The sequence below is a fragment of the Urocitellus parryii genome, chromosome 6 (genome assembly GCF_045843805.1).
Source record: "Urocitellus parryii isolate mUroPar1 chromosome 6, mUroPar1.hap1, whole genome shotgun sequence".
Taxonomy (NCBI): Eukaryota; Metazoa; Chordata; class Mammalia; order Rodentia; family Sciuridae; genus Urocitellus; species Urocitellus parryii.
The window spans coordinates 133345764-133489388 of record NC_135536.1 but is presented as its reverse complement, the minus strand read 5'-3'; the positions used below and the strand labels follow the sequence as shown (position 1 = coordinate 133489388).

The following is a 143625-nucleotide window of genomic DNA, read 5'->3' as shown; positions in this document are numbered from 1 at the left end:
AAGAAACCCACAGTTTAAGGCCACTCCCTTCCCCCAGGGACTCATCCTGATGGCCCAGATGGGAGCATTCCTTCGATTCCACAGGCATCTGAACCCCAGGTCACCCCAGCTGCAGGGCAGTCTTCCTCCTCCCTCTACTCACTAGCAGGCCGCTCAGACCTCCTGGGAACCTCAGCCCTGGCCCCACCAGGCTCAATGCATGGACTCTGACTCAAAGGCACATACCAGTGAGATAGAATTTTGGCTCTGAAGACTTTAGGCAAGTGACAGGACCTCTCTGGGCCCAGTTTCCTCATCTGTGCCGTGCACAGGGTTTGAGAAAGGAGCAGGCTCCAATAGGCACAGTGTTCAGCCCTGCTTTGTGCTGAAGTGCTCAGAAGACAGGCCGGTCTGAGGTCAGGTCAGGGACAGCCCCGGTTCCAGGGACTGCTTTGCAACCTTGCTTTGGTAGCTGTAAGTCTCTGGGCCTCCTGATAACACTCATGGTCCACTGTCAGACAGGGCCTTGTCATCAGGCTTCCCTGGGACCCGGGGAGGCTGACTCAGAGCTCCTGAAGTGAGGGGCCCCTTTCAGACACCTGCCCCCATACTCCTTCCATCCCTGGCCCAGGGACACATGCCCTGTCTTTACTTTGGCCTCCCACTCCCACCCCAGGAATACTTTCTGGGGCTTCTGAGGGGGCCTGCTGCCTGACTGTTTTGGAGGCCCCTCCACATTCTGGTTCCCAAGTCGACACCTTCTGCCCTGAGGGAGGCAGCAGCAGTGTCAACAGGCAGCCAAGAGGTGTGAAGGCAGCTACAGTGGCAAGGACCTCTGTGTTTGCTGGTAATGAGAATACCACTCGGCCCCTGCCTGCCCCCCCTTCCCTCCAGTATCCCATAGCTGACACCCCAGGGCCTGGAGAGGACTCGAGAAGAAAGGGATGGAGACCTGTGGTCAGGGGCCTGCTCCGGGGCCCTGTGTTGCCTTCCCAAGGGGGAATGCTGTGGAGGACTCTTGGTGCAGTGCTGTGTGCAGCCCAGGGTTGCTGGGGCCAGGCGTGAGCAAACCTGGAGACCTGGGCTCGGCTCCCACAGTCAGGCAGGACCTGGGTCACTGCCCTCCCACGCCCCTCTCAGGGCCAGGGCTGACTGAGCACGGGTAATGGGGGAGAATCTGGGGACCCTGCCCTCCCCACCGGACTGGTGGTTTGGGGAAGGGGAGAAGGGGGTGGTGGGATGGAGGCTTCGGTCTCCTCACTGGTCTGACAGGAACACCAACAGGCATGGCCGGCCTCACGGTACCAAGCTGACCCATACCACATGGGCATGTCCATCCAGCGGTGAGAGTGGCCTTCTGGTTCCTGTCCTGGAAGCAGGCCCAGCTGAGCCACAAGCTGCAGGCACAGAGAGCAGGGGTGGAGGTGGTCTGAGCTGAAGGGCCTGGGAGCCTCGCTCTGCCCTCCCTTATCCTAGGACTGGCCCCTGGATCTGGGATCTAGAAGTACCTCAGTGATCACCAGCCCCAACCTTTCTGCTGTGTGGTGTTTGGCAAGGGCCATCACAACTGCCCACTCCTGTCCAGCTTGCACCTCATGTGTGGTAGTGATGTGGCCTCTTCTCATCTGCCTCCAAGAACAGGCCACTCCCTCTCTCACAAGATAGTCCCTCCAACCCTAGAAAGTTCTTCAGACTCTCTCTGGAGAGTTCCCCTAGGGCCAGGTCTCTCAGGATTACTAACACATCCTCTTAGCTGCTTCTTTTTGGACTAAACACCCCACCAAGTCCTTGAGATGTTTCTCTGGTGACCTGGCTTCAAACCTCCCTCCCCTGAGCTCGGGTTTGTCCCCAATTCACTGTGGCTTCCAGGTTTCACTGCTTGCTCTAGGTATCCACCCTGCCTGGGAATGGGAACCGTCACCTTCTTGGCTCAAGACCTGCTGCTTCTTGCCAGTTGGAATGCACCTTGGCCTTTCCTGCACTTGACACCTGGAAGACAAGGCCCGCCACGCCCTTCCCACCTGTGCTGCTGCTTACCTGAGGCCTCCACATCCTCACTCGCAGGAGGGGTACCTACGGCTTTGTGGATTCTATCTTTTTACACCTGATGGGTTTGTCCCAGCCCATCAGAGTCTCTTTAGATTCTGGCTGTTGCCCAATTCACTTCCTGGGTTCAGGTCTTACCCCAAATTAGATCAGTCCCCATCTTCACTCAAAATCACATTGCCCCCAAGCAGGCACCTCCCTCCAGAGACCATCTTCCAGGTGAACATCTGTCCGTGCATCTTCTGGAAACTGTCTCTTGTGAATGCACTCAATAATTCATGAACTGTTACTCAGATCACTTGAGTGTCATTTGTTGACAAGGAAATCCTCAGAATTTCCTTATTATATGGACAGGGATTGTGTTTGGTTGCTCATAGAATAAACTCACGATGACAAATGAGATGGTGGTTTTTCTTCCACATTAAAGAAATTCAGGGATGGAGAGTCCAGAGCCCCTGTGGTACTTCCATGTTGTCACCAACGCCTCAGGGTTTCTTTCTGCTTCACCATCCTTAGTGTGTGATTTCTGTCCTCAGGACTGCCTCAGAGTAAGAGGAGGGTAGCTGAATTTCCACCCATCAGGTAGGAGGAAAAGATACAGCACAGAGCCACAGGACTGTGCCTGTCAACTCTCCAAGCTAGGCATTGGTGCAGATGCCTAGAACCCCAGTTACTTGGGAGACTGAGGTAGGAGGATTGGGTGTTTGAGGCCAGGCTGGGCAATTTAGTGAGACCCCAGCTCAAGATTAAAACAAACAAACAGACAAACAAACAAAAAACAGTGGTCTCTCAGAAGCCCCAAACAATGACAAATGACACCTAATAACATCTCATTGGTCATTCCAACTGCAAGAAATGTAGGTTTGGGGCAGGGCATATCACCACCCTCAACAAAACAGAGTCCTGTTATTTTAAGAAAACGAGACAATTAGAGGTCATACTAGATGCAGTATGGGTAAACTAGGTGTGTCAGTCACACTGGTGAAATCCACACATTTCACAACCACGTTTCCCTGACCTAGCCACTGCCTCTTCCTGTCACAGGAAGGAAGAGGTAATCCTGGCATTACCAGCAGGCCCAGGCCCAGAATTTAGCCACGCTGCCCAGCAGCACAGCCATGCTCCCTCCTCTCCTCAATGTCAGATGAAGGCTGGAGGGCAGGACTCAAGCCTAACTAGTCGTCCTGCACCTGGAGCAGGTTACAGCCCACAGTAAGTACCTGGCTCCACACCCATCATCCAGAGGAATAGCTTGCAGGGACGCAGGCAGGTGGGTAAGTTAGCTGTGCCAGGACCCTGCCCTCCAGGAGGAGCTGGTTCTGACCTCTGTTTCTAGTCTTCCGAGGCTGGTTGGCCAGCACCAGCTCTGAGCACTGGAGTTCTGCACTGCAGGTCTGGTGACTCTCGCCATAAGACAGGAGGAGGCACCTGTGGAGGATGGCCCTGTGCTGAGTCCAGGCTGGAGATGGAGTAGGGGGTGGGGTGGATGCCCAGAGTCTGGTGCTGGACAGTGTCATAGAAGGACGGATTACTTTCCTTCTGCTGGGAACAGTGCTGGGGGTATCAGCCCCCTTACAATCCAATCCATTCCTTTACCCACCTCATTCTGCCACCCCCGAACTTGCTATCAGCATAACGTCAGCTCTGTGCTAGATACTATGGCACACACCATCTGAATTATCCTGTGATCAGAATTTCTACTTTATAGATGAGAAAACTAAGGTTGAATGAGTTATCCAAGTTCCTAGAACTGTTCAGCGGTGGAACTGGGAGTTTAAACCAGCCCTTTCTGATGCCAAAGACCAGCACTAGCCATTTAGCCACACTGCCTCCCTTGCCAAGTGGAGTCTCAGGGAGTGGAATGAAGTTGACAGTGTTCCCTATGCTTCAAGAGCTGGCGGAGGGGCCTATCAGAGGCCACAGCAAACCAGGACACCACCTTCCAGAACTTCACTCAGACACCCCACAGCCTAGGGCCTGGGCTTTAGGGCTACCCCAAACCAAGGTAAGTGGGCCAGGATAGTCTAGAGATGAGAGGGTAGTACGGAACATGCGCATGGCCTTGTGTTGGAGGCAGGGTCTCACTCCTCACCAAATCCCTCCCCAGGAAATTCCTTTATGCTGGTTCTATAGGATGCAGGGGGGTGGGAGGGTAGGGGATAGAGAAATGATTCTGGAAATTCAGAACCTTCCTGGAAATTACAAAGTCGTTCCACCATTGCCCATTCAGCTGTTCACACACAAGACAGCACTATGTGGCAAAAACTAAAAATACACTAAAGGGCATCAATAAGGGACTGTGTGGAATATCATATAGCAGTTAAAAGGTGTGAGTCAGAAACATCAGTAAAATACATGGATCTGAAATTTCTGAATGCAGATTAAGATATCTATGTAAAAGGTAGAGCTGGATAAGAGAAATAACTTCTAATGGTCTATAGCACAGTAGGGATCTGTAGTTGATGACAATTAACTTTATGTTTTCAAATAGCTGAGAGAGGATTTTCAATGTTCCCAACACAAAGAAATGATGTTTTAGGTGATGGATACACCAATTTCCCTGATGTATCATTACACATTGTACTGTGTATTGAAATACCACACTGTAACCCATAAATATATATAGTTAAGTGTTGATTTTTAAAAATTTAAAGCCATGTCTATGAAACTGGATGGATTTTGTTTATAGCTGTCAAGTACATGTATGTAACTTCCTCATTAGACAATATATCGAGAATTTTATGTGGTCTTGGATCAATAAATATGTACTTATACTACATTTGCCATTATTTTAACCTAAAAAGTCTAGGATTGTCTGTTTTCTAAGTCTCCACTTCCATCAGTAAATGGTATTTGTATTTGTGTGTGTGTGTGTGTGTGTGTGTGTGTGTGTGTGTGTTAATAGTGAATGAAATCAGGGTCTTGAAGATGGTAGGCAATCACTCTACCACTGAGCTATACCACTAGCCCCCCACCTTTTTTAAACTTTGAGACAGGGTCTCATTATGCTGCTCAGGCTGGCCTTGAACTTGCAATGCTCCTGCGTCAGCCTCCCAAATCACTGGCAATTTTTAAATCTTGGTTTAAATCTTTTTACATCATTGTATTAGTCTGTTTTCCATTATTATGTTTGGCTCACAGTGTTAACGGTCCAAGAGCATGGCATCAGCTTCTTCTTGGCTCTGGTAAGGGCTCTGGTAAGGGTTTCATGGCGATGATATCACAATGGCGGGAGCATGTGTGGAAGAAATTACATGGTGAGACAGGAAGCAAGAGGCTTGAGGAGCAGCCAATCTTGCTCTATTTATAACAACTCATCCTGGTAGGAACTGACCAGGGCTCTATGAGAGCTGCATTAATCTCTTCTAAAGAAATGCCCCCCAATCACCTAGCCACCTCCCATTAGGCCCCACCTCTTAAAGGTCCCATGACCTTTTAACATTGCCACATGGAGGACCAAACTTCCCACTCAGGAACCCTTGCGGGGGCACTCAAGCCACATCCACACTATAGCAGTCATAAAATGCTGCCTAACTGGCTGCTTCTCCCCTACCCTGCTCCCTGCAACAAGCAAACAAAATAAAACCAACCCTGTTTGAAATTGAGTCCATCTTTTTTTCAAGTTATGGACAAGTTTAAAAGTTCTCCTTTTCATTCATATCAGCTAGGATAAACAACAAATGACATGCCTGGTCCATTTTTTTCTCCCCTTTTTGCACTGGAGATTGAACCCAGAGCTTCGAGCATGCTAAGTGCATTCTCTAGCACTTAGTTACATCCCAACCACCAGTGTTACTTAGCATCAACTATTACTTCATTAAAACAGAGCAGAAATTTAGGCATATTTTCCCCCAACATACTTTAAGTTCTGTGAAGTAGAAAGTGATATAATTTCATCACTGAAGGTTTACCTGTATGTCCTGCCCTTTTACCATTTCTCCCAAGTTGACATTTTTTAAATGGATGAACATTTAAATCAATTATGGCCAGGGATTTGTTTTGTACATAATCAATAGTTTAAATCTGCATTCATAAGCAATACAAATTTGATTCATTGTTTTTAAAGAAAGAGTCAGCTAAATATGTCCTGACATGGAATGACCAAAGAAATGCTGTCTAATGAAACAAACAAACAAAACCCCTCAAAAAAAACAGTCAGACAAGTTTCAAGTTGATATATACAATGTACAATGTGCAGAATGTAATCTCATGAGTACGTAATCCATTATTCTGTTATCATACCTGAATACCATGGACTGAGTAAATTTTTTTTTTGTACTGGGGCTTGAGCCCAGGGGCCCTCTACCACAGCTACATCCCCAGTGTCTTTTTTATTTTATTTTGAGATAGTCTCAAATGTCCTATGTTACCCAGGCTGACCTTTAACCTGTGATTCTCTTGCCTCAGCTTCCCAAATTGCTGGGATTACACATGTGCACCACCACATCCAGATGACTGGGTAATTTATAAAGGACTTTACTTATTTACAGTTCTGGAGGCTAAAAGTCCAAGAGCAAGGCATATGCAACATCATAACATGGCCAAGGACATCTCAAGGTGAGATGGAGTGAGCAGCATGTTAGGGAGAGCTCCTTTCAGAACAAAACCACTCCCCTAACACCCCATTGATCCAATCCCCCCCAAAGTTCCCACTGTGAATCTTGCTGCATTGGGAAGCATTCCAGGGAGATGGACCCACACCATGGTAAGTACTGTGGGCTTCCTAAGAACACACATGTATGTAAATTTACTGACAGGGCTAGAAGGAAATATATAACCTAACAACTGCTATTACCTTTGGGGAGAGTTACAGTGGTGTTTAAAGGGACTCCAATTTTATCTGTCATGTTTCCATTTCTCACAGTGAAACCTACTGGTTACATAATTTGTGTAATTCAAAGTTAATTTTTAAAAACAGTCATAAAAAAATTACAGAACCATTTACTACTCCAGCTGATGCAAGCTAATATATTCTTGAACACTGTCATAGTGTTGACCTTTAATTATTGATTGTTGGTTTTTTAACTATGTCACCCTTCTGTTCAAAGTCTCTGTGGCTCCCCATGACCTTGAGAATAAAATCCAACTCCTTCAGCCTGGCCCCAGCCAGGGAGTGCCATAGCCCTCCACAGTAGTCCTCTAGCAGCATCCTGCTCCTGAAGCACCTTGGAGGGGTCCTGCTGCCAAGCCTTTGCTTTTGCAATCCCCTTCCAGAATGCTCTCCACACTCCTCTCTTCCCTACTCAAATTCTACTCACAGTTCAAGGCCCAGTTGTGACCGCCCACCTTTGTGGCCAGAACCCAACTGTCCTGACCTTCATTTGGCTCTTCCTCCAGGCTCAGCCTTTTTTCTGGAAATCACAAGGGACATGGATACCTCCTAAACTGTAACTGCTGCTGAGAACACTTACTTTGCAATCTTATTATCTCAAAATTATTCCTTACAACAGTCTGTAAGTAGATACTATAATTATTGCTTCTGTTTTGTGGAGCAGAAGGTCAAGATCAGACAGGTTAAGAACCATGCCCAAAGGCCCCCAGCTAGATAGGGGTAGAGCTACTAGTTATATAATAATGTGTCCACATGTCTTTCCCATTAGACTGAACCTCATGAGACCAGAGATGGCAACGGGGTGGTTCACCCTCGTATGCCTGACATTTACCAGTTGCTAAATAATTATGAATTAAATGAATAATGCTCATAAGTGATCTGAAATATTAGTACCTTCTTTATAGAGTAATAGTAGTAGCAAACATTTAGCCCACTTGCCAGGCCCTTTCTAAGTTCTTTACAGGGATGATTGCACTGCTACCAGCAACCATCCCAGGTGGGAGGTACCTTGTATTATTACTGGAATGATGGGGAGGAAAACTGAGGCTCCAAGAGTAGTGACTTGCCTAAGATCATTCAAAACAATAAAAAAGGTGGGTTTGGTAGTCGATCTTCATTGCTTACTGTACCCCATCCTTCTCCAGGCTGCTTGGTTCAATTTCTGGTCAGAAAAGACAGACCCTGGGCAGTAAAATGACCTTTTCAGTGTCACCCAGCAAATCAGCAAGTGCAGGTTCTAGGGTCCAAGAAAGGTTCACCTATGTACACCCCTAACCCCATCACTGTGGGCAGGTTCTTTAGGCTTGTCCTCGTTTCTTGTCCAGCACACAGAAGACACTGGGTAGAAGTTATTGGGCACAACCTCAATAAGGAGAGGCGGCCAATCCTCAAGGAGTCCATGAGGCACTTGAGGGGCAGCCTTCAGTCCGCAGACCATGGCATTACTCTCTAATAGGGACTCCTGGGCACTCAGCCCTGTGCAGTGGTTGGGGCGGGGGTGTGGGGTGAGAAGCTTAGCAGCTCCATCCAGATGCGAATTGTCCCTCCCACACTTCCCGGGCTGCGGGGGCCTCCATTAGAGCCCCTGAGGAGTCAGAATCCACACCTCCGCAAATGGGCCCGCTTTCCCAGGGCCCCCCTGCCCAGACCTTCCCTGGGCTCTGTGGGTTTTGACACCTCTCTGCAACCTGGTGGGGGTCCACCTCGCACCTTTGGTTCAGATAAAAGCTGAGGCCCCAAGGTGGCAGGTCCAGCCTCCCAGAGCCCACAGCCCCGGCATGGCCCAGTCGCCTCCTCAGCAGAACTTCCTTGGCTTAGACCATTGGATCGTCTCCCAGGGTTGGGGCTGGGAGGGCCACTCCGACTCCACGTCCCCAGCCTCTTCCTCGGATTCCTCGAGCTCGTGCCCCTGTGACAGCGCCCTCGGCCTCTCTCAGACCGCAAACCCAGCCCGCAGCGCCCGAGTAGCTGAGGCCACTCCGACAGTGCCCAGACGCGCAAGGACCGGACCAGCGGGTGGACAGCGGCGGAGCGCCAGCGAGCGCGAGAAGCTGCGCATGCGCACCCTCGCCCGCGCCTTGCACGAGCTGCGCCGCTTCTTGCCGCCGTCCATCGCGCCGGCGGGTCAGACCCTGACCAAGATCGAGACGCTGCGTCTGGCCATTCGCTACATCGGCCACCTGTCAGCTATGCTGGGCCTTAACGAGGACAACTTGCAGTGTCGGCGCCGGTGGCGCGCGGACGCAGTGTCTCCCCAGGACTGCGCGCTCTGCCCCGACGGCGGTCCAGTGCAGGTGCAGCCCCGGGCTCCTGGCCCGGGTTTGGGCACTGCTTTCTGTACCGGGCCGTGCTGGGGGTCCCCGCCCTCCTATCCTGCCACCGGAGCCCTGGCTGAGAGCCCGGGGAGCAGGGTTTCCAACACGGATTCCTGGGTAACACCCCCTTACTGCCCCAAGATACAGTCGCCCCCGCTCCAGCCCCTAGGGAGAGTTCCTGACCCGGTTCTTTGGACGCCACCCCAAACCTGTCCCGGGAAGCAGACATCCCTAGAACCTCAAAACCCCGCTTCACCCTGGACGCCACCCGCGGAGCTGGCTGCAGTGTACCAGGTACGCCATGGAGGCCCTTGCCCTTTCCCTGGTTTGATCCCCAGGTTTAATTTGGGAATGGAGTGGGTGGTAGTTTCTAGTCTGCGGAGGATCTCATCTTTTCAGATCCTAGTTTATCTAATGGCGGGAAGGATGGAAAGAACCCTAACATCTGTAGGGAAAGAGATGAGGCCCTGGGAAGTGAATGACACAACCTCTGCCACCCAGCAATCTTCACAGCGGTGGACAAGAGAGACTCACTTCGAGCTTGCTCAGAGGTGGGGGTGGAAGTTGGGAGATTGCACTCTCAGGAAAGGCCAAGTGCTTCTTCATTAAGGGTTCAGGGGGGGAAGGGAGCCCAAGGTAAAGGGCGGACCCTCGCCCGCGCCTTGCACAAGCTGTGTCGCCTCCTGCAGAGCCTGACCAAGATCTAGACGCTGCGTCTGGCCATTCACTACATCCTGGATAGATGGACTTGCAGTTGGAGACAGTCATATTTTTTTCAAGTTTCATTCATTTATGAGGCCAATGAATGAATCGTGGTTCATAAACGATCATATTAGTAACCAAACTTATTAAATTCTTATTGTCTGCTCCACACTATTCTGGGCACTTTCCATGTATTCATTCATTCTGCCCTTCAAACAATCCTATGAAACATATATTAGCATCCCCATTTTAAAGATGAGAACACAGACAAAAAGAAGTTACCTGAATTCCCACAGTGTAGCAGAGCTGGGATTTAAAGGTCAGCACTGAATCTGCAGAACCAGTGCTTTTAACCACTTTGCTCCACTGCATCCATGGCACCAGGACTGTAAAGACATCATCAGCCATGCCTGGGGAGCATCCAGGTTTTAGATTTCTGGGCAACAAGCTGTTCTTGTCTTTCTTACAGGGTATCTCTGGGTCTTCAGAATCCTGTCTACCTCTGGGAAGTCCACCCCTTCTGCCCCGCCCTTCATGCCAGAGACTCCAGCCTCAGACACAGTGGGGGTGTTGGAGCCACAGTGCAGAGGCGCTGCCCAGCTCAGAGGACCAGGGACCTGGCCCTGTTTTCCAACTCAGTGAAGTGAGCCTCACCCAGAATTCAGGCCTACGGCTCAGTAGCTGCCCTGAACTTTGGCAAGAAGATTTGGAGGGGACCCACCTGGGCATCTTCTGATGGCCCTACCTGGCCTTTTTACATCCAAGAATCAGGCTTGCAATGTGGACGTCCTCCTCTTCTGTTTCTTTGGTGGTTTTAAAGCTTTCTAGCCAAATACTTATCATGAAAACAGTGTCTGGAACAGAGATAGTGGGTATCCTCCCTAGCTGGAGCGGGGTTATGACAGTGCCCTCTACTGCTAGGCACCCCCCTCCCATACACCATGCCTTGTATTCTGCAGAGCACAGTCTGAGCTGCTCTGAAAAGGGGGCTGCTTGACCCCCAAGGAGACCATGCTGGGACTGGTAAGGGAGTGGGCATGGAGGCCAGGCTCTTGCTCTGCTGTGCTTCTTGGTGACAGCTGTCCAGAATCCGATATGCTTAAGATGTTTTGTAACTTTTTAAAAAAGAAAAAATACCAATAAAATTTTGATACAGTCTGTTTTTCTCTCAAGATAGGTTTTTCTTGCCTCTGGAGTGGGGGGGGGGTATTCCCATTCTTGGGGAACAAGGCCTATTGCCCTTCCACTCCTTGAGTCCAGGCCTGCCAAGATAGATGTGGGCCCTTGCTTATTATCTTGATGGTATTTATTGTGTCCTGGTTCCAGGGCTGAGAGTACTGCCTGGCCTGCTGTGCAAGGTGACCATAGGTAAGCTAAGACTAGGGCCTGCTCACTTGCCTCAGACACATCACCGCAGCTCATTTGCATTCTTCTGGTTGCAGTCCTGTGCTGACCCATGGGGTAAGCATATGCAGTTATAAACAAATAGGGCCTCCAGGGGAGGACGCCTGAGATACAGAGACCTGTAATTTAGGGGCTTTTTCACAATGATATAAAGTTTTTTCCAAAGGATGTGAGTGGCTCCTATGTGCGTGGCCCAGTGTACTAGTGTCTAGGGCTGCCATAGCAAAATACCACAGAAATGCATTTTTCAGTTCTGGAGTCTAGAAGACCAAGAAGTATAGGCAGGTTTGATTACTTCATGGCTTGCAGATGGCCTTCTCACTGTGTTATCTGTGTCCTAAATCTCTTTTTTTGAGGCTATCAGTCATATCAGAATCAGGCCTACCCTAAGGACACCCCCCCACACACACCATTTAATCTTTTTTTTTTCCCCCAGTACTGGGGATTGAAACTAGGGACTCATCCCAGGCCTTTTTATTTTTTGTTCCGGGACAGTGTCTTGCTAAATTGCTGAGGCTGGCCTGGAATTTGCAATTCTGCCTCAGCCTCCTAAATTGCTGGGATTACTGGTATGTACCAGTGTACCAGGCCCTGTTTAATCTTAATTACCTCTTTAAAGGATTTATCTCAATATTCAGTCACATTCTGGGGTGCTAGGGGCTAAGGCTTGTGTTAACTTTCTGAAACTATAAAGAGAAAAGATTTATTTTGGTTTATGGTTCTGGAGTTTCCAGTCCATTCCTTTGGACCTCTGGTAGCAGAGCACATTGTGCCAGGAATGTGCAGAGCAAACTGTTTACATCAGGAGCCAAGAAGCAAAAGAAGAAGGGATGGTATCCCACAATCCCCTTTGGGAACACACCCACAAAGACCTAAGGACCTCCCACAAGGCCCCACCTGCCAAAGGTTTTACCACCTCCTAAGAGTACCACCTGGGATTAAGCCTCTAATATTCAACCTTTGGGAGACATTTAAAATCCGAACAATAGCAAGGCTTAAGCATGAATTTTACTGTTTAGCTCATAATGATAAGTGTCAGAAATTACTCCCCAGTTAATGAGATAAATTGCAAGGACATAAGTGATCAGAATTCAGGTCCTAAATGCAAGGATGAGAGTTTATACAAAAGGCATTAGGACCAGAGAGAGATGACAGGCTGGCGGAAGGCAAGTGGCAGTACCTTTTCTTATTTTTTTAATATCTATTTTTTAGTTGTAATTGGACACAATACCTTTATTTTGTTTATTTTTATGTGGTGCTGAGGATGGAACCCAGTGCCTCACATGTGCTAGGTGAGCGCTCTACCGCTGAGCCACAACCTCAGCCTGGTAGTACCTTTTCATTCTTGAGTTACCTGATCCATTAGTCTCACTATCTTGATTTGGGCTGTCTTACCTAAGAAGAGGCACTGTGAGAATCCTGAAGAAAGGATGTCATGATCCATGAAGGTTGCCATGGACTTGGGAGCCAACAGAAATGGTATCTTACTTCTGTATCTACTCTGACTAAGGCAGGGGATATTGAAGAAGACGTAACCTTGGGACTGGGTGTTGGAAGATGTGTAGGAGTTTGCCAAGTGAAGGAAGAGAGACTTGGGAAAGAACAGCATGAGCCAAGTGAGGACAGAGGCTGCTGGTATCTCCAATTGATGGGGAAAGTAACAAATTGGAGAAGGAGCCCAAGGTGTGCAGAGCTCTGTGGGGGTGTTATAGGAATTTGGCCTCTCTCCTGGGTGGCAGGAGGCACTGATGGTTTGGAGTAGGGGTGATCTGGCCAAGGGTACACTTGGCCTGTTGCCTGCTTCACACCAAAGGAGCAGGCAGGGAGGCCACTGTAACAGTTCAGGCTGAGAGAAAGGGAGGGAGGAAGTTGCCTGATTTCCTTAACCTGAGTTCTTGGCCACATTCAGGGCCTTGCATTTGGCTCTCATGACAGCCCATTGCTCGCTGAGATGCCCTAGGGACATTGGGCATGTCACTTCCTCTCTGAGCCCATTTTCTCATCTCCTAAAGGAAGAACTGGCTTAGGTGATCACTGAGGTATCTTCTTCCTCAAAACTTTGAAGGAATCTGGTTTCTGGCCCAGGTCCCTCTCATCCTCAGGGACTGTTAGTCATCCTCAAAGGAAGAGAGAACCCTAATCAAGGTTAGAGCAAAAAGATGGAGACAGGCCTTATGGACCTAAGAGCACATTCCATTAGGCTTTTACTGGAAGTGTAACCATCAGCAAACTTTAAAACCTCCCGAGGCTTGTTTTTTCCAACTGTGTGATGGAGCTAAGAGACCTTACCTACCTCTCAGAGTTCTTAGGCTTGGCACATAGTAAGTACTCAGTAAAAATGAGTAACTAAGCAGAGTCCTGTGACCTAAGAGATGACAAGTGGCTCCCAAACCTGGCTGCATATTGAGCCATCTGGGTCCAGGGTCCGTCTCTGAGAGCATGATTCAGTGCATCAGTTTCCCAAGATCCTTTCCAGAGGATTCTGAGGACGAGCCAGGTTGGGAAGCAATAGATATTCTACACCTCTTAATTTCATTGCAGAGGAAACTGAGGACCAGGGAGAGGAGCAACTTCCCATAATCCCCCAACTAGGTGTGGACCTCAGGCCCCTAACTCCTAGCCCAGTGCTCTCTCCTTTCCCCAAAGACTCAGGATCTTGGCTCCACAGTCTCGCACAACTCTGCACCACAGGCAGAACCAGACAGGGGCTCTCACCAACCTAGGCTTGTCTTGCAGAGGCAGGGGAGGCCCTCCATGGCCATGTTTCCCCGCTCCCAGGCTGTGTGCAAGCCCTAGTGGAGTCCAAGAGGACCAGCCCCACAGCTGTAGCCCGATATAAGCATCTTCTGGAATTTGACAGCCTTGTTCTTCTAAGGCCCTCAAAGGCAGAAAAGAGGACCCTAAGCCATCCAAGCAGGAAACATCACCAGCTAAAATTGCCTGGGAGACAGCCAAGATGCCGCTGGATTGAGGAGAACTGGGCCCAGGAGGGCTTAGGGTAATTCTCTACCCTCGTGCTCCCTCACTGGAAGGAAAGGCTCAGTCCCACCTCTCAAAGTGGCAACTCTCATTGCTCCTGACCCCCATCCAGTCTCTTGTCTATGGCTGTGTCCTAGGCAGGTCTCCCTGGTCTGCACCTGTCTGCTAAGTGCCAGCAGGGTAGAGAGAGGGGCTGACACCTATGTCCTGCACAGGTTGACTAGTCCATCCACACCTTCCTGGCAACCCCAGTCCCCAGTCATAAGAGACTGGACACTGGCTGAGTACCTCGCTCAGGTCTTTCAACGACCTGCAGTGTAGCAGACACTCCAGTTTTACACATGGACAGCTGAGGCTGGGAGCAGTGAAACGCTTGGCTCAGGTCCAGGGCTTTGCTGAAATGTCATCTCAGTGTCCCCCACTAGGTCTGAGAAGCCACTGGGCTGCTGCCTGCCAATGCCCAGCACCTTTCATTCTTGCTGGCCTAGGACAGGCAGAGTGCCAGACAAGGAGCCAGTTGCCTGAGTTCTAGTTAGTTTCTACTCTGTGACCTTGACCAAGGCTTTGCAAGCAGGTCTTTGGCTTCTGGTGTCCTCGCTATATATAGGGGACTAGTTTCCTGTATACCAGGGGACTGGTTTTCTCCAGCTACACAGAGCCTTTTGACTGCAAGCATTGTTAAGTGGACCAGTGACACAAGCATATCAGTGTGGCTATCACAGATCCTGCTGCAGCTCTGAGTGGAGGATTTGCAAGCTCAGAGTCAAGTGCTGGGTTCCAGTGCCACTGACTTTTGATTTAAGCTCTCTGTGCCTCAGTTTCCTTATCAATAAAATAGTCAGGGCTGGATGTGTAGGACAAAGGGTAGAGTGCTTGCCTAGCATGCGAGGTGCTGGGTTCCATCCCAGAACACCAAAAATAAATAATGAAATAAGCTGGCCAGCCTCAGTGGCGCGCCTGTAATCCCAGCAGCTCAGGATGCTGAGGCAGGAGGATGGAGAGTTTGAAGCCAGGGCAGGGGATGTGGCTCAAGCGGTAGCGTGCTCGCCTGGCATTCGTGCGGCCCGGGTTCGATCTTCAGCACCACATACCAACAAAGATGTTGTGTCCGCTGAAAACTAAAAAATAAATATTGAAAATTCTCTCTCTCTCTCTCTCTCTAAAAAAAAAAAAAAAGAGAGAGAGAGAGAGATTTTGAAGCCAGCCTGGGCAACTTAGCAAGGCCCTAAGCAACTCAGTGAGACTCTGTCTCTGAAAAAGGGCTGGGGATGTGGCTCAGGGTTAAAGGGCCCCTGGGTTCAACCCCTGGTACCAATAAATAAATAAATAAAAATAAAAAGCTGAGAAAAGTTTTCACTTAGTGACAGATAAACATGCCAGAACAGCTCAGTCAGAGCCAGGCACAGAGAGTAATAGGATTAAGCTGACTCTTGTCTCTCTACAGGCAAACCCTCCCCTGCAATGTCCCTGAGCACAGAGCCCCCTAGGGACCCAAGATGGGGAAGCTGGCCCTCTCCCCAGTTGGTCCTTAGAAGGTCAAGTGCCAGCCATGACTGCTGGGTACTGGCGACAGGAAGGGCTGGCCCAGAGCTGAGGGGCCAAAGGAGTTAATTTGGAGCAGCCCAGCACCCAGGCTGGCCTCTGTCCCTTGGCCCGCCCTACCCTTTGATGTGCAAATGGCAGTGGAGAGCCAGGGCCTCCCTGGTCTCAGAGGCCTGCTTCTCACTCCCAGGAAGAGAGGGTGAGAGGAGAGCTGCTGGGGCCTCCAGCCAAGGATGTCACACTCCTTGTCATGTGTCAGGCCAAGTGCTCCCTAAATCCACAACAGGCTCCTTTATTGTCTTCATTGTGTGGAGGAGGAAACCCAGGCTCAGGAGTTTAGATCCCTTGCTCCAAAAGAGTGTCTGGGCCACCATCTGAGGCCAGACCTTCAAGATTCCAGCTGGGGAGCTTGTGGGTGTCAGTGGAGGTGACCCCCAAGGAAAGCCTGCAGCTGTCTTGTTACTTCCTTCTTCCCCTCTCACCATCCTTGATGTTCACGGGGCCCAGTGGAGCTGAGGCCAGAGTGAGCGCCCTACAACCTGGCTCCCTTTGCCAAGAGATGCCCCACAGGGTCAGTGTGCACCGTGGAGCCTCAGACCTTCTCAGCATGGACCACCAACTGCCAGAGGTGGCCTGCAGATTGCAGCCCTGACTCCTGGTGAGGTATAGCTCCCTTGGTGGCTTGCCTGCCCCTACTCCCAACTCTCTTTTGCGTTCCATTCTACAAAACAGCCTGTTGACAAATTGATATCCCACCCCCCATGGAGTCTGGAGAGGTGGTGGGACATGCCCTTGGCCAGTGAGTGGTGGTTGCAGGCTTGGGACCCTGGGTTTTCTGCTTTCAGTGCATTGACCCTTTCCCCAACTATCCCAGGGCCCCTGGTGTTGTGGAAGTGCAGGGAAAGTGGTGCAGTTGGCTTCCTGCTCCCTCGCCTCGTGTAGGGTGGGTGCTTCTAAAAAACCTTCCACTCTGCCAGGACCTGCTCTGTGCTTGGCACCACAGCTGCTCTAGCTCACATCACCTGTGGGAGCCACTGTGTCCACAGTTGTCCAACCTCCACCTCTGAGGAATTTCCTAGCACCCAGCACCGCAATCCTGCCAGCAGAATTGGGAAGAAATGCACCTGCAGGCAGACACCGTTGCACAGGTGTAGGGAGGGCTGGCAGGCTGGGCATCTCTCCTCTCCTTTGCTCTTTGGGGTCCCAGCCCCATAGTGCATCCCGTGCACCCCAGCATCCTGCCTCCCAGCTAACCCACTCGTGCTCCTGCTTGGTAATGTCTGGAAGCTCATCTAGAAATCCTTTATTTACATTTCCGCTTAGAAAAAAATATACAGCTCTGGTGCCCTGTTGATTCCTCAGTTTGGGGGTCTTGTGGGGAAGGTGAGAGAATGTTCAGGGCGGCTCCCTCAAGACCGTCCATTGTCCATCAAGGGCTTCTGCTCATCTGGCCCTAGAGCTGGGCTTCCCTGAGATCATCCCCAGGGCCCTGGGTGACAGGTGCCATGCCGGGCCTGGGGTGGGATTGGCACAAGGGGCAGGGGCTGGGAGGTGCTTGTGACAGCCTGGCTATTAGAAACTAGAGGCCTCACAGGCCAGAGACTTCGTCATTGAGGGGAGGACACTGGTGTCTCGGGCTCTGAAAATGGAGGCCCTGCCACAGACTGGTGGGACAGAGAGTCATGGGCACCTCACGGGGGGCCAGGTGGCTTGAGGACCAGGAACAATTATTGGCTTCTTTCTGTGAACCACTTGAGCACTGTCTCCTTGTTTTCCTTCACCCACTTGATATTGGCTTTCGTCTTCTCCAGGGCTTGCTCCAGAGCCCGGGTGCCTGAGCCAAAGCCAGTGTCCATGTTCTCCATCTTGAACTTCTCCAGCTGCCAGGAAAACAAAGATGGTCAGTTCCAAACTGGATCTTTTTTTGAGGGGTTGGGGAGGACTGCGGATTGAACCTAGGGGTGCTCTACCACTGAGCTACATCCCCAACCCTTTTTATTTTTTATTTTTTTTTGAGGTAGGGTCTCACTAAGTTGTTGAGGCTGTCCTTGAACTTGCGATCCTCCAGCCTCAGCCTCCTGAGTAGCTGGGATTACAGGGAAGTGCCACTATACCAGGTTCCAAGCGAGGTCTCTCAAACAACCTGGAGGACAGGAGAGGGTCTCCCAGTCCTCAGGCTTCTCACTACCACCTGGAGGTAGCCTGGACGGGAGACTACACCCTGATCCCTGGATAGGGAGGGCCAGTCCTTCCCCTCTCCTGGGGCAAAGTTCTAATCTCTCCAGAGGTTGCAAAATGACAGCCTCAGGCAAAGCTTGGCTTGGGAAGGGATCTGGCCTTCTCTTTGCAATATTTCATTGAGTTGATCCTCCTGTATAATCTCAATCCAATCAAGAAGGGAGAAAGAGACAAATTAAAAAACGCCACATGGAAGCAACAGTCAATTCAAACATGTGGAAATTTCTAAACCATAAGTGTTCCAGTTGCTTCAATAAATATGTAGCTTTAAAAAAGGGTGGGGGTGAGGGTGTCACTCAGTAGTAGGGTGAAGCCCTGGATTCAATCCCCAGTACCCTCCAAACAGACAGACAGACATACTATTACACATTAAAGAGGTATCAGTACTAGAGAATCTAGCCAGGTCAATTAGGTAAGAAAATGGAATAAAAGATATCTGAAAAGGAACAAATAAAACTCTCTGTTCACAGATAACATATAACATGATTTTGTATACACAGAACCTTTAAGAAATGCATAAAAGAACTAGAAGGGTTGAGATGTAGCTCAGTGGTAACGCGCTTGCCTAGCATGATGGAAGCCCTAGGTTCAATCCCCAATGAGCTACTAATCAATTTATCAAAGTTGTAAAATACAAGAACAATGTATAAAAATCAAATGTACTCCTACACACTGGCAACGAAGTCTGAAAATGAAATTTAAAAAACCTATAATACTTAGGAATAAATTTGACAGAAGCAGCATAAGACTTGAAACTTTGGTTAAAAGTACAAAACACTATTGAAGGTAATTAAAGAACACCTAAATAAAAGGAAAACAGGACCAAAAAGTAAAATCTGTGTTCACGGGTTGGAAGATTTAATCTTATTAAGATGTCTATAAGGGGCTGGGGAAGTAGTTCAGTGGTAGGATGCTTGCCTAGCATGTGTTAGACAAAAATTAAAATTAAAAAAGTAAAAATTTAAAAAGTCAATAATCCCCAAATTGATAAAGAAATTCAATACAATCCCTATTAAAATCCCAACTGCTTTTTTTTTTTTACAGAAATTGACAAACTAATCTTAAAATTCAGAAGGTAATGCAAGCAAGGATTCCAGAATAACCAAAACAATTTTGAAAATGAACAAAGTTGGAGGACTCACACCAATTTCAATTTCACTCACATCAATTTCTTTGTAGGTATGACCCACAATGATCAAGACAGTATGGTGCTGTCATCCGATAGAAATACATATCAAAGCCAGCCCATGGTGTATGTCTGTAATCCCAGCTGCTCAGAAGGCTGAGACAGGAAGTCTCAGCAATTTAGCCAGGCACTTAGCAACTCATTGAGACCCTGTCTCTAAATGAAATCCAAAAAAAGGGCTGGGGATGCACCCCTGAGTTCAATCCCTAGAAGAAAGACAGAGAGAGAGAGGGGTGGGGGGAGGGAGGGAGGGAGGGAGGAAGGAAGGAATAAAGAAAGAAAGGAAGGTCAATGAAATGGAATTGAGACTCTAGCTGTAAATCCTTACATTTATAGTCAAATGATTTCAACAAGTTTGCCAAAAGTATTCAGTGAGGAAGAGTCTTTTAACAAATGGTGCTGAGACAAGGGCTTAGCCACATACACGCAAATAAATGAAGTTGGACCCCACCTTTCACCATGCAAAAAAAGTCAAAATGATCAAATGGCTGCATATAAGAGTAAAAGCAATAAAACTCTTTTAAAATTCCATAGGTATAAAAGTTTGTGACCTTGGGTTAGGCAATTGTTTCTCAGATACGACACCTAGAGCACAACCAACCAAAAAAAAAATTGATTAATCAAATTTCCTGAAAATTAAAACTTGTGTTTCAAAAGACACTATCAAGAGAGGGAAAAAGACAATCCTCAGAATGGGAGAAAATCTCTGCAAATCATGTGTCAGGTAAAAGAATTTAGTGTTCAAGATATATAAAGAGCTCTTAACTCAACAATAAAAAGACAAACACACACACATACACAAAAATTTTGTCAGGGGGGCCCCAATTGAATCCAGGGGCTCTCTACCAATGAGCTACAACCCCATCCCTTTTTAGTTTGAGACAGGTTCTCTCTAAGTTGCTGAGACTGGCCTTGAATTTGTGATTCTCCTGCCTCAGCCTCTGGAGTCAGGGATCACAGGCCTGCGCTAAGTATCCCAATTTTTTTTTTTTTTTTTCGGGGGGTGGGGTGGGGTTACCAGGGATTGAACTCAGGGGAACTTGACCACTGATCCACATCCCCAGCCCTATTTTGTATTTTATTTAGAGACAGGGTCTCACTGAGTTGCTTAGCACCTTGCAGTTGCTGAGGCTGACTTTGAACTCGAAATCCTCCTGCCTCAGACTCCCAAGCCACTGGGATTACAGGTGTGTGCCACCATGCCCAGCTATAACCCAATTTTAAAATGGGCAAAGGATTTGAATAGAAACTTTTGCAAAGATACACAAATGGTCAATAACCACACAAAAAGGTGCTCTACATCATGTTGTTAGTCACTAGGGAAATGCAACTCAAAGGCATAATGATACTAAAGATGGAGAGAAATTTAACCCTCATGCATTGCTCCTGGGAATGTTACAGTTGCTTTGAAAAGATGTTTTGGCAGTTTCTAAAAAAGTTAAGCATAGAGCAATTGCCTGAGCAGCAACCCTACTGCTAGGTGTATACCCAAGAGAAGTGAAAACACATGTGTTTGCACAAAAAAATTCCCATGAATGTTTACAGCAGTACTATTCATGATAACCCCAAAAGTGGAAACCACCCACTATCCAAGTGACAGAAGCCACGAAAATGGTCATCATTATATGATTCCATTTTACAAAATGTCCAGAAAAGACAAATCCATCATAGACACATAAAGTAGATTAGTGGTTGCCAGGAGCTGGTGGGGAGCCAGTGTTAATGAGAACAGGGTTTCTTGGGGGAGGGAATGATAAAAATGTTCTGGAGTTAGTAGCAATGGCTATATAAATCTTGCAAATATACTAAAAAAGTTCTTAAAGTGGCGAGTTTTATGGTACATGAATTATATCTCATTTTTTGGAAAAAAAGGTAGCTGGATACATAGTTCTGGCTACTCAGAAGGCTGAGGCAGAAAGATCACTTGAACCCATGAGTTTCAGGCCCGTCTGGGTTACATTATGAGACCTTGTCTCAATCACTCAGTAAAAAAAATATATATATTTTTTTTATTAGCTACACATGACATTACAATGATTGTGGCAATTCATACATTTGAATATATATATATATATATATATTTTTTTTTTTTTAATATTTATTTTTTAGTTATAGGTAGACAATATCTTTATTTTTATGTGGTGCTGAGGATCGAACCCGGTGCCTCACGCATGGTAGGCGAGCGCTCTACCTCTGAGCTACAACCCCAGCCCCCAATAAATATATTTTTAAAATTCCAATATGCTTTTTTTTTTTTTTTTCTGACAGAATTGCCAGTATTTACAAAGTCTGGCTGCTCAGCCTGGGCTCCCTGTGACAGACACAAAGTCTGGCCATTCATCTCATAGTCCCTGTGATAGATTGAGGCTGAGTGGTGGCTGCCACCTTAGGCTGGGAAGTGCCTCGGCTGAGTCCAGGCTGGGGGACAGCTTCTTACCTGCTGTAGCTCATACTCGGTGGAGAATCGCCGGGTCACCGCCTGGATGAGGTTGGAGAAGGAGAAGGAGCCACCGCCATAACTGCAGGGTGGAGAGAAGGGTGCAGTGAGCGGGGCCCAGGACGAGGGTGCATTACCTGGCAGCCAAGACTGAAGCCTCAAGACTGCCCTGGGAATCTTTGAGCATGGCTGAAATGAAATGATATGCCCAAGGAGGTACCACAGGGATGTTGGGGAATTGGGACTTGAACACAGGTTTGTCTGCAGTGTCCCTGACTCTCCTCTTTCTAGAGACTTCTAGCAGTCACATTTTCTTTCCAAGTGGGAAAACGGACAACCCATACCTCACTGTCTTTCCATGCCTGCCTCCCACCCCAGGCCCCAAGCTGGGTTCATGGTGGACGGCTCCTGCCCAGTGCCCCCTCTTCCTGGGGCATCCCCCACACACAGAACACCCAGGCACCCCAGCCTTGATACTTGCTGCCCTGACACCCTCACCACAGACTCACTCCTCAAAGAGCTTCTTCCAGTTGCTCCTGACAAAATCCCAGACCAGAGTTTGCCCTATGACATTGTTGGTGATGCTGGTGATAGTGGAGACAGCGTCCTGCTTCCGGATGTAGTCAGGGTTCAGGGTGTAGCTGAGGTATCTGGAAGGGCAGGATGCCAGGATAGTGACCACTCCAAGGGCTGCAGTCAGACGACGCAGAGAGAACCCCAACTGCAAAGCACCCTGCTCTCACACCCATCACCTTCTCCTGTGTCTTCTCAACATCCCCTTGTGGTGTCAAAGACTAATGGACCCCTTGATCCTACCTTTCTCTGTAGACAGGAAACTTGAGTCACCTCAGCAGGGTCACAGGCTCACTGGCTATGCCAAAGGTATGCCTGATGGGGGTACTGGTGACTGAACTCAGGAGCGCTTTAACACTGAGCCCCCTCTCCAGCCCTTTTTATTTTTTACTTTGAGACTGGGTCTCACTAAGATGCCCAGGTTGGTCTCAAACTTGGAATCCTCCTGCCTCAGCCTCCCAAATCACTGGGATTACAGGCACGCACCACCGTACCAGCTTGCAAATATTTTTTTTTAAATGAATAAATGAAGGAAGGAGTATTAGAGTCCTGAGCCCTGGCACAAGGTAGGGTGACATGACGGTGGCTCTTCTTGATGGGGGTCCAGGTTATGACAGATGAGGCACACAGAGGGAGTGAGGAACCCTCATGTGAGGGCTTGAAGGGGTGCCTGGCTGGATGTCCAGGACAGGATCAGCCAGGCCAGAGCCCTTGACAGACAGGAAGATGTGTTGTCATGTAAGGGCTAAAAGGCCACAGCTATTAAAAAAGCACAGGACATGGGCCCAGACCCGGGTTTGAATCTTGGCTCTGTCATTCATTAAAGCTCGTGGTCTCTGGGTCAGATGCTTTGCTTCTCTGAGGCTCAGTGTCCTCATCTGTAAAATGGGGGAAATACTGCACAGGTTCGTGAGGCCAGTGTGAGGGCCCTGTGAGGACAGCAGAGACCTGGAAGGTTTTCCAGGTGGGGAGCTCACCTGTTCAGGAGCCACACCTCGTTAGTGCAGGCCAGGGCTGCTCGGAGTTTGTCAGCCTCATTTACCAGGGTGGCGTTTCTGAACTGCTGCCAGGCGAACTCCCACTCCTCCTCACCACCCTGGGAGATGGCGTTGCAGTAGACGGTGGACCGCAGGTTGGGGTGGATCCTGTTGTGGGGTGGGGGTGTCAGGTGCAGAGCAGCAGCAGGGAGGGGGGAGTGAGGGGCAGCTCAGGACAGGGCTGTGGGCTCCCAACCCACTTGAGAGACAGATAAGGGCTGGCCGAGGAGAGGCGGGCGGGACACTCACGGGTTGATGGCGGGGTTTTTCATCCACTCCTTGAAAAGGTCGGTGACCATTGTCTCACATTCCTCGATCCCATTGGCGCAGGCAGTGGAGATGGCATTAACCTCATTGTATCTGTCCCAGGGTAACATGATTAGCACATCTGGCCCAGACTGCTGGCAAGTTACTCCTGACATACCTCCCGGCCCACCGGACTTTCTGGGACCCTCCCTGTTTTCTTCCACCTTGGCCCTGAACTTCCTTGATTCTCAAAGCTGCCCCGGGAACCACAGGGGTAGGCACAGGCTCCAGTGCCAGTTTCAACACCTGGAAGCTGGTGACTCCAAGCTGGTGGGGTGACCTCAGAAGGTTTAGTCCAAGCCTTTGTATAATGAAGCCAGATTATACAAAGGATCACAGGCCATAAGGATCCCCGCTCCTGGGCAGGTGTCTCTCTTTGCTGGTGGCCTCGCCTGGGCCAGGTGTTCAGAGGTCCAGGGGAGAACCCCGCCAGGCATGGCTTTCGACTCCCCGGGTCAGTCCTGACTTCCAAACCCATGAGAGTCACACTCACTGTTCCATGAGGGTTGGTGGCCTCTGGGTCCAGGAGTCGGTGAGGTTTCGGTAGTAGTTGAAGAGGGGGGACACTTGCTTCTTCAGGTAGTTCTGAGAAAAAGAACACACGAAGAGCTCTGAAGAGTGGCGCTGACCAGTCAGGGCCCCCAGGACTTCAGTCGGGTGGGCAGGAGGTAGAGGAGAGGCTGGTAAGGAGAGGGGTCAGGGTTTTGCCCATAGCTGGACAGCCCCCAGTGGGCGAGCACATGGCTAGGTTTAGACCACTCCACTGACAGTCTTGTCACAGTCTTAGCCAGTTCTAACCCTCTTTGTCTAAGCAACAGAGTTCCCTCCCTCCCTCCCTCCCTTCCTGCCTTCTTTCCTTCCCTCTCCCCACCACCTTTCTTTCTTTCTTTGGTACTGGGGATGGAACCCAGGGACATTTAACTACTTTTTAATATTTATTTAGAGACAGAGTCTCGCTGAGTTGCTTAGGTCCTTGCTTAGTTGCTGAGCCTGCTTTGAACTCTCAATCCTCCTGCCTCAGCCTCCCAGATGCTGGGATTACAGTATGCGCCCCTATGCCTGGTGTGTCTAAGCAATGCCGTTTCTTAAAATAAAGGTCTGGGTTTTCCCCTCAGATACGTGCTTATGGTGGAGAATTTAGAAAAGAAAGGAAAGCATTTGCAGAAAATAAAACACACCCAGAAGCCCACCAAACTATGATTTCCAAATTGGTCCTTTATTCCTTCTTATTTCTACATTATTTTTCATTTTGATTTAGTGCGTCTATCATTGTGCATGCTGATCTTTTTACCTGACCTTGTAATGTCAGCCCTACACCATGTCATTAAAATCCTTCGCAGACTCTGGTCCAACATGGCTGATGGATGTCTGGGCCAAGCGGAACCCACACCCAAAGGTAAAAGGAACCTACCCTCAAAGAGGACAGGAGACCCAGTGGTGGGCACGACATCGGCAGAGTTGAGGCAGCTGAGAAGCTCAGAGGGAGATGAACCAGGCATGACAGAGAGGGAGAGTTTGCAGTTGGGTGGCTGCAGTAGGGGAACTTGCTGTGACAAGGCTCAGAATCAAAGGGACTGTTCTGAGGAGGTCTGGGAGCTGCATGTTAGGGACAACACAGGGATGACCAACATGGAGAAGGGAACTAAACCCTGCAGAAGGGGTGGGTCAACCTCGAGGCCCCACTTCCCTTGTAGCAGGTGACACCTCTCCACTCTCCTTATGAAAGACACTGGGCCAGAGGAGCTCCAGATGTGGGGTCACGAGACACAGTGGGAGGGGTGGCAAAGAGGGTCAGATATATATATATATATATATATATATATATATATATATATATGTTTGTTTTTGGTGCTGGGAATTGAACCCAGGGTCTTGCACACTAAGCACATGCTCCCTCTCTAGGTTAAACCCCTAGTCCTTAATTTTTGAGGGTTCCCAATTCCACCAGGTCACCCTGCAATAAGAACCTGCCCAGAACACAAACCCCTCTTCTCCATGGAGCTTCCAATCTCTTTTCAATTTTTAAAAACATGGCATGCTTGCTTGATGGGCACGGTGGCACATGCCTGTAATCCCAGGGATTTGGGAGGTTGAGGCAGGAGGATCACAAGTTCAAGGGCAGTTTCAGCAACTTAGCAAGACCCTCAGCAACCCCATCAGAAACCTGATCTCAAAAGAAAAATGAGGATGTAGCTCAGTGGTAAAGCACCCCTGGGTTTAATTCCCAATATCAAAATTAGAAAAGGAACACTTAATGATTTCACAACCTTGTGCAGGGGCCCCATGAACCTTCTTCATATTGTTCCAATTTTAATATTTGTGCTGCCAAAGCAAGCATGGCTTCCAATCAGTTTTTATTGCCTCACTCTGAAATCCAAAGGGAAGTTCAGCCTCCAACTTGAAAGGAGACCAAAACAAACAGAAAACTCAGCGGAAATAAGGGAAGAAAAAGAAAACTTCAAAAAGACAACAATAAATATCCTCCAAGAATGAACAGAAGGCATCACATCACATAGGACACTGGAACCAGAAAGAGAAATTCTGGAACATGAAAGAAGAAATGGAAACTTTCTCTAGGTGAAGGGATGTGCAAAATCTAGGGGAACCCTCCCAGAGGGTTCAAGTCAACAAGCCGGAACAGAGAAGAGATCAGAAAGCTAGAGGCCAACGCAAGAGAAGTAAGAGGTATTGACGGGATGCAGAAAGAGACAACTGGAAAACAAGGGAAGAGAGTTTAGAGAAGTGATGCAGGAATGTTCACTGCAGGACCCGAAAGTCCATGTTGGAAAAAAAAGGAGAATGAGAAAAGACCCAAACCAAGGAGCACCAGGACAGAGAGGGGGGAGCCCAGAAGCTTCCAGACGATGGAAAACTGGCCACATTCCAAGATCTAGAGATGGGAAAGGTTCTGGGCTCTTCAGCAGCAATGAGGGGAACCTGATGTCAATAGGGCAAGACCTTAAACATTCTGAGGAGTAACTTCCAATCTAGAAATTTCTAAACCTGGCTGAACTCTAAGCTGGAATAAAGATGTTTCAGACAAACTACCCCAGAAAACCTGTTCTCATGACCCTTTCTCAAAACTTCTGGAAAATGTGCTCCCGTAGGAAAGAGAAAACCCAGGAAAGAATCCATGGGGTTCAGAAAGCAGAAGGTACAACACTGGAGAGGGGTCCTCTGAGCAGGGGGGCGGACCAGGCCAGGAAAAAACAACACCCACAAATGACCGGACAGGTCTGTGAAGGTGTACAGAAAAAAAGAAGAAGAAAAATACAAATATAGTACTCTAGGGGGCTAGGTAGAGAATATTTAAATAATTTTAATAAACCAAATGCCAAATATTGATTTCACCAAGGACTGTAACGCAACTATGTTAGAAGGACAAAAGAATCCCAGGGAAGGCAGGCAAGAGTTAAAACTTCATTTACCAAAACAGGATGTTAAGAGATTATTTTAAAAATATTAAAAAAAAAAAAAACTCTTCAAGTATGATCTCGTGACTATGTAATACTCCTTCAAATGGATATTCTAGTTTATCTGAACCAATGCCCAATTGAGCTACCAGCCCTTTTTGTTTTATTTTTATTTTGAGACAGAATCCCAAATAACTGGGATTACAGATGTAGACCTACGTGTCCAGCCGTTCATTTTTTTCTTTTTTTTTAATAAGCAATGCTGCAATGCTGTACCTTCATCCTGAACAAGCTCCAGTTTCTTTTTTCATGTCCTAGGTGGGAGAATCAACCCTAAAGTAGGCCCCTGTGTTCTGAATTAAAATATATCAAAGCCTGTTAAAACCAGTGTGCCCTGCTGGCTGGGCAAGCAGGGTTGCTCACCTTACAGAGGGGTTAACTGGGGCTGAGAAAGGGCTGCCAAGGCCACATGGGTCTTCAGTCTCCCAGAACAATGGCTAATTCTGTGCCTTCCAAAAGCAAGCTTTGCTAGCAGTCTGTCTTTCCTGTGCCCCACCCACTCTCGTTCACCTTGTGGCCAGGCCTGCTCTCAGGAAAGAACGTGACCAGGTGATACTTCTAGTAACTTCTTTTTTTTTTTTTTTTTGGTGGTGCTGGGGATTGAACCCAGGGCCTTGTGTATGCAAGGCAAGCACTCTACCAACTGAGCCATATCCCCAGCCCCTGAACTGGTTCTTGAACCCCACCCTTCGACTCTGTACCTTCATGGGACCGTAGACCTCGAAGCGGTCAAACATGAGCTTGAAGTAGTTCAGGCTGCTTAGGGCAGCCTCCCAGGGCATGTACTCTGTCTCTTGAATCAGGAAAAGAGTGTTGTCCAGCGCTAGAGTGACAGGGACCCTTCCAGCACTGTGGACCAAGAGAAGGGACCAAGTAAGCACCCCTACCCAGCCCAGCACACCTGGAGAACCATAGCCCAAGATCTCAAGATGCATCTGGACCCTGGACCCCTGCCCTCTCCCTGCCCCCCTCCCAGGGTCCCAGCTAAGCCAGCTCAAGTACTTGCCATGAGGGAAGGAGTGATACGGGAGTATAAATCAGACCCTCACATTGACCCAGTGCCATTCACATTCCCTTATCATCTCCATTTTACAGATGAAGAAACTGAGGCTCACAGAAATAAACTGACTTGCTCAAGGCCACACAGCTCATAAGAGACAGAAGTGAGACAAAAAGCACCAGGCATGGTGGTGCACACTTGTAATCCCAGCAACAGGGGAGACTGAGGCAGGAGGATCATAATTTCCAGGCCAGCCTCAGCAATTTAGGAAGGTCTTAACCAACTTAGCAAGATCCTGTCCTCAAAATTAGAAATAAAAAGGGCTAGGGATAAAGTTCAGTGGTAAAGCACCCCTGGGTTCAATTCCCAGTACAAAAAAAAAGGACCAAAAGTCAGTGCTTTCTGTTCTGCCCTCCTCTAGGCCCTCATTGGTGCACATTGATCCACAAATGTCCATGTCTATGGGTGGCTCAGGTCAAAGAATTAGCAACCCACTGCAAACAGAGTATAAGCTAAATAAGTACTTGTTTATCTGTGCGGTATCCCCGCTGTCCCGCCCACCTCAGGTTTACTTTAGCACCTAGCATAGTGGTCTGGCATACAGTCAGTGCCCAGGAAAAGCTGGGTGTCTTGGAGTAGGATATGAGCAGAGCACTGCACAGGCCTGAGTCTGGCCACCGTAGGTTACCATGTGACCTGCAGCCAGGTGGTACGACTCTAAGTATCAGATCCTTCATCTGTGAAATGGGCATGTGGGGACAGAGGGAGGGTGTGCAGGGAGCCCTCTGCACAGTGCCTGGCATGCGTCCAGGGCCGTGGAGGGAGCAGGGCTCCCATCCTATAGTCAGCCACAGGGCCTCAGCCCAACGGAGCCCATGAGGACACTCACCTGGCCAAATTGAAGGAATCATGGATCACCTGCGCCCGATTGATGACAGGGATGGCCTGGAGGGAAGACAATGTGCCCCCTCAGTGTGCACTGCCAGCTGCAGGGGGTGGGGCAGGTCTGGTGGTCCATCCTGGGGCGAGGGCAGGGGAGATACCCACCGACAGATTTGTCTGCAATTGAGTCTGAATCTTCTTCCAGTTGCTTTCGTCGTAATTCACCAGGTAATAGCCGGTCACGTTGAGGTTCAGCAGGACCCATTCATTGTCTGATGACGTTCTAAACTGCTCGTTCTGGGCTGTAGGGAGAGAGCAGAGCTGGCAGGGTCTGATCCCTGGGCCTACCTGACCCTCTTCTTCTTCTACCACACAGCTCACCTCTTCCAGGAAGCCTTCCCCAACCTCCGCAGGAAACTGAATCTCTCTGTCCCCATATTCCTGACCTTATCTCTGCAAATCCCTGAGCACAGTGCCAGGATGTCTTTAACCGCATCTGCCCTCCCTTTACCTATAGTTGGCTAAGGCCGAAAATGACATGCCTTGACCTTCACTTCCTTAGTGCCTGGCCAAGTAGTGCTGCTCATTCCATGTACCAGGCGTTGTTTATGCATTTTATGTGAATTTTCTCTCTCTCTCTCTCTCTTTGCAGTACGGGGCAAAGTACTCTGTTGAGCTACATTGCCAGCCATGAATTCTCATTTAATCTTCACATGACCTAAAGGAATAGGTACTATTCTTTTTTTTTTTTTTTTTTTTTTTTTTTTAGAGAGAGAATTTTAATGTTTATTTTTTTAGTTATCGGCGGACACAACATCTTTGTTTGTATGTGGTGCTGAGGATCGAACCCAGGCCGCACGCCAGCCAGGCGAGTGCGCTACCGCTTGAGCCACATCCCCAGCTCCTAGGAACTATTCTTAGCTCCACTTTATAGACAAGGTAATGGAGACCAGTGAGGGATGGTAACTTAACCAAGGTCACACAGCTGGACAGCAGCGAAGTAGACATTATAACCAAAGAAGTCAGCTCCATTTGTTGAAATAACGATGGAAACCACTTTAGTCGCACTCCAATCCCTGGAACGTGAGCCAGGAGCTAGAAGTATGGGGTGGGGCTCCTCCCACGGGGGCAGGGCTGGATTACCTTTCTGGACACTCGGTAGCCAGTATATATCCTGCTCTATGCCATTTCTGATAGATGTGATGGGCACAATCCACAGGTAGCTGCAGCAAGAGAGTCAGAGGTTAGGGGCAAGAGGCGACAGCTCTTGATATTGCTAGCAAAGAGTGGTCCTGCCAGGCTTCCAGCTTCTGCGCAACTCTGGCACAAAGTGCTTCCATCCTCTTGTCCCTAGAGAGCGAGCCTGTGTCCAGCCACCAGGGCTGGGAGCACAGTAGGCCTTCCCAGCAACCTCCTTCTGCCCCGCCCACCTCACTTCACTGGGCCTGGGCCTCGGGGCTCACTTGAACTCGGAGGGGCGGGTGACATTGGACTCAGGGTCAAGGAGGAAGTGCTCCTGGGAGATTTCCCCTTTGCTGGTGTCCACGGTGATGACTGGAAAGCCCATCTGCAGGATCCAGCGGTCCATGATGTTGCTCACACGGTCAGGGAGACGGATTTCTGACTGACTGTCCACTGCCTGTGGGCAGAAGGCAAGAGCATGGCCATCAGTGGACTGCCGTTCTTCAGTCCCCACCTTCCCAGGGTAGCCCCTGCAGATTCCAGCCTCTACCCCATGGTGCCACCTGTGTGGGAGGCAGGAGCTAAAGTCCCCATTTGGTTCTGCCTCCCCATAGCTGGCCCGGTGCTGGGCAAGCTGGAGAACCTTCCTAACTCTGGTTCCTTTCACATCAGCGCAGCACATCTACACGGCCCCCACTGTGGGCCCACACTAAAGCATGTGTGTGTGTCAGGGAAGGGTGCCCAGGGTGCCCACGGCTTCTTCTGAACAACATGGAGAGGCTGAGAGGGAAGAGGAGATGGAGATGGAGGAAAACCAGCTCCCAGGCCAGGGTGGAGGACAGGACGACGGTGGGGTGGGAGTGAAGGATGTGCACACAGACCAGAGGGAATGAATGGGAGGAGGTTAGGGGCCGCTGGGGTGTTGTCTTCTTGGGTCTTTCTAAAAAACCTCTTTCCCTGTTTATGCATTGCTCTTACAACCACAACATAAAGTGGTAATCTGTGTTGATAATCAGAAGCACCTAGGAGCAGGGCAGAAGAGCTTTTCAGAAAGAGGAAGGCTGAGAGGGGAGAAGATGCCTAGAGCCTGCAGAAAGGGACCCAGGGAGGAAGCCAGAGGGAGGGGGCTGGACAGGGCCAGGCGGGGAGATGTGCTCTGGAGGGGAGGAAGGCATAGGGAAGTGGAGGGAGGACCTACAACTAACAGTGGCACCATCTTGTCAACAGAGTTAGGGGATGAGGGAGGGGGACCACGCTGGGGCCCATTTCTGTTAGGTCGTAGACTTGCCAGGAGAGAGCCAAGCTGTGACTCTGTGGCCAGATCCTGGGTCTTCCTACTGTGGTGAGACTGACCATGGGGACTAGAAGGACAGCAGCAACCATGGAGGGGAGAGCTGGAGGAAGCCTGGGGTCTGGGGTTCTGGAGGGGATGTCGGTGTGGGGACAGGCCTTGTCCTGGGGTTGAGGAGGCTACAAGGGTGACAGCTACAGAGAAGGGGTGGGGGCAGTGGTAACAGAGAAGAAATGATGGGACAATGGAGAAGAAGGACTACAGCACAAGGAGTGGCAGGACAGGAAGCAGTGGCTTCCGGGAAGGCCAGAGGGTGTGGTGGTCAGAGTCTGCCCCACAGATAGGGGCTGCTCAGGTTTGGAATGCAAGATGGGTAGGAGCACGGGGTCAGAGTTGTGCTGAGGGTGCTGATGTATGCAAGATGCACCGGGAGGGGCCCACAGGGCACAGTGTGGGCCCACACTAAGGCACGTGTGTGTGTCTCCCCCCAGGTAGAACGGCAACGCTTCGTTAGTTGAATGGCTGGCTCCAAAGTTCCAGGGGGAGGAAGGTTCAGACTTGTGAACTCTGAGGGCCCAAGTCCTCATCAATCATTAAGGATGAGGGAACTCGAGTCTCCCCCCATGGAGCTCCACAGCTGGAGCCTGAGGCAGACTGCAGAGGAGGGGTCATGACCAGTGACATCACATACCTCCTTCAAGAAGCCATCAAGCCACCCATTTCAGAGGTGAGTAACTGAGGCTCCCAGTGACCTGCCTGGGCTGGAAAGCAGGGGATCTGGACACATTCTTTCAGGCATGTGCTGTCCCCAGGGACTTTGGGCAAAAAGAAAGGTTTGGGAGGGCTGGCAGGTACCCACCTCCTGCAGGTGACGCCACAGGTCCTGGTAGACAGTGTTCTGGTACTCAAAGGTATGAAGGTAGGACTGTGGAGACAGGCCACTGTGAGGACTGGACCAGTGCCCCCAGGCTCCCCTCTGGTTGGCTGGGGCACTGGGGCTGATGGAAACCCACTCCAGGGGCTGGCCAAGGGGTGCCATACTCACCGCCAGGCCTTTCTTGAATAGGTTCTCTGTCAGGAAGCTGGAGAGCATCCTGAGGACCGAGGCACCCTGGGGTAGGGGCGACAGGGGGAATCAGAAGGCTGTGGGCTACCGGGACCCTGGGCCCCAAGGGTGTGGGACAGGTAACCCCAGGACCCCAGGTGTGGAAAGGCCCTGTGGAGGGTGAATCCCTGTCTCTCTCCCCACACCCCATCATGTCTCAGGGTCCAGAGGGAGGCTGGGGCAGCACCTTGCTGTAGGAGATGGCATCAAACAGCTCACTGATCTGGGACGGTGTGTTGATCTCCTCGGCAGGGGTGGACAGGGGGTGGGACGAGGCCAGGGCATCCACAGCCATCACACGGTACACGTCATTCAGTACTATGAGGTCTTTCTGCAGATGGCCAATGGCCATCAGGAGACTGGCCTGGGAGGGGGTGACCCAGGCATCCCTCTACCTCCCCCCCAGTCCCCAGGGCGGCTGGCTCACCAGATTCCAGGTGGGCTCTGCATAGTCGGCACCCAGGTACTCCACGTAGGAGGCAAAGCCCTCGTTCAGCCATAGGTCATTCCACCATTCCACAGTCACCAGGTTCCCAAACCACTGAGTGGGGAGGGAAAGGGGGTTCATCTGCATCGCTCCCTAACAGCACTTTACCAAGCCCCCAGGCAGCTGCCAGGCACAGGCCGGGCACTCTACTGGCAGCACGGTGAGCCCCTCCTGCCACTGCGCCAGGTGCTACCCTCTTCCCCTCTCAGCTACTCAGGGCAGAGTTGGAACTGTGCCATCTGCTCCCAGAGCCCCTGATCCCTTCTCTGCCCTCTCTGTGCAGGGGCTGGCTACCTGGTGGGCCAGCTCGTGAGCAATCACAGTGACCACCCGCTCCTTGTTGGTGCTGGAGGAGGACAGAGGGTCAAACAGCAGGGCGTTTTCCCGGTAGGTCACCAGCCCCCAGTTCTCCATGGCCCCAGCGTTGAAGTCAGGCAGGCCTATCTGATCTGCAGAGGAGAGACGGTTGGTGGGGTGGCCTCGGTGTGGAGCTGCGCCCACTGCCTCCCGCTTCAAGGCCCCTGACTCACCAGATTTTTTAAGTGGGTAGGGTGTGTCATAATGCCCAGCAAAGAAGTTTAGGATGGGGCCTGTCACGTTCAGGGCATAATCACCATGACCTTCATCGATAGCACTGGGTCGAGCCCAGATCCGGATCTGTAGAATGGGAGGGTGGAAGGCGGGAGGCTAAGTGCCCTCTTGGATCTTGGTTCAGGGGGCAGAGTAACAGGACCCGTGGGCTGGGGGGTCTCCAGACGCCAAGCCTAGGTTAAACTGAGAGGCCTGGTCAGCAGGGGGACAATTAGGGTGCTCTGAGGGCCCTAGGTCCTAGGGAGGGGCCTTTGGGGATAGTGAGAGCCCTAGCCATCATCTGTCTGGCACCTGTGGTCGGGAACTTGCCTGGGATCACTCAGAGCTGGGACTCAAACAGTGGCCTAACCATTCAGAAGCCGGCAGAGGGGTGAGGAAACGGAAATATTCCTCCAGCCTGGGTCAGTATGGGCCCAGAACACATGGGCACAGCTTCTTACCTGGACATTATTGGGTGACTGCGTCTCCACTTTTGTGAATTCGCTGACAATGTAGGCCAACAGGTATGTGGACATCTTGGGTGTCGTTTCGAACTCAGTGGTAGACCAGCCGGGCTCTCCATCCAATGGGACACTGGGACCTATGCAGGGGTCATATGAGTGTGGGACGGTGCACCCTCTGCCCTGCACCCCAACCCCATGTTGCCTGCTCCCGGGACCAATCTGCTCACCTTTGGGAAGCATGTTAGACAGAGCCACGTAGTCCGTGGGGTGGATGAGCGTGATGCTAAAGTTGGCCTTCATGGCAGGTTCATCAAAGCATGGGAAAGATTTCCGGGCATCTGCTGCCTGCATCTGTGTCGTGGCCACCACTCTGCCCAAACCAGGGTGTTAGAGGGTATTCTGGGGGGCAATGTTGGGGTTTTTAGGGTGCTCTAGGACATACCAGGGAAGGGGTGCATGGCAGCTGTTCCAGCCTGGCTCCTGCCCTCGCTCCCCCAGGGGCCCTGGCAGGCCAGCAGGCTGAGAGATCAAGGTTCGAGGACTCAGTCTAAATCCCTGTATTAGCTGGGGGACTGCAGCAAGCTTCTCTCCTCTGAGCCTTGGTTTTCCTGTCTGTCCAAGGGACCCCTCTGTCCCTCCTGCCTGGCTCCCTGAATTGGGGTAGGCAAGCCCTCCCACTCTGTCACATGGTGTGTATCTGATCCACACAGCTGGAGATAAATGTTGGGCCATCCCAGGGCTCCAGAAGTTTCTAAGGCCTTGAATGCAAACCCTCTGGTGGGCCTTGGGACCCAGGTCTGCCCCCAGGGGCAGCCCAACCCAGGGAACTTACTTTTTCACGTTGCCGTCCATGTATTCGCTGCGGTAGAAGCCTGCCAGGTCATCGGCCAGCTCCCCCTGAAACTCGGTGTCCATCTCATACTTGTGGCCCACCTCCAGGTAGCCCTTGAGGTGTACCACCAGGTACTCGGTACGCTCCACCAGCTCAGTCCTGTCGATGGCAGGGGGCTGGGAGCCACTCACGCCCCGCAAGACCACCATGTGCTCCTGTTTCCTTGTGTAGTTGAGCTTTTTGCTGTGGATGATGATGACGTTGGTGGCTTCCTTGCAGGTGAAGAGGACGGAGCTGGAGCCCTCAAAGATGTACAGGCCGTCTTTATTGGGAGTGAAGTAAGGCCTCAGCTTCACCTGGTAGGAGTCAGGTATCAGAGACGTGGGCAGGCGGTACTGGTTCCATGGAAGGTTCTGGTCCACAGTGGTGGCCGAGGCAATAGTGGAGACCACAGGGATTTCGGGGGCTTCAGTGAAGCTCTCAGCATTCCGGTTCTTCTCCTGAGCGTACACCACAGACAGAGCGACGATGGTACACAGAGCTGCCACGCCCAGAAGGATGCCCAGGATGCCTAGGGACTTGGAGATGTAGAAGCCCTTGGCCATGGTGAGGGTGGCAGGGCACTCAGGGCGGCTCAGTCCGGGCAGAGAATGGAGCAGCCTTGGGCCAGACTTATATCCTGCAGAGGGAGGAGCCCCACCGCCACTGGCCTGGGCAAAGATTAACCAAGGCTCAGACAGGCGAAGGTCACTGGCCTGGGCAGGGGCACGCTCTGCCCAGGGCTCCAGAGAGGAGATCCAGGAACCTGTGAGGAGCGCGGCTCAGGGGTGCCTGTCGGAAGCAAAGGGTGTCTGGTTACAGGCTGCAGGCAGTTGGGAGCCGGGCTGGAGGACTGAAGGACAGGCGGTAGGCTGTGGGCCCAGCAGGAAGAGGGAGGCGCCAGGTGGCACTGATCTGCCTGTGAACAGAGACAGTGGGCACAGCATCAGGATTGAAGTCAGAGTCAGGGAAGGACTTCCCAGAAGCAAGATCAGGAACATGCACAGAGAAGAATGAAGGCTGTTCCCAGCTCCCTGTCACAAACACTCAGAAATCTCCCTTTAGGTCTGATCCCTGGGAAGAGGCCAGGGGCTCCTTAGCGACAAGGTCCTAGCCTCTCTTGCCTTCTTCTGATTCCCCTCCCTTTTCTTTTCTGTCCAAAACCTTCCCCTCAATTAGCTCCCTGAATAAAGTGCAATGAGTTGTTTTCCTGGGTTTTTTGTTTGTTTGTTTTTGTTTGGTTTGGATTTTTTGTTTGTTTGTTTGTTTTGGTATTGGGGATTGAACTCAGGGGCACTCAGCCACTGAACCCAATTTTTGTATTTTACTTAGAGGCAGGGTTTCACTGAGTTGCTTGGCACCTTGCTAAATTGCTGAGGCTGGCTTTGAACTTGTGATCCTCCTGCCTCACCTCCCAAGCCTCTGGGATGACAGGTTGACAGGTGTGCAGGAAGTTGGAGGGCTGGGGCTGGGGCTCAGTGGTAGAGCGCTCACCTAGCACGTGTGAGGCTCTGGATTTGATCCTCAGCACCACATAAAAATAAATAAATAAAGGTATTGTGTCCATCTACAACTAAAAAAAAATTTTTTTTAAATAAAATAAACAAGTTGGAAACTAAAGTTCTTTCTGTATGTGACCTTTACAGTATCTATATCTCAGGTTTGTACAACAGATTTAAGGAGAAATCATTAAACACCCCATAGTAGAATCTAGCAGACATTTCCATCCTTCTCACCCGAGCTCAGTGCTGCCTTTTTTTTTCTATTGTTGTTAAAAATGAAGAGATTACTTATACTTAATAAAATATGCCCACACAGGAAAACTACGTTCACTGATTGTCCTTCTCATCCACCAGCCGGGTCTCTCGGCACAGCCCGACACTCACCACCATGTCCACTTCACCCCCAACTAACCACGTCCTTGAGGTGGACCCTGTTGTACCCTCATGGACTCCCTTCATCTTCCAGGGCCTTCAAAACTCTTCACCACACACATTGGATAATTTTCTTCCACTGCTTAAAGTCTTCCTTTTACTCTGTAGAACCCAGACCACACCTTTTCAAGGGGCCCACAAGTCCAGAAGCAGTTAGCCCGACCACTTCCCAACCTGGTTCCCACCACTCTCCCCTCCAACACTATTCCAGCCACTCTGGCTTTCATCCAGCCCCACCACCACAGGGCCTTTGCACATTCTGTTCCAGCTGCCTGGACTAAATTTTCTTCCCTTTTGCCTGAGTTAATCCCTGCTCATCTTTCAAGTTTTCCTCAGAGAAGCCATGCCGACCTCCCTGACAAGCCATTACCATCATAAATCTCTTCTTCAAAGCCCTAAAACTCAGCACAGGTTTCCACTTGATCTGTGTGATGATGACTTGAGTCATGGATTACAGGCCCTGCAGGAGCAGGACCTTGGCTGTGGCCCCCAAGGGTGGCCTGATGCCTAGCATGCGGCAGGTGCTCAGGATACATTTATTGAGAGAATGCACAAGTGGAGAAGTGGGTATGTGAATGGGTGGGTGGATGGGTGGATGGGTGGATGGATAGATGGATGAATGGGTGAAGGAATGACTCAATCCAGGGGAAATTCCTTACTGACGTCTTTGGAGCCTTCACTCTGCCCTATCCCTGTCCCACACATGCTCCAGGAGAAGGGTTCACCCTCTTGAGCCTTCCCCAGCCTCCTTAGATGTGCAGAACTCTGGGCAGGCGCAAGCATCCAGGGCTCACGCGAATGTCTGCTCCTGAGGGTCTCATTCATCTCCCACCTCCTGCCAGCCCACGGCCACACGAAGTCTTGTTAAATAAACATGTGCATTAGTTGAAAGGCCACCTAGATTAACTCATTCAGGCCCAAAATGTGAACAGTGAATGATGGCCACTCTCATCTGGTCCATGGAGGCTGGGGTCTGTGTGTAGGCTCTTTGGGGGGAATCCTGAAGGTGTGCATTTCAGACTGAGGATGCTCTGAACATTTGACATTTCCCTTTCCCTCCAGAGACCCATCCCTGGGGCCTTGGTGTGGGACTAAAGTGGGCTTCCCACTGCAGAGACCTGTAGCCACTCCCACGAAGCCTGGGCTGATGGCCAAGGGCCAGTGACAGGAAGCCAAGCATCTGGGGTAGTGCTCTGGCGTGGGCACAGTGACAGAGGGCATAGTGGCCCCCAAGGGTGACTCATTAGGTGCTCAGAGTGGAATTTGCCCAGGGAAGGTCATCTTCACAGTGCCGACAGGCTGGCCACTGAGGGGCCACACCTCCCCCTGCCCCTCACTTCACTCTGAGAAGTGACTGGGCCTGCTGCAGATCTTCTGTCCCCACACTCCTTCCCGAACTCCTAGTTGGTGCAAAGCCCTCCCACTTTTGCAGTAGAATCACCCACAAGTCCATTCAGCCTAATCCCTTCTCCAAACAAAGAAAAAGGCCCTGCCTGGCCCACCGTGGTCTCTTCCTGTTTGCTTTGGACACAGACCACGGGCCCAGCTGGCTGCAATCTTCTCTCTTGGAAAGGGGCCTCTGGTCTTCCAATCTGGCACAGCAGGAAGCCCTGAGCTGGCCCCCTCGTGAGAGGTCCCTGCTCTGGGCACCATGCCAGCCCAGGCTAGGGGCGCAGTGAAGGAGGGCAGGCTTTGCAGCCCTTCCTCCAGCCCTCGGCCTGGGCCCAGGCCTGGCCACCTTCACACCCCCATCAGGCAGAGGTGGCCCTGCTGCCTCTCACTGTCACCCAACCCTGCCACCACATTTAGTAGAGGAATCTGCCTGAGATTCTGGGCATGACTCTCCCACACAAACTATGTCCCTAGGACCTCAATGCCTTTGGAATGAAACCTCACTCTGGCTTGGGCCTCATGATCTTCTGTGAGCTTGACCCTCCTGCCTGTCTGTCTTTCCATTTCCCACTGTGGCTCCAGCTGCCAGCATTTCCCCAAATCCTCTGGGCAATTTTTTTTTTTTTAACCTCTGTACCTTTGCCAAGAATGTCTTGCCCTTTCTTCCTGTCAAACTCCTATTCATCCTTCAAAACCCAGTTCAAATGTCCCTGTCTTGTCGTGTATGGCAGCCCCTCTCCCATCTGTATTCCCTGGCCTCCAGTTCACATCTCTATCACAATACTTACAAAAAGGCCATCATTGTGTTCAGAAGCCTGCCACGAGACCTAAGCACCCGTCAATGCTGGCTAAATGAACAACAATACCCATAATCCTTGCCATGGCCTATGGGTCCAGTGATCCATCCCAGATGATTCTTTCGACTCATCTCGAGCCCTCACCCCCATCTCCACCCCGCTGGCCTCTTTGGGTTCCTCAAGCCTACTAAGTTCTTTCCTCCTTGAACCAATGTGCACACAAGCTGGGCCCTCAGGGCCTGAAAGCTGCCAGCCCTTCCCACATCACCTGCCTACAGGTCCTGGAGTCTCCCTTCAGTGGTGCTGCCCAACACAGCCCTCCCCATGCCCCCATAGGGGTAGCATGGTGTGCATCCAAGCCCCACCCGGGCACAGCACCTAGCAACAGCAGACAGGCTTGTAAAACGGAGGCACCGATAGGAAAATAAGAGACAGCAGTTAAAGGTGGAGCTCCAGCCTAGGGCAGGTCCTGTCGCCACACTCCTTCCCGAACTCCCAGATGGTGCATGTGAACCACTTTTTGTGATCTGTCTGCACATTGTTTACTTAATATTTTCTTTAAATCAATTCATTTTTTTCTTTCTTAGCTTCCTTTTGAGTAACAATGACAATGAAACCATGGTTGGATGTGTTAAATTATATTTCTTTTCTGATAAACATCAACTCATGACTATTAACTTTAAAAATGTTCATCTTAGTGAGGCATGGTGGCGTGTGCCTGTCATCCCAGTGACTTGGGAGGCAGAGGATTGCAAGTTCCAGGGCAGCCTGGGAAACTTAGAGAGACCCTGTCTCAAAGCAAAAACTTTTAAAAAGAGCTGGGAGTGTAGCTCAGTGGGTTAAATCCCTAGTATCACAAAACAACCACCACAACAAACCTATTCACTTAAAGTCATCTTCTACAGCTACACCCACTTGGGAACCACTGCTGTGCCCTTTATGATTTGGGGGTGCTGTCGCCTGAGGGCTGTCTTTGGCATGGGATCTTTCTGCAGGTGAGTAAAATGCATGCCTTTTTTTCCAAACTGTTCATTTCTTGCTGGAGTTGAAGCCAAGACCCCCAGCCCATCTCAACCAAGACCCCTTCTCTATAGGCTTCCATTTCCAGCTTGCTGATATTTGAGATCAGAAGACAAAAAACTAACAAAACAAAATAAAACACTCATACTGCCAACAGTTGTGCTACAGAAGATGTAGGTATGGTCACATGTGCAGAAGATGTCATCTGAAAGGAAGAAGCTGCCTTGTCTCAGATGAGAGGGTAAAGTTGCACAAAGACCCAGGAGCTGGGAAGGGCTGTGGCCTGAAAGCGGATGGTTAGTCAAGGAAACCGATGGGTGACCCAGGCTACATCCTAGACCACTGTTTCCTTGGATAGGCCCCCGGCCACTCTCCCTCAGTGCCTCCATTTGTGGAATATGGGTCTGGGCAGACTGGGAGTGAGGGGACAACCTGAAGTCCTAAAGGAGCAGTCGGGGGGGGGGGCAAGCACAAAGCTGGGCCCCATCAGGGTATACTCTGACCGTGGCCTTCTCCTGCCCTGCTCCAGTCTCTACCACAGCTGCGTTGGCTGGGCCTGGGCCAGACCCCAGGGTGCTTCCTCTGGGAGCCTTCGACATTGTCCACCCTGTGAGAACCCCATCAGGCTCCATGGAGCCCCTGCAGCCCAATGCAAGGCACTTGGGAGGGAGGGAACAGAGGGGTCCTTGTGGGCTGGGGGGAGTACAGAAGCCATGGAGAGGCCATGCTGGGCCAGGAAGATCCTTCCTGGCAGTTCTCATCAGTATGAAAGCATCTACTAGGTACCACGCTGGGATAATTATCCTTTTTTACAGATAAGGAAATGGAGGTCAGAGAGGTTAAGTGACTTGTCCAAGGCCACACATCTAGTTAGCATCAGATTCTATAAACTTATATATGCCTACCAAAAGCATCCTCCCATACAGCCCATTTCTAGTGGCAGAGCCCAGAAGAGTTAAAGACCTAAATAGAAGACACATTCTTTTAGTCAGGCCAGGACCATGAGCAGGGCACAGTTCTGAGAAGTGAAACTTCCTGTAAGCAGGGGCTCACAGGTTTGTGGAGGACCCTGGCCCTGCCTCTAGAGCTATGGCTGGGGCCACTGTAGGGCCTCTGGTGACAGAAACCCAGGATTGGGCTCAGGCTGGGATAGATGGCTGCTGGCAGTGTGGATAAGGGCACTAGGGCCTCAGTGTGAGTAGCTGGCCTGCCATACATGCTGGAGGACTTGCTTTAAATGTTTGTAGGCCCCAAGGCCTAGAAGGCTCTAGGGGAATATGAGGGCAGAGGACTGGGCTGCCTCAAAGAGTGTAGCCTGTCTTTTTCCATCTCTGAGTAGCTTTGTTGTACTCAAAACAAGTCCGGGTCTAGTCTCAGACTCCCAGGCTCTATAGGGAGGCCCGCTAGAGAGGATGAGAGCTGGGCCTGGGCCCAGGCAACTGGGAGAGAAAGAGCATCCTCTCTCCTCTCCCCGCCAGCTCCTCTCACACTGGGTAATGGGGCAGGGCCAGTCCTCCTGTAGAATTCGAGCCCATCCCCAGTTCTTCCTGGACACCCCCATCCTGCATGTCTACCTCCTCTCTTCAAAACATGACCTCAGGGACCACCCGTCCAACTTTCCCCTTGCATAGGAGAATCAATGAGGCCCAGGGAAGCCTGGGGACACTTTGTGACTCTGGGATATGACACCATCAGACCCCGGGTCCTAGTGTCAGTCCCAGAAGGTACCCAACCTCATGACTCCCGTTTGGATCCTAAGGAGCTCCGGCTGAAGGACGGATTTAAGCACAGCTGGGGACTTTGGAGGTGACCGGGATAGGACTCCATGAGTCCTATTTCGGGGACACCTCCCTAGAACAAGCGCCGTTTGCAATGCAAGCCTTCACCTGTCTCGGCTGCTCCCCAGGGAGGGCGCTAATACTCAGTTCCGCGTCCACAAACCCGGCACCAGCATGAGGCTGTGATTTGAGCAGGGGACACCAGGGTTATAAAATGGGCATTTAAAACTGAGTGCCCTTCCTATTGGTCGAGGGCTGGGGCGGAGGGCTTCCGAAGGTGGCAGGAAGTCAAGGTTGGCCCAGGGGCCTCCCCTAGCCCCGCCCCGGAGCCACCGCTAGGGAGACCCCGAGCGCCAGCTGAGGGTTCCCCACGCCTTTGCTCCGCCCACCTACCGCTGCCAGCCCTCCCAGCGGCGCCTCGCCGGCCGCTCAGCGCTCACCTTGCGTCCCCACCCTGCACTGCCCTGCCCTGCCCGTTCTCCCTCGGCTCCTACCGAGACTCCGGCTGTCCCCACACCCTGGAGACCCTCCAGGGGGAGGGCCTCTGAGCCTCTGAGAGCCCGCTGGGGAACCCACTTGGCCATGAGATCTTGGAGGGAACTTGGCCAAGAGAATCCTTGGCGCTCCCTGGCCCTCAGTTTACCCATCTGAGAAGGGGGTCGTCCGCAGCAGCTGTCCGGCTCTGCGCACGCGGCGTCTCAAGCTCGCTCGCTCGCTCGCCCCCTCGGGCTCCCGCCCACCAACGGCCCGCAGCTCCCCCGCCCCGCGCCCCTCTCCCACCGCCCCCCACTTGCCTGGGGCCGCCACGCGCGGGACTCGCGGCTCCGAGCCTCCTCCCCAGGCACCGAGCGCGGCCCGACGCCGTGCTGCACGGTCACTGCCTCGCCAGGACGGGACTCCTCCTTTTCAGCCCTTTTAAAGGGAAGTAATCTGACCCGACCACTACTCCGCCCGCGCTAACCCCTAGCAGGCGGTCCCCCGAACCGCGGCTCCGCCCGGACTCCTCCCGGGCCTCGGGGCTGAAGGCAGGGAGGCCACTGCTCCGACGGCTGTCGAGCGGGGCCTGAGATTGCTATAAGGCTGCTGACCGCCTCCTTTCCTCCGACCAGGACCCCTGTCACCACAGTCCCAGGTCCCCCGCCCCTCCACATCTGGACCGCATCTGCCACTAGGGAGGGGCACAAAGTCTCCGCTCTTCCAGGAAAAAAAAAGCTAGCTCATCTTTTGGAGATAACTTTTGGAGATAATTGAAGCTCACCAGGACATCCTTTAACTGTCGTGTTACCTGGGGCCGGTCCCTAAGAAGTCACGGTTGCGCGGGGGAGGGGTCGCGGGGGCGGGGAGTGACCGCAGTCTGGAGTATAGGCTTCTTACCCTGATTCTACTTCCAAGCACTGTGCGGTCTCTGACAGGGAATTGCCCGTCTCTGGGTATCTTTTAATTAAGCAGTACCAAATGACATTTGTGTTCATTTTCCATGACTGCTGTAATTGATTAGCACAAACTTTAAGCGACACAGATTTATTACTGACAGTTCTGTAAACCAAAAGTCCAAAATGAGTCTCATTGGACTAAAATCTTGAGTGGTGGTGGGTTGTCCTCCTTCTGAAGGCTCTCTGGAAGCAGGAGTTTTCTTTGCCATTTACTCTGCCACTCCATGCCCTGCTTCCATCTTCAAGCCAGGAGTGAATGGTCCAGTCTCTGGCATTGTATCACCCTGACACTGACTATTCTGTCTCTCCCTTCTATTGTTAAGCGCCCATGTGATCACATTGGGTCTACCCAGATAATCCAGGATGATCTTCCTATTTTAAATAAACTGATTAGCAACTTTAATTCCATGTACAGCTCTAATTCCCCTTTGCCATGTAGCACAACATTATCATGGATTCTGGGCTTTGGGATGAGTGCATCTTTGGAGAGATTTGTGCCTAGCAAAATATTCAAGACAATCCCTAGAATCTCAGATTCAGAAGCAATGTAGAGATTGAATCAGCTCTTCCCATTCCTTGCTGGAACCTATGAGACTTTCAGCCCTGCTGTGCAAGTCAAGATTCATTTCTTTTTGACTGTGTTTATGGTCACACTTGAAGTTGCGCTTCCTTGGAAACTGCTGTGGTCCAGGTGCTGCTGAGACACAGCCTTGCTTCCCCTTCCTAATGTGATGCTGTGGGCTTAAAAACCAGGCCAAAGTTAGTGGAATATAGAACTGTGTACAAAGTAAGAGTCAGTGGGCTCTGACTGAAGCCCAAGTATTCTGGGCTTTCTCTCTTCTTCTAGTCCCAGGCCTGCCTACCTACTCCATCATAAGTGGCATAAACTTGCCTGTGCTGACCAGCAAAGAAAAGGTTAAGTCAGGCCTTCCACCCTGGTCTCCACCTGTCTCACCTCAGCACTTCTGGGATACTGGGAAGAACAAACATCCTGCTATGGCAGAAGTGCATCCCAACTTTCTGGAGGGCAATTTGGGGATAGGAACAAAGGTCACTTTCAGGAATTTAGCCTAAGTGAGTCTTTATGTACAAGGCTTTTTTTCTGTAGTATTTTTGTAATACTTGAAAATTAGAAATAGCTTAGGTGTTCAGCAGTAGGAAACTGACTAAGTAAATTATACTCCTTCTATATGATGAAACACTATGCCACCATTAAACATAGTTCCTATTTTGGCTGGGGGTGCAGCTCAGCTGTGTCTAACATTCACAAGGCTCTGGATTCAATCTTCAGCACCAAAAAGAAAAAGGAAAAAGGGCTGGGGATGTGGCTCAAGTGGTAGCGCGCTCGCCTCGCATGCGTGCGGCCCGGGTTCGATCCTCAGCACCACATACCAACAAAGATGTTGTGTCTGCCGAAAACTAAAAAATAAATATTAAAAAAAATTCTCTCTCTATCTCTCTCTCTTTTTCTTTAAAAAAAAAAATAGTGGTCAGGCAGATCACAAGTTCAAGGCCACCCTCAGCAATTTAGGGATATCCAGTCTAAAGAAGAAAAGGATTGAGATGTAGCTCAGTGGTAAAGGGTCCTTGGGTTCAATCCCCAATACCCCAAAACCAACAACAAAATGGAACAAAACAAAAGTGATCCGATGTGGTGCCACACACCTACAATTCCAGCAATTCAATAAGCTAAGAGAGGAGGACAAGCTTGAGGCCAGCCTCAGCAACTTAGTGAGACCCTATTTCAAAATAAAGGATGTATTCTCAAAGCTCAAATGGTAGAGCACTTGCCTAGTGTGCACAAGACCCTGGGTTCAATCCCCTGGACAGAAAATAAATAAAAGCATTCTGTAGCTACTTAATGAGAAAACCATGGGAGAATTAAAAAGAACAACTCAGTGGGAAGGGCTTTCTAAATATTTTAGAAAACCTGAAACCTCCAAAGAAAAAAATTTAAATTTCTCATCATTCACTGTGACTAATGATGATACTCCCAGCTACTCAGGAAGCTGAGGCAGGGGGATCAGGAAAATTTAGTGGATTGTCTCACAATTAAAATCAAATAAAATTCTGCATTGCCAAAACTAAAGTCAAGAGACAAACTCTTATTTGGTGAGGGTTGGAAGGAGCTACAGCCCTTAATGTAAGCAAAAGCCTAATTTTTCTAATATGTAGAGAGTTTCCATGGATCATTAAAAAGTGAAGCAATGATGATGGGGGAAAAAAGGGCAAAGGGTATAGAGAGACGGTTAATAGGGAAATTCAAATGAGCTCACAAAGATGTAAAAAGATGTTTAACAACTTATAATGTAAGTGAAAATTATTACTATAAAAGATACTATTTATCACTTATCAGATCAGCAAAGATAAAAACAATTTGATAACGTGCTGTTTACAAGGACTCCAGGAAGATAGCCCCTGGCTGGTTGGTGATTGGTGTGTCAACAGATTAGACCTCATTGGAGGCAGTTTGGCAATACTTACCACAAGTTTAAACATGTCTTCCCTTTGATTCAGCACTTTTAGAAACTTATTCTACTGAATACTCACACATAATTGAGATGAGGAATTGCTTTTCACTACAGTATTGTTTGTAGCTGGAAATAACCTAAGTTTCCATCCGTAGAGACAAGATAAATGAATAATTATTGTTTGCCCTTTCGAATATATATATCAGAATGCAAAATATATACATTGTCTTGGAACAATCACCAAGACCTGTTAAGTAATAAAAGCTGGATGCAGAGTAGTGCTCAGGCAGATTATCAATTGTACTTTGAAAGGGAAAAAGCACACAGGCACATAATTTGCTTTTGTATATATGTATAAGGACTCAGTGATGCTCGAGAAACTGATACCCAGAGAGCAGGAGGAGAAAGAGATTTCCCAATGTATCCTTTTATTCTTTTGAGAGTTGTGCCGTGTGAATACCCTGTCTAGTCAAAATGTAAATAAAATGTTAGATAAATAAAAAGACTAGAAGATTAATATGTTTTGGAATATAAAAATTTAAGGCTTTTATATTTATATAGGACATAATTTGATGACTGGGGTCTGTTTGACATAGTCCAAACAGGGTAGAGAAGTCAGGGATGCTCTGTATGGCATGATTTTAAATAGGAAACAACCAGATATTAAGTATTTGGGAATTTGGTTTAAAAAATTATGATGTTGGGCTGGGGATGTGGCTCAAGCGTGCGTGCGGCATGCGTGCGGCCCGGGTTCAATCCTCAGCACCACATACAAAGATGTTGTGCCTGCCAAAAATTAAAAAAATAAATATTAAAAAAATTTTTTTTCTCTCTCTCTCTCTCTCTCTTTAAAAAATTATGTTCCATATGAAAAAATACTATGCTATGATTTAAAAAGTAATAGTGTATATTTTTTTTTTTTGTACCAGGGATTGAACTCAAGGGGGACTTAACCACTGAGCCATATCCCCAGCCCTTTTTTATATTTTTTATTTAGAGGCAGAGTTTCACTGAGTTGCTTAGGGCTTTGCTAAGTTGCTGAGGTTGGCTTTGAACTCATGATCCTCCTGCCTCAGTGTCCCTTGCCACTGGGATTATAGGCATGCAGCACCACACCCAGCATAGAGCATGTTTAAGAAGTACTTGAAGAATTTATTTTTTGTTTTGCTATTACTAATCTTGGAGTAGGAAAACCCTTCTAAGTATGATATAAAACCCAGAAGTTGCAAAAGAAAGGCTGATGCATGTGCCTATGTAAAAGCTAAAATCTCTTCACTGCAAAAATTGTCACAAGCAAAATCAAAAGCAATACTTCACACAGCCATATATTGGTAATTGTTTAAACTCAGAGATAGGTGTATTGGAAATTCACTATACTGTTTAAATTATTTTTGAGTGTATTTTCTTTCTTTGAATTGAACACAGGGTTACTTTACCACTGAGCTATATCACCAGTTCTTTTTATTTTTTAATTTGAGATAGGATCTTGCTAAGATACTTGAGGATCTTACTAAGCTGCTGGGGCTGACCTCGAACTTGCAATTCTCCTGCCTCAGCCTTCTGGGTTGGTGGGATTACAGGTGTGAGCTACCGTGCCTAGCTGAGTATATTTTCAAATATCTGCAATAACAGGTAAAGAACAAGTTACATTCTGTATATACAAACGTCGACTTCAGTATGGCAGAAGACAAATATTACTTTGGATAATAATATTTGTACCTGGGCTGGAGGTGTAGCTTTGTGGTAGAATACTTGTAGAGTATATGTGATGAGGCCCTGGGTTTGATAGTACTGATAATGTTCAAACAACATGATTAAAACTGAACAAAGGATTAGATACAAAAATTCACAGAAGAAGAAATAAGAAAGACCAATTGACACAGAAAAAGATGTTGGTCCTTAATCATATTCAGCAAATACAATTTCAAAACAACAAGATTTTGCCCACCATCCTGACAAAAGTCTAGACACATCCAGATTTGGCCAGGTTTGAGGAACATTTCCCTGTACCTCAGGGGAACTTAGCTTGAGAAAGTAAAATGGCAAGCCTATTTAATGCATATGCCCTTGGACCCAGTGACCCTATTTTGAAGAATTTTTCCTAAACCCAGGAAGAAGGAAGCCAATGCGTACAGACTGTATAGGAGGAGGTTTATTGCAGCATTCTTTGTTACAAAAGATAAGAAGACCCAATTGTCCAGAGAAGGCCCCTAAGCTATTGGTAGCCCACAGGGAAACTACAGCAATTAGAGAATGAGCATCGCTGTATAGATCAACCTGGAATGATATCCATAGTATATTTTTTTTAAAGAGAGAGTGAAATAGGAGAGAAAGAGAGAGAGAGAGAGAGAGTGAGAGAGAGAGAGAGAGAATTTTTAATATTTATTTATTTATTTATTTTTTAGTTCTCGGCGGACACAACATCTTTGTTGGTATGTGGTGCTGAGGATTGAACCCGGGCCGCACGCATGCCAGGTGAGCGCACTACCGCTTGAGCCACATCCCCAGCCCCCATAGTATATATTTTAAGTTTAAAAGGCAAGTTCAACAACACCACCAAAAAAAAAAAAAAAAAAAAAAAGCATGTTCTGACATCATACATTTCCTATTACCCCATTCTTATAAGAAAGGGCTCCCTCTGGGGCTTGTGGTTACCGGTACAAAATGGAAACATGACACACTGTGAACCCGCTTTGTGGGTTTGGTGTGGGGGTTGGGTTAGGTGAAGGAGAGAGGGGAGAGACTACCAGCTGTTTCCTTATACACCTGTGTATTCTTTGAATTGTTAGAACAATTATGCTATTTTGTAGCAAACAGGTACACCACCCAAACCATTAAAATACTACTTAGAGGGTTGTGGCTGTAGCTCAGTGGCAGAGTGCTTGCCTAGTATGTGGGAGGCACTGGGTTCCATCCTCAGCACCACATAAAAATAAATAAAATAAAGGTATTGTGTCCAACTAAAAAATAAAATATTAAAAAAATAAACAAAGGCATTCTGTCCGTTTACAACTACAAAAAAAAAAAATACTATTTAGGAAAAGCAGGGCTGGGTGTGTACTCAGTGGTGGAGTGTGTACTCAGCATGCATGAGGTCCTGGGTCCCATCCCCAGCACCAAAGTGAAAGGAAGGAAGGAAGGAAGGACTGACGGACAAGGTATTGGGGAAGGGGAGAATGAGTGGGTGATGGGGCTGGAAATGATACCTGCTCATTCTACATGGGGCCCCTCAGTGCCACTTGATCTTGGCCACAGTGCCCTGAGCCAAGCGAGGTGAAACCTGCGGGGGTCGGGGGTGCGCCAGATATCAGTGTGTGACAGGAACCAGCTTTGAGAGGTACTCATGAAGAAGTTTCCCCACAGTCCCCTGTCCCAGGCTGGAGCCCCTTAGTGGACACAGGGACCTCCTCCCCTATGAGTTAAGAAATAACATGGTGGGTGCAGGAGAGGGGTCTCCCCTCCTGGGCACCCCCAGCCTTAGGACACTAAACCCTCACTTTCTCCCCCATCTCTGTCCCTTGCCTACACATACCTCCCTCTCCCCAGGGTCAGGAGTTCCTCTCCTAGAACTGAGCACTTGCCTCATGCTGATGATCCAACTCAAGGCTGCCACTGCCGCTGCTGCCCAGGACCAGAGACAGTGAGGAAGAAGAGGGTTAATTAAAGCCGCTTGGTGGTGGTCAGTCAATCCCTGAGCATTTAGGAAGCCCTAACTGCGACGGGCTCTGTGCTGGGCTATGTGGATGCAGGTGGTAGGTATCCTCGGGACCCAGATCTACCTGGCCACAAGAGTAGGAATAATAAATCAGAAAGCTCGGGGACTCTGTCTGTTCTGTGTCCCCCAGACTTGACACACATCAGATCAATGAACCAAGTGCCACACAATAGTCATGACAGCAGAAGAGGTCCCTCACTGTACCTAGTTGAGTCTTGAAGAACGAGTTGCATTGACCAGATGAACAGGGAGGAACAGCTCTATCTTGACCTGCTACAGCCATCTTGGTCCTAACTGCCATCTTGCCCACCAGTTGACCCTGACATGTATCCCAAACCTCATGGGATAAACAAAGGTGTTAAGATAGTTGGCAGAGAGCGTTTGCAAGACTCAGACACCGATGTTGGACATGTTGTTTTTTGAGAAAACCCAGGTATGTTCCAGTTGGCTATAGCCCACCTTTTTCTATCTTAGCATATAAACCCCTTCCTTGTGCCCTAGGGTAAAGGTACCTTTCTGTCTTCCTATTGCCCAAGATACACTTCTGTTCATAAGCTCCTAATAAACTGCACTCTGTAATCCTGGATTTGTCCACGTCTTACTTCAATGTTTCTGCATCTTCTGCCTTCAGTGGCCAGCTCTCATGCACCAGCTTTTTCTGAAACAGTGTCTGGAGCAAAGGGACCAACATGTGCAAAGGCCGGGGGGTCAGCTGTGTGGTAGGAAACGAGGCTGAGATGGTCAGGGGCTAGATTTTGGAGCCTTGAATGCTGGGCTAGGAAATACAGGCTCTATCCCTGGAGAACACTGGTAGATTTTGAGAAAAGGACCCTCATGAGTCAGATTTGTCTTCTAGAGAGAGCCCCTGGGGAGAGTTTAGGACCAGCTTATTAGGGAACCAGATAGAAGGCAGGCATGGGTCAGGAAGGGGCTCTCCAGAGGGAAAAGCCTCAGCAGCCAGGCCAGGCCATGGAAGGGGGATTTAGGAAGGTACAGTTTGGGGATATTTAGGAGACAAGAAGCCCAGTGACCAGGAACTAGGGGAGAAGCAGAGAGGTCCCTAGGGTTACTTCTGGGCTAGGAGGGGAAGGCTGGAGAGTCAGTGTTTCCTGAGCTAAGTTTTTTTTTTTTTTAATTATTTTTCATTGTTGTTTTCAAGAACTTGGTTTGGATTTTATTACAAAACTGATTAAAAACACATTTAAAAAAAAAAAAAGGACAAAGAGCATCTCTTAAAGGACACACTCTCTAAGAGGCAGGAAGTGGGAACAGGGTTGCTGTCCTGAGCTGGGGAGGGGACAGAATGGACCCAGAGCCCAGTGGGAGGGACAGTCCCTGAGGCTGGCACGACAGGATAGGAAGGACAGGAAGGCAGAGCTGAGCCCTGGAGCCCTGATGGGCTCCCTTCCTACAGAACGCTTAGGACCCCACCACTGCACTGGGCACAGGCTCCCACAGACTGTGGCTCTCCCAGGGCTCCAGTGGCAGGTCAAGGAGCCCCCAGGATGCTTAGTAGGAGGCCAGTTTTGCAGGAACACAATTGTGGCTGTATGTGTGTGTGTGTGTGTGTGTGTGTGTGTATGTATGTCTCACTGGGGATTGAACCAGGGGTGCTCTGCCACTGAGCCACATCTCTAGCCCTTTTATTTATTTTTTATTTTGAGACAAGATCTCACTAAGTTGCTCAAGCTGGCCTCAAACTTGTGCTCCTCCTGCCTTAGCCTCCAGAGTCGCTGAGAATTATGGGAGTGCTTCACCACGCCCAGCACAGATGTGGCTCAGGACAATTAGAAGCTGGGCAATGTGTCTTGGGTCGTTACTTACATTCCTGGAGCTCCCTCAGGCTTCAGCTTCCACCTCTGTGAAATGGAACAAAGCTTCACTGAACTGTTTTGAGAATCAAATGAAATAGATTGTGTAGTGTTTATAAGAAGCACTCATCTCAAGGGAAGAGTCTGTCTTTGACCAGCCTGGCATGGCTCACACCTCCAATGCATCTGTGCCCTCTGGGGAGGGGGCTGGGCAGCAGGCTCCAGCTGGGGCCAGGGTCAAACCTCTATGGCAGTGTACCTGCAATGACCTTCCAGGGTTAAGGTTCCTCAGAGAGTTATAAGAGGACCAGTGCTTGACAGTGACTGCCAAACTGGAGTAAAAACTGTGGGGAAGAGTCTGCAGCAGCTATTTCTCACTGTCTTGTACCTCCCACACTGAGGCCAAATGGCAGGCCCACTAGGCTGTCTAGGCTTGGAGATCATCCATCACAGAGAAAATTAAGCCTACAGAGATCAAGTGACTAGCCTGAGGTCACTGGGGGAGGGCCAGGAGGCTGACCTCACAACCACAATGATAATTCTGTTAACTCACATTCACCAGACCCTTATGACACTCTGGCACATGCTATACCCTGCATGCATGATCCTGATCTCTCCTGGCACTGCCACAGGGTCAGGGCAGCAAAGCCTCTTGGGTGTTGGGGAGGAAAACAAGGAAGGACTAACCATGCACACTCGCCTCCTGGCCCAAGTATGGTTTAACACTGTGCACTGTGCACTCGAAATTCTTCACATTTTTTGAACAAGGGGCCTCATATTTTCATTTACACTGGGCCCTGCAAATTACGTAGCTAGACTTAAGATGAAGAGCATCTCCCCAGGCGTTTAATGTGCACTTGAGCAATACTAAAGGCAAATAGAGGAAGGTCAAGTTTCCCAGAAGGGAAGACAGAGAGCTCTGGCATGACAGCAGGAGTCCTGCCCCAAATGACCCAGTGAGCAGAACAGAACCCAGCCTCTTCCTGGGACAAGACTGTCCTAGGAGGACTGGAACTGGCCTAGTACCTTTCAAACCCACCTGTCCCTGGGCTTGACGGCCTCACTCCCCATAAATCCACAGTGCTGGAAGGTTCCCTACATGCCTCTTCCTGCAGCCCTCAGCCCCTTTCAGGGACCTGCCATCTCCTGCAACTTCCCCAGCTCTGCTGCTGCCCCTCCCCAAGGTCCCACCCAGCCCTTTTCCTCTGTCCCCTCTGAATATTTCCTTCTGCTCGCCCTGGCACTCCCTGAATGCACCCACCTGGGCCTGTCAGTGCCCTTCTCCCTTCCTGCCCTAGCTACCCAGGGCTGCTGGAGGAAGCTCTGTAATATACTTATTTTCATCCCTATATTTTTGGTTTCCTGGGCCTTTAGGAACAAATGACCACAAACTGAAGGGGTTTAGAACAACAGGAATTTAGCCTCCCACTGTCCTGGAGGCCAGAAATCTGGAATCCAACTGTCTGCAGGGCTGTACTCTCTCCTGGGGATCAAGGGAAGATCCTTGGATAAGTCTATCTTCCAATTCCTGGTGGCTCCAGCATTCCTTGGCCCCAGTCTCTGCCTCTGTGGTCACCAGGGCTTCTCTGTATCTACTGTAAGGACACTTGCCATTGCATTTAGGACTCACACAGATAATCCAAAATGACCTTATCTCCAGATCCTTGATTCTACCAGCACTTTCACCAAGTAAAATTAAGATCAGGAAGCAGACATATCTTTTGATGGGCACCATTCAGCTCACTATCCCCAGGAAAGTGTTATGGCCTTCCTCAGCCCCCCTCAGTCTTTGCCCATTTCCACTGTGGCTCGCCCATCCCCCTACCCCACTGCAGCCTCCCAGGAGAGAAAACTACCAGGCATCCTTCCTTGGTTACCCAGGAGACTTGCACTCCCCTCCATGCTTCCTCCTCTACTTCTGGCAGTCTGAGACCTTTTCTAGAACTCCCTCCTCAGCCCACAGACCTCTCCACTCCCCTGAGCCACCTGGGGCCTCATTATCTGGACTCCCCTGGAACATCTGCTTTGCTGGCCACTCCTCTGAATTCTTTCCCCCACCAGCTCCCTTGACCCCACTGTTCTTGCTCACTGTCATCTCTCTGTCATGCCCATCAGAGCACCCCTTTCAATCTTGCCTGGGTGGAGTCCCCTCTCTTCCCATCAGGGATGTCCCAACCCCTCCCAAGGGCTCGCTGCCCCTGGAGACACCATCCCCCTTCTTCATTTATGACCCGGTATATCCTGCCCCGCCCCATGCCACCCCTGGAACCAGCTTCCTGAGACAGAGGAACACCCCGGACGCTCTGCAAGTACATGTCCAAACAAACCTTGTCATGTTCCTGCCCTTAAGCTGCCTGCCATCAATCCTCATCCTTGGCCAGTGAAGCCACCAGCTGCCAGGTCTTTCATTCCCTGTTACCTGTTCAATCAACCCCTGACCTGCTCAATTCAGCATCAGCCACCCATGCCCTGAGCCCTACCTTAGGGGAGGCCTTGGCACTTGGCACTCCCTTACTGGCCCTTTTGACCTCCATGGTGGTCCCTCTCCTCATCACTACCTCTGCCCACTGCCCCTGGGTGGACCTTTTAGAGATATCTCTGTCTCTTCCTCCCTTAGTTGTTTATAATCCTTCAGAGCAGAACCATTGCCAGGGTCAAACTCCAGGCAATGAATGCGTCTGCTTCATCTCCCACCTTTGGTGCATCTGTCACTTTCTGGACCATAAGTGGTTCCCTGATGGGCAGGCACCACACACTGCATCTAGTCCCTCCCTGGGGCGGGAACAGAGAACTTGCTCAGCGAAGAGTCTGGCACATGCCTGCTGCCAGGCTAGATGGCTGTGGTGGTACTCAGAGGGTTCCCGTACCAAATTCCCTCAGGCTTCTGTGTTCCAGGAATTTCTCCTCTTCACAGTGTTCAGGTGACTATGGAGACTAGCAGATGACCCTAGGTAAATAACATCTCTATGTCTCAGTCTCCTAATCTACAGACAGCAATAGTGCTTTGCTTCATAGGGTGGAGCGACTGCACAAAGAACTCATCAGACATAGCACTCAGTGTGCACCAGCCATTCATCATCAGGGTTACAGGCTGCCCTGGACAACCAGGCCACTGGCTCTCCCTGTCCTTCCTCTCAGCTCCAGGCTTGAACTTCCTGTTCCCCTATCCTGCCACCATCCTGGCAGGTGGCTCAAGATGTAATGGCAAAAATGTTTAACAGGCAGGGCGTGTTGTGAGGGGTTCATTCTCTTAGCATTTGCCCATTGCCATGGAGTAAGTAAACCAACCCACTCACCCACACTGTCCTATTTCAAGCTACTGCAGGAAGTGGAGTTGAAGAGGGCTGCCAATAGCACACCATCGTGTGGAATCCCCACTGGACAGAGGTAACAGGCTGATAATCTCAAGGGCCTCAGTAAGTGTTAAATGTGGCACGATAATTATTATTATTTTTTTTTAAATATTTATTTTATTTAGTTCTCGGCGGACACAACATCTTTGTTGGTATGTGGTGCTGAGGATCGAACCCGGGCCGCACGCATGCGAGGCGAGCGCGCTACCGCTTGAGCCACATCCCCAGCCCCGTGGCACGATAATTATAAGGTGATGTCTTTTGAATGTTTTTTTTTTTTTCAGAATAGAAATTAGAAGTTTATTAAAGGACAGCAGAAAAGACTTCTCCTGGAGGAAGAAGGGGACCCAAGAGGTGGAATCCCTCTTTTGAATGTTAATTTGCCTTTCTTGGGGTGGGGGTGCTGAGTTGAACCCAGGACCTCCAACATGCTGAGCTACTCCCCAGCTCCACCTTTACTTTTTTTGGTTCTGTGGATTGAACCCAAGGGTACTCAACTACTGAGCTACATCCCCAACCTTTTTTGTTTTGTTTTGAGACAGCATTTCACTAAATGGCTTAGGGTCCCACTAAATTGCTGAGGCTTACCTCAAACTTTTGACAATGGCTATGTTTAATAACTGGTGAAATTCCTGATTTTTTTTTCAGTACTGAGGACTGAACCTGGGGTCTTGTACCACTGAGCCACAACCCCAGCTCTTTTTATTTTTAATTTTGAAAAAGGGTCTTGCTAAATTGCCAAGGACAGCCTAGAACTTGTAATCCTTCTGCCTGAGCCTCCTGCATAGCTGGGATTACAGGGTGTGTGCCATCTCAACCAACAAATTCCTGAAATTTTAACTGTGTTTCCCCCCCAGCAGGTAGAAACTGGGCCTAGCACCCAACTGTGCCATGCTACACCCTCTTTCTGGGAGATCACCTCAAAAGTTTCCTTATGCCCCTTTGTAATCTTCCTTTCCTGACCTTCCCTTCCCCACTCCATCCCCAGGCAGTCACTGATCTCCTCTCTGTTATTAGAGATTAGTTTGCATTTTTCATAAATGGAATCACACAGTGTATACTTTTTTGTGTCTGGCTGCTTTCACTCATTGAGTTGTTTTGAAACTAACAGAGGAAATCCATTCCTTGCACAGTGCACTCCAAATCCACAAGCTGCTGTATCAGTCAGTGGAAGCTATGTTGTGCAGCAGTAACAGAGTCCTTCGTCTTAGTATCTTATAGCAGGATTATTTCTTGCTTACACTACCTATCTGTCATGGGTTGGCCACAGGTCCAGCCAAGATACAGGTTGAAGGAACCGTCCTTATTTGGAGCACTGCCCAGCTCCAGGCAGAGATGACGTGAACCCTGCCGCATCATTCTATGACTCCTAAGGTGTCTTTTAGAAGCTGCACACCTCATGCTCACATGTCACTGACCAAAGCAAGTGGGCTGAGCCTGATGTCAAAGGTATGGGGCGTGCACCCCTCCCCCAGAGGGGCAATAACAGTTCTGGGCAGTGATAACATCTACCCCAGCTGCCTTGCTATTATTGTTGTTATTACTCATACCTTCTATGAGGTAGAATTCATGCAAGGGGCTTCCACGCTGTCCCAGCCTGTTGTCCCAGGCGCTATCACCCCAAGCTGGGCTGGCTCCTCCCCAGGGGCAGAGTCCTCCACCAGCACCTTGTGATATGAGTGGTTAATGTGTTAGACATTTAGGGATTAGCTAAAGCCACTGGGCCCAAGACTGTCACTCTTGACCATGGCACACTCTGCATACCTACTCCCTGACAGTCCTTCCCCTTCCCTTTCCACTGAGCCCACCACTCCCATTCCATGGTCCCACACTCTCCTAACTGAGCCTCTTTGAGCATGCTGCCCCCAGTATTCTCCACAGACTTGGCTTCTCTGGCCTCTCTAATCTCAAGTAGCCCCCCCGCCGCCTGACCCCACCTTCCACAGGCCTGCCCATGGCTGTGGTGACCTCTATGTTTCAGTCCCTTCTTACTCTGCTCTCCAACTCAGGGCATCCCTCACCCTGCTCCCCCTAGTGACCTACTCAGTGCAGGGGCCCATTATCCAAGCAGCCACCAAGGTCTCTCCTGCCTCTTCCTCTGCACCTACCTCCATGCCCAGTGACGGTCAAGGTCCTGCCAGACTCACTTCTCTCCATCCCCATGTCTCACCCTGACCTGCTCTAGGTCATCATCAAGGGTCTACAAATTGGGTTCTGAGAACTTTTTTTTGGTGGGGGGGGCAGTACCAGGGGTTGAATTCAGGGGCACTCAACCACTGGGCCACATCCTTAGTCCTATTTTGTATTGATTAGAGACAGGGTCTCACTGAGTTGCTCAGCGCCTCACCATTGCTGAGGCTGGCTTTGAACTCGCAATCTTCCTGCCTCACCTCCTGACGCACTGGGATTTTAGGCGTGTGCCACGGCGCCCAGCTCTGAGAATTTTTTCTTTCTCTTTTCTCTGTTCTTCACACTGAAACCAGATACCAAAATGAAAACATAATCATTCCCTCAACCCCCCAAAATGCAGACAGACCTTTCCAGGGCCCACTGCTGCCCTCAGGGTAAGCTCCAAATCCCTCACCTCCCCCAGCCTCAAATTCCCCACTCTTGCTCTCGGCTCCTTGGGGACCCTTAGTCTGTGCTGTGTGGTTGACTGTGTCTCCCAAAGTCTGTGAGATGGAAACTTAAAACTCTCGGTGCAACGGTGTTGGAAGCAGGATCTTTAATAGGTAAAATGGTCACAAGAACTTTACCTCCTGGATAGATAAAATCTTATCAAGATGGGTTTGTTTTAAGAGTCAGTGTGCCTTTCCATCTTCCTCCGTGGATTTATGCAGGGTGAAGGACTTCCCTGCCTCCAGGATGGTGAGAAATAAATTTGTATTCTTTGTAAGTTAGAGTCTGTGGCAGTCCCTTACAGCAGCACAGACACGACAGTCTGCTGCGCTGTCCTCTGGCACCCCATCACACCACAGCCTGTTGGACTGGCGAATCTCCTCCATGGTCCAGAGATATACTTTCTCCAGAAGGTCTTTCCTCATTTCCCTGGGAAAAGTAAAGAGTAAGGATCCCATACACAAGCTCAGAGCCACCTGTACTCAGGGCATCCATTCTTTCTGCTGTGAGAGTTTGAGAATGGAGAACACATTGGTCTCTTCTAGCCTCGTGAGAATGGTGGAGGGGGAGTGGTTGGGGGAGAGAACAAACATGACAAAGAAAACAGTGATAAGAATATCAATGACCAAAAAAAAAATTTTAAGTGGGGGGTGCTGGGGATTGAACCCAGGGTTTCTCTACCACCCAGTTATCCTCCCAGCCCTATTATTATTTTTCTCTTGAAGTTGCCCAGGCTGGCTTGGAACTTATGATCCTCCTGCCTCAGTCTCTCCAGTTGCTGGGATTACAGGCATGCGCCACCCCTCCCGGCATGACAACCTAATGCTTATCCAGCTCATACCATTATCCTGGCTGCTTTTCATGCACTACTTTTTTTTCATAAACCTGCATGTTATTTGCTTTAATGAAGTATAGCATGCCTAGAGAAAAATACAAATGCTAAGTGGAGAACTCAATAATGCTTCACAAAATGAACACACAAGGGAAACCACCAGCAGATGAAGAAAGTGAGCCCTCAGCACCCCAGGAATCCTGCTTGCATCCCCTTCTGTCTTTATCCTTCTAAGGGGGCACCACTATCCTTGCAGCTAATGCCACAGAATCATTTTGCTTGTCTTTGAGTTCCAAATAAATGAAATCCTACAATCCCCTTTCTTGTGCACCTGCTTCTTATGCTCAAGGTTGTTGATTTATCCAAGTTGCTGTGTGTAGCCCTGGTGTATTCTTTTTCTGGCCTGTGAGGTATTCCATTGTTGGTGGCACTTCGGTAGTTTATAGGTTTTGGTGAGTATGCATAGTGCTGTTGACTCTTTATCCACATCTTTTGGTGGACAAAAGATCTGGACACATGTACTCCTTTGGTCTCACTGAGTCACAGGGTCAGCAAGTGTTAATTCCAACAGGTTTCACCAGACAACTTCTTAGGTTTTCTACCAGCTGTGCATGAGAGTTCTGGATCAACACTTAATTCTCACAACCACTCTCTGCATGCAGTGTCAAGGAAAGCTGTCCTGTTTCTTCCCCATTATGTGATCCTGGGGCTGAGCCTCCCTCTCCTTTGTCACCAAAAGGTTTTGTCCATGACCCCAGCTTCACCAGAGGTATCTGCTAGGAGTTTGCCTCTTGGCAGGTTTGTGGCCCTGAAGTCCAGTGTAGGCAGTGCCAATAGAGTGTTCCAGAAGATTTTTTACTTGTGACCTGGCTAGTTTTGTTATAGGCTTTCTACTTTCCCTCTGAGTTTATGAGAACTTCCCTTTAATGTCATTTCTGGGTTGGGTCAATGGTTTGCAACTCATACAAGGATGCTATTTTGTTCCCATGTGGAAACAGAAGCACAGAAAGTTTGGGTCTGTTGTTCAAGGTCACACAGCTGAAAGCAGCAGAGCTAGGATTCAAACTAAATTTGCATCTCATTCAAAACCTTGTGTCTATAAAGTGATTTCTCATAATTTTCCCTAAAAATTAGAAATACATAACTAAATGACTTGCTCCTGGTCACACAGTGAATCAAGAAGCCAGGCCTACACTGGGGATAGAGCTCATTGGTAGAGAGCTTGCCTAGCATGTGCAAGGCCCCAAGTTCCATCCCCAGTACCTAAAAACAAGAAGATAAGTCAGGCCCTGTGACTCCCCACCCTACAGAAGTTCTTGCCCTGGAGGGTGATTGTGGAGCCTCAAGATGCCTGAGAGAGTACTAGGGTTGCATTTTTTCATGTATTTGTTGAACAATTCCTTATTTACTGACAACATGGGTCAGATACTATATTAGGGACCAGCAACACAGTAGGAAAAAAAAAAAAAAGAGAGGAAAAACCAGAGCTGGTTTTGCCTATAATGTCAGGCAATAGGGCCTCGAAGGATGAAGTGAGGCGCTGGACGGAGAGTGCCTAGGGAAGAGTGGCATGTTAGTCAGATTTTTGTCACTGTGACCTAAATACCTGACAAAAACACTTGGAAAAGTTTATTTTGGCTCATCATTCCAGAGCTTGTCCCATGTGTAGCTCTGGGCCCAAGGTGAGGCAGAACATCAAAGCAGAAGGGCCTCAAGGAGGAGCACGGCTCTACTCATGGTGGCCCAGGAAGCAGAGAGAAGAAAGGGGGAAGTGGCTAACAAAATCACACCCTTCCAGAGCACGCTCCCAGTGACCCACCTTCTCCAACCACACCCCACCTGCCTACGGTTACTACCCAGGCGGTCCATTCAACATAGGCTGGACTGACGGACGAGGTTCCAGCTCTCACGATCCACTCACTTCACCTCTGAACACTGCTTCATCAGTGCAGGAGCTTTGGGGGACACCTCATATCCAAATAGTAACAGGTGGCATTTTAGCCAGGCAGGACTGTAAAGTCCTCTGAAGTGACACTTGGGCAGGCACTAAACAAAGGGAGGAGCCAGGGGGAGCTGAAGACAGGCAGAGAGCAAGGGCCAAGACCCTACAGTGGGCGTGAGCCTGGCACATTTAAGGAACTGCATGAGATGAGGCTGGAGGGAGGCAGTGAGGCAGAGCTTGGTATGACGTGAGGACATAATGGCAGTGAGGCAGCCATGCGAGGCCGTGAATTCTGTTTTGAGGCTGGCAGGAAGCCTGCAGAAATCTCTAGATGCTGCCAGGTCATAGGTGGTTGATCAATGCATTAGAAGGTTCGTGCTGGCTGTTAGGCAGTGAGACGGGGGATAGGAGTCTGAGGTGAAGGCAGAGAAATAGCAGAGGGCTGTGAGGAATCTGGGCAGGGCATGGGCTCCAGGACACTGACACTGAACGGCATTTGTGGCTGGTGGTGAGTTCTCAGGGACAGAGAACTTTGGCTTGGGGCTATGAAGGGATGAGAAGATAGGGGCTGGGATGCCTGGACCTCAATGAGGGACAAAGCTGGGGCTGTAGGCCAGAGCAACAGTGCCACCTGTGAGGACACGTGGAAGCCAGGGGAGCTGTGTGGTCCGAAGACAGGACCTGGCCTGGAGCCAAGGGAGTCCAGAGCAGCTCTACAGGGCTGGGCTGGGCTGGGAGTGAGGTGAGTGACATGTCAAGAACAGGTTGTAGAAGCTGGGGTTGTGGCTCAGTGGTAGAGCACTTGCCTAGCAAGCATGAGGCACTGGGTTCAATCCTCTGCACCACATAAAAAAAATAAATGTCTACCTGTGCCAGGCTCAGGTTGTGATGCCAGGTAACGTCACAAGAACCTGTCTGTTTGGCACAGAGTTGACGGGATTTCCTTCCAACCCTGTAATGTCATCGTGCACTTTAAACAGCTGCTGAGCTGGGTGGCAGTTTCTTGGGCCAAGGCAGGTGCAACCAGTGCAAAGAGGCAGACAAGCTGGGAAGCCCAGGACGGGTTCTTAGCTGAGAACTCCTGTCCCCAAAGGGCTGAGTCCAACACGGAGGTTGGGGGGGTCTAGCTAATTGAGGAGTCAGCTACACTTCCCAGTTATGCAAAGCAAATTCCAGAAAAGCTGGTTTAGCAGTTGGCAGTTCAAATTCAACCTTGCTTCAGTGAAGAAGACTTGTGGCCCCTGAGGCCTGAAGCCAGCTGCAGAGCCTCTTGGAGGGTTGGAAGGGTGTCAGGCACCTGGAGCCCTGCACCTGAGAGGTTGGGAAACACTTTCACATGGGCACTGCTCAGGACAAAGGGTGACTTTTGACAGTACCTTGGCTTGGAACCCCACTGAGACCAGGTCAGTGGCCACTGTTCCTGTCCTCCCTCTGAAGCACCCTTCCTTGAAGCCCCTTGGTTATTACTACCCTTTTGTCCCCTCCTGTTTCTGCCAGGACTTGAGCACCAGATATGGCATCTCTCTTCTTTGGACCACTAACTTCTCACATATTCCTCTACCTCAACTTCCATTCCCTCTGCAAAAAACCCAATGAAGGCGCAGCCTGTTTGTGGAGCTCTTTGTGGTCCTGCATCATGATCTGTGAATCCTCATAACAACCCTGAAGCAGGGATTACTGCTCCCCCCAACACCCCACCTTTTTGTACCAGGGATTAAACCCTGGGGTGCTTAACCACTGAGCCACATCCCCAGCCCTTCTTTTTTATTTAGAGACTGGGTCTTGCTAAGTTGCTTAGGGCCTTGCTAAGTTGCTGAAACTGGCTTTGAACTCATGATCCTCCTGCCTCAGACCCCCAAGCTGCTGAGATTACAAGCGCATGCCACTGTGCCTGGCGGTTGCCCCCTTTTGATGGATGAGGAAACTGACCTTTGGAAGGTTCTGGCTGCATTACACAGATAGATGGTGACCCTTGCAGCCACCTTATCGTTTTGACCTTGTCACACCACTAGCTACAGCCACTTCTTCAATGTTCTCCATTTTTGCTGGCTCACTTACCGGGGCTTGGCTGAGCAGCTACAAGCCCAGGAGATCACCTCTTCTTAGTCCCTCTTCCCACTGAGAGTCCTCCCCTGACTAGAAGTCACTTCAATGACTAGACATTTCTTTCTTCCCCTGCTCATGGGCTGTCCCCAGCCCTCTCATCCCTTGTAACATCACTCGCCCTCATGAGGGGATGAACACTCTTCCTCTCCTGTTCATTAAATTGTTTGTGGACATCTGCCCCTAGACGACTGCAACCTAACATCCAAACCCCTGAACACTAACACTCCACCTCCACCACATCCTTCTCTGAGGCACCATTTCTGCCACTCCTCCATCTGCCAACATCAACCAATGTCACTCTTCTCCCTCCCTCACCCTTCACAGCCATCACCTGCCCCCCTCCACTTCCTGCTTCCAATGCCATCACCCTGGTTCTCCTTTCTAGTGTGCACAGGGCCCTGGAGAGCATCAGCTGAGAGATTGTAAGAATTAATTACCATCTGCCTCAACCATTCACTCATTCAACAGTTATTTATTGAGCAGCTAGGACAAAAAAGACAAACTTTGCCCTACCCCCCAAACTTAATCCCAGAAAAAAATAACTTAAAACCAAACATGTCAGAGCGCCCTGGAAAAGGTAAGGCTGAGTAGTGACAGGTAGTGTTTAACTTGGGGTGCTGTTTTACACTGGGTTATCTGTAAGGCCCCTCCTCCCCAAAGAGGCTGGCATGACTGTGCTGGGCTAAGGTCAACCAACAGGGCCAGATGGAATATAACTTCCAAGAAGGTATGCCCTCAGTTTTGGTTAATAAAGATCCAGGGACTTTGTTTCTTTGTACTTGGAAATACTTGCTGCTTCCAGAGATGGGGCTAAGTGGTAGAGTAACAGTGTTGATCAGTCTTTTTGCTGACCAATCTTTTCTTAAAATTTGAACTGTATGTCATTTCCCCTTACAAAGGGAAAAACTGAAATCAGAAAGAATTAATCATTTCCATGCAACTACCTCCCTTGAGGGGCCCATTTTCTCATCTGCCACTTCTGTGAAAACACTGCCCAAACAGAGCCTTTAGCCTGAACCTTAAGGACTGCTATTCAAGTATCTGTGAGCACCGGCCATGTGCTGGTGTTCAAGTGTGGGTAGACCAGAGGCCTACAGCCACTACAGTGAGATGGCTTCCCTCAGGAGGTGGAAAATGGTATTTGCTAAGAACCAATATGCTCCTCTGGGTCTCTCCCATATTTCTATGGCTCTCTCCCTTGGTTATTGCTAAACCTGGACTAGGCCCACTCCTCTCTTTATTTTCATGTACCACTCACTGCTGCATCTTATCTGAAAGCCATGAACATATTGCCATACTGAGGAAATCCCCACTAAACACTGGGCAACGGATTAAGATTTAGCCAGCAAACTGGTTTTAGCCACATTCCTGTGCCTACTCCCTGCCCCCACAAACTTGGGGGGCAGCCAGGGCTAGAGAGAACTTCCCTGGGCTGGCTCTGTGGGTGGAGGTGGTATACAGGGAGGATTGGCTCTGCAAGTGGCAAAGGCCTGCCTGAATAAACAAGAACTTTCCAGAACTCAAGACATCTTGGGTGTGGCACTCACAGGACCATGGCCAGACCCAGAAGATGGGCTGTTCTGGGCGTGGCCCAGCCAGCATGTAGCCAGCCAATGGTAGGAAATGGATACAGTCATTTAAATACTCCACATTATCACAATCACTGATTTCTCCACAGCTCCAGTTGTACTCTCAGATAATCATAGGCAGCTAAGAAGGCAAGGCCTCATTTCCCTCTTATCTTCAGAGCCTAGAACTAAGTTCAATAGGCAACTAGAAACTGTACGATGGAAGAATTTCAGATTTTAATTAGTGTCAGTGAGCATTAAAAGTCCAGTATTATAAACCAACCATCAAGGGCCAAGGCATCCTAAAGTAAATCCAAACCTAGATTTTTTTTTTTTTTTTTGGTAATGTGGATTGAACCCAGGAATGCTCTATTACTGAGCTACATGCCCAGTCCTTTAAAAAAAAAAAAAATTTTTTTTTTAACATTTGTTTTAAGAACCAAGTTGCTCAGGCTGGCCTCAAGCTTGTGATTTTTCTGCCTCAGCCTCCAATGTAGCTAAGGTTATAATAGTAGATATGCACTACCGTACCCCTACTTTTATAACTGACATCTCTTAGCAGCAAAATTTATTCCTTTAAAAAAAAAAAGCCAAAGAAGATTTTCTCTTTAACTACTAAAAAAGGAAAAAAAAAAAAAGATGTTTATGGTTTTGCTGATAGCAGGAAAAAAAGCTAGTTGGATTTAAAGGCAACCTCAAGTAGTTAATGAACAGTAGTATTGTGACTGGTCCAGATGGATTTTTTTTTCCAAGCAAAAAATCAGTTTTATGAATTTTAAGAGGTGGTATGAGGGAGGTTGCCCGGATGCTTACTTTTATAATCCACATGGCTAGTCAATGATTTTTGGGAACCATTGTTTCTGGTAGGCAAAAAATTTGAAACCATGACTATCCCAGGAAATTCGGTTCACATGACTGTCTTGCAGTAATGCATTCAGCCACCTAACAAATGAACTCAAGAATGGTGACTTTTTTCTAGCTTTGTGACCCTCAACACAACACTTAACACTCTGGGCTTACACAGTTAAACTGAAGGGAGACAGAGACCCTTTTCAGCTCTTAGTTTATGATGTGGTCACTGGTAGAAAACCAAGCCTGTTTTTATCAGTTTGTGAGAAGGTGCTTAATCCCTTTGAGACTGAGCTTCCTTATCTATAAAGATGATAAAATTGGGAGAAGCCACTTTCAGCAGTGTGGGGGGAAAAAGGACTTCCATAGTCAGGCAGGCAGATGGTGTCAAACCTTAGCCTCCTGTAACTTTAAAGCAGGTTACTGGACCTGAATCTACTTTCTTCACCTGCGAAATGGGGATAAGAAAGTCTGTCGTAAGAACTGTTGAAGAATCTTGTTTATTCTACCTTACGGTAGGTACAGAGTAAATATCAGTTACCTTTGTTTTTTTGTACCAGGAATTGAACTTAGGGGCACTCTACCACTGAGCCACATCCCTAGCACTATTTTTGGTATTCTTTTTTAGAGACAGGGTCTCACTGAGTTGCTTAGTGCCTTGCTGTTGCTGAACTTGTGATCCTCCTGCCTAAGCCTCCAGAGCTGCTAGGATTACAGGCATATGCCACCATGCCCAGCATCAGTTGCCTTATTTTATTCCTATTTCATACTTGGCAAACATGAAAGGGATATCAATGTGCTAAAAAAAAAAAAAAATTCAAATCCCTTAGGGGAGTGTTGTGAGGGGTTTGTCATCAGATTGATTCTCCCATTCTTCCCCCTTTCCCACAAGAGGCCTACCTTCTGGTCAACTGCCTATCACTGAGGTTACCACAGTGGTGCTGAAGGAGTAAGGACAGGAAGCTTCCAGGAACAATGGGCACAAACCATGGGAAGTACTGTTCAAGAAAAGAAAAATGATATGGCCCTGACACAGAGTCCTGCTAGGCACCATCTCAGGCCTGCTCTGCAACAGCTTCAGGAGGCCTGAGGAACCAGTTTGGGACACCAGGCTGGGAGACTTCCATCAAAGTGCAGTTAGCTCCCTAATCTCAAGGCAGCTCTCATCATTCCTGAGACCTGGCCGGCACGACAGTGTGGTGGGACAATGTGGAGTAAGAGGTCCTACTATGAGCAGTGGTTTTAGATTCAAATTATCCATAGGAAGAAAGACTCTTTGCATGTAAACATTTACAGGTCTCCAAAGCCCTGGGAGACTGTCACCTGAGGGAACTGGAAGTGTCCAAAGTCAAGCTCAGGGAGGGAGAAGATGCAGCACTGCTCCAGTCTTCACCAGTGTGTTCCTGGTCTGGACCCTGCAAGGGGCCCCAGATCGCATGTTCTAGAGGCTGGCACTGGTGGCATTGGGTCTCCTACTGATGGGGGGGACTCATTATCACAACACAGCAACTGCTCTTAGGAAGGGAATGTGTTTTAAACTTGGGAAGAGTCATAATCCTGGGATATTCCACACATTGGCAGCTTTAACCTCTAACAGTCACAGGACCTCTTCTCTGGGAGGAGGATCTCTCTGTGGTGTGAGGTACCTCCTTTATCAGCAGAAGTATGGTGAAATGAGCCAGGCTTATGATTTAGATTATGTCCTGCCTATAAACACCTGTGAGAACAGAACTGAAGCCACAGGGGATGTATTTAACAGGAGGCGATGACCAGACAGCTTGGTTATACAAAAGGATTCTGTGTGTAACCCTAGGAGAGCCTGCAGGTGTCTGTGGTTCTTATATACCCTTCCCTTACTTGCCACATCCCAAGGTCTGAAGGGCTGATCCTCTTCCCTAGGTGCTTGCCACAAGTAAATGCCAGAGGACCTCAGAAGCCTGTGGTACTGAAGAAGAAAATTTTAGTCAGAGAAAGTACTCAGCTCTAGTGATGGGATTCTGGGCCACAGGTGGGCTTGATCCACACAGTCCTCAGTCCCTGGGAGCAGCTGTGTGCAGGAGGTAAATGTGCAAGTGGCCTGGCCACACTGACTGCCTACTCACATCACCAGTGCCATGTATACAGTGGCATGACTGTATGTGCGAGAACTAAGCGCTCCACACAGTGGCATCTGAATCCCTTCCCCATTCCAGGCCAGATGGTCTTCCCAGACAGAAAGGTTCAAGGTCCTGAGGCTTGACTCTTCTAAGGCTCAAAATGGATTGTTTCCAGACTTGACTGTCTTTGTCTGTCTTAAGGTCTCCAACCCTCCACCCTCAGACAAACTGGGACAGATTGGGGACTTTGATGTTGATATCGCCAATGTTGATGTTCCGTGGGATCTCAGGCAGATTCATGTTCTTCACAGCAGACACGGCCCGCGCGGGTGCTGCTGAAAGGCCACCCTGAGGAAAAATGAGAGGTGAATGTGAGACCATTCTCAGTGACATCTGCTTAATGCTTTCAAAACAAAACAAAATACAGATGAAGGAGACCTAGAAAAATTCCAAACTGAGCAAACAACAGAATTTTAAAATTTTTATCCTTATTCCTCAAAGGCAGCCAACAAAACAATCGTTAAGGTAGCTGGGGCTTGGTATGGGGGACCCAAAGCCTGAGCTCATATCAGACTGCAAGCTCCTCCAAGATAGGGCTGTGTCTTATGCAGTTCCAGAGCCTCAGAATCTAACAGCATTTGGTCCATGGTGGGTGTTAATAGATACTGGCTAAGATAACTTGAAGTGGTATATCCAAGCTGTAAAGAGCATTGAGGAAGTGCTTTTCTGGTTACAAAACAAAATCCTTTCCTCAAGAGACAATCTTATAGACAAAGGCAAAGCCACAGGTTCATTCAAAAATGGAATGTCACAGCTTTAGGGCAATTGCTTGCCAACTAAGAATGTGATATGGAAAAGGGCTGGCTTTGGAAATGTCATGTGGCAATAAGTTGGGACACATGGACGTGCAGGAGGTGGAGTGTAGCAGACACAGAAGACTAGTAACAAAAATAGCAGAGACATCTGTGACAGGCCTACAGGCTTACTCCCAGTGTGGGGAGGGGAAGAGCTAAAGTAGGCTCTCTAAATTATTTCCCCTATTAACTACTTTTAGGATATGACTCCAATTCCACCCTCACCCAGCAAATCTCCGTTTCTTCTGGTTTCCAAACCCCTTGCCTCTGACTCACTCACTATTTCTGGAAGTTTTCCAGACTGCCTTTCTCAAAAAACTAAAGCTGCCACAAGAGCTGCGGTCTGGAAAAGCTTCCTCAGCAGGACTGCCAATCCTCACGTAGAGAATTCCTTGTTTCGCAAGATCAGGTTCCATCATACAAAGCAAAGAAACTCTTTTTTAAGACACTCAGATAATTTAAGAGGTAATTTGTTCTGCTATTTCTGCATAGGTGACTGCTTGTCTTTGACTGAGGAAGGGGTCAGAAAGATGTCAAGGGGATAGAACTAACTTCACTGAGAACTTCTTATCAAGCCCAGCCCCATGAGGATGGATTGGGAATGAGATTTTCAAATGTGGCCCCAACTCTGCTGTGGCCCTTTAGCAGGCTAGCTGGAAATGAGGACATTGGAAACTCTGAAGATATTGGCTGTGAAAAACATCAACCTGCCTGAGATCCCATGGAACATCAACATTGGCGATATCAACATCAAAGTCCCCAACCTGTCCCAGTTTGTCCCAGCATATCCACGTGTCCCAGCTTATTGTCACATGACATTTCCATGATAAATGGCTGCTGGGAGATTAGAGTCATATAGCACACAAACTAGGAAACCACAGTGAACCAGAGAATGGGATTCTGGATCTCTCCAGGGAGCATGTGGCTTTAAGAGAAGAAATTACAAACCACAAACAGGCCATCACCCCCCAAGCCAGAAGCTGTGTGCCTTCCTCTGCTATTTGTCTTTTCCATTCACACTTCCATCCTGAAAGTCTAAGACTTCAACTCTCCTGACTTGCTCAATTTTCAGGACCAACCTCCAAGTCAATAAGTTTTGATGGATACAAAGGAGTGAGAAGATGAGGATAAACCATTTCCTAAGGTTCCACAGCAACACAAATTGGCACTTGCACACATTCCTTTCTCTGTCCAGGCAAGCACACAGCTCACCTCTGATTTCTCCAGCCTGTTTTGAGCTTCAATCTGAGCCACAATTTCATTCATGTTTGTTTCCAACACCATCCCACCCATCACCACCTCCTGGAGGATATAGTGCACCTAGAAGGGAAGCAAAAATCAGAAGGTCAGCACATACTCCAGTGATCAGGGCACAGCCCATGAGGTTTCCTTGTCCTGCAGCAGCAGAGTGGTCAAGTGGGGCACCTGGTCCTGATTCACAACTCAAGACTCCTAAGCCCCCTTTCCAGGGAGACCACAGGGGTCTCTTCCCAACACGGCATATCACACAGCATAAATAACTTCCAGCAGCAGCAGCAAAGGCGCCTGGCTACGTTCAAGACAGTGAGATGGAAGCTGACACTTTGGAGTCAGATACATCTTGTTTAACCTCCAGCTTGCTATTTCTTAGCCAGGTGCCTTGGGAAAATTATTCTTTCAGAGCTTCAGCTTCCCTCCAGGGCTACACTGGAGACTGGATGAAATAACTAATGAATGAAGCATCTTGGCTGATGCCTGGCACACACTAGACTCTATGGCAGTTTTCACTACTAATATCATCTTCATCAACACCAACTGCAGTCATCAGGTCCAGCTATGGTGGATCAGTCACTATCTGAACAGCTGAAATGGAATATCTCCCAAGTGCCTTAAGAAGGATCCTCCAGCCTACACTCCATTGGAAGGAAGTGATCAGAGGCAAACTACAGCCCATTCCTGAATTACCATCCTCACCCTGTGTCTTATAACTGAAATAAGAAGTAGGTTCTACATACTTTTCTAATTATACATTCATTTGTGCTCAGGTTCCACCCAGCTAGTTGTTCTTTGTTTAGTTGCTCTAAACAAAGCTTAATCCCAAGGTACTCAACTGCTGTGATGGAACAGAGCTGTCTCAGTCACTGTAGCCCAGGGTGTCAGGAAAGCTATCATGGAAAACCCTGTGTGGGCTAAGTCAGAGGTGCCCACTGGGTAGCAGTTCATATTTCAAATCAAATAATATTAACATAGCCTTTACTTTACTTTCCATCAAGTTGGAAAGAAAGCAAGCACCACCTTCTATTGTCAGCTAAGTGCCAAATTATTAGAGTAGTCCATAGGAGGCGAGAAGGAAAAAACAATGGCTGGAGAGAGCACCGAGCTTCAGAGACAGTGTGAGAAGCACAGGTGGCTCTGATATCAGAGAAGTAGAAAGAGGATTTCAGGTGAAAGGTCCTGAAGAAGTACTTCAGATGGTCTATGGACAGGTGTGGGAGCTGCTGGATCTGGCTGGGAGGGCAGTATCAGTAACGGAAAGAGTGAAATCAAGGCTGAGAAGGTAGTTTCCATCTCCAGCCTGGGCACTAATGACATTTTGGGCTCCATAATTATCTGCTGAGCTGTCCTGTGCACTGCAGCATATTCCTGATCTCTGCCCAGTAGATGCCAATAGCACCCTCTGGCTATAACAACCTAATGTCTCCAAACATTGCCAATTGTCTCCCAGGGGGCACATTCACCCCAGCTGAGTACCAAAGGTCTAGTCTTGAGTTAAGTGCCAAGTTACTTTCTAGGCAATGAGGAGTTGAGAAAAGAGAGATGTTTGCATCTGAACACCTGTGCATTTTTTTTGGTCTTGATTTGTAACTTTTTTGTTCTTTTTAGATGAACATAGGAAAGTTATGGCCAGTTCATTCTACTGTCTCTCCTATTCCCATCCACCCGCCCCCCCCCCTTGCTTTTCTTCATTCCCTTTGGTCTAATTCAGTGAACTTCTATTCTTCCTTTCCCTTATTCTGTGTTAGCATCTGCATTATCAGAGAGAACATTTGGTCTTTGGTTTTTTGGGATTGGGACCAAAAAATTTTTAATTTAAAAAATGAACAAATTCTGATATTAAGAGAGAAGACTGGGTTTCAGTCTTAGTCACTTCTGCTATTTGATTCTGAACAAAATACCTAAACTTTCAGATCTACAAAACGGGAGAGCAGTGTGGTGGCACAAACCTGTAATCCCAGCATCTCCGGAAGTCGAGACAGGAAGATTGCAAATTCAAGGCCGGCCTTGGTAACTTAGCAAGGCCCTAAGCAACCTAGGGAGAGCCTGTCTCAAAATAAAATACAAAAAGGGCTGGGGATGTAGCACAGTGGTAAAGCACCCCTTGGTTAAATCTCCAGTAACTAAAAACATAAAACAAAAGGGGGTTTAGCTCAGTGGTAGAGCACTTGCCTAGCAAGAGTGGGTTGGATTTTTAGCACTGCATACAAATAAATTAAAGAAAGACCCATCAACAACTAAAAAAAAATTTTAAAAATTAAACAAAAGGAATGGGAGAATCTCTGCCTGTGTTGAAAAGACTACATCCAAATGGAAGATTCCCAATGCATATGTGTGGCTAAGCAATGGATTCCTGAGTGGATGAGACTGCTGTAGTTTCCCTGGCCAGTTCCCTTGATGCTACACAGCAAAGCCAGCTGACAGGGAGGAAGGAGTTCAACCTTGGCCTCACTGGAATTGAGGGAGAATGGAGCTGAATGTGACATCCCGAAGACTGAATGCCCACTAGCTTAGAATGGAGCAAACTCAGTTGCTATTTCCACTTGACAATTCTTCCAACTTAGTAAAGCAAGAGTATTCACAGAAAAGCAGCAAGATTTAACTACTTCATCTTTAGCTCCCAGGAACCGAGAGACTTGTTATCTTAAAACACCTCTTTACTTGGGAACAGTGGTGGTGCCTATAATCCCAGCTGCTCAAGAGGCTGAGGCAGGAGGATCACAAGTTCCAGGCTAGCCTGGGCAACCTAGCAAGGCCCTGTCTTAAAGTTTTAAAAAGGCCCTGGGATGAGATGGGTACAGTAGTGCACACTTGTAATCCTAGCAACTCAGGAGGTTGAAACAGGAGGATCACAGGCTCAAAGCCAGCCTCAGCAACTTAGCAAGACTGTTTCAAAAATAAGAATAAATAAATAAATAAAAAGGTCTGGGGATGGAGCTCAGCAGTAAAGTGCCTCTGGGTTCACCCTCCAGCACCAACAAACAAAACCCTCCAAATATAATGAAAACAAAAACAAAAACTTAAATGTTGCTGAAGATCACCTAATCATATAAAAAATGCTCACAATAAATTGCTAAGTACAAAAAGGCAAATTATGCTGGGCACAGTGGTGCACTCCTATAATCCCAGTGGCTTGGGAGGCTCAAGGAGGATCATGAGTTCAAAGCCAGCCTTAGCAAAAGCAAGGTGCTAAGCAACTCAGTGAGACCCTGTCTTTAAATAAAATACAAAATAGGGCTGGGGATGTGGCTCAGTGGTCAAGTGCCCCTAAGTTCAATACCTGGTACCCACCCCCCTCCAAAAAAAGGCAAAGTATAATACCTGGTACCCACCCCCCTCCAATAAAAGGCAAAGTATAATACCTGGTACCCACCCCCCTCCAAAAAAAGGCAAAGTATATTATTGAAAAATCCATCATCTGTATACTTAAGATGAATGCATAAAATGCATTTGACTTTTACATCTGCACTTTTTTTTTTTAATAAATGAGCTTGTGATAGATCAGTTCTTCCTGCTTTTCCCACAGTAAGCAGAAGGAATGACATTAACGAGGGATATTTCCTCTGATCTTGGGAAAGGAGGACACGAAGGCAGGAGCATCCCATGCACATGCCCACATTGAGCCTCATTAACCATTTTTCTGTCTTTACATGCCCTACACATGAGGTGTTCTGAATGTTATGCAATGTGAATTATGCATTACTTATATAAACAGAAACTTAATTGCCAAAGTCTCACATTTAGGTAATTTACAAAATGTTACATAAGACTGTTTTGAAACTATTTCCTAGGGAATTACACTGTTTGCACTTCCCCATCAAAAAGTAGCCTTTGGATGTATGAACTGCATGGCGGTTCCACAAAAAATGAAAAATAAAATTACCATATGACTCGGCAAAAGAACTGAATGCATACATCCAAAAGAACTGAAAGCAGGAACTCAGAGACATTGGACATCTATGTTCATAGCAGCAATATTTGACAGTAAGAATGTATAAACAAAATGTGATGTATCCATGCAATGGAATATTACTCACCCTTTAAAAGCAAAAAAATTCTGGCACATGCTACACATGGGTGAATGTTGATGTAACTATGCTAAGTGAAATAAGCCAAGACACAAAAGACAAACACTGTAGGATAGGGACTTAGAGTGATCGGATTGGTATAACAAAAAATAGAATGGAGGCCATCAGTATCTGGAGGGAGATAAATGGTTATTGTTTTTTAAGGTGTACAGAGATTTGGTTTTGCAAGATAAAGCTCTCTAGAAATACATGGTTGAGATGGCTGCACAACATGAATGTGCTTAATTCTACTGATCTTCGAAAGTAAAAATGGTAAAGACGGTACACTTTATGTATATTTAATTATAATTTTAAAAAGAAACAGGCTTCTATCCTAGTACTTTTAATATTTATTATTTTTTGCTTAACCAACCCCTTTTTCACAAGTAGAAAATGCTATCTGATGTTGAGCATGTGCTAAGTACTTACTGTTATTTATATAAATTTTACGATGTTCATCTAAGGTAGGTAAAGTAATCTTCATTTTATATATAAGGAAGTCAATAAAACTATTCCTATGGCAGGACTGAATGCTGAATCTAGGTCTGCCTTCCTCAAAAGCTCACATTCTGCCCTTTAGATGGCACGTCCTCAGAATCCCAAACTGTCTTCTATTCTATTCATTCCTGACCTCCAATCCATAGAGAATCACTTTAAATATGCCTCTAATATGTCAAAGATCTTGTATGATTCTCCACAAGGCCTAGAACAATGCCCAATGCATTGTTGTGCTGAATGAATGAAAGCTTTCCATATGTCGGAGTGGCATATTTCTTCAACTTTAGGGGCTTAGATACCTATGACAGTGTGGTGGTGAAGGCTTTATGGAGAAAATGTAGTAAAAGATCCAATATATGATGTCACAGGGACCAGTAGTGGGTTAGAAGAAAAAAATCAGTTAAAGATTTCTAATTCATAGTCAGGCACGATGGCGCACGCCTGCAATCCCATCGGCTCAGGAGGCTGAGGTAGGAGGATAGCCAGCTCCAAGCCAGCCTCAGCAAAAGCGAGGTGCTAAGCAACTCAGTGAGACCCTGTCTCTAAATAAAATATAAAAAAATAGGGCTGGGGATGTGGCTCAGTAGTTGAGTTCTCCTGAGTTCAATCCTGGTACCCATCGCCCACCAAAAAAAGTGATTCAAATGTGTTCTAAATGTAAAAAAGAAATTAAAATGCAAACTTCATTTTCCAACAAAACTAAAAGATAATACAAATTCCAAACCCCAAATAAGTGGAAAAGGTGTCAGAAGTAGAGAACTCAGGCCAGGCCTCTTTTGCTTCATAGAAGGAAAGGAAGAAAGGATGCTATAAAGAGAGGATGTGGGAGCTGAAGATGTCAGAAAGGCCTAGAAAAATACTTTCTGTAGGTAAAACACATGTCCTGTGTTACCAAATTCCTTGTTTGTGGAGGGCAGGAACTTCCCTGGAACAGAGATGGAGCTATATGAGAAACCATATAAATAAGCTTTATTTGCCCCACAGAGCTGGTCTCTATGGCAGCAGAGAAGAAAGTCTTTGTATTGTGAAAATTATTTAGTGTGTCTTCATTGGCTGAATAGAAATAAAGGGTAAGTCAACTCACACAAAACCCTAAATCACAGGAATACTGCAGCCAGCCTGAAACAGTCTTGGTATTTCCCTCAAGCAAGAATCAGGAATCCTAGAAATAGCTGGTCCCTAAAAAACCAATCTATTTAAAGATGTTATAAAAGAGAAATATGCACAGGATCTATATACGTATACAAAAAGAAAGAAAGAAAAAGAAATAGAAAAAAACAAATGGTAGACATTGGAAAATACTAACATGGAGCAGTTAAAATTTTAATGAAGTATTCTGCAAAATTAAAAAGACAAAACATAATGAATGAAACAGCTGTCTCTGTGAAGCAAGGGCTCAAAGCAGACATGCAAGAGCTTAGGGCAGGGGTAGAGAGAAAAGAAGAGAAGATGTAGACTAGCAGAGCTCAAGGAAGAAGCTGAAGGAAAAACTACTGCTACAGAATTGAAGGTGAAAATGGAAAGCGCAAAAGGGAGAAAAGACACTGCTAAAAAACACAATAAGGGGGCTGGGACCGTAGCTCATGGTAGAGCACTTGCCTTGCATGTGTGAGTACTAGGTTCTATCCTCAGCACCACATAAAAATAAATAAATAAAGATATTGTACCAACTACAACTAAAAAAATTTTTTAAAAAAACACACAATAAGGATCAAAAAGAGAAGAGCAGGAAAAAGGTTATGAAACAGAAGAATTAAAAGAAATAAGGAGGGGCTGGGGTGGCAGCTCAATGGTAAGAGTGCTTGCCTAGCAAGTGTGAAACACTGGGTTCAATTCCCAGTACCACATATAAATAAATAAAAATAAAGTTCTATCAACAACTAAAAAAAATAAAATTTAAAAAAAGGAATAAGGAGAAATGAAGTTAGAGAAGACAGCAAAGGAAATGCAGCATATGCATGAAGGAAATAAACACCAAAAGGTAAATACATGTAAAGATTTGTTCATAAAGATCACAAAAAGACAGAGTTCACTGTGTTTCTCACCTGCAAGAGGTCTGGAATCTACATACCACAAGGGCACAGGTATGCCAGGGAAAACACCCAAATAGCCAGTGCCAAAACATATCTTTTAGATAAGGTTTCTAGATTTCTGCAATCAGGCAAAATATCAAATCACTTGAAAGAGAAACAAGCCTTACATGACAGTGTAACATTTATAATAAATGTGAGAGTATAGTAATGTTATTATCTATATATTACACCTTGATGTATATGAGGATCAGTAAAATACAGAACTCATTTAAGTTTAGAAAACAAGTAGTTGTCTTTAGATTTTGCTTAAATTTATTAAGCATTATCAGATTATTTTGTAGAAATATCAGTCATAGATATCATACATGCATAGTGAAGAAACGTCATGTTTGAAAGAATATAAATGTTTTTCTAAATCAAAAATCACTATTTTCACTTTTGAATACTGAGAAAAGAATTATATGAAATCTATTTTTGATGTTTAACACTGAAGTGTAATATTTTAAACTTTAATTTTTTGTTGTATTTCAGTTTACGTTTAGGTATTTTTATACACTGAGCCACATTCTTAAGCCCTCTCTCCACTTTTTCAAATGTTGAGACTGTATTGCTAAGTTGCTTGAAACCACACTAGGTTGCTGAAGCTGAGTTTAAACTTCTGAAACTACTCAGCTTCCCAGTTTGCTTGGATTACAAGCATGGACCATCATGCCAGGTTTATAGTGCATTTTTTTTACCTATATTTACCTTATGTATGCAATATGTCTTTATAACTGAATATTTGTTTATATGTTAACACTCATGTATTGCATCCTGTTGTTAAATGTCAGATATAATAGTGTTGACTAAATGTTCTATGTAACAGTAAAACATACTGTTGAGTAAATAATACTCTGGCATCTGTTAATACTTTTACACATTTTAAATAAACTTAATGTGGAATACAAAAAAAAAAAGAAAGAAAGAGAAACAAGATCTTGAAAATTTCCACATTAATATTTAACATTAGTGGAAAAAGGGCAATTGCTCACAAAACTCTCAAGAAGCTGGGCACAGTGGTGCTTGCCTATAATCACAGTAGCTAGGAGACTGAGGCAGGAGGATCACAAATTCAAAGCCAACCTCAGAAACTTAGCAAGGCCCCCAGCAACTTAATGAGACCCTGTGTCAAAATAAAATGTGAAAAGGGATATGGGGTTTTGGTTCAGTGGTTAAGTGCCCCTGGGTTCAATTTGGTACAAAAAAAAAAAAAAAAACTCTCAAGAAGATGATGTGTAACTCAAGGATTTTATACCAGTTGAGTACCAATAAAAGTAACAGGATGGGAAATACTGTGCTGAGTCTTTCTTTCTTGAGCAATCTACAGAAAGATATACTTGTGACAATCTACCCCAAGATGACTGAAAAAAATCATGGCACAAAGAAAAGACTGGCAGTGAGCGCTAAAGCTATTTAATGAGAAGACTAAGAATAACATAGGATCAGGGCAACAGAACAATGTCAATGCTCCATGACTTGCCTTGCAAATGTAGAAAACCACAGCTATCAAAAATTAGAAAGAAAAGGGGGTAAAAGGAAGGAGGCAGACTAAGAACACTGATTTCCTCACTTTCAATGACTTCCATTGGAGTATTACAACTCAAATAATGAAGACTTATTATGACGTATATTGTGACTTTCCCCATTAAAGTCCAAGCCTACCATCATTTACTATAAACAAAAATTTGAAAGCCACCAATTAAGGGCAAGAAGATCTTCTCTGCTGATTAGAATTCTATGCCATTATTGCACAAACTCACTCAGAATGGATCATCTACAATATCCAGTTTCTCTAAATAAGGAAAATTTCAATGCCTACAAAGCAGTAAGCATAGAATGCTTCGAGAGTGATTAGGATCTCCCACCACCCCCTCATGGTTTCAGATGCATCACCCAGTGTTTTTTCCTTTGCCTAAATGTAATTCTATGTCATTTCCTTTTTAAATAACTTGTCTTCCTAAAGCATCCTCCATATTAGTTTTCATAGAACAATTCTTTTCTTCTCACTGCTGATTCACCTGTATATTATTTAATTAAATTATATAACTCTAGCACCAGTATACTGGCATAAACAGATTTGAAAACATCACAACCACCCTTTGTACATAAGCACAATGATTTTACTGCTATAAGTTAGCAGAGGATGAGCAAGCAGCTATCCATGGAAACCTTGTAAATCAGTTATGACCTTTTCTACTGAATACGAAGTGGACTGGACCAGGACAGATGGGTAAAATTTCTTTGAGTAGAGATAGAGAAGACTTGATAAAACTGGAGGTTGCCAAGCATGGGTGTGGGAAGCAGATAGCCAGGAATCGAAACTGAACTCAGGTACCTAAAAAACTAGAGATATAATCGGAGCACAAAGAAGGGTTTTATTAAAGAGCAGGAGTGACTGATGAGTGCCAGCAGAAATCTAGATAAATACCTGAAAGAACACTGAGAGTTAAAGTACCAGATTAACAGAGGGGGGCTGGGAGAAAAGGAAATCTGGAATTGGAGTCATGTAGATGATAGCACTCAAAACCACAGGAACAGAGGAGGGCAAGAAGGCAAAAGTCTTTACGAGCCTGAAAACCAGCCTAACAGTGTGCATTGAACAAATTCGAATTATTAAGTGGTAATTCTGTTTTCTGCTAACTCAGCAATTGTCTAAAAAATGACACCAGCAAAATTTATTTGGAAGCATCTAACAGAATTTAAACAAAAGTGCATTCATTTCTTAGTTTTGGCAAATCCAATAGTAATTTGACATAAAAAAAATCACAACCAGGAAGAGTTTTACCTAACATAAAGATTAAGATATCCCAATAAACTAACAGAATAGCCTGATACAAGGAGAAGGAAAAGTAGAAAACACTGGGTGGTGCATCTGAAATCTTTTGTGAATGTGTGTGGTGCTGGGTCTCACGCTAGGCAAAGCACTCTTCCACTGAGCTGCCTCCCCGTCCTGAACCTGAAATCTTCTTCTTTTTCCCCTCTGTAGCTGAAATTGTAAGAGGTAAAAATTTCTGTTGTGATGTTTTTCAAGATCAAAAGCATAAATTCATGGCCATGCTTTAAGGAGTAAAAGCTGGTGTTTATATTTCTGTCCTATTCAGGTTTTCCTCTTAAAAACTCTCAAAACAGTCAAGAGTAGGGGTGATCTTGGCTAAAATACTCCTGACTAGACTATGTAGTCTAAACTACTCTCACATCTCTGTGCTCTCCTTCCACACACCTGGACATCTGCAACCTTTCAGTTTTCATTTCTGGGAAGTTATTATATCGTCCTCCCTCTCCTGAAGGTGCATGCTTTTGTAACTGGATCCACTGGGCATCCAAAATGGCCCCCTACTTATTTTCTGTCAACAGAAGTTATCTGTTTAAGATCACACTCCCTAGAGGCAGTATGAATGCCCCAATCAGGACAGGGACACAGAATTTTTTACTTAAGCTTTCTGTGACCAAGTTTTCTAAGACATGAAAGGAAGAACATCTGGTGTAGCATGAGGATTCAGCAGTGTTTGGGGACAACTTCAGGGTTCCTGGAAGGTATGAATCTCCTGAAAAGCTTACATCAGAGTTTCTGTGGCCCACAAAGGCCTGATGAATAGCTCTACTGTAAAAACACACAGAAACAGGAAAATAAAAATGGAAGTCATCAGAAGAGAGTTAAATGTAGCTAGAGTGTATGCTTAGTAAGTGAGAGACCCCAGGTTCGATTTCCAGTACTGTAAAGTAAATTAAACTAAACCAAACCTGTCTAACCTGCTGGGACATCCTGGTGGAAAGTATTTCTCTGAATTAGAACACAGGTTAGAGTGCTGCCAACTTGATGCTATTTGCTAATCCTAATCCTCACTACTTTCTACTGTACTTCTTGCTAACATTCTTTCAGGTTAAGAGGCTAAGACTCAAAGGTTGGGCCAACTAAATTCAAGAAAGGCTAAGGCCTCTCTAAGTTCAGTTAATCACTTTCCTCTCAGTGACACCGCTGTGCCTAGTATGGTTGTCTACTGAGGCACTTAATTAATTCAGTGTACTGCCATTCAGTTTCACTTATCTCTTTTCCTTGCACATACTAAGCATATGCTCTACTGTTGAGCTACACCCTCAGCCTTAGACAGTTATTTAACTCTTTTCTGAAGAATTACAGTCTTATTTTCCTGTTTCTGTGTATTTTTACAGTAGAACTGCTTATCAGGTCTTTGTTTTAAAGAAGCAGCAGCTCTGATTTAAGATTTTCAGGAGATTCACACCTTCCAGGAGCCCCAAAGTTGCCCCTAAGCACTACTGAATCCTCAATCTATACCAGACATGTTCTTCCTTTCTATGTGACAGCTACCCAGAAAAGAAAACCGAAAGGTTGCAGGTGTTCAGGTATGTGGGGAGGAGAGCACAGAGATGTGAGAGTAGATTGGTGTCTCATCAGAGGAGTTGACATTTTAGCAGAGATCACAACTACTCTTGACTGTTTTGAGGGGTTTTAAGTTTAAGCAGCCCTGCTAAAGTACAGAAAGCAGGCCAAGAAGGCAACCTGTTTTGTAAAGATTTTTTTATTTTAGGGGGCACCAGGAATTGAATTTAGGGGCACTCAACCACTGAGCCACATCCCCAGTCCTATTTTGTATTTTATGTAGAGACAGGGTCTGAGTTGCTTAGAACCTCGCTTTTGCTGAGGCTGGCTCTGAACTTGCAGTCCCCTTACTTCAGCATCTTGAGATGCTAGGATTACAGGTGTGCACCTGCCTAAGTTTTGCTTTGAATTTATTCATTCATTTATTTTGAGATACAGGAGATTGAACCCAGAGGTGTTTTACCACTGAGCTACATCTCCAGCCCTTCTTATTTTGAGACAAGGTCTCACTAATTTGCTGAGTTTGACCTTGAACTTGTGATCCTCCTGCCTCAGCCTCCTCAGTCACTGGATTACAAGGGTTCACCTTCTCCTGAACTGTTTATGATCTTCCCTGGTCTTCTTACCATATATTTCAAGTTTTCTCCAGATGTCAAGGCATTCATTCATTTTCACCAAAAGAACATAATGTGTAACAACATCTATTTTCAAATATGTTTAACATCAGTGTTAAGAGATGGGAGGAGGAAATAAAGATAAGATGTGAACCCTGCTCTCAAAGGGTGTGGAATTAAGGAAGGGAGATAAAATATATACAGATTCAACTATAATAAAAGGAAGACTGTGAAAAGTACTATGACCCAAGTATAATATACTCTATTAGGTCAGGGACAGGATAGGGGGTGGTTAAAATTAACTGGCAAAGGCGTCCAGGCAAAGGGAATGGTAAATTACCTAGCATCTCATTATTCTTCATGTTCTAGGAATCTTCTTTAATAAAGGATTACCACTCAGTGGCTTAATGTTTTATGCTCTTTGAGTATTGAATATATATAGCTGACTGCAGCAAAGTACACTCACTGCATGTTGTTATTTTTTTCAAACCAACTGAAAAACTATTAACTATTATTAGTTAAGGTTCTCTGTAATTTTTTTTTTTCTTTAATGCTATAGATCAAACCCAGGGCACATGCTAGGTGCTCTACTGCTGAACTACATTCCCTAATTTTTATTTTTAAAAAATGTTCTAGCAGGACCTTCTCTTTCTAGTCTACCCTAGATCTCCCCTCATCAACTGCCTGTTTGCAGAACTAGATTCAAATGCCAAATACTACTGAGTTTAGAAAACAATCCAGACCTTGTCCTCTTGAATTTTATCCTTGACTTGGTTGGTTATCTGCTAAAAAAACATGGCCCCAATTAGATCTTTTAAAGCAGGAGGGGACACTGTAGATGATGTAGCATGGTGGAGAAAAAGTGCAGGCCTGGAATCAGAGAGTCCAGGCTCAGAATTCTGGCTCTGTCACTTATTAGCTGTATGATCTTGGAGAAACTGAGGCTTCCTATCTCTAAATCTCAGTTTTTTCATCTGAAAATGTGGAGAATCAGAGTTCTTAGTTACAAGACCTATTTTTTTTTAATTTTTTTTTTGTTGTTGACAGACCTTTATTTTATTCATTTATTTATATGTGGTGCTGAGAATTGAACCCAGTGCCTTACATATGCAAGGCAAGCGCTCTACCACTGAGCCACAACCCCAGCTGCACGAGGCCTACACTAAGGATTAAAAAAGATAAGCAGGAAATAAACTATACAGTATATAATGCACTTAGCTACTACGTGCCTGATACATAGGAAGTATTTGATAGCTGCTAATGAATTTGAAAGTTATACTCAAAGCCATCTTGTCCAACCTCCTTCTCAATGCTAAAAACTATTCTGTGACTCTTAAAATGGAATAAATCCTTCACTAATGTGATAGATCATTCACCTTGGTGAAGAGAGCTCATTACTATTTCTGAGCTACCCTTTTCAATGTTGAGCACAATAACTGTCAGATAGTTCTTAACTGTACTGAGCTACAATGCACATCAAACCATTCCCATCCCTGGGACTTATCTGTGTCCTCTGAGGAAATGGCCCTGTCCACTACCCTGGGATTCTATCATTCTGCCCAATCTGAACAAATAATTTACAGATAAGTAAATTACAATGTATTTGACCATTGAAAGAAATTCTAAATACAATGCCTGGATCCACAAACCTTTGCCACAATCCCCACAATCCCCTTTATCCCCACAATTTCTGTTCCTTCTACATCACTGCCCATGGAAAACCCCAGGGCCTCCCTCGATCTCCCTCGATCTCCTCAACCTGGGTCAAAAACTTACAAAACTATAACTTACCTAATGACAAATCATACAAATAGTTCAGTATTGCTGAAGCACAAAGTTTACAGCAGAAAATGGCAAAAGATGAAGCACAAACGCAGGCTAGGAGAGCTCATGAAGGCCTTGTAGTACATGATGTTGAGGGCCTTAGCTTCATCCTTCTGGTGGTGGTCCCAACAGTTTTTTTCTATACTCATGGAAATTCACTTGCATAACACAGTTCACTCAACCACTTGATGTCATTTAACATTTGTAAGAGTTTCAAGTAAGTGGGGGAAGAAAAGAGAAGTAGGGCATCTTCCCCTTCTTCTTAAGATCATTGCAGGCAGAGGCATAGAGTCCTTGAATCATTTAAACAGGAAGGAGGAAGTAGGAAGGAGAAAGGTAGACAATCAAGATCACATTTTAAAATATGTTATTAGGTAGGTGTGTAAAGGGTAGATTTAAGGGATCATTTCTGGACACAGACTGGTAGGAAAAAAGTAAAAATAAAGACAATTCACCATTTATTGACCTAAGCAATTACTTACTAAGTCCAACTCTCAAAATAACTGAAAATGGTGTGTTACTATATTTCATCAAATCTAAGACTTCACTGATTTATGTAAAACATATCATTACATATGACTATAAAATGAAAATTCTGCCAATTAAACAAAGCCAATTTTTGACTTGAGATGTTAAAATCATAAATGTTATCCCCCGAACAAGCCTAAGAATTGATGAAATATGACATCTCGATTTTATAACCGAAGAAAACTGAGGAACCAAAATGTCTTTACAAAGGTAGCCTTCTTAGAATCTGGTGAAGTTGGAAGCCCACAAAGTTACTTCACGCAAGGAACACACAACTCCTCTTGTTCCCACCCATAGGTCATCTCTTAAGGGAGCAAAGGCAAAGAGCAAGTTCTACTACCCTGAAACTCTTAAGTACACACAGGTCATAACCTTGAAAGTCAAGATCTAACTAGAATCCAGTTTTTCAAATAGGCCTCTAGCTATGCCAGTCAAAGTTTATACCCCCAAAATACTTTGAAAAAAAACTCACAGAATGAGAAAACATATCTATTATGAGTCACCCAATCAACTAACTATGTAAAAGAGTTGTAAACTCTATGTAAACTATGTAGTGTTTGGTTAATTAATGGGTTACATACAGACTTTGATACAAAGGAGTTTACAATCCACTGGGAAGAATTCAGATTAAAAACATTAGACTATGAGCAAGAAGACAAATAATTTGGAGAACTACAATAGTGGAATTCAGAGAAGGCTTTGCCAAAGGTGCCTGAGCTAGATCTCTGAGGTAGAAAACTTGATGGGGGAGAGAAGATGTTTCAGAATGAGAAGTGGCATGATATATGGAAAGCAGAGGGAAAAAGCTGATGGGCCTGAGGATGTGTGTCCAAGAGCAAAGCACCTGAGGGCCGGGAGGGTCCACATTCCAGAGATCCTGTACATGGGTTAGGTGCCTGGATTCAAGTATCCACAAGAAGAGGTGGAACTGAAGAAAATACCGAAAGAAGCAAGGTTGTCTGGTGACTGCTTAGAAGTAGAAAGCCAAGCAGGCCTCCATGACATTTCATGCCTTGAAGAAAAATGATCTCTCTGAGAAGTAAGGAAGTTAAGGAAAGAAAATGGGTGAGGGGGTTAAGTAGGCAAATGGGGCAGGCAGGAATTGAGGTAGAGCAGGGAGGAGACATGAGTGATTTGGTGTATAGCAGTGTCAGGTCATTCAGAAGCAGAAGTGCTACACACTCTTAGAGGCTCCAGTCTTTAGGCTGGGTCAGAATCAGATGTGCATTTGTGACCCTAAGTCAAAGTGGATGAATAATCAAGGGTGACTGTCTAAAGAGAAGGGCTAGCAGCTATGGGGAATATGCCTACACTCCCACTTGTTCTATATGAAGGAAAAGCCCAAGGGCTGGTGAACAGTCCTTCCCTATCACTTCTATAACCAACATTAAACCTAATACCAATAGGGTAAATTCAGGCATGTGTCTTCTGAAAATCCAAAGAGGCACATTTATGTACTGACTTTCCAAAACCCAGGAAATAGCTCCAGAGTTTGCCAGGATGATTCCCCTTGAGCACTATTGGGAGTCATAAGGAAGGATAGCTTGGCATCCCTCTCAGCCCTGGCTGACTTCAAAAGAAGGTTCAACAACTTACTTTCTACAGAATGTAAACCATAACTCTTGAAGTGATAACATTCAGTGACAAAGATTTAATAGTGACCAAGATGTAAATGTGGTGTACTGTTTTCACCAAGTATGTAAATCTATCAACTATCAACTCAGATTCAAAATGTGTCCTGAAGCGGACTCTGATCCGTTACCTTCACTGTGCACACACTCCCTTGGCCCTCCCCACCTGTGCTCTGGGAGTTAATCACAGGTCCTAGGCCAGGGAAGGGACAATCTGTAAACAATCATTTTATTGGCCCCAATTTCAGACTTTGCTTTACAGCAGCAGAGAGTGATTTGACTGTTTGCTATGCTAGGCAATAAAGCTGAAAGAGGAAGGGAGATAGAGAGAAGAAGGGGGAAGGAGGAGGAAGAGATATGCCTGTACTCTTCAGTGCACTGGGCCTAAAAAACCCAAAAGGACACACAGGCAACATGTGCATGTTATAACATTTTTGAAAAGTTAGTCCCTAAACTTCTCTAGTTTGCCTCTGCAGTCAATGACCCTTACCAGTTTCTTCTATAACCATGACCTATAGGGACCTCCCTCTCTCTCCTGCTATCTTCTATTCCTTCCCACCTTGCTCACTAAGATCCAGCCATAATGGCTTGCCTGCTGTCTTTCAAACACTCCTTGCCTCTCAAGGACTTTGTGCTATCTAGCTGGAATGTTCTCTGGAGAGCCACATATTTCTTACTTCTCTATGTTTAGGTTTCTGCTTAAAGGCTATCTAATCAGACACCTTCCCTGAATACCCTATATAAAACATCAAGTCATATCTATCCAACCCTTATCTTACTGTGCTTTCTTCCCTAAGTTACCACTACTTATCATGTTTATTTTCTCTCTTACACCATATGGAAGATTCATGAAGATGTTTTATTAACAGTTTCCCTAGCAACTAGAATAGTGGATAGGTATATGAATTCAACAGTAATTAAATGATCAGTATGTGTCAACTAGTGGATATATGGTGGTTAACAAGACAACTGAAAATATGGTGGAAACAACTAGAAATATGGTGGTGAACAAGACGTCCAATCCCAATCTTCATAGTTCTATCTAGTGGGGAAAGCCAACACAATAATGAAATATTATGTGTAGGCACCATTCTAAGTACTTTATATCACACACAAGGTATAAGTCATATAGTTCACAGGTGGCAGAATCAGGATTCAAACCTGGCCCCGTAGGCTCTGGGGTGTGTGCTCTTAACCATGCAAATAAGCAAAAAAAAAAAAAACAAAAAAACAAAAAACCAACCCTAGATGCCATAACAAAAGTTATGAGTGCTGGGGAAACCAGACAAGTCTGCCTACTTCTATCTATGTATGGGAGGTGAATGCCAAGAATTGCTTTCTAAGGACAAACCTTCCTTGAAGGGTGAGCCAGAACTGTTTGGAGATGAAGGGGTTAGAGGTTCTATTTTGGAGTATGAAGTGCAGTGAGTCCAGATGGCAGTGAATTTTGCTGGTTGACTGAGGAGTCAACCAGCGAACAGATAAGTGAAGTCATGGGATTGTAGATTTCCTGAGAAGGAAATATCTAAAAGAAAAGAGGAAAGGAACCCTTTAGAAGGTAAGAAACCCAGAAGGCCAGAAAGAATGGTCAGAAAGAGAAAAAATACCAAGTGAATGTATGTCACGGAAACTAAGAACAAAGAATGTTTTAAGAATGAGGAAGCGTCCAAAATGCTCTGTGAAAATGGGCCCTGGAAAGTGTTCAGCAACACAGAGACAAGGCTCTCCACACTGTTGTCTACTTCTTCAAAACTCCCACACTCAGTGTTCCAACTCATTTCACTTAATCTAAGACAGTACCACTCCCACCCCAGAGGGTCTTTGAAAATGGATCAGGTGGGTGCCCCATTGATATTTAGCAGGAGGGGCCAGGGATACCAAACACCAGCAATTCAATGAAATCATACTACCCAAAATGCCAACAGTGTTTCTGCCAGGAGATCCTCTGTCTAGCCAGGTTTTATGCACAGCTTCAAATCTTTGTGGCCCTTATCCCCATCACACACATATCCTTCCCACCTTCTGTCATACCTTGAACCTTTGTTCCTACTGTTTTGTCTCCTAAAATTTTGGTTTTTTGAAAAAGAAGTTGACAAATCATATACATTTTTACACATACATCTATCTTAACAGTCATGCTTTAAAATTCTTAATTCTGTGGCTTAGAATATGGGTTTTAACATTTCAGGTACTTTTAGCTTAAGTTCTTTTCTCATCTGTTTCACAGAAATACCTTCACCTATCTTATAAAAATAACTAAGAACAAAGTACCCAGCACAGTGCCTGGCACTTGGCAGCTGCCAATTAACATTAATTTGCCTTTCTGTGATTCCCGTCCCGGCTTTCTGCAGTACTGGGGATCAAAGCCAGGCAACTGCTCTTCCACTGAATAGCATCCCCAGCCCCTCCCTTGATTTATTTTCTACCAGAATTTATTCGGCCTTCATTATTCTTCTCACTTGGCACTGATTTTCTACCTTATATTGCCAGTGTTTTCTCTCCAACTATCTGTGGCAAGTCACACCTGGGGGGCTAGGCACTCAGCCAAGGATCTGCCTGAATGCTCCCATACCTAGGGCCCCAAATTCTCCGCAAAAAGCTGCAGGTGTGGTATCATCTACCCCACCCTCCTCCATTTCTGAGCCTGGCCTCAAAAATAGCTATTTCTTCAAAGTACCATTTTTCTTTCTCCACTTCTGATCAATATTATTAAATAAAAGAGGTTGTGGCTAGGTATTGTATCATTTTGTAAAAATAATATACATGCCCTTTGGCTATATAAAATGCAATATGCAGATATTCTATACATATGTGACTAAGGCAGTGCTTGTAAACACTTCTATAAAAGCAGTGTATGATGAGAGCTCCTTCATACAAGACAATCAGTTTGCAGCGCCTTTCCCAAAGGTGTTGTGGGAAGGTGTTACTACTATGAGACCAAGGGAGATCCAAGTGACCTACCTTTCTAGTCTGACTATGAGCTTCTTGCAGGTAAGGAATCTGTCTAAAAGACTAATTTTATCTTTATCTTCACTATTTTTGTATCTCAATATTTAGCAATGCCCTTCTTGCAGTGTGAATGGTTAATAAATGTTTGTTTTTATCTGATAATCAGAGAGGAAAATCAAAAACATTTTCAACAGAAGTCAGTACTTCACCAAGGTCGGAGAGCCAAAGGTGAGGGGAGATGGTTTGTACAAAGCCCACACAAGGAGGGAGGATCTTTCCTCAGACAGGGAAACAATTTATTATGTCAGGGAATTTTAATTTTTTGAGTAGCCTTAAATTCATGTGGGAAGTATGTAAGAAATAAATACTAAATATTCTGTTAGAGATGCCTTTCCTTAAGATTCAACCACATCTCCTTCTTATAAGAGCATTCCTCTATTTTTGTTAATACTATAATTTCTAGGTTCCCACCTATAAAGTGTTACTGAATCAAACATCAGCTTTCCCTCTGAAAGGACATATGGAAAAAACTGAGGCAGTCATTAGTAGTATTCAAAACTATTCCAGTGGAACTACCATTTGACCCAGTTACCCCACTCCTAGGCATATACCCAAAAGAATTAAAATCAGCATACTAATAGTGACAAGGCCACATCAATGTTTATAGCAGCTCAATCCACAATAGCTAAACTATGGAACCAACCTAGGCACTCTTCAACAGATGAGTGGATAAAGGAAATGTCACACACACACACACAATGGAATATTACTCAGCCATAAAGAAGAATGAAATTATGGCCTTTGCCAGTAAATGGATGAAACTGGAGACTATCATGGTAATTGAAATAAGTTAACCCTCTCCCCCCAAAACAAAGGCCAAATGTTCTCTCTGATATGCAGACACTAACACACAATGGAGTGGGGGTGACTGAAGTTCACTGAATTAGACAAAGGGGAATGAAGGCAAGGGAGGGGAATAGGAATAGGAAAGACAGAATGAATCGGATATAACTTTCCTATGTTCATATATGAATACACAACCAGCATAACTCTACATCATGTACAGCCATAAGAATGGGAAGTTATATTCTATGTATGTATAATATGTCAAGATACATTCCTCTGTCATGTATAACTAAAAAGAACAACAACAAAAAAAAAACCCACACACAACCTAACTATTCCAGGTTTTCCTCCCTCCTGGGGACAAGGTAGGACTGTACTTCCCTAGCTCCTTAGGCATAGTCATCTGTCTTAAACTGACTGCTGAAATGGATGATGGGCTATATCACTGTGAGAGCCAACACACAAGTACCCAGGTAGAAACACAAGGTGAGAGGGCTGGGGTTGAGGCTCAGTGGTAGAGTGCTCACCTAGCACGTCCCAGGCCCTAGATTCAATCCTCAGCACCACATAAAAATAAATGAAATAAAGGTATATATATAAAAAAAGAAACACAAGGTGAGGAGGACTTTCATCAGCCCGGACTCCCAGGTGACTATACTAAATAGACACAACACAGTGGACACTAAACATGAGTGATACATATAAATCCTCCCTCCTGGGGACAAGGTAGGACTGTACTTCCCTAGCTATTGGGATTTTGAAGTTATGTATTATTGAGTCTAGGCTGACTGATAGAAAAATCAAGCCTGGCATAGGGTTTTTCACTAGGGCTCAAGAAGTTCTGCTCCTTGTCTCAGAGTCGGCTCACCCTCTTCTGTAATGTAGGGAATAAGAGCAACAACAATAGAATCGAATCTCAATTCCAGCCTTAAAGGACATTTACAAAGCAGCAGCCAACATGGTATATAGTTTATTTCATGTGCAACTCATGAAGCAATACCGCTGGTAATTAGCTTTGCTCTTGACTGGTTTGACAACCACCAGATTTTATTGAAAAGGCTTTAAGTCAAATTTTGCTGTTTTGTGTACACTAGGTTTCCTACTGCTCTTAACCAGTAATAAAGAATAACCAAACAAACCAAAGAGGCTCCCTGTTATTTCAAGTAGCAGGCAACCAATGAGAGTTTGCATGGAGGCTGAGCAAAGTTGAAATAACAACAGTGTGTACTGGGGAGATATTAGGTATAGTTTGAAGCAATCTTTTCTTTTTAAATAAACTATAGAAATCTTGGAAATTATTTCTAATTTCTAGGTGTCCTAAGGGAATAAGATACTGGCCTCTGAAACATAAACATCTGTAGCCATCATGAAGGAGTGAAGATAATAGATGGTTGGATGGTATCTGGGTCTTTGAAGACAGTATCAAACTGTTGTCTCAATCATCCTTTAACTCCCCCCTCTAGCTGGCCTTTGGGCATGAGATAGTAAATTTCCTCATGCTTAAGCAAAAAAACCCAATCCTGATACAACATTCTTATCTATCAAGTATCAGCAGAGAAGGACTGGAGATGTCACAAAACACAAGGTTGGCTTCGGCTCCCCTCTTCTCTCTTGGATTAGAGAAACAGAGGTGGTCAGGGATGGTCAGACACACCAACCAGCACCTTTTACAAGAACTGAAACTCAAACAGAATGTCTTGTTCTTCTTCTAGGCCAAAACAACTCCTCCACCTTCATCAAAAACAAAATATGTGTCCTTTACTCTTCCATTTCTGGAGACTAGGGATCAAGTCACCTGTTTCAAAATCACTAGGGTGTGGAGAGCATTAATGAGCCTTGTTATCACTAGATCTGTCCTGAGAAGGGACATCTGATGAATACAATCCATTATTACTGCTTATGATCCTTCATCTCAGCACTCACAAGTATAGTTTGGAATGCTCGGTATTTTCCCATTTCAGCAAAATACTTTGCAGAGATTTTAATCCTATACTACAAGGTTATCTTGGACAAGTCTACCCAGAAGTATAGGTCCTACTCTCCTGAGACAGCCCACTGCAGACTGATATCTATACTGCCTAACCCCTCCACATAGCCATTGAATTGTGACTTTTGATGACTAAATCTTGAAAGCCCAATTGAGTTCCAAGCCCCACTTAGCTGTTGAGACAATGGTAGATTAGAATATTAGGTCATCCACATAGTTTTCTTCAAACAAAATTCAATTTACCACAATTAACACCAACACCCAACTCAGTCATGATGTTGAGCTACGTTTAGGGAATTCAGAAAGCCAAGGGGAATCAATTGCCCTGGGCAAGATAAATTCCAAACAGCAAAGTCAAGAGTTGATGGCTACCCCAAGACCATAAAATCAGACCTTAACTTCTGACAGTTTAAATTGCAAATAAGTTTATAGGGCTAGAATCCTGGGAACTCTTCAGGAACACTCCCCTGAAGAGTAGCCCCACTTAATAAAAGACACTATGTTAGAGTTGGTGAGGGATACGAGGATAAAAACAACATCAACAAAAAAATAACAGTGTAATCAAACAGGATAAAAATCCAAACATATAAATTAGGGTCTCATAGGGATAGAAATTTTACTATACAAGGGTCCAAAAAGATCACAATGGGTTAGGTGATGAGGACAAGCTCTAGAGTGGTAGGATTTGAGCTGAGCTGGAATGATAGGCAGGATTCAGCATATGAAAAGATGTGAAGTTGGGCTGGGAATGTGGCTCAGCGGTAGTGCGTTCGCCTGGCATGTGCGGGGCGCTGGGTTCGATCCCCAGTGCCACTTTAAAAAAATAATAATAAAATAAAGATGTTATGTCCACCGAAAACTATAAAATAAATAATAAAAATTATCTCTCTCTCTTAAAAAAAAAGTGAAGTCAAATTTGGGGAGAGTTCTGAGGTAGGAATTAGAAAAGTGATTAAGACCTGGCAGAAGCAGAGAGTATCTGGCAAGAAGCAATGCTACATAAAGCCAAGACAGGATAGGAACAAACTGTGGAGAGCCTTGAATATCTGACCAAGGGGTCAAAGGTAGTATACGGAATAGTTCAGGAAAATGAATCTAATTCTAGTATGTAGAGTCCAAAAAAAAAAAAAAAGGAATGGAGAATAAGGTTACAAAATCTGTTAGACACAATTGAAATCAAGAGACGTGAAAACTAAAGGCAATACTTGAATCATAATTAAAACTGGGATTTAAAAAATATGGTATATAAAGAATATTACCAGGAAAACTGGGGAAGTTTTAATATAAACTAATATTGGAAAACACGTTTTATTAATGTTAAATTTTACAAGTGCATAATTAGACACAACATATTATGATGATCAGGAAACAGCTATAGGATTTGATGACTAGGAAATTATTCAAGAATTTTGGGCAGGAGTGAAAACCAGGTTATAGAGTTCTAGAAAGAGAATAGATGAAAGAGAACCAAAAGACTGAATGGTAAACCACTCACTCAGTCAATAAATTTATCTTGAATGAAATATGGAAATGAAACTACAGTTAGGAGGGTGCAACAGATGCATAGGGAGAGCTGTAGTCTATGAGAGGTCAGAGTGATCTGGGGATTTGTAAAAACAGAAAAACAAAAACACCTCAAAAACCAGTTGAAAAAGCAAGATTATGATACATGTTAAGAAGAGACAAGAAAAAAAGAAGGTAAAAGCTGTGAAAAAAAAATTAACAAAAACAATTTAGGAAACTGACAAAGCACAAGATGAGAAATAAGCAACCTGCCAGAGCAGCAAGAATTTGGTCCTATTTGATTTTTACATAGGCCTGCTACTCTAGCCACATCCATATAAGGTGATAGGCAGTTACCCAGGACTAGTTAATGCAGATATCCTATGGCTAAGGACTGATTCCCACCTTTCAACCCTAAGGTGGGGAGAGTATTCAATTAAGAAAGATAGAGCTCACAGTGATACTCCTATTGTCTTATGACAGGTCTTCTGCATATATAAGTAAAAATTTAAAAACCACACATGTGTGTGCACATGCAACATACAGGTTCTATTATCAGTAGAAAGCATACCTGAATTAGCAACTGCTTTTATATGAGGGCAAAGATAAGCTGGAAATCTCATAAAAGGAAATCACCTGCTGAAAAACACCTTCGGACATTTTAAAGCTGACTAAGAGAAGATTTCTGACTCCTTGCACCATCATTTTTCAAAACCCAAGAAGATATGAACAGTCATTTCCCAGTGCCACATAAACTAAAAATAAACAGTTTTATAAACAGTAAGCTAAATTTGCAGCAGCAGCAAAATACTTTATGGAACTTATTTGAAGATAAGACATATGAGAACAAGCAACATTTTTATGGCCTTTTATTTCCTTTTAAAAGCCATGTCCGATAAAAATAGAACTGGAATTACTTTATGTTTTAGCAGATATCCTCATAGATGTTTAAAAAGCAGCATTAGAATAATGAGGCAAAAAATCATGATTACCTCAGGAGATGGAAAAAAAGCTTTTAATAAAATTTAACATCCTTTCAAGATTAAAAACCCACCAGGAAGAGAATTTTTTTTCTTAACCTGATAAAAAATATTTACAAAAACTCTACAGCAAATACTATGCTTCACAATGACAAGATGAAAGCTCTTTTTGAAAAGGTATAAGACATGATGCCCACTATTCCCACTTCTATTCAATACAACACTGGAGATCCTAGTCAGCAGAATAAGGAAGAAAAGAAAAAAAAAAGATGAAAAGGTACAAGGACTGGAAAGAAATAAGCAAAATGTCAGGAGCGTAAGCATTAAATATGAACTCTGTTTTTGATATCAACAAATAAAAACAAAGTTATTTTCTATATAACACCAATAAATAAAAATGATTCCAAGTACCATATTAAAAAAAAACAAAAACAGGTATCTAGGATTGGGGGTATGGTTCAGTGGTAGAGCACTTACCTAGTATATGTGAGGCTTTGGGTTTGATCACAAGCACCACACTCACAAAAAAGAAAAATATAACATAAATCCCACATATATCTAGGGTAAAATTTATGAAAACATATGTAAAACTTCTATGGGGATAGAATTATAAATGTTCACTGAAAAACTTCAAAGACCTAAAGAAATGGAGAGAGATACCATACTATGGCTAAAATCTGATACTGTAAAAATGTAAATTCTCCTTAAACATTCCACGGATTTGATGCAATTCCAATCAAAATCCCAACAGGGTTGTGTGTAGATCATTTATAAGCAGACTCTAAAAAGGAAAGAACAAGAACAGCCAAGCTACTCTTAAAGAAGAAGAAAGAGGGTATGTTTTCCTCTCTCAAGATTTTTTTTTTTTTTAACATTTGAATCAGATGGGGTATAATTTCTCTCTCAACAGTTTTAAAAACATCCTAAAAAGCTATAGCAATTAAGACAGTGTGGTATGGGATAGAACTAGAAAAACAGGATAGAATATAGAAACAGAGCCACATGGATATGGATTCTTACTTCATTATAGAGGTGGCACTAGAGAGAAAGAAGAATCTTTATTTTTTAATATTTTTTTAGTTGCAGATGAACACAATACCTTTATTTTATTTATTTATTTTTATATGGTGCTGAGGATTGAAACCAGTGCCTCACACATGCTAGGCAAGTGCTCTAACACTAAGCCACAACCTCAGCCCTGAGAAAGGAGGATCTTTTCAAAAGGTGGTGCTAGAATCCTCAGATGTTTATATTAGGGAAGAAAGTGACATTGGACCTTACCATCTACTCAAGGTGAATTGCAATTTTAAAGATTTTACAGAAGTTTTTGTTGTTGTTGTTGTTGTTGTTGTTTTATTTTTTGCATTACTGGGGCTCAAACCCAGGGTCTCACGCATGTTAGGTAAGTGCTCTACCACTGAGTTACATCCCCAGCACCAAAGACATTTTTATAACCATAGGGAAAGAAAAAGATTTCCTGAACAAGACATGAAAGCCCTTAAAAAAACTGATAAATTCTTCCCCAATTCAAATTAGGAACTTCTGTTCATCAGAAGGGGAATGATATTATAAACATAAGAGAAGAGCTAAGTATAGTGGTACATGCCCGCAATCACAATTAGTAGAGAGGCTGAGGCAGGAGGATCTCAAGATCAAAGCCTTAGCAACTTAGCAAGGACCTACGCAACTTGGCAAGACCCAGTCTCAAAATTGAAGGAAAAAAAAAAAAAAGTAAAAAGAGTCAGGGATGTGGCTCAGTGGTTAGATGCCCTTGGGTTCAATCCCTGATACAAAAATAAAAAGAATTTCTATGACTGGACAGGGTGGCACATATTATCTCATCAACCTGAGATGCTAAGACAGGAAGATCACAAATTCAAAGTCAGCCTCAATAATTTAGTAAGGCTCTAAACAATTTAGTGTGACCCTGTCTCAAAATAAAAAAATAAAAAGGGGAATGTAGCTCAATGGTTAAGCACCCCTAGGTTCAACCCCTGGTAATTACAATTAAAAATAAGTAAACAAATAAATAAAAAAAGAACTTCTACAAATAGAATTTTAAAACAGACAATCTAATAGAAAAATGAACAAAGACCAAGGTAATAAATACTTCACCAACAAGGATCTCCCAATGGCCAATAAACATAAGAAACAATGCTCATCTTTGTGAATTATCAGAGAAATTCCAGGCATGTCACAATGCAATACACTACACATCTACTACACTGATCAAAACTGTCCACTTGGGGGCACTCACTCTCCTTCACCCTCACTCAGGACCAAGACAAAGGAAAACTTCTGTGGCCATGCTTAATCCATGATTACCAATGCAGAAAAACAAGGTAAACTTGTGTACAGCTCTTAAAAGTTTTTCTTAGAAGTGACATGCATCACTTTCACTCACATATCCTTAGCTAAATTCACATTTTTGGTGGCTAAAACAAATCACACAGCTATAGTTAATTTAAGAGGGCACAGAATTATAATTCTACCATATGTCCTGAAGGAGAAAGACCTAGAAATATCTGATTAATGGTTCTGATGATGACCACACTGAGAATAAATTTCGGGTAAGGATATGGAGGCATGGGAACACTCAGCCCATTGGTGGGAATATAAATTAATAAAAGCACTCTGGAAAAGTCTGGAAATACCTAATAAAGGGGCAGGTACTGTGGCTTACATTGAGGCTTATCAGGTCTTAGGCCTCTTGTGCTTCCCCTTCTTCTCCTTAGGGACCCCACCTATGACCCACCAATTCCATTATCAAGAGTTATAACTATTACAAGTGAAATGTATGATATCATAAACTTTTAATAATATTCATGCCAGAATATTTCATACACAATCTAAAGCACACAATGAATAAATAAATTATAGTATATTCATATAATGGAATCCTATGCAGAATGAAATGAAACCTTCTAAGGCTACTACTCATGACAAATTGGATTCTTATAACCAACATCAAGCAAAGGAGTTAAGACATAAAACAGTATTTTGTAATTCTGAAAGTTACCTTGAACGCATTCTCATGAACTAGGTTGGACTGGGGGGCTCTCTCTAATCCAAATGAGAGGGGCTACACTCAAGATCAACTTTCCATAATACCTACTACTGTCTCCTCAAGGTGTATCAACCCATAAGTCTCCAAGTTATTAGGTATCTAGCATCTCAAACTTCTATAAACAACTGATATACAAATGCAGACTGTCTGGAGTCTTTAGAACTTTGTGTATCTCTGTACTCCCTACAGTTGCCTGACAAAGAAAGAACACTGGGGTAGCGGACAAGGAGGAGCCACTCCAGCAGAAACTAGCCCCAACAAACATCCAGGGGGACAATGGGAAGATGAGGGATCTATACCTTCTCTTCTCTTGATTGGAAAAATTTCCCTTCACCAAGTAAAATCTATCCCTTAATCTTTGCTCGAGATATTGAAGAAATGCATCTCTGGCTTAATAAACATCAGGTAGTATCCACAAAGAAACTCACTTTGCACACCGGGTGCTAACCATCAAGGTAATACCTCATATTTAAAAAAAAAAATTTTTTTTAGTTGTCAATGGACCTTTATTTTATTTATTTATTTATACGTGGTACTGAGAATCAAACCCAGTACTTCACCGTGCTAGGCAAGTGCTCTACTGCAGAGCCTAAAAATCCTAGCCCCATTTTACATTTTAATGGTGTTTTAAAATAATAATGACAAGGCATATGGAGACACTGCTCCATTCCCCTCATATTCTCAAGTTTCTTAATATTAATCTTTTTTTTTCTGTCACTAGTATAGAAGAGAACTAGATTTGGACTATTTACTCTCCTTAAGAGAGTGTACAACATTGTAGCACATTTAATAACTGACAAGCACAAAATAATTCTAGTATTTGCAAAGAGAAAGGGCCAAGAGATTTCTGAAATTTCCAAGATCCTTTCAAATGCTCAAAAGTATCAGTGAGCTCTGGATACTTTGCAAACTCTCAGAGTTCCAAGTCAGGTCTATCTAAGGAATAGGGTTCCATGATTCTCCTGCACCAAGTTGCTGATAAAGCTGAAGCTGAAGCCAGAGTCAAGCTGAATGTTCAAAGAAACCTTTACTCCTTTCCAACATCCAAACAAGAACCCACTGACTGCAACAGCCCCAAAAGTGGCATCTGCAAAGCCTGGTCGAGTCAACTGAGACTTAAGAAGATCCTATTGGAAAACAAGAGATTTCCCCCAGATGGCAGCTGCTACCAAAGATGGACCTCAAAACTGCTCTGTCATGATGAAAACAGATTAATAAAGGATCATGGCCGGGCTGGGGATGTGGCTCAAGCGGTAGTGCGCTCGCCTGGCATGCGTGTGGCCCGGGTTCGATCCTCAGCACCACATACCAACAAAGATGTTGTGTCCGCCGAGAACTAAAAAATAAATATTTAAAAAAAAAAAAAAAAAAAAAAAAAAGGATCATGGCCAAAGAGCAGTAGTTTCCCCAAAGTTCTAACTTGCTCCAAGGGCCATGAACCACAGTGACAACAATTAGCTAATTTACCAACAAACAGCACTAGGGACAGCACATGCCCAGCTGGATGAAATAATGTTTCTATCCCCTTGCTGGCTATCATCTATGTTTAACTTGGCATGCTAGGACACAGGCCATGTCCCAGTTATGCTAGGAAAAAAATCTAAGAACACTACTTGTTCTGAATTCTGACTCCGAGTGTGCTTTCCCACAGAGTATCACCTGACCTCAAATTATGTACAGGTATATTAGTCACTACATTACCCCTTAGGAAAGATATAAATTTTACTAAGTCAAAGCACTGGTATTATAATTATTCCAAAGATTCATTATCACTGGTTTATGCCTATGAAACTTATTTTATAAGCAATATAAAACTATGTATCTTAAGTGGCCACTTACTCTAGAGTTATCACTGCCCTACACCAAGAAGCTTATGAACAGATGAACCACAATATAGGCCCAGTGATAATCTTGTAGATGTTAAAACAATTGATAGATCTTAGAAAAAAAAAAAAGCCCTAAACCAAAGTTATTAAACATAAATAGGTCATAGGACTATATCAGAGTAAAACCAAGAGAAAGAACATGAAGATGTAAAGGTGGCTAAAGATGCTATAGGCTCACAGTTTTTCAGTAACCCTGATTTGAGAGAGAATATACCTTATCCATATGGAAGATCAAATCCAATTCACAAACATTTTCAAAACACTTATCCAGAGTCTCCACAAAAACCTAGAAAACAAGGAGAAATAAAGAACAGAAATGAGAACATATTCACAGATTAATATAAATATTACATTTCAAAGTAAAAGGAGCATAACGATAAATCTCAAAAACAAAGAAATCCTCCCTTTTGTTTCCACAATTAGCCGTATTTATCCCAATTCAGGGGGACAACCTAAGACAGGAAAACCTTATTTTTGGTATAATAGTACAACCAAGCAAACACATGTGGCATTCTTTCCTTTTTATTATAAGATGCTAATTGCATAAAATAATAACAAGTTAAAATATCAACTATTTATAATTCCATGTCCTTTTCCTAAGCCTCAGTGTACACCTCTTCAAAAAAATTTTCATTATTGCAACGTTAACAATAGTTGTCTGTTCCTTTTAATTAATATTAACTTTAAAATATCTTTTGATGAATCAACAATATTCACATTTAACTTTTACACTACTTTTCACTTTGTTGTGGTTGTTACCAGGGATTGAACCCAGGGGTGCTCAACTACTGAGCCACATCCCCAGCCCTTTCTATTTTTTGAGATGGCCTCATTAAGTTGTGGAGGCTGACTTTAAACTTGCAATGCTCCTGCTTTCAGCCTCCCAAGTTGCTGGGATGATAGGCATGCACCACCATACCTGGCTATTTTTTAATTTAACTTTTTCGTATAACATAAAAGTGTTCAAATGATAAAGGCACGTCTTAATTAATTTTCAGAATGAAAATAATCATGTGACTACTATCCAGATACCTTTTTTTTTTTGATGGTAGTGCTAGGGAACAAACATAGCTCTTACACATTGTAGGCTACCACTAAGCTACATCCTCAGTCCTTCCTTACTTTCTGATTTCTCTCTCAGAGAATAACCTAATTTCAATAGCCTTGTAGTCAGCAATGTCATTAGTTGTTCAGTGCTGCATGAAAACAGGTCTTACTTGAGGCCTCCGACTGACCCAAATCAGGAATGTCCTTCTGCTGTGGCCCAAGGTAGGTGACATAGGCAAACTGTCCTGTGGTGGATATTAAGGAGATCCACTAGGGCCTAATGCACACTGCTGGGGTTGATCTTGCTCTGTCTCTTCTCCATGAAAGGTATGGTTACATCCAATGCTCAACAGTTGTATTTTCCTTGGTGACTCTTGATATCAAGATGCAGGGAACAGAGAAGCTTTTGAAGTCCTGCCCTGGGATTGCTAACCAGTGCTCAGTCTTCTGGATTTTTGTTTTTGTTTTGTTTATTTTTCCACCTCTATTTTCTATCTCTGTCCATTCTCAAAGTTACTTAACTTGATTTTCTAACACTTAACTGAGGTAGGTTCTTATTTCTTTTCCATTTCCTTTCAGAGAACATTTTGTTCTGTGTTTTCATTTATTTAGCATTCATTTTTGTCTGTCATATTTCTCTGTAGGTTTTGTTCATTTTACCATTTTACTTTCCTTTCTGTGAATGGTGTCCACTTTTTCTAAGTTGTTTTCTTACTATTTGTTCATTTCATCTCTTTCTTCCATTTCACATATCTTCCTCTAATCAACTTTTTTTTCCATTCATAAAAACAAAAAGCAGATTGGAAATGCTGTACAATCATGCTACTTGCTGACCACTCCCCAAACTTGCTGATCACTCCCCAAACATTTAATTTATTTATTTATTTTTTAGTTTTCGGCAGACACAACATCTTTGTTTGTATGTGGTGCTGAGGATCGAAGATATGATAGGACAACTACTGTATGTACAATTTTTTGTATCTGCAGGTTTGTTTAGTTATTTCCACCTCCTAAACAAGAAAGGTTATGTAGATACTCTTTGGAAGATCTTACCTTCGGCACATAATCCAGCACAAATAAGCTGGGCAGTAATGATAATAAAAATATTTTTTTCAAAACAACAAGCAATGGCAAAACTACTGGAGAACATTTTTATAACCTAGAAGCTGTAAGTCAAAAGATCAAGAGATTTAACTCCATAAAGTTAAAAAACCAATAGATTGAAGAAAATATCTGTAATAAATGTAACAAAAAATGATTTAGATCCATGAAGTTAGGGGAAAAAACCCAATACACACAAATGAATAAAACTAATGAGCCATAGATAAGTGGATAAATGGTGCAGTCAGACATTTCCAAATTCCAATGGCCAGTAAATACAAAAAGATACACAGTCTCACTAGTATTCAGGAAAGTTTTAGAAAAAACAAGGAATTGACACTGTTTTCACCCATCAGGCAAAAAATTGAAAATATTCTTAAAATTCAAAAAAGTCTGTGAGTTTATGGGGAAACACGCACATTATAATCCATTAGTAAGCATATCAAAGGCAAATCCCTTTTTAGGAGGTAATGTGGCAATATTTGACAACTTGGAAAGCCCATCTGGACTGTGGCTCAACAGTAGAATACTGATCAATATGCATCAAGGCCCTGGGCTTGAGTCTCAGCATTGCAAAATAAAATTAAAAGTTACAAAAACTAAAAATAAAAATCACTCCCTTATTAAAGCAATGATTACAATTTTAGGAATCTATTCTAAGGAAATTAATACATGTGCACAGAGATATATGTGCAGGATGTCACTGCAGCATCACTTGCAATAGAAACTGGGAAAATCCTAGATGCCCACAAGTAGGGTTCTAAATAAAATATGATGATACATCCATATTATGGGAAATCATGCACATTAAAAAGAATGCATAAATGTAGAAAAAGCTCTGAGACTTATTAATGTGATAAAAAACAAACTGTAGAACTATGCATACAGTATGATTACTTTTTATTTAAAAATATATAATATAGAGAGAGTACATGTGTATTCGTGCATTAAAAAACTTAGTAGTAATTACCTTCACAAGGAGAATGGTGTATAAGAAAAGGATGAATACTAAGGGTGAGAACTTTTCCATTCTACCTAATAAGATGAGCTGTTTGAATCTTTACAGCAAGAACTATTCATATACTATCCGTGTAACTTTAAAAACTCAAAATAAAAACAAAATAATATACTTGAGGGCTGGAGTTGTAGCTCACTGGCAGGTGCTTGCCTACCATGTGTGAGGCACTGGGTGCGATCCTCAACATCACATATAATAAATAAGTAAAATAAAGGTATTTTAAAAATGCTTGAAATTCTAGAAACAGGCTTAAATTTATATAGAAATTAACTTTAATTAGGAGTAGCAAAACAATGGGAAATTGAATAACTTACAATCATTACTGGAGAAACTGGATAAAGGCATGGACAGAATATAAATTAAATTAGATCCATATCTCAGCATATATGAAAAGAAATCTGATTTGTATTTAACAGATTAATAATACATATTTTTAAAATTGGAAAAAAATGGTTTAGAATTTTGTCCCAATTGTGACAGGAAGCTGGGCCTGGTACACACCTCTAATCCCAGTGGCTCAGGAGGCTGAAGCAGGAGGATTCCAAGTTCAAAGCCAGCCTCAGCAATTTAGTGAGGCCCTAAACAACTTAGTGAGACCCTATCTCAAAATAAAATAAAATATAAAAATGAAGGTGTGACTCAGTGATTAAACATTCCTGAGTTCAATCCCTGATACAAAAAAAAAAAAAAGAACCAATTATGACAGGAAGATTAATTAACTATTGAAGAAGTAGAAGAGGTAAGTGTAAAGTGTAAGTTTAAACTATACTGAGATGTAAATAATGAATAGTAACTAATTACAAATTAAAAGAAAAGTTACATGGTGGTGAAGAAATGTCTGTGAAAATAATAATAAAAGCTTACCATCCTAAAATTTGAGAATAATTATATGATATTAGGACCTATTCTGAACAAAAACAATGAAGCTTCAATGCAAGATTCAAAAGAAAAAATGAATAAATTGAGAGTAATATTGCATTTAATTCACTTCTAATTACAAATCCAACAGGGACTTTTGATACCTTTACAAATTATATAAGAATGTGTATAGATGAACAGTTATAAATACCAGGGAATATATTAATAAAAAACTGTATCTAAGAGGAATAAATTATTTTGCTAGGTATGTGAACCTATATTTACAATAATAAATAAAACAAGGTGAAATTAGTGTAGAAAGAAAAACATAACTCAGTAGAACAAATCTAAGAGTAAAAACTTAATCAGACTATATATTCAAAGTCTATCAAGCACTGTTTGGGGAATGATTACACATTCTGGGCACATCCCATTCTACTCTGGGGAAACCACAATGAATAAGTCATGTTTTCATCTGGCTTATATTCTGGGTATGGAAGAACAGGAGGCAAAGAAATCAGATCTTTTCTATTTGTCAAAAGTACTTTGAGGGGTGCTGTGATTGTAGTTCAGTGGTAGAACACTTGCCTAGCATGTGTGAGGCCCTGGGTTCAATCCCCAGCAACACATAAAACTAAATAAACAAAATAAAGGTACTGTGTCCATCTACAACTAATTAAAAAAAAAAAAAAAGGTACTTTGATTAAGAGTCTCTGGGTTCAATCCCTGATATAAAAAAAAAAAAAAAAAAAAAAAAAAGTCTTTAAAGAAAGTAAATAGAATGTGTGGAATGGGAGTTACACTTTGAGACAGAGTGCCAAAAATTCACTATAAGGATTAACTGGGCCATGATAAATAAAAAGCAGTCATTCAAAGAGCAATAATTAAAGAACCTAGACAAAAGCATGCTAGTGGACAGAAAGAATAAGAAAGCCCTGAGGCAAAAATATTCTTGAGTTTGAAGAAGAGCATGAGGCTAGAGTACGGGAATGGACAAAATATATATGGTGAAGTCAGAAAGACAAAGGAGCCAGACCACATCAGGCTTTACAGGCTGTGATAGTGAATCTGGATTTCACTATAAACTTAATAAATTATATATTAAAGTTTCTTCAACAAAGGGAGATAAAAATGGATTATTTACATTTACCATAACAGTTCAAAAAATTAATTTGAAAAAAAAATTTTAAATAAGTTGCATATTTCGTGGGTGGCTAGAGATTAAACTGAGAGCCTCATGCACACTCTATCACTAAGCTAAGTTAGTTTTAAACCGAAATGCAAAAAGAATTACTTTTTCATTGATTATAAGGCAAACCACTGTTTTATGTGTTAACAAAAAAAATGCTGCCAATTATAGTCATTAGATGTCATCTACAGTAATACACAGCCTGATTTTAGAGTTATTGAAGTGTTCATTCCTAGAATAAATGAAAAACAATATTACAAACCAGGATCTAGACTTCAGTGGACGAGTGGTTCAATTATATCATTGAAGGCTGACATGAAAAGAACAATGTAAGAGTACACATTGAAAAATTAAGAATGGGGCTAGGATTGTGGCTCAGCGGTAGAGCACTTGCCTAGCACAGGTGGGACCCGGGTTTAATCCTCAACACCACATAAAAATAAAGGCATTGTGTTATATCCATCTACACCTAAGAAATAAATATTAAAAAAACCAACCAAACAAACAAACAAACAAACAAACTAAGCATGACTAATAAAAACTCAAACTATTTGTGAGGTATGCCTATCTCTGAGTAGACATTTAAAATGACATACTTCTGTGTTGGAGCTAGGACAGAACACAAACTTATATAGTGCTGGAGGTATTATAAATTAATAGCCTTTTTGAAGCCTGGCAATATATTATAACTAGAAATATTAATTCTCTTTGATTCTGATATTCTGTTCTGGTGTGAATAGGAAAATAATATGCATAAAGAATTAGAGAAATATTAATTTAAAGAAATAATAAAATGGAATCAATCAAGCCAAGCATGGTAGTCCATGCTTGTAATCGCAGCTATTTGGGAGGCTGAGGCAGAAAGATTGCATGACACAGGCCAGTCTGAGTAACTCAGCAAGATCCTGTCTTAATAGAACATTTTTTAAAAATGTTATTTTTAAAAAACATGCTAAAAAGCATTCAGTGGTAAGAGTGCTTGCTTAATATGTATGAGGCCCTGGGTTCCATTCCTAATTCTGAAAAAAATTAAAAAAAAAAAAAAAAAGGAAACTGCAAAGTATGTAGTGCTTGTTTTCCTAAGCATTCTGCTGACTGGTTCAGTTGAGAACATTCATTTTATCCCTACCTCAATGTTCTGCTTTGACCTACTCTTAAAATACAGAGGTAAGTCATGACAAACTCAGAAGCAAAAAATGTGAAGTCCATGTTTCTGATGAACACCAGAACCTGTAGTAGGCAGTAGGTTTTCCTGGGCTCACTTACATGACCTTGCCCTCTGACTTTTCCCAAAGAAGCTCTATAAACTGTCAAAGGACACTGAAGCCAAACTGGAACACAGACATGATCTTGTGAAAGCAATTGCTCTTTTCTTACATAGCTAAGTCTGTGCTTGACATCTGGTTTTGCCAGACCAAGCAAAATATCACTTAGGGATATTCTTCACATCATAAAACCATAAAAAGAAGCAAAAGAATCATCATCAACTCAGGAATATGAGGAGGCAAGCACAGTGGTACACTCCTGTAATCTCAGCTACTCAGAAAACTGAGTCGGGAAGATGGCAAGTTTGAAGCCAGCATGGGCAACCAAGCAAGACCCTGTCTAAAAATAAAAAATTAAAAGGCCTGGAGGTGTAGCTCAACAGTAGAGCACCCCTGGATTCAATCCCAAGACTGCAAAACAAGCAAGCAAACAAACAACAAATAAAATAGAATTTGAGGAGGAATCCAAACAGGGAAGGGAATTAGACTGAGTAGGGGTATACAGGAGATTTCAAGGTACTAGTAATATTCTATGTAGACAGGTACATAGATGTAATTTTATTGGCATTCTTTAAACTATACAACTGTATAGGTATATCTTTACTTTTCTACATATATATCTCACAATAAAATTAATTTAAGAATAACAGTCTTACTAGGATTCTGATTGAGTTTTCACAAATTTATAATCCGGAAACACCGACATTTTAAAGCTTTCTCAACAGGAAAGGAATGTAATTATTTTCATTTACTTTGTTCTTTTTTCATATTTTTAGCTGAGTTTTAAGTCTTCTTCATTTACATCTTACACGTTTTCTACATTTCAAACTTATCCAACTTTTTGCAACAATGAATAAGCTGCTTTAATATTACGTTTTCAAATTTACTTATTAAGGGAAAACTACTAATTTCTGTAAGTTAAACTTGTATCCTGCAATCTTACTGAACTCTATTAGTGGTTCTAATTGTTTCCAGTTGATTTGGATAGTCTAGGTAATTAATTCACCTCCAACTCTTACATATTCTAAAGCCTAATAATAAAGCCTATCCCCCATTACCATCCTTTTTTTCTCAAAATATTCTTTTGCATTTCTTGGTCACTCATTTTCCTTAATAAGGTTTCCCTTTACTGGGTTAAGACCTTCTGATGGAACAATTCTTGATTTCCCATCTGATATACTGATTAGTACCTCTGAGACTACTGTCATCAGTAGTAGTCTAATGCTCAAATACTACTGTAATAAAATTTCTTTACAAATTTTCTCCATTTTCATAGAAATAGGAAATTCAATCTTGATGGATTTATCTCATACTCTGCCATTTTGCTCATATCATTCATTACGTTCTTCTGTTTTTTCTAGTTGATTTCTTTTTTATCAGGGGTGTGTGTGTGTGTGTGTGTGTGTGTGTGTGTGTGTGTGTGAGAGAGAGAGAGAGAGAGAGAGAGAGAGAGAGAGAGAGAGAGAGAGAGACTCCCTGAGAGAGAGAGAGAGAGACTCCCTGTGTTGCCCAGGCCAGTCTCAAACCATCCCCCCCATTTAGCCTTCCAAGTAGCTGGGGCTATCTGTGCACACAACCATGCCCAGCTTTCTATTTCTTTTATCATTTGTTTTTGTAAAATTGGAGTAAATGTATGAGATACCCTTGTTTTCATAAATACCTATAGATGTTCCCTGATATAACACAGGCTCTGGCTCTTAGTTTTAAACTAAAATTGGTTGCATTTATAAAGTAAACCAGGTTACTGGGAGAGAGGGGAAGGAGGATATTTTTCACTGTATACTTATATGTACCTTTGGAATTCTGAAACATATAAACGTATTATTTCTTTAAAAAATAAAGTTTATACCAATTAAATACATATATACTTTTTAATCAAATAAAAATGCTTCTTATTCCAATTTTAGAATATGTCTTAGGAATGTAATCTGTATAATCACTTCTAAGCATCTCCCGACACATGTACATTAGCTTCTCTAATAGACTCTTTAAGAATTTTTCTTTATTAAATTGCTTTGTATTCTTAGAATAAATATAATTTTATTGTTACCAGAGATTGAACCCAGGAATGCTCGACCACTGAGTCACATCCCCTTTTAATTTTGAGACAGGGTCTCACAAAGTTGCTTAGGGCCTCAATAAGTGGCTGAGGCCAGTTTGGAACTTCTCCTGCCTCAGCCTTCTGAGCCTCTGGGATTACAGGCATGTGGCACCACACCTAGCTAGGATAAATATAATTTTGACCATCAATACAGGTTGAGTAATCATTATATAAAATGCCCAGATCCAGAAGTGCTTCAAATTTTAGAATTTTTCAGATTTAAGAATGTTTGGGCTGGGGATGTGGCTCAAGCGGTAGCGCACTTGCCTGGCATGCATGCGACCTGGGTTCGATCCTCAGCACCACATACCAACAAAGATGTTGTGTCTGCCGAGAACCAAAAAATAAATATTAAAAAAAAAAAAATAGAATGTTTGCGGGGCTGGGATTGTGGCTCAGCAGTAGAGCGCTCGCCTAGCACGGGCGGGACCCGAGTTCGATCCTCAGCACCACATAAAAATAATGGCATTGTGTTGTATCCATCTACACCTAAAAAAATAAATATTAAAAAAAAAAAAGTCCTACAGAAGTAGGACTTAAAAAAAAAAAGAATGTTTGCATAAACATACTGAGATATCTTGGGAATGGGACCCAAGTCTAGACAAAATTCATTTGCATTTCATATATACCTCATACATGTACCACTGAAGTAACTATATAATACTTTTAGCAGACCTGCATTTTGACTGTGACCCATCATATGAGATCAAGTATAGAATTTTCTACTTGTGCTCAAAAATTGTGGATTGTGGAGCATATCAGATTTTAGGTTTTGGATCAGGATGCTCAATCTATAATTCTTCTAATATTCCTGACAGAGAAAGAATTTTAGGGTTAGAAAAGAGTATCTGGTATCTTTGTAAATCAGAAAAACCTACACACACAGAACAGTCAAAATGCAAACAAAAACATTTAAAGCCAATAAAGCTTAAATGATTTGTTGAAGGACGAGAAACCAAGACTTACAACCCCTTGGCTCAATATTTGGCTTAAGTTTTTTTTTTTTAACTAATTTTGTACCAATACCAATATGCAATATTTGAAAACATTTTCCTTTTATAGTAAGGGTTCTGAATGATAAACAATTTACTCCATAAAAGCAGTATGGGTTTGTTGCTGTTCTAGGTTTAAAAACCTCTAGAGTCAGTTCTTTCTTTCTTTTTTTTTTTTTTTTTTTTAACATTTCTTATTTCATCCTAATATAGAATTATTCCAGGTACCTTTGTATTGACCTCATTTGGGCATTTATTTTTTTGTGTCAGCTATTTCAAATATATTAATGACATAATTATGTGTCAGCCTCTAAAAATAATGTTTTATCATTCTGATTTTCAGATTCCTTATTATAAATTATCAATTAAGTCAATTATTTACTGATTTTTACTGTTTTTTCAAAGGCTAAACCTCTTAGTTTCTATTTACACCTTACTGATTTGATCATCCTAAATCCAATGCACACTACTTAACAAATGTCCATTAAATTATAAAACTACACTTCTCTCTTTTTTCCTTTCTTTGGTGCTAGGGATGGAATCCAGGATATTGCACATATTACCTATCATAGGCTACACCCCCAACCCCATGTTTCAGTTTCTAAGAAGGCAATGAAATCAATCTTCAAGTAATTTCTAATTTTCAAAAAGCACAACAAAAATGATTTTTACTTAGTCAAGACTCCATAGACTAAAGTGTCAAGTTTCTTGCTTTAGGCTACCACTGTAGGTGAAAATAAAAAGCATCAATGTTAGCTGGGCATGGGGGTGCACACCTATAACCCCAGCAACTCAGGAGGTTGTGGTAGGAAGATCCCAAGTTCAAGGCCAGCCTCAGCAACTTGACAAGACTCTATGTCACAAAATTATAAAGGCTAGGGATGTAAGCATCCCTGGATTCAAACGCCAGTATCAAGAGAAAAAAAAGGGGAGGCATGTTAATTTGATAGATGAAAGAAAATTTAAAACATGAAGACCAAGTGCAGTATAAAGGCTGGGTAGAAACAAATAAAACCCAAAGCTTTCTTTTAGGGTTGCTACTGAGCTTTCCCACAGCACCATCTAGTGGACATCCAGCAACTTTTACCACTATCAATAAGGAGAATGACAAAAGGAACTACAGATTGGATTTTTCAAAAATACCTGCAATCTCTGAAAAATTGCTGCATCATTAGCTGACTACACATACCTGAATGAGGTCCAAGATCCCAAGTTCACTCTCTGATGAATCCACACAAAATACAAAGTAGAGGGTAGCATAGTGCCGGTAAATCAATTTGTAGTCAGCGCCACCAATCAAACTGTGGAAGATGGAAAACATTTAAACGTCTTTATTTTAAACTCTGCCAAGGAATGAGAAAGGGCCCAATCAAAAAAGGGAAAGCTAAATGCTAAAAGCAGACCATTTCTACCATGTAAATGGCAACCAAGTTTGGTAGAGATACCTAAAGCCACCTTAACTCACCTTTTTTCCTGCCAATCCTCCTAGGCACCAAATATCTACCTGTGTAATACATGAAGCACAATAATGCAACTGCTTCACAAACAGAAGTGGGCTCTTGAGTAAATCATGTTCAAGTTGCATCAAGTACACACATACTAGAGTATGACAGAAGAACAATAATGATGAAGGCCACCCAAAAGTGGTGATATGGAGAGAAAAGTGAAGCTGACAGTTTACCTTCCACCCTCCAAGAAGTTACAGATGTTGTCATCCCGCTTGAGGACTAGATGGAAAGTCTCTCGAACAATCTGCTGTTGAATTTCTTCTGGCTATGGACAAAACAACAACAATAACAAGGTAAATCAGAGGACAAATTTTAAAAACTACATCCCATCATTGAGGATGGCCAGGGAAAAAAAGTGCTTCAAAATTGGGAACAACATTTAGTACTAGTTTCCCAAAAAAGATAAAAACAACGGGTAGTGAAAAAACAGTGACTATAGAAAAACAGAATTTGCTATAGGAATTAAGACTGGGTATATGTACTAGGTATCTTGGTCACCAACTATTTATAAGTAAGCTGCAGGGCTGCAGACATAGCTCAGTGGTAAAATGCTTGCTTAGCAATATAAAGAGCCTTAAGTCTGATCCGAGCACAGCTTTATAAATAAAAATAAAAACTCATATAAAGAATAACCAAAGTCCTGATCCTAAAGTTTGTCTTCTACTGGAAAACATCTATGACAAGTAAATAACAAACCTCGATGGTTCTAACACTCCATGAAGATCAAGATGTAATCATTTACATGTTTTAAGAAACTAAATTTGCCCTCCCTCGTTTGTAGTGGTTACACAGGTACTACATATAAAATCGATGTTACCAGTGGGGTAAAGCAGTGAATGCCTGTAATCCCAGGCACTTGGGAGGCTGGCAGGAGAATTACAAGTCTAAGGCCAGTCTGGGCAACTCAGCAAAACCCTCTCTCAAAATAAAAGTTTTAAATGGGCTTGAGGTGTAGCTCAGTGGTAAGAGTGCTACTGGGTTCAATTCCCAGTACTGCTAAGGAAAAAAAAAAAAAAGAAAGAAAGAAAGAAAAAATGCTGTTATCAACAAAGTTATTGAAAAAGAAAAAGTTCTTTGCACAGTTGAGAATTTAGAACAGTTGAACAGAGCTAAAAATATTTTTTGCACTTACCATTCAATTACCACACACTTGATAACTCACATTTTACTTCCACTTCTACATATGTGTTTCACAATATTACTAGTATGGTAACATAAAAAAGGATAATAGGAGGGAGAAGCCGGTCAATAAGACAGAAAGTAATGAAAAGCTCTAGTCCCAAGTTCTCAAATCTACTAATGTGTAAGCAATCAGCTAGGACTACTGTATAGATGTAGATTCTGATTTACAAGGTTTAGGTTAGGTGCTGAGACTGCAGTTCTAACAAGCTCCCAGGTGATGTCAATGCTGCTGAATTGGGACCATGAGTAAGTAGCAAAGCTTTTTTTTTTTTTAAATTTTTAAATAAAAAGGAAAAAAAAATCTTCAGATTGAACCTGCCCCAAGAGTCAGATAATATGATCAAGTAAAATTTAAAAAGTTATTAAGTAGAAAAAGAAAACAGGGAAAATGTCATTATGAGGAAATTACTTTGACTCAGTGTGGGTATAGAGTGGCTCAGTATTTACTGAATAGATTAATACAAACTTGCTAATCACTGGTCACTGCTAATTAGAGTAAATCAATCACTATTATCCTGGTTTCTACCTAAAGAACACACAAAGCTCACAGATGCTAGGATGTTGTAAAAGATTAACTCTGTGTGCTCAGAAATACAAAACATGCCAAACATCAGCATTTTTTGAAACTGACAAAAACATCTTTTAAACTAAAGCCTTTCATCTGACTCTAGGGGAAGTGGCAGCAGTGAGAAGGTGGTATGAAAGAATGAGACCAACTAATTTCTACTTCATCAAAAAGGCAAACTACCAATTGCCTCCATGCTTCAGTTATTTTTAACAACCCCTCATATCTTTTTAGGACTCTGAAGTTTTCAAGGGACTTTCACTCATTAACTCATGAGTTCTTATAAAAATCCTATGATATCCAAAGACATAGAAATGGCCAATAAGCACAAGAAAAGATGCTCAACATCATTAGTCATTATGGAAATAGAAATGAAAATCACTTTATACCCACTAAAACGACTTTACTTAAAAAGGCAAACAACAGGTTTTTGTGAGGATGTGGAGAAAAAAGGAATCCTAATACACTGCTTATGGAAATGTAAAATGGTCTGCCACTTGTAAAACTGTTTGGCAGTTTCTGAAAAAATACACTACAGAGTTACCACATGATCCAGCAATTCTACTTGTAGCTGTGTAGCCAAGAGGAATGAAAATATATGTCCATGCAAAAACTTATTCGTGAATGTTGAAGCAGCATCATTCACTAGAGCAAAGAGTAGAAACATCAACTGATGGACAAAATATGATATTATCCATACAATGGAACATTATGATAATAAAAAGGAATGAAACACTGATACATTCGTGCTACAACATAGAACACTGAGAACATTTTACTAAATGAAAGACTACACATTGTTATGGATCCATTTATATGCAATGTCCAGAATGGGCAAATTAAGAGAGACAAAAAGTAGGTAAAAGGTTGCCTAGGGCTGGGAATGTTGAAAGAGAAATAGGGAATCACTGTTAATGGATAGGAGTTGCTTTGGTGGGCGAGATGATAAAAATGTTCTAAACTTGACTGTGAAGGATGTTATTGTACACTTTAAATAGGTGAACTGTATGTTATGGTGACTTACCTCTCTAACACACACACACACGGGTTTCTCTCAAATATAAATTGAAAAGTTATACTGGATGCTCATAATTTTTTTTACCTCAATGTAATCTACTCAATAAAATGTAACCTAGCTTTTAAAATTTTGTTTAAAAAAAAGTAAATTATTTTTTCATTTCTATTTGACAAAAGAGAAAATAAAAGTCTGAAATAGGTTTATTAACTTGCCAATAGACACAAGAATAGAAAAGGTGGAGCTAAGGCCTGAATGTAAGTTTTGGGTTTCAATCTCCCCGTTATATAACAATTTTGAAACCTGGGAAGAAATAAAATGTTGAGGGTCAGGACCGCAAATAACGATATTTCTGTTTTTCCAGAGGAATATTTTTGGAAAATTCAAAGGAAATGCTTATTGAGCCTTCACGTGGCAGCATGTATAATTCCTCATCATTTTTCCATTTTCAAAGTGATTTTGTTCAATCCTACTGAGTAAAAGGCAGTAGTCCCTAGGCAGCCCCAGCTACCACGGGGGGGGGGGGGGAATTCCAAGAAAGAATTTTTTCAGATCCCCTGAAAAACAAAAACTGTAAGAAGCCGAATGTCTATTTCCTCGAGAATCTTCGGTCAACAACCAAAAAGATTAAAGAAAGTGACTTAAACCATTTAAGTTCTCAATGAGACACACTCCCCACCGTCTCTCATACCTGGTGCCGAGACGCAAATGTCAGAAAATAACACAGAAAATATGGAGTCTAGAAAGGGTTCAGAAAAGAGCGGGGGCAGCGGGACTGGAAACCAAAGGCCTGACACCCCCCAGTTCAGGGAAAGAGGCTAAGTAGCGTGAGGGTCGTGCACAGTGCAGTAGCCTGATGGGGTCAGCAGGCAGTGCGGGGTGAAGGCTAGGGGCCTAGGGGGCGTTCAGAAGGGGCGTGGCGAACCGGGCGGCACTCACGAAACGCTGGTAGAAGCGAACCAGCCGAGGCTTCCCGTGGTTGTTGAAAACCAGAATCGCCTGAATCATCTTTGCCAGGGACGCTTCCCTCGGAATCTGCTGCTACCAGAAAGCGCCTCCTTCCGTCACAACACAGGCACTTCCGGTTGGTGCCTTGCTAAGAGCCGCTCCCGGAAACTCAGCTCCAGCGCCCAGGAGCCCGGCTATCCAAGGGTCCCGCCTCTCTGGGGAGGGCGAGTGTGGGCGCCTAGGACCGGCGTCTCCCTGGCCCGCATCAGTTGGCCAGTCAGAACCTGACCGGAACCGGATTCTGGATCTGTGCACCCCCAGCAGACTCCAGAATCCCGGCGCACAGCAGAGCACTTCGGAAAAGCTGATCCTGAAGCTGCCGCTCCTGCGGTGGAGAAGAGACAGTGGAACCTTGCCCTTGTCACCATCTGCACCAAACACGCATTCCTGCCCTCCCCATAACGCTCGCAGAGCGCTCTCGGAGTGGAGAGCCGCTGAGTTTAGCCATTCTTCGGTTCATTTTTATTTTTCAGTATTACAGACAGACAATGCTGCAGTGATTTATATAAATGTCTCATGGTGCAAATAGGCTGCTTCTCCACGGTAGATGGTGTATGTTGGAATTACGGGCTCTTTAATGCAATTCTATGTAAAAGGTACCGGAGATCACAAATTGATAATGTTCTTGTTTTCTCTTTTAATGACCTAATATGGATGAGATGGAGCATGTCCTTACACTGCGGGTGACTGCATATCTATTCTGCTGCAAACAGGGGAACCATTTCATTTGATGTGAGTCAAAAGACTTTATGTATTATATGTAACATTATATTCCAGTTCCAGAATCTATAATAAAATGTGGATGTGTGAAAAGATTTAGACTTGAGAAGGTTACGTGTCAGCAGTGTTATTACAGGGGAAAATGGGAGGCAAGCTATTCCAAAATGAGAATTTGGTTAAATGCATTGTTCTACATTCATAAGAAATTCTAAATGGTTTTTATGAATGATTTATGATACAGGAAAATGTTCACGATCTATTAAGTGAAAAGATTACACAGAATATGTACAGGACAATTCACTTTGCACAAGACAAAGTAAATACACTAAAATATGAATAATAATTGTATCTGGTGGAATGGCAGCGTCAGCAGGTTTTTTTGTTCAGCGCAGGCCCTGGAACCATACTGTCCTGATTCAAATTATGGCTCTGGCACCTTGGGTAAGTGTTCTCATTTGTAGAACAGGCATAATATCAAGTTTCCTTACCTGGAATACTGGGAAATGATTCTACTCACCCCAGACACAAAAGGAATTAATATTTGTTAGTATTTGGAAGAGAGTATTTGGAACATAATTGAGTACTAGATAAATGATTTTAAAACATCTTTGGGTGATCGGATTATGGATTTTTTTTCTAATAAATATATATTACTTTTGTAGTCAAGAGGGTTTTTTAATAAATAAAAATCCAGAAGTTAATTCCACTGAAACTTAACAAAATGTTTTAAGTGTTGAGGAAGAATATCCAAGAAAACTCTAAAACAAAATTAAGAGGAACAAGTTCTACCAACTACTAAATCCTACTAGAATGGTTTAACTTGTAATTAAAGGGAGACTTATTGAAATATAATAGATAATTTAGGCATAATATAATTTTAATCAATGATAAAAACAAATTGTAAACAAAAAATTGTAATTTGACATTGTTAAGAAATTTTGTGAATATTGTTAAGGTAACCGATTAGCAATTTGAAAATAAGCAGTTTCCTCACTTTCAGTTTGGATATATACTAGTGTTGAACCCAGGTACACTTTACCACTGAGCTTTTTTTTGTTATTATTATTGCTTTATTTTAAGACATCCCCAATGCTTTTTTTTTATTATTATTGTTTTATTTTAAGACAGGCTGGCCTGGAACTTGGAATACCTCCTGAATAGCTAGGATTACAGGCTTGCACCACAATGCCTGGCCACTGAATATCTAATATCTGAAAAGAGACTGTATTAGCTTAGAAACAATTTTTTTAAAAATCACAAAATGTCAACAACTGTATGTATATAAAGATTATAATTTTGCACGAAGAGGGAATTTTTGAAAGTGGAAAAATAGTTGTTGAAATATGGCAAATGATCATATTTAAAATACAGTAGATAAATGAGTAAAGAAACTGAATAACAAAAGAGGAAATAGATACAGGAGATAAAAAATGCTTAGGCTCACTATAAATGGGGAAAAGGACAAATTAAAATATATTAAAGTGTATTTTCACCTTATCAAATATCATTTTTAAAAATTTTTTTGTATCCAATTCTGGCAAAAAAAAAAAAAAAAGCATGAAAATGGTTCTCTCCTACATTGCTAGTGAAATTCCCCTTTGGGGAAGCAATTTGGCAAGATAACAAGAATTTTACAAAAGATTCTGAGATTCCCAGTAATATGACTCCTGGGAATCTGTTCTAAATAACAAACAAACAAACAAACAAAAAACAAACCAAGAGTGTGGCGGGGGAGAAGAGGGTTGAGGGCATAGCCTTTTCAACATTTTTCGTTGAATAAACATTTTTTGTTGGCTAAATGGACTTAAATACCCCAGAATTAGACCATGATAGAACTATTCAACAGTTGTCAATGTTATAAGTGATGGTTATAAAGACTATGTAGCAGTATGAAAAGTGATTATGTAACATTAATGGGAAAAGTAATATCAGATTTTATGTGTAGACATATTAAAAAACAAAATACTAAAAAAAATTTATAAACATGAATGAATGAAATTCTGGGTTTTGTTTTGTTTTTTTAACCCCCAGGGTGCTAGGATGAATCCAGGGTCCCCACACAGTTGCTGAGGCATAGCAGCTTTCATTCTCCTGCCCTAGTTTTGGGGAAGAGGGTTTTGCCTCAGTTTCCCTACCCTCTGAGCCTGGAGCCCTCAACCCTTTTGGTTTTTCCTCCTCCCCTACACTCCCTAGACACAGGCTGGGCTTCTGCAGAACCTTCATATCACAATACAATTTACCCGGACACTGGATATCATTCTTGGGCCCATCCTCTACCATGTCCTACTGATTCTGCCCCTGAGTGCCCCTGGAACCATTTTCTTCTGCCCACTCAATTAGTGCTATAGACCCCAAATTGTCAGCCTCACACCTAGACAATTGTGAGGGTCTCCTATGAACTTATTACTGCCAGTTTCTCTGCAGCCAAATGAGCTTTGAAACACCTGAAGATGAGACCATACCTGATCTCCATCTCAAGAGTCTTAGTTCAAATATACCTCCCACACCCCCAACTCCCACCCTCTGAGCTCTGGCAAAAATGGTCTTTCCCTTCCTCAGTCCCCTCCAAGACCCTGAATCCTGATTGTTGCTTCAGGACTTCCAGTAGTTAATATGGTCTTTGAAACCTGACACAAAAGGCCTCCTTGTTTGCAGTGGTGGCCTGCTTGTGAGTTTACCATCAACCACAGTGCTTTGGATAGCAGGGTACCTGCACTGGGTGTTTCTACCCTCAGTCAATGTCCCAGTTCACCTCCTGCTCAATCACCTTCCTGACCACCCCCAAGGCTGAGGGCCCAACTTGAGTTGCCTATAAACCAGCTCCATTCAGATATAGGCCACCAGTGAGGTGGCTACTACATCCTCTGGCCCCTATATCCAAAACTCTTCTATAGGTCAGGAAGCAGAGCACAGTGGAAGGCATGTAAGCTTCACCTTTGACAGCTCTGGATTTGAATCCCACTCTGCCATTTTTTTCGCTCGCAAGTTCTTAACCTCTCTGAGCCCCGTTTTTTCCTGTGTAATGTGCATGTGGAAACAAAATAGTCCAGTAGTTAATATGGTCTTTGAAACCTGACTGCCTGGGTTTAAATTCCTCTCTCAGATAGTATCCATGGAGCCTTGGACCTTAAGTCTCAAATGAAATAATGGGGACAATAATCATGTGTACCTCATAGGATTGTGACAGTTAGGCAAGCTATTGGAAGTACTTAGCACAAGTACTAGCACCAGGAAGAACACAATAGTGAGTGGCTGTAATGATGATGGGAAGCACCCAGCACTGTTTGAAACATCGGAGAGACTCAATAAATGCTAATTTCCCACCACCCTCTTTTCCCCAGGTCAAGAAGGATTCATATGCCATGGACATGCAGATTCCACTTCGGATCTCATCACATCTGGGTGTCACAAACTGTCACAGAACACTTCCAGGGCAAGGTTCATGACCCAAGACCAATGGCTTTCTTCTAGGAACATTGCTCAGCTTCAAGACCATTAACACCAAGCAGGAATCCAGTCAGTGTAGAAGAAAATTTATTCATTTGTGAAAACATTCTCAAAGTACAAAAAAGGGTATCAAAAATGTAGTTCAGGGCTGGGGATGTAGCTCAGTGGCAGAGAGTGCTTGCCTCATATGCTTGAGGCCCTGACTTTGATCCCCAGCACCACAAAAACAAAAAAATATGTGGCCTGGCAGAGCAAGTCTGAAAGCAAAGGACCAATCAGCCACACTTGTGAAGGCTGTTGGCCTCCCTGAGAACAGCTACCCCTATGGCAGCAGCCAGGGAGGTCAGGAAACCCCAAGGGAACATGGAGTTAGAGGAGCAATGAAGGACTGGCACCTTAGGTGTGGAATGGGAGGAAATGGGGGAGAAGGAGGCTTGAAGCAGGGGAGAAGGGGCTACAGTAGAGTGCTGGGAAGGAGGCCGGGTGGAAAGAAGCAGGAAACAGATTGGAGAAAAGAGCCCACTAATTTCTCCTCAGAAGTCCTCTGTCTTTAGACAGGAGAAGAATCCCCCGTGAAGCACCAAGACCAAGTCCAGTTCCTCCCAAACTGCCCTGGGGTACTTGCCCACTACCTGCCTCCAAAACAAGGCGGTCACTAGGGCAGGAAGTGTCATGAAATTATCTAGAAGGTTGGACTTGCATTTAAGCCACAGTTTAGGGTCCCTCCAACCACATCGTGGTTTTGGATTTGATTTCAGCATGCTCTAAAAGCAGCTGCAGGAAGAACTGAGTAAGGCTTGGAAGACTGGTCTCCAGCTTCAGCATGGAGGTCGCTGAAGGAAATTGTCCACGGTGCCATAGAAGATGCAGGTGGCCCCAGAGGCATCCATGCTTCATGAATCTCAGTCATCCTGGAGCAATCCAAAGCGGGTAAAGTAAAGAGAGGTGAACAGAGCATATTTCATAAAAGTTTTCTGTAAGTCATCAAACAAGGATTCAATTGCACAATGCCCATAGGACCCTTGGCCACATGCCTTGTCCTCACATCATTAGAGCTTGACCCCAGAGCCAGCCTGGCCACTCCACTATTTGTCGACTGGCTTTATTAAGACAGAAGCGGGTCCAGATCTTCCGCACTACCTGCTCTGGCTTTCTTTGGCCAAATTCATCTTCATCATGAGAGGAGGATACCAATTTTCTTTAACTTCTTTGCTAACTGTTCTATCTGGGGTCTTTTTACATCAATTCAAATCTTCAGGTGAAATGTACTTAGAAAATTGGCTTTCAATCAGCTGAGGATCAACTAGAAGGCTGACCTTCAGTATAAGAAACACTAGAAAGGACCAAGTCAGCCATTTTCTGGCCACATCAGGCAGGGAGCCCAGACCAAGGAGAAAAAAACATGCACTCAGCGGCTCAGAGGCTTCCTTTCCAACGAGAAAGGTCTCCTTAAAGGAATCTCCCTGATGTTTATACACTCTGGGGAATTTTGCAGAACTCCATAAAAATTAGGGGGTACAATTTATCCTGCTATCTCCTCATCTGAGCCCCAACCACAATCAGTATGTACAAAATTCCAGCCAAGAGATAACAAGCACACCAAAGCCGCCTCCTTGTCTTACCCACTCCTCGTCCTCTGCCCCATCTCCCTGCTCTCGGATCTCCACTGTAGCCCCATCTGAAGACTTCTGGGCCATGATATTGTCTGTCCAGGATGCCCCTGTCTTTCGGTCACCAGCAAAATTACACTTGGTCACTGTTCCAGCCTCCAATTTGGCTAATGAATCTGAAAGAAGAGAAGAAGTTGAATGTCCTATCTCTCTGTGGTAGAACAGTGAGGGCTGGGCCATTCTGGTGGGGTCCCCTAGACCTCGGTTAAGTCATTGTTCTCTCCAAGGTCTAGATGTGGTCAGTGAAGCCATGGATGGACCCCACAAATCACTAGATAGCAGGGGTCAGTCACAGGAACCTGAGGATTGGGTGGCACCATAGGGTATCCAGGTTAATGACCCAGGGCACTTGTCTAGGAACTGAGGAATAAATCTCAAGAGGTTGGTTAGGTCCCCAGGGAAGGCTAGACCTGGTATGCAACCATAATTCTAAGCAGGAAGGATGGAGAGCCTCAGAAGAGACGTTAAAGGCCCCCAGAGCCCACAAGAGGCTATCAGGCTAGAGTGACGGGCATACTGCTCACCTATAAAGGGGCCATCACCCCGAGTTTTCAGCCGTACCCCGGCCCCCAGCTCAAGTTCCATCGCCTCCATCTCTGACTCAGGCATCCAGAACGCCACTGTCTGGTCGGGGGTGAGGCTCTCTGTCAGTGCCAGCAGCTCGATCTTATTGACCAGCCCCTTTAGCTCCTCCGTTGTGAGCCTGTCGCTGTCTCCTTTGGCTTCCACTTCTGCAGGCACACAGAACAGCAGGTTATTAGGGTGAATAGCAAGGACTAACAGAGGGCCTTTTAGGTGATGGCTGAGTGTTTTTGTAGAACTAAGAATTGAGCCCAAGGATGTTCTACCACTGAGCTACATCCCTAGCCCTTTTCATTTTTTATTTTGAAGCAAAATTTTGCTGAGATTTCCAGGCTGGTCTTGAACTTGAGATACTCCTTAGAATCTTTGTTAGCAGCTGGGATTACAGGCATGTGCCACCAGGCCCAGCTGGCTGAGTGTTTTACATGCTCACAACCACCTGTGGGATAGGGCTCTTAGTACCGTTCTGGTAGTATTCATCAGAGGAGCTACAAGCTGGACTTTGGAGCTGGGCTGCCTGGAGCAAATCTGGACAAATAACTCAACTTCTGACACTGAAAAATAGGATAAAAATGATGCCTACCCAACAGGACCCATTCATGGCACCATACCCTTGGCCAGCAGTCAGGATCACCCCTGGGACTCCCCCAGAAATCCTTGCTTACGCGGAGGACACTCAAAATGTTCCATTCTCCTCTATCCTTTCCCCTGACCAACAACTCCCAAATAAACCATCTCACCTACTTTTCAAGATTAACAGAAATCATCAGGTGGTATCTCTTGCTTACCTGACACCAAATACCTTGTCAATTTGCCTCTGACTACAAGACCACTCTCCTCTTTTCCTTCTATCTCAAAGGATAAGAGATTCTCCTTCCTGCCCAGATCCTGTCCCTCCATCTGGGTCCCAGAAATCCTCATTCCTCCAGGACTGGTCTCTCATTCTATGCTCCCTGATCTTTCCTCAACTTCTTATTGCATTCTAGTTTTGACAGCCACTGCCCCAGACCCTGCCCACCCCCATCAGAGTCCTGGGGTAGCTCTTCACTGTTAACCCTCTGACACTCTTCCCATCTTCTCATTCCCTGGACATTACCTGCCTACCCTGCTAGCTCCCCACTCCTGCTTTCCTTCAGAGACATAACACCTTCCCCATTTCCTTCAGACTTTTCCAGTGGTTCTGTTTCCTGATCCTTATGGGATTCTCCAAGTCTCCAATAGAAGTGCTACTGACAACTCTAACCTAGTGTGAGCCAAACAGTGCTCTTCCCCCTAAACCTGTTCCCCTCACTCCTACATTCCCTCAAGCCTGGCACCCAAGTCCAACTTCTGGAAACATCCCTGACTCATTCCACTTTCTCCCTTCATATCCAGTCTAACCCTGAGGCCACTGTCCAGCTCCATATGAAACTGGTCCAGTCTCTCACTCCCCAATGACATATCCTTCAATCTGGTCCTCTTATCTCCATCCCAGCTTACCCTAACAGCCTCTGAATAGGCTTCCCTGGTTTCCAGTTGATTCGCTATCCCAGAGCATTTAAAACCAAATCTAGCAGGCATAGTGGCACACACCTGTAATCCCAGCAACTTGGGAGGCAGAGGCAGGAGGATCACAAGTTTGAGGCCAGTCTCAACAACTTAGCAAGACCTTGTCTCAAAATAAAAAATAAAAGCACTAGGGAGATAACTCAGGGGTAGAGTGCCATCTGGGTCCAATCCCTAGTGCTGCAAATAAATAAATAAATAAATAATAAAAACAAATTTAATCACATCACTTAGCTACGTAATATCACTCACTAAAGGGCTCCCCAGCAGCCTCCATTTAAGTTCAGCCCCTTCGTGCCCATGCCCCTTTTGCTACCTAGCCTGCACAACTTCTTGTCACCAGATCAATCCCTATCTTTTGACGCACTGTCTTCTCTCTGAAACATCTTTCCAAGCTCTAGCACCCAGCTAATTCCTGTTAGCTATCAGGAATCAGTGCTGCTGGTCTCTCGTCCAATGCATGCCTGACTATGACTATCTGGGGCTCAGAACCCTTCCAGCTTCCAATCATCCACCCGTCCATCTCCTCTACCAACTGAGACTATCTTGAGTACAAGATGGAATCCTGTTCATCCCTGGAGTCTCAGCACATGGGATGCTCACAAAATATTCAGAGAATTAATGAGCAACTGAAAACATGAATGAACAGAATGAGAGATTCCCACTCAATCTCAAAACCTTCTTACCCAGCAGCAGAGAGCAATGGAGATACCTTTTGCAGTCAAAATTGGGAAATGGAAGAAAATCATGAAGTACCTACTAAGGTCTTAATGTGCCTCCTTGAAATCCATATGTTGATCACTGTTATGGTTTGGATGTGAGGTGTCCCCAAAAGTCCATGTGTGAGACAATGCAAGAAGGTTCAGAGGAGAAATGACTAGGTTATGAGAGCCTCAATCCAATCAGTGAGTTAATCCCCTGATGGGAATTAACTGACTGACAACTGAAGGTGGGTAAGATGCGGCTAGAGGAGGTGAGCACTGGGGGCCTGTTTTGAGGGGTATATATTTCTTATCTCTCTCTGCTTCCTGATCATCATATGAGCTGCTTTCCTCCACTACACTATTCTGCTATGATGTTCTGCCTCACTTTGAGCCCTGAGGAATGGAGCCGGCTTCTTATGGACTGAGACCATGAAACTGTGAGTCCCCAAATAAACTTTTCCTCCTTAAAATTGTTTTTGTCAGTTCTTTTAGCCACAGTAGTGAAAAAGCTGACTAAGTCACCAATGTGAGAGTATTAAGAAGTTGGGCCTTTTGGAGGTGATTAAGCCCTTATGAATGAGATTGACATCCTTATAAACGAGATGGAGGGAGCCTAGCATGGTGGCACATGCCTGTAATCTCAGCAACTTGGGAGGCTGAAGAAGGAGGATCATAAATTCAAGGTCAGCCTCAGCAACTTAGTGAGACTCTGTCTTAAAATAAAAATTAAAAAGGGTTGGAGAGATAGCTTAATGATTAAGCATCCCTGGGTTCAATCCTCAGTACCCAAATAAGTAAATAAACAAGGTGGAGGGAGCTACTTTGCCTTTCTGCCTTGTGAGGACTTAGCAGGAAGGCACCATCTTTGAGGCAGAGAGAAGCCCTCGCCAGACGCTGAATCTGCTAGAATCTTGATCTTGGATTTCCCAATCTCCAGTACTGTGCATAATAAATCTCTGTCATTTATAAGTTGCCCAGTCTAAAACATGGTTGTATCAGCACAAATGGTCAGAGACAGGGCCCAAGAACCAAATGGGGATTCTAGCAGAAAAACAAGCTCCAGGGGGCTTGGCTGGGTCTCTGGATCTCTGTGCAAAGATAGTAAGAGTCCACAGCCAAGTTTGTGGACAGTTTTGCCATGCTGCAGAAATGGCAGGAGTTGGGAAGGCCAGCCTGGCCCCTGGGACAGAGATGGGGCAATGGGAATCTTCTGAGCAAGTATGGCGAAGGAATGAGTCCATCAGGGAACCTCGGATCAGACATCTGGAGTCAAGGCCAAACATGCTAAGATGCCACTTTAGAAGAGCCCAGAGGCTCAGAAGACAGACCAGCCACACTGTCAGAGGGCCCTGAGGGAGGAAGAGCTGAGGATACCTACTGTAGGATGACATGAGGAAGCCTGTGTTCACCTTCCTGGTCGCGCTGAAGTTGGGCTCGATTTCATTTCCCTTGGAGTCAAATTTACGGCAGTGGATACAACTGGGCCGAATGTACAGCACGTAGTAGCGTTCCTGGGGCCAGGGAGAGACAAAGTGAGGAGGGCTGCTCCACTTCCCACCAACACACACACTCTGGGCTCTGGGAGCAGCTCGGGCTGTCCTCACCCTCTACGCTGGCGTCGCACTCAAATATTTATTCATTCCTGTGTTCACTAGAGCACCTGCCACAAGGTGCACCCTACCGGACATCCATGACAGGGAAGGCCAGGGTCTGACCCCAGGGCTTCCAAACAGCCAAGGGCTGAAAATATATGCAGGAAACTGTAACTTAAGCAAGAGGGATACCAAATATCAAAAAGCAAGAGTACTGTGAAAAGGGCACTGAAGGGGAGCCCTAAGGAAGGACAGCCACTCGGCCCCTTTCAACAGATATAGTGCCTGCGGCAAAGGATTCTCAGCCTCCTGAGCCTCCGTTTCTCCTATCGCTTGGTAACAGAGTGATATCCCCTTTCAGGAGTGTTGTATGAGCTCAGTGACATCCTGGAGAAGGAAGCACAGTGCAAAGCAGGAAGTACCCTATCTATGCTATTTGCCAACTATTCTAAACAAAACAGGTGGAAGAATTGTCCCCCTAAGCTGTAGAAACAGAGACCACTTCCTGGGAGAAAGAAGGAAAGATAAGTCTCGAAAGGTGAAGAAATCTGCGATGGTAGGAACAAGGGTGTAGGAAGAATATTAAAAGTCTGGGACAGGTACACAAAGTAAAGGTCAAGAGGCCCATGTGCATGTTTGAGCAACACAGGACACTGGGAGGCTCCTGGGAGCTCAGGCTGGGGAAGATAAGTGGGGCTGATTTGAGACAGGCCTTGAGCTGGCATTTGGAGCTTGAACTTTATTTAGTAGACAAGAAGGAATCCTGAAAGATTTAGGGGCAGCAGTAAGACCCTCAGAGATGTCTTTCTGGAAACAATTTGGCAGCAGGCCAGGGATGAGCTTTGGGGGCAACCAGAAGGCAGGAAGGCAGGTGTAAGGTTTTGTCAGAACCAGCTGAGGACCCATCAGAGGAGGGAAGACACAGAAAGGAGAAAAAAGGGGAGGGAAAAAAAATGGTTAGGTAAGAGCCCAGCAGGAGGTGGCACTGCTTACCTGGGGAGCAGGGAGGAGGCAACAGTAGGGGTTTTCAGGCCAGTGACTGGAAAGGCTATTACACTATCATCAGGAATGAGGAACTTGGAAGAGGCAAATTTGGAGAGGGGCTGGGCAAATACCCTGCCTGTGTGAGCACAGCCAAGGCAGACAAGTCCCACACCAGTGTGGGGTTACTTCAGGCTCTCCTGGGCAGGCTGGCTTGGGGATCTGGCCTGCTCAATGCACAGTAAAGAGGTGAGAGTGCTGGCAAAGCCTCTCTGGGCATGAAAATAGTAGTGAGCTGAGGCTTTTCTGTGGGATGTATGAGAGAAACAGGCTTCATGTAGGTACCAGGCCTCTGATCACACAGGGGGCATTTTGAGGAGCTGAGTTTTACAGACCAAGATAAGGTAATTAGCACATCTGTGTGGGGCTGTTTCAAAGAGGGGAGGAGCAAGGCTCTGTGGCACTTGCCTGTAATCCAAACAACTCAGGAGGTTGAGGCAGAAAGATCAAAAGTTCAAGGCCAGCCTCAGCAACTTATAGAGACCTTGTCTCAAAATAAAATATATAAAGAGTTAGGGATGTAACTCAGTGGTACAGTATCCCTGGGTTCAATCCCCAATAAAAAAAATAAAAAATTAAAAAAAAAAGAAAGAGAAAAAGAAATGCAGAACTAGTGCTCAGAAGAGACACAGGCTAATATAGGACGGTGAATGCCAGGTGTGTCCATGGACACCTGAGATGGAGTGGTAATAAGGAGCATGATGCCAGGAAGCTGAGAGGACTAAGGTCAAAGGAGCATTTGTATGGGAACTGAAGGTCCAGGCAGCAACACAGACTTTACATTCTCGTTAGATTGGGTGGAAGGTCTGGTCTGTTTTCTCAGCTGTGACCCAGGCTTTTCTAGCAAGAACCAGGTACACCCCCTGTCTGCCACCCAGCACAGCCCTACCTGCCCTCTTTCTACTCACTGGTCCCACCTGATCTCTCCACCTGTTCTGTGAGTCCATCATTAAAGGGACTAGATCCCAAGTCAGAGCCCAGCAATAAGAAGATACCTCATGGGAAAGGACTGAGATGTTTCAGAGGGTAAGGGTGACCCTGTGAGGGCCACCAAGGACACATCCTCACCTTCTTGCCATGGGCATCTAAGATGCTATGCCGAGATACATCCACCAGTTCTCCCTCCAGCAGGACGCCATTCCCCCTGGGGATGAGAATGAAAGAAGGGGTGGTTGGTTTTGTCAGTCCTCAGGAAACAGCGATGACTCAAGTTCAGTGGCCCATGCCAGAGTCTGCATTGTGACAGAACCAAATCCCACCAGATCTCCTATTTGCCTGGCAGAAAGCAGCCCCTCACTGCACTTCCCATATGGGAACCTCCATCCCTATAAAGCTTCCAAAAGCTGGGACATGGTCAAAAGTATAGAAGGAACCATGTCAGCCTGCCCTAAGATCAAGCTATGACCCCCTGCATTAGGGAGGTATTATCTTATTAGTCTTCTTATGTACAAAACAGGGAGAAAAATGGTTACCTCACGCTGCTCCTTTGATGATGGCATGAGATTCTGTACACGAAAGTATTTTGTTGATCAGGATTGTTTTGGTACAAACAAACTTTTAATAAGTTTTGGTTTCTTAAGTTTTAATTCAGTGTGGTCTGTGTCTAACATGTTTACCTACATATCAATGTCTTGGAATTGTATCACAAGAGGGAAGAAACTAAGTTTGCCACATATACCAAAAACTATTGTAAATTTCTATATAAAGAATAAAAGAGAGGTCTGGGGTTGGGGCTCAGTGGTAGAGTGGTCACCTAGCATGTGTGAGGCACTGGGTTCCATCCACAGCACCACATGAAAATAAATAAAGTTATTGTATCCATCTACAACTAAAGAAAAAAAAAAGAATAAAAGAGAGGAGATCCAAGATGGTGGACTAGAGGGAAGCTGCATTCCTCATCTCACCGTGATTTGGGATACAAGCAGAGGAAATACTGTTTCTGTGAGAGTTGCTGCCTACCAATCTGCCACCCTTTGCCACCCCCATGCCTTTGCCACACACTGGGATTGCCTGCCATTTCCCCGCAGACCACCAGCCATTAGCCTGTGGATTGCCACTGCCCAATGCTGCCTGGAGGTCCACTGTCAGAGTACCCGCAGGTTTGGTTACAAGCAGCCACCACCATCTGCAGACACAGGCCAGGGCCTGGAAGTCCAGGGCCTAGGGACGTGCAGGTTTATGCTGCCATCTCAGGGAACACTGGCCAGTCTGGGGATATGGGCCAGGACCTGGAGATCTATTCTCAGTATACCTTCAGGTCTGTTGCACCTGAGGGCTCCCTGCTGCGTGTGCTAGTGGCCACCATTTGGATGCCTTTTTTACAGGGTTGCTCCTTTGTATGAGTGCATCCCTGGTGGTCCCCTCTGCAAGTTAAAACAGCATTGAAATCTTGGGACTGCAGCAAGGCAGAGCCTGGGGAATCTGAAGCCCAGATGCCTTAGATTGTGGCTGGGTCTGTGTGGCCCAGACTGGGCTTGGCAAGCCTGTGGAAAGCTGGAGACTGGGGACAGGATTTGGGGGAAGCACAGGTTGGAGAAACTAGAGAGAACCAGGCTCTCTCCACCTCAGTGAGTCCTGATGTGCAAGGGGACAGAAGGGGACAGCTACAATGGGTACGAAGACTGGAAGAGGGTGCTATCGGCTCACCCAGCCAACCAGTCCGGCATCCACCAGAATGGAGCTACCATCAACTTTGACAACCATAACTATGGCAGAGAAGGGAAGCTAAGAAACATTGGAACATGAATGGAAATGATTGTTCAATATTCCATTGAGACTTTCCTGTTCTTTTTTTTTTTTTTTCTTTTTTGGCCCTCTCTGTCTCACACCTCTACCATCTTTAAAACCAAACATTTTTCATGCATCAATTTATTGAGGAAAGGGACATCTGAATAGTACATTGCATGTGTATTCTATATTTTTACATTTTAAAAAATCTACATATATTTCCTCTCACTTATTTGCCTCCCCTGATTCTCTTTCTCACTTCTCTCATGCTAACAGCCAACTTCTATTAATTCCTCCTTCGCTCTTACTATAAATTTTTACCTCTATCTTCTCTCCATCTCCCTCATAAATATCACATCCTACACTACTTCTGTTCCCTCTTTGTCCATCAATTGAAACAGTAAACCCTTTGAGCAAACTTACTGTTTATACTGTAGATAATAATTAAACGCCTCATTTCTGTTTATTGCAACAAAACTATAGATGCCTTAATAGGAGCTATTTGGTGTAAGGCTGTATACTGCTTGTATGGGTGCTGTTAATATTGGTGTCCTCCTTAAAGGTAAGGTACTGGAAACCTTCATGGACACTATACGATTGCAGGGTAGAAACTGTACTGCCTCAGATCCATACAATTAGATGGTAAGACAACATGAAACATGAAAAACAACATGAAAAAACAAGGGGAAAAACCATCTCAAACAAACCAAGATGTTCCAACAATAGAATCCATAGATAACACAGTACAAGAAATGTCAGAGTAGGAGTTTAGAAGGTGCATAGTTAGGATGATCTTCAAAATAAGGTATAGATGGTATTAGAGAGAAAGTACAGGAAGTGAAAGATCACTTCAATAAAGAGGCAGAGATAATAAAAAGGAATCAAGCAGAAATCCTCAAAATGAAGGAAACAATAAACCAAATTAAAAATTCAATGGAAAGTATCCCAATAGACTAGACCTCTTGAAGACAGAACCTTAGTCAATGAATACAAAATATTTCTTTTGAAAATAAAGTTGACTATACAGAGAAGATATTAAGAAACCATGAACAGAACATCCAAGAATTATGGGATAACATAAAAAGACCAAATTTAAGATTTATTGGGATAGACAAAGTTGTGAAGATACAAACCAAAGGAATGCACAATCTTTTCAATGACGTGATATAAGAATGAAATAGAAAATTATCTATAAGAGGCTTTTGGGACCCCATAGGTACAAAATTACAGCAGACCCACACCGAGGCACACTATAATGAGAATGAATAACAGACAGAAAGAGGATAGACTTTTAAAAGCTGCAAGAAAAAAAATGTCAAATTACATATAAGGGAAAACAAATTTGGATCTCAGCTAATTTCTCAGCCCATACTCTAAACACCTGGAGGTCCTGGAATAATATTTATCAAGCTCTGAAAGAAAATGGATGTCAACCAAGAATTGTAGAGCCAGCAAAGCTAAGCTTCAGATTTGAAGATGAAAGAAAAACCTTTCATGATGAACAAAAGTTAAAAGAATTCACAACTAGAAAGACTGCACTATAGAATATTCTCAGCAAAATACTGCATCAGGATGAAATGAGAAAAAAAAATGAAAACCAGCAAAGGGAGGAACTACACTAAAGGAAAAGTCAGAGGAGAAACTAAGACAAGTTAAAAACCAAAAATAAACCAAAATGACCAGGAATACAAATCATATCTCAATAATATCCCTGAGTGTTAATGGCTTAAGTTCATCAATCAAAAGACATGGACTAGAAGATTGGATTTTTACAAAAGAACCAACAATATTCTATCTTCAAGAGACTCACCCTCTAGGAAAAGACATCCACAGACCGCTGAAGGTAAAAAGTTGGGAAAAAACATATCACTCATATGGACTGCATAACCAAACAGGGGGTTCCATCCTCATATCAGATAAAGTGAAATTCAAGCCAAAGTTAGTCAGAAGGCATAAAGAAGGACATTTCAGACTGTCTAAGGGAATCATACATCAACAAGACATAACAATCGTAAATATTTATGCCCAAACCATGGAGCATCTACATACATCAAACAAACCCTTCTCAATTTCAAGAATCAAATAGACCACAACACAATAATACTGAGTGACTTTAATACACCTCTCTCACTACTGGATAGATCTTCCAAACAAAAACTAAACAAAGAAACTATAAACTAGATAATACAATCTATAATTTAGACTTAACAAACATATATAGAGTATTTCATCCTTCAAGCAGCGAATATACTTTCTTCTCAGCAGACATGGATCCTTCTCTAAGAGAGACCATATGTTATGCCACAAAGCAACTCGTAGCAAATACAAAAACGTAGAAATACTACCCTGCATTCTATCAGATCACACCAGAATGAAACTAGAAATCAACAATAAAATTAAAAATAGAAGCTACTCCAACAACTGGAGACTAAATAACAATCTATTGAATGACAAATGGATAGCAGAAGAAATCAGGGAGGAAATAAAAAAATGCTTAGAGGTAAATGAGAACACCAATACAACATATCAAAATCTCTGGGACACTAAGAAGGTAGTGCTAAGAGGAAAATTCATTGCATTGAGCTCATTCATTAAAAGAATAAAAAGTCAACATATAAATGACATAACATTACATCTCAAAGCCCTAGAAAAAGAAGAACAAATAAACAGCAAAAGCAGTACAAGACAGGAAAGTATTAAAATCAGCTGAAATCAATAAAAATGAAACAAACAAACAAAAAAACCAATTCAAAACACTGACAAAACAAAAAGTTGGGTCTTTGAAAAAATAAATAAGATTGATAAACCCTTAGCTATGCTAATAATGGAGAAAACTCAAATTACTAATACTCATGATGAAAAAGGAAATATCACAATGGACACTACTGAAATACTGAAGATAATTAGAAACTACTTTGAAAATTTATACTTCAATACAACAGAAAAATTCAAAGACATTGAAAAATTTCTAGAGACATATATTACTCAAACTGGATCAGGAGTTTAACAATTTAAACAGATCAATTTCAAGCAATTAAATAAAAGTCGCCATCCAAAGCCTACCAACCAAGAAAAGCCTAGGATCAGACAGATTCTCAACCAAGTTCTATAAGACCTTCATAGAAAAATTAACACCAATACTCCTCAAATTATTCCCTGAAATGGAAAAGGAGGAAACCCTTCTAAACTCATTCTATGAAGCTAGTATCACCCTGATACCAAAACCAGACAAAGACACATCAAGGAAAGAAAACTTCAACAGACTAATATCCCTGAGGAACATAGATATAAAAATTCTCAATAAAATTCTAGCAAATCACATTCTAAACATATAAAAAAGATAGTGTGCCATGATCAAGTGGGGTTCATCCCAGGGATGTAAGGTTGGTTCAATATACAGAAATTAATAAATATAATTCATCACATCAATAGATGTGATGATAAGAATAATATGATAGATGCAGAAAAAGCATTTGACAAAATACAGCACCCATTCATGTTCAAAACACTAGAAAAACTATGCACAATACAAACATCTCAATGTTTTACAAACATACATTATAAAAGCTATCTTTGCTAAGCCCAAAGCCAACATCATTCTAAATGGAGAAAAACTGAAAGCATTCCCTCTAAAAACTAGAACAAGAAAAGGAGGATGCATGCTCCCACCACTTCTATTCAACATAGTCCTTGAAATTCTTGCCAAAGCAATTAGAAGAAAGAAGTTAAAGTAATATGAATAGGAAAAAAAGAACTCAAACTATCACTGTTTGCCAATGACATGATTCTATATTGAGAAGATCCAAAAAATTCCACCAGAACACTTCTAGAATAAATGAATTCAGTAAATAGCAGGATATAAAACTAATACCCATAAATCAAATGTATTTCTATATATCAGTGATGAATTCACTGAAAGAGAATTAGGGAAACTATTCACAGTAGCCTCAAAAAAATAAAATCCTTGGGAATCAATCTAACAAAAGAGGTGAAAGACCTCTACAATGAAAACTACAGAACACTAACGAAAGAAATTGAAGAAGACCTTAGAAGATGGAAAGATCTCCCATGTTCTTGGATAGGCAGAATTAGTATTGTCAAAATGGCCATACTACCAAAAGCATTATACAGATTTAATGCAATTCCTATGAGAATCGCAATGACATTCTTCATAGAAATAGAAAAAGCAATCATGAAATTCACTTGGAAAAATAAGAGACCCAGAATAGCCAAAGCAATCCTTACCAAGAAGAGTGAAGTAGGAGGCACCACAATACCAGAGCTCAAACTCTACTACAGAGCTATTGTAACAAAACAGCATGGTATTGGCACCAAAGTAGGCCAATGATAAAGAATAGAAGATACAGAGACAAACCCACACAAATACGGTTATCTCATACATTCGAAAAAAGATAGCCTCTTCAACAAATGGTTCTGGGAAACCCAAAACTCAACTCAAGGTGGATCAAAGGCAAGCACTAGAACAGAGACCCTGTGCCTAACAAAAGAAAAAGTAGGCCCAAATCTGCATCATGTCTGCTTAGGATCCGACTTCCTTAACTGGACACTTAACAAGCACAACAAGTAAAATCAAGAATCAATAAGTGGCATGGATTCAAACTAAAAAGGTTCTTCTCAGCAAAGGAAACAATAACTTGAAGAGAGATCCTACAGAATGGGAGAAAATCTTTACCACATATACTTCAGGTAGAGCACTAATCTCCAAGATATACAAAAAATTCTAAAAACTTAACTGCAAAAAAAAAAAAAAAGTCAATAAATGGGCTAAGGAACTGAACAGACACTTCACAGAAAAAGAAATACAACTGATCAACAAATATTCATAAAATGTTCAACATCTCTAGTGATTAGAGAAATGCAGATCAAAGGTACTCTAATTTTTTTTTTAATTTTTTTTTTATTTTTTAAAGAGAGAGTGAGAGAGGAGAGACAGAGAGAGAGAAATTTTAATATTTATTTTTTAGTTCTCGGCGGACACAACATCTTTGTTGGTATGTGGTGCTGAGGATCGAACCCGGGCCGCACGCATGCCAGGCGAGCGCGCCACCGCTGAGCCACATCCCCAGCCCGGTACTCTAATTTTTCATCTCACACCAGTCAGAATGGCAATCATCAAGAATACAAGCAATGATAAATGTTTATGAGGATGTAGGGGAAAAGGCACACTCATACATTGCTGGTGGGACTACAAATTGGTACAGCCAATGTGGAAAGCAGTATGGACATTCCTCAGAAAACTGGGAATAGAACCACCATTTGACTCAGCTATCCCACTCCTCTGTTTATACCCAAAGGACTTAAAATCAGCATACTACAGTGATGCACCTATATCAATATTTATAGCAGTTTAATTCACACTAGCTCAACTATAAAACCAACCTAGATGTCCTTCAACAGATGAATGGATGAGAAAATATGGTGCACATACATAATAGCATATTACTCAGCCTTAAAGAATGAAATTATGGCATTTTCAGGTAAATGGATGGAGGTGAAGAATATCATGCTAAGCGAAATAAGCTAAGGCCAAATGTTTTCTTTGATAAGCAGATGCTGATCTATAATTCACATAGGGGATGGGAGGTAGGGAAGAATGGATAAACTTTGGATTGTGAAGTGGGGTGTGAATGAAGGGGAGGTGGTTTGGGGGTGGGAAGGATGGTGGAATGAGAAGACATTATGACCCTATATTCATGTATTATTACAGGACCAGTGTGACTCTGCATCATGTAAGGCCAGAGGGAGAAGTTGTGCTCCACTTGTGTATAACGTCAAATGCATTCTGCTGTCATGTATAACTAACTAGAACAAAATTTTTTAAAAAGAATAAAAGAATAGTTTCTAAAACAGAGAGAAAAAGAAAAAAGGAAGTATTTTGTAAACTTTAAGTGCTTACTAAATATAAAGAATTTACTTTTTACTTTAAGCAAATTTGGGGCCTGTGTCTAAGCTTCTATAAATTATCTTCCATTTTCACCTATTTTGAAACAGTTCCATATTTTTGTTCTCATTCATACCCATGTGATCATCAACCCAAAGAAAAGGGTTTTGTCACTATAGAGGTGGGGAACTTGAGACTAAGTTTGGAGACCAGCTGAAGATCAGAGGGTACCGCCCTCTGAGGAACTGGATCCTCCTCCCCACTCCTGATTCTAGTTTTCATAAAAGCAGATCCTAGGAGCTTCCTTTTTTAGAATCATATAAAAAGGAAAGGAGTGGGCATCACTAAAGATGATAGTGGAAAGGGATGGGACAAGAAGCAAAAACTCACACTACCTCACTTGCCTCTATCTACTCCCTCCCCCCAAATTATATTTTAAAATATTTAACTGATAAAGAATTGTATATATTCAAGGTGTACAATGTAGTAACTTTATATACATACATACACATTGTGTAATGATAATCACAATCAAATTAACAAACACATCCATCACCACCCATGCAGTACATTAGATCCCCAGAACTTGTTCCTCATATAAATCAAACCTTTTGATTATATCCTGGCTTCCTCCTCCTTCTCCAATCCCCCATTCCTGAAAACCTCTGATCCTCTCTCTGCTTCTGAGTTACACTTTTTTAGATTCCACATAGAAGATCCTAAGGTATTTGCCTTTCTGAGTCCAGTTGATTACGCTTAGCATAATTCTTTGGTGTCTGTAATTGTAAATGGAATGAGTCATGCTTCTCATAACGCAGGGGCCGGGCCGGGCCTTCCTTCTCCAGCCCGCCTGGGTTCCTCCACACCCGGCTCCAGGGCTGTTCCTGCGCTAGCCCAGCCCCATAATACCGACTCCCACCGCTGTTCCGGTGACTAATGGCCACCGTCCCTTCTGGGGCAGGGCACAAGCCTGTGCAAAGGCCTGGAAGCACAGCAGCATGACAAATGGCTGAAATTTATAGCCAACTGAAGCACCGCCTTTGGAGCCTCGGTTGGAGGTCGGGATTCTCTCCCCGGAGGACCCGCATCTTCTGGGGTTCGGGGTGCGCAGTGGGCAAGGGCACTGGGAGGCGTGGGCTTTTCCTCCCCCTCGCGTCCCACCCCAGCCTCGGAGCGGGGTTCAGACCCCAGGAGTGGAGGCAGCCGAGGCCGCGCGCCCAGGCCCCGGGCGCAGTCTACCCGCGGCGGCGGCGGGGACCGGCGCGGGCTTGGCGCTCACTGCCTACCCCTGGTAGGTGGCGGGGTCCCAGGCCCCGGGCAGTCGCGCGCTCTGCACCGCCTTGTTCCGGAGGGCGCTGTCGTGATAGATGCGGCTCATTATTCCGACCGCCGAGGCCACGGGGTGCGGTGCCGGGAGCCGCCGGCGCACCCGGGGTGCACAACGCGGGGAGGCGCCTGGAGGCCGAGCCGGGATCAGCACCGCCGGGCCCTCAGGTCCCGACCGCGCGGCTCGGCCCTGGGCGTTCCCGGCCGGGATTTAAAGGGGCCGAACTCCACTCCTGGCCGCCACACGCTGCGCGGTGCGGGAGCGAGGAGGGGGGTTACGGAAGCACTCAAGGCTAGGTGCTTATCACCAGTCACGTCCTTCTCTTCCTTCTCTTTGCTCTCCTCGTTTTGCCTTCCTCGTTACTAAAAAGGAAATCCCTGCCCCAGCGCACACACAAAGGGGGAAATTGAGGCCCAGAGATCCTACAGGATCTTTCTTAGGATTCGCTCTGGAAGGATGTTTTTACAGGGATCAGGAATGGAGAAGAGGGAAAAGCCCTCTTGAGTGGTCAGCATAGAAGCAACCTTTTATGCCGGGTCCGCAGTCCCACAATAGCTGGGAGAGGAGTTCCAGGGATCAGTGACGAAGGAGTCTGGGATTGGGTGTCAGACTAAAGACACACGGAAGTTTGAATCCCTGCCGTAGGTGTGAGCTTGGTTAAGTTCTTCAGCCTTTCTGAGCCCTCGCTTCTTTGTGGAATGGAGTCTGTATCAGAGCGGTTCTAAAAATGCATTACCTTTCCATAGCATGCTTTACCCGCCCAACCGCCCTCTTCCCACACAGTTCCTGGTCTTCTCCGACCCTGGGATTGTTGGGAAGCCTTAATTCTCTGGTTTGGCCAGTTCGTGGCAGTCCCTGGGGCAAACGGGCTCATTGGAGGGATCCAAGTATGCCCTTTGGGAGAACACTGAAAGGAGACGCAACCAAGCAGACACCTGGGAGGGTGAGCTGTCAATGTTGGAAGAAACAACCTCTCCCACACACAGGACATTCGTGTGTCCCAGGCACTTTAGCTTTCAAGAGCCTCTTTCCTCCATAAAATTTTTAAAATTTTTAAAATTCTATTTTAGCACTGGGTTAGTATAAGAATGAATATATTAATATTATATATTAAAACTTTTATTCGGCCTAAAAAATTTTTAAAGAAATTAATATGGGCACCGGTGGCCCCTGCCTTACTCCAGCTACTCAGGAGACTGAAGCAAGAGGATGGTAAATTTGAGGCCAGGCTGAGCAACTTAGAAAGACCCTGCTTGGCGCTCACTGCCTACCCCTGGTAGAAAGCAACTTAGAAAGACCCTGCCTCAAAAAAATAAAAATAGAAAAGCCTGGGAATGTAGCTCCTGTTAGAGTGTGCCTGGGATCAATACCCAGTACTAGAAAAAGAGAGAAGAAAGAAAAAGAAAAAAGGCCCCTAAAAGTACAATGGGACCTAGGCATTGTGTCCAATGCATTAGTCAGCCCCACCCTCTATCTGGCCTCCCTGGTTGTTCCGTTCATGTTCCAGAAAGAAGGATAAAGAAAAGACCTACTGGGAAGTCCCTCTGGGAAGAATGGTCCTTTGACCTTGTCTCCTCAAGGGTCTCTAATTAGCCTCCCAGCTAATGGGCAGGCTGAGGCAGGAGGATGAAGTTCTGAGGCCAGTCTGGGAAACTTAGCAAGACCCTCTCTAAAAATAAAATAAAAATACCTGGGAATGGAGCTCAGTGTTAGAGTGCATGCCTAGCATGTGTGAGGCCCTGTGTTCAGTCTGTGGCCCTCCAAAAATAAATCAGTAGAGATACTTTAATTAAACCTAAAATTTTTAATTCAATTCTTTAGTCCCACTGGCTGCATTTAAGGGCTTCACAGCAACATGTGGTTAGTGGCTACCATTTTAGACAGCACAAATGCAGAACTTCGTAATCCTCGAAGAAAATTCTATGGACAGGGCTGCTCTAAGTCCTTTCTTATAAAACAGTTATCTCCTTATTAGGCTCTACAAATTCACCCCATTAAGACAATCTACAGACCAGGCATCAGCAAGGCAGAGGAACCTAACAGAACAAGAAAAAAACTTTTTTAAAGTTTTCAATATTTTTCTTAAAAAAATTGATTGTTTTGAGGGGAACAATCCAGAACTTTGATGGATTTTCTTTAGATAATTTACATTTATAAATGTCTTTCTGTTAAATTATAAACCACTGCACCAGGCATGGAGGTACCCACCTGTAATCCCAGTGATTCCGGAGGCTAAGGCAGGAGGATCAAAAATTCGAGGTCAGTCTCAACAATTTAGTGAGACCCTCAACAATTTAGCAAGACCCTGTCTCAAAATGAAAAATAAAAAGGGCTGGGATGAAGTTCAGTGGTTAAATGCCCCTAGGTCCCCAATACCAAAAATAAATAAATAAATAAATAAGGTCAAGGATGTGACTCAATGGTAGAGCACTCCTGAGTTCAATTCCCAGATGATGATGATGATGATGATAATAATAATAGACCAAGAGGTACACCATGGAGAAAATTATCAAGTTATCTAAAGTTAATACTATATAACATTTGAATCTTGCTGCTGATTGACACCACTTGCTGTGATTTTTGCCATCATCACACTTTCTTTTACAATTTTGTCTTTTTATATTATTAGCAGAAGCAGATTTATAGGTGGAAAGATTTAAACCTCCAATCCCTCAGTCCATGTTTTTTTTTTGTTTGTTTTTTTTTTTTTTCTGGTGGTGGTACTGGGGATTAAACTCACGTCTCATATGCACCTTACCACTGAGTTACATCTTGTTTTATTTTTCAATTTTGAGACAGGGTCTCACTAAACTGCCCAGACTGGCCTTGAACTTGCGATTCTCCTGCTGCAGCCTCCCAAGTTGCTGAAATTACATGCATGTAATGCATGGACCCACCATGGACCTCTTTTGAGAACAGCAATGGATGAACCTTACAATAGGGTCACATCAGAGTGTGCTTTTGTAAAATTTTCATATATAAGGTAGTTTCACATCAATCAGTTAAGATCACCATCTCTTTTTGCCCAGAATTCTCCTTTGCCTCATGTAGGTTGATGGGGGAATGAGATCTAAGTGAGGGGACATTGATGTGGATGTGTTTAATGTGGGTTCAGTGGAATCAATTCATGTGGTCTGTAGTCTTTGCACCTTAGTGGAAGATTGCCAGCCATCTTAGTGTAGGGATTCACTACCCCACTCTGAGATGACTTACCTGGTACAGGGCACAAAAGAGGTGATTCATCACAGTAGAAACGTGCCCTACAGTGCCTAGCACTGAGACTTTGTGGGTAATAAAGAAGAAACAAGATGTAAAATATAAAGAGCCAGAAGCTGGTGTGTAGAAATTTATTCCAGTCACTAGACAGGTGAAACTGTAAGTGAAGGATATGTTTCTCATTAACCCTAGTCCAAATCAAAATTCTCTCAGGAATGCTCTCATTAAAGAAGTTTTATGTAATTACAAACACACCAGCCTTTCTGTTTCCCTTTCTCTGGTCATTGGCCAAAATAAAATTCATCAGGATTCCTGTGTAGGGAACACACAAAACAATAAAGCAAACAAGAAGTGCATTTGTGTGTGGATTTGTAGGTTTCATGCATCAGATCACATCTTAACATATCTGACACATCTTGTCTTGACAAAGTCTGGTGGTTCCAGAAGAAATAGCTTGCTAAATTGCCATCAATGCAGTGAAACAGCCTGCAGAATATACACATCCACACCACAGAGTAAAAGATACAAAACAAAAGGAAGCACTCGAGAGAGAAAGCATGACATAAAATAAGATGCCAGAAGGAGGACCAAACCTATTCATCATGCTACATCAATAAAGGCAAATGGAATAAACCTTGTTTGGAAAGAAAATCTATGATATGCCTTTCAATTGGACATCTTCTGTGCCTTTAAATGTCACATTTCTGCAGGTCTGTCCTGGCCTCTCCACTGACTTCACATAGAAACAACACTCCACGCCTCACTTCTTGGTCACTTTACCCCTGAGACAGATGGTCCCAAGTGTGTTGCTAGAAAAAAGACTCCTAGGACAGGATTGTGAAACTGAATTGCTTTCTGTTTTGATGGAATAGGGGCACTCTAACCTATGTTGAGTGAGTGCTGATAACTCTTGGCATAAAGTAGCATCAAAATTACTAAGGTTGTCACCTCTGGCTAGTTGGGGTGAGGTATAGGTGGAAGGTGAAATTGGGCTGGAAAATGGAGTGCCTGTGGCACTTGTCTGATATGGGGGCAATGATCATTAGAAGAAATATAGAGTAGGCCAACTTTTTTTAAAAAAATATTTTTTAATTATCAATGGACCTTTATTTTTATTTATATATGGTGCTGAGAATGGAACCCGCCCCCCGCCTCACACATGCTAGACAAGGGCTCTACCACTGAGTCACAACCCCAGCCCCAAGGCCAGCTTTTTTTTTGGGGGGGGGGGCGGAGCCACATCTCCAGCCTTATTTTGTATTTTATTGGAGAGACAGGGTCTCACTGAGTTGCTTAATGCCTTGCTTTTGCTGAGGTTGGCTTTGAACTCAAGATACTCCTGCCTCAGTCTTCTGAGCTGCTAAGATTATAGGTATTCACTACCGCACCTTGCTGTTTGCAGTTTTTTTTTTTTAATAAAAAATCGTATTTACTTAGAAGCATTTAGAATATCAACAATTGAAACTTTTTTTTTGCAATTACAGAGTGATATTCAGTTAACAGAACAACAATTATCTCATATAAGCTGCATCAGAGACAACTGAAGATGAAAAACTACTGTCCCCATATATAACTAATTTGTGCTGGGCACCAACAAGAACCTGCTTTAAATTTCCAAGCCAATTTACAACCCCCATCCTGTACCAGGCAAGGTTAGTGGTGAGTGAAAATACCACCAGGAAAGGGCTATCTAAAGACACATTTAGTAGTGTGTTATCTATACAAAAAAAAAAAAAAAAGACATTGTACAGTTTAAAAACAAATCTTACACAGCCTTGCATTTCAATTTTTTTCTTGAAAAAGAGTGAGTTGTGTACAGGAGGATTAAATGTTTTATAGACAAGGAAAAAAAAACTTCGCTAGAACCAACTTATTCATCCTCATCATCTTCTTCATCTTCCTCCTCTTCCTCCTCTTCCTTCTTTTTCTTGCTTTCTTCAGCCTTGACAGCTCCCTTTCTTGCTGCATCAGGTTTTCCTTTAGCTCACTAGGTAGCAGTACCCTTTTTGTATTTTTCCTTCAGTGGGGCAGCTTTCTTTTCGTAAGGCTGCTTGTCATCTGCAGCCATGTGATTCCACCTCTCGCCCGGTTTCTTTGCAGCATCACCAATGGATAGGCCAGGGTGTCTTCCCTTGATTTGGGGGCAATACTCAGAACAGAACAAGAAGGCCAACAGAGGCCTCTTGGGTGCATTGGGATCCTTGAACTTCCTGTTTGTTTCCCCTTTAGGAGGGATATTGGTTTTCATTTCTCTTTCATAATGGGCCTTGTCCACCTTTCCCAAGTCTTCAAATTTTCCTTTCTCTTTAACAAGACTTGGTCTTCCACCTCTCTGAGGACTTCTTAGAAAACTGAGAAGTTGACTGAAGCATCTGTGTGCTTCTTTTGTGCTCCTCCCGGCAAGTTTGCACAAAGAATGCATATGATGACATTTTGCCTCTCAGCTTCTTAGGATCTCCATGTTTAGTTATTTTTTCTCAGCGAGGTACAGAGTCGCCCAATGCCCATCCGGCTCTCACTTGCTCCCGTGCTGTCTCTGAGAACTCAGTGTACTGCAATGGCTGTTGCTTTTTGCAGTTTTTAAAAACATTCTTATGTCTTAAAGTTTCAAAGTCAACTGCTTAACTTTCAGCAACTGTTTGTAAAATGACGGAGCTACCAATGGTAGCTGGAAGTGCAGTCCTGGTAGCTCTCATGTCCCATCTAAGGCCCCACCAGGAAAAGGGTGGAGCTTGGGTTAGGGGCATGGGGTAGGTGAACCTCAAAACCTTGTACCTTGAGAAACTTGAACATGAAATCTTGAGTGTGAAACTTGCACATGTCAATGGAATGGAGATGTCAGAGCTTCCCTGACACAGTTCTAAGAAAGAGGTCACAAGATTCAAGGAGAGTGGAACATTAGAGTGCATCTATTAGGTAAGACCTAAGATCCCACCATATGACCTTTCCAGGCAGGCCCAGAAAAAATAAAGTAAGTATTTTTGAAATGCCCTGTAGGGCTGATAGGAGTACACACTGCCAATGAACCAGAAGCCCAAGTAAAAGTGGATTAGGTACTTGGGATGGCAAAGGCCATTTATGGAGCCCTTCCCTGCCAGGTCAGGTAGATGTAATTACTGGAAGGGGCTGCAAGGACAGTGCAGGCAGTTAGGATGCCTTGGAAAGCTTTGTGGTTTGATTAGTGTCAATGTGGATTGACAGCCCATAAAGGTGATGTTTGATTTGTGTTTAATAAAAAAGATCTAGCATTAAGAGTCAAAAGACTGATTCTCACTGAAAAGGAAAATTCTAGTACCTACTTCATTTACCACCCTGAATCAATTTTTGGATTGATCAGAGTCTATTAGCTGGAGGAGAGGCTGGGCTTCCTTGAGGAACACCATCTTATGTAGTATGCTGGTCGTCTTTCTCCCAGGGGATCAGTGGCCACTTGACTGAATAACTGTGCACTAGGGCAAAGAGACTACTCAGAATTTTACAGAATTGTTAAATATGGTTCTTAAGTTGGGGGAGTGGGCAATGAGGAGACCTGTAATGCTATCATGGTATTCCTATTTGTGGAGCCAGGCACAGTGGTGTACACCTGTAATCCTAGTTACTCAGAAGGCTGAGGCAGGAGGATTGCAAGTTTGAGGTCAGCCTTGGCAATTTAGGGAAACTCTGTCTCAAAATAAAACATAAAAAGGGCTGGGGATATGGCTCAGTGGTAGAGCAACCCTGGGTTCAATTCCTAGTGCCAGAAAGAAGAAGCAGAGGAAGAGGAAGAAGCAGCAGCAGCTTATAGAACTCAAGCACTTAATGGAGTTTTAACCCAATTCTTTTTCAGTTGGCCCAGTAAGTGTCAGGACAGTGAACTCCCTTAAAGATAAAAATGTGAATGTACTAGGAAAAAACATGGAGAAAACTAGTTAACTAGTCTAAGTATAGGATAGTCTTTCTAAACAAACAAACAAAAAAAATTTAAAACTCAGCTATTAAAAAAACTGACAAATTTTATTCCATGAATTTTAATGTTTCTGTACTCAGTGTCAATAGCATGAGAAAGGGTGGTGGTGGCAGGGAGGAAGCACTATTCTCGATTTAAAGGCTTGTCAACATACTAAAATGTGCTAAACCTCACCCCATGATTTTAATTTGTATACCTTTAATTATGAATGAGGCTGAGCATCTTTTAACATGATTTACAAACCAGTTATTCAGTTTTTCGGTGAAAGCAGATTTTGACTTTCAGCCATTCTCCACCCCTGTTGGTAAAGATCAAAACATTAACTAATACATATTTGACTACACCTTAAATAAATAAACACTTATATGCATTTTGGGGAAAAACTCATGTGTGAATTGATGTGGATTTTTTAAAGGGACACTTGACAATATGTTAAAATCATTAACACACATGTCTTTTGACTCAGCAATTCTATGTTGTTGTTGTTTATTGTTTTGTTTTGTTTTGTTTTGTTTTTGTACTGGAGATTGAACCCAGGGATGCTCTACCTCTGAACTACAACCCAACCCTTTTAAAATTTTATTTTGAAACAGAGTCTTGGTAAGTTGCTGAGATTTATTTAGCCTTGAACTTGCAATCCTTCTGCCTCAAATTTTGGAATACCTGGGATTAGAGAGGTATGCTCCACTAAGACTGACTTCATCAATCCTATTTCTAGGGTAAGAAATATATGTGTGTGAAGCCATATGTATGTGAGCATTGTTTGAAATAGCAAACTCTAAAAACAATCTAAATATCCATTCATGGGGAGCTGGCTAAATACATTATGAAATAACAGTTCAAATAAATACTATGGAGCTGTAAAAAATGAATGAAGCAGATATACACATAACATATGCTTCTCTGTGTATGCACAATATTAAAATATTTCTATTATTGTTAAGTGAAAAAAAGGCAAGCACAGTATAGCATACCTAGCAGTCAGTCTTTGAAATATTGAGAACTTGGGGCTGGGGATGTGGCTCAAGCGGTAGCACGCTCACCTGACATGCGTGCGGCCCGGGTTCGATCCCCAGCACCACATACCAACAAAGATGTTGTGTCTGCCGAGAACTGAAAAATAAATATTAAAAATTCTCTCTCTCTCTCTCTCTCTCTCTCTCTCTCTCTCTCTCTCTCTCTCTCTCTCTCTCTCTCCTCTCTCTCTCTCTCTCTCTCCTCTCTCTCTCTCTCTCTCTCTCTCTCTCTCTCTCTCTCTCTCTCACTCTCTCTTAAAAAAAAAAAAAGAAAAGAAATATTGAGAACTTCCCCTCTGCCAGGAACTGTCCTAGGTGCTGGAGATACAGAGGTAACCCAAACAGGTCAGATTCAAGCTGACATTCTGGTAGAGCAGAAAAATGATGAACAAGTAAAATAACCCATAAATGAGATAATTTCAGATGGGGGTGGGGAGATCAATGCTATGAAGGAAATTCAACTAAAGCTCAGGACTGTGAAAGATTAGGTGCTGGGGGTGGTGCTGTTTTAGAACAGGTGGTCAAGGGGGACTTCTCTAAGGTGCCATCTGAGTTGAGGCAGCAGGCACAAAGTCCCAGAGGCAGGAAAAAGCTGCCTTAAAGAGTACTTTAAAGTACTGAGGGGTCCAATAATGGCATAAGCTGAAGACAGTGACTGACAGGTGGGGCAGAGCAGTACAGATCAGGTCTGAAAGACAGGCAGGCTTGGAATTTGCATTTGGTTCTAGAAACATGTTCTCAGTGTGCAAAAAAGGGGCATAACAGACACACATAAATTCACTTCTTCTTGCATTTGTGCTTGTTTATATACATAATATATTTGGAAAGAAATATAAGGCTGATAATGGTGGCTGCCCCAGGGAGACTGGGTAGGAAAGAGATTTATGTTTTGTAACATAGTTTTTTAAATGCTGTTTGATATTTTTACCATGTGCCTGAATTACTTTTTCAATTAAAAACTAGTTAATTTTTTAAACTGTGAAAACATCTTAATATTCAATCTCAGTTGTAATCAGAGAAATGCAAATTAAAACATCAAGGAAAGAAGTTTTTAAGAAGGATTTAAAAACTCATAAAGCTCATGGTTGATGAGGATATAAAAAAAGACTTTTTTTTACTATTTGTATATCTTATTTATGGAAATGAGCAATAGTAAACCTTGCTTGAGGATCATTTGACTATTTTGATATCAAAGGCCTTTAACTGTTTTGGTAGATCCTTGCTTCAATCATTTCATGTCTGTGAATGCCCTCACAGGAAAGAACCACAGATAGATACAAATATTAAACTCTGAGGATATTTATTCTAGTATATCTATATCAGGGAAATGACAGCAACAGTTTAAATTCTAAAGAGTCAATTATTTAAATAAAAGAGGGTAAATCTATACAATAGAATATTATGCCAGTATTTTAAAGACTGTTAAAAGAATATTTAATGACAATTCATTTTAAGTCCTTTGGGTATAAACAGAGGAGTGGAATAGCTGGGTCAAATGAAGTTTCCATTCCAAGTTTTCTGAGGAATCTCCATACTGCTTTCCATGGTGGTTGCAACAATTTGCAATCCCACCAGCAATGTATGAGTACACTTACTTCCCTACATCATAAACACTTATAATTGCTTGTATTCTTGATAATTTCCACTCTTACTAGAGTAAGATAAAACCTTAGAGTAGTTTTGATTTGCATTTCTCTAATTACTAGAGATGATGAACATATTTTCATACATTGGTGGATAGATTGTGTTTCTTCTTCTAAGAAGTGTCTGTTCAGTTCCTTAGCCCATTTATTAAATGAGTTATTTGTTTTTTGGGTGTTAAGGTT

At 44.1% G+C, this 143625-nt stretch overlaps 4 protein-coding genes, 1 non-coding gene and 1 pseudogene across 7 annotated transcripts; 2 read left to right on the top strand and 4 right to left on the bottom strand.

Annotated features, from left to right (window-relative positions):
• The first annotated feature begins 8634 nt into the window (after nucleotides 1-8634).
• On the top strand, nucleotides 8635-10609 carry Mesp2 (mesoderm posterior bHLH transcription factor 2). The gene is made up of 2 exons (XM_026388264.2): nucleotides 8635-9465; nucleotides 10343-10609. The coding sequence occupies exons 1-2, from the start codon at nucleotides 8635-8637 to the stop codon at nucleotides 10607-10609; spliced, it is 1098 nt and encodes a 365-aa protein (XP_026244049.2).
• A 6496-nt stretch (nucleotides 10610-17105) lies between these two features.
• Anpep (alanyl aminopeptidase, membrane) lies at nucleotides 17106-35650 on the bottom strand. Its single transcript, XM_026388146.2, has 20 exons — nucleotides 34862-35650; nucleotides 34257-34399; nucleotides 34027-34166; nucleotides 33526-33652; nucleotides 33290-33444; nucleotides 32936-33049; nucleotides 32696-32839; nucleotides 32449-32514; nucleotides 32263-32328; nucleotides 30394-30569; nucleotides 30074-30153; nucleotides 29096-29232; nucleotides 28938-28993; nucleotides 27750-27897; nucleotides 24069-24160; nucleotides 23519-23629; nucleotides 23210-23377; nucleotides 22169-22309; nucleotides 21660-21741; nucleotides 17106-17678 (listed from the first exon to the last, which is right to left on the bottom strand). The coding sequence occupies exons 1-20, from the start codon at nucleotides 35464-35466 to the stop codon at nucleotides 17526-17528; spliced, it is 2904 nt and encodes a 967-aa protein (XP_026243931.2). The 5' UTR covers nucleotides 35467-35650; the 3' UTR covers nucleotides 17106-17525.
• A 21674-nt stretch (nucleotides 35651-57324) lies between these two features.
• Ap3s2 (adaptor related protein complex 3 subunit sigma 2) lies at nucleotides 57325-112420 on the bottom strand. Of its 3 annotated transcripts, XR_003300717.2 has the most exons (7): nucleotides 112296-112420; nucleotides 108768-108859; nucleotides 108276-108387; nucleotides 97730-97801; nucleotides 68683-68790; nucleotides 66378-66964; nucleotides 57325-57652 (listed from the first exon to the last, which is right to left on the bottom strand). XR_003300717.2 is itself a non-coding variant. In XM_026388262.2 (6 exons), exons 1-6 carry the CDS (start codon nucleotides 112362-112364, stop codon nucleotides 66836-66838), a joined length of 582 nt encoding a protein of 193 aa, XP_026244047.1. In that variant the 5' UTR covers nucleotides 112365-112420; the 3' UTR covers nucleotides 65156-66835. The 3 variants fall into 3 exon arrangements, 2 of the variants coding, with proteins under 2 accessions (XP_026244047.1, XP_026244048.1); XM_026388262.2 differs by lacking the exon at nucleotides 57325-57652 and having other exon boundaries at nucleotides 65156-66964; XM_026388263.2 differs by lacking the exons at nucleotides 57325-57652; nucleotides 68683-68790 and having other exon boundaries at nucleotides 65156-66964.
• On the top strand, nucleotides 102097-102169 carry Trnaa-agc (transfer RNA alanine (anticodon AGC)). The gene has a single exon. It is a non-coding gene; the product is annotated as a tRNA-Ala (tRNA).
• Nucleotides 112421-116612: 4192 nt separating the features above from the next.
• On the bottom strand, nucleotides 116613-133796 carry Arpin (actin related protein 2/3 complex inhibitor). Its single transcript, XM_026388261.2, has 6 exons — nucleotides 133581-133796; nucleotides 124734-124809; nucleotides 122411-122543; nucleotides 118726-118932; nucleotides 118154-118317; nucleotides 116613-117442 (listed from the first exon to the last, which is right to left on the bottom strand). Exons 1-6 carry the CDS (start codon nucleotides 133670-133672, stop codon nucleotides 117434-117436), a joined length of 681 nt encoding a protein of 226 aa, XP_026244046.1. The 5' UTR covers nucleotides 133673-133796; the 3' UTR covers nucleotides 116613-117433.
• A 4911-nt stretch (nucleotides 133797-138707) lies between these two features.
• The window catches only part of LOC113182279 (high mobility group protein B1 pseudogene), a 24826-nt pseudogene continuing 19908 nt past the window's right edge, over nucleotides 138708-143625 (bottom strand).

Coding starts and splice junctions, on each gene's coding strand:
- Mesp2 (XM_026388264.2), top strand. CDS start 8,635: ATGGCCCAGTCGCCTCCTCAGCAGAACTTCCTTGGCTTAGACCATTGG. Junction 9,466..10,342: donor AGCTGGCTGCAGTGTACCAG/GTACGCCATGGA, acceptor TCTTTCTTACAG/GGTATCTCTGGGTCTTCAGA.
- Ap3s2 (XM_026388262.2), bottom strand. CDS start 112,364: ATGATTCAGGCGATTCTGGTTTTCAACAACCACGGGAAGCCTCGGCTG. Junction 108,388..108,767: donor AACTTCTTGGAGGGTGGAAG/GTAAACTGTCAG, acceptor CATCTTCCACAG/TTTGATTGGTGGCGCTGACT. Junction 66,965..68,682: donor ACAGGCTGGAGAAATCAGAG/GTGAGCTGTGTG, acceptor ATTTTTCCTCAG/GGTGGCCTTTCAGCAGCACC.
- Anpep (XM_026388146.2), bottom strand. CDS start 35,466: ATGGCCAAGGGCTTCTACATCTCCAAGTCCCTAGGCATCCTGGGCATC. Junction 27,898..28,937: donor GATTCCTTCAATTTGGCCAG/GTGAGTGTCCTC, acceptor CTTGGTCCACAG/TGCTGGAAGGGTCCCTGTCA. Junction 24,161..27,749: donor AGGTCTACGGTCCCATGAAG/GTACAGAGTCGA, acceptor TCTTTTTCTCAG/AACTACCTGAAGAAGCAAGT.
- Arpin (XM_026388261.2), bottom strand. CDS start 133,672: ATGAGCCGCATCTATCACGACAGCGCCCTCCGGAACAAGGCGGTGCAG. Junction 122,544..124,733: donor TAGATGCCCATGGCAAGAAG/GTGAGGATGTGT, acceptor CCCTGGCCCCAG/GAACGCTACTACGTGCTGTA. Junction 118,933..122,410: donor CTTCCTCATGTCATCCTACA/GTAGGTATCCTC, acceptor GTGTGCCTGCAG/AAGTGGAAGCCAAAGGAGAC.